At 41.6% G+C, this 144,179-nt stretch overlaps 1 pseudogene; it reads left to right on the forward strand.

Moving 5' to 3' along the window:
- Nucleotides 1-45,191: 45,191 nt before the first annotated feature.
- LOC150056529 (uncharacterized) lies at nt 45,192-110,728 on the forward strand (annotated as a pseudogene).
- Nucleotides 110,729-144,179: the final 33,451 nt, after the last annotated feature.

Below are 144,179 nucleotides of genomic sequence, written 5' to 3' on the forward strand. Positions count from 1 at the left end.
ATTCTTCCATTTGGACTCACACGGGCCATCCTTTCAAAATGGAAGTTACCTCTGGGTGGTCTTTCCTTGAAGAGATGTGCCATGGGGTGCTTGGGCTGAGAAACCTGAGAGAAGAAGGGGAGATCTGGGCCTACTGCCTTCCTACCATTCCAGCAGCCCTCATGGCTGTCCATATAGTTGCATGCAAGGACATTTGGTCTGTGTGCCCACCTGTGTATTCTGGCCTTGGCTGGTTCTTCAAAGAAGCAGAGGCATTATTTTCTGAACATCAAAGCATGGTTTGCCCATCCAGCTTTGCTCTCCAGCTCTGTGGAACCTACTCCACACACAGAGGCTCCACCTGGGTGGGCTTTGTTGCTGGGCCTGGGCATTGCAGAGTACAGCATTCCAAGAAGGGAAGGAGTCAATGCAGGGAGCATTCTGTGACTTCTGTTAGCCATTCCTAGAGTAAAGGCAGACAAGGCTGTGAAGAACTATGAAAGGAGGGTGAATTCACCTGCTCAGGCTCTCATAATGACATACCACAGACTGTCCTCACTCTGTAGTTAGTTAGACGTCTGTGATCAAGTTGTCAGAAGGGTTGGTTCCTGGGATGAGCCAGCATCCTGGCTTGGAGATGGCGGCATCTGGTTGTATCTCTATATGGCCTTTGGGGTGTGTATATGTGTGTGTGTGTGTGTGTGTGTGTGTGTGTGTGTGTGTGTGTGTGTGTGTGTGCTTGTTCTCAGCTAGATTTCTTTTTTTAAATTAAATTAAATTAATTTTTTATTGTAATTAATAGAAGGGTTACAGTTATATTCGCCAGATAAAAGGTGCATTACTTTTCACACATTGATACCCCTTCTCATGTTTTGTCCCTATTTCCCTCTCCGTACCTCCTCCTCTCATCTTGTTTTCCCCCTTCCCTTTCCTATTCCAAATAAACAAATAATCATATATACAATATACCAGATAACAAGGTAAGATACTGTAACAATATGAGAATAACCAAGGGACAACAAAAGAGATGAGAAATAACATAGCACATTAAGAATAACAACTCAGCTAGATTTCTGTCTCCTGATGCAAAGCCTGTGTTTAAAAAGTTGTTTTAAGCAGCTGGCATGAGTGGTTTATACTCATTCAGAAGGTTGAGATCTGAGGAATACAGCTCAAAGCCAACCTAGGAAGAAAAAGCTGTGAGATTCATCTCCAGTTAACCAGTAAAAAAAACCAGTAGTGAAGTTATGGTTCAAGTGGTAGACACAGCTTTCAGTGAAAAGAGATAGCACCCAGACCCCGAGTTCAAACCCCAGTATTGGCATACACACAAAGACCATGTGTGTTTTTTAGTCCTCATAGCCCTCTATCACATTGTCACAATAGGGCTTTCTGCAGTTAGGTGGTAAGGAAAGGTGAAAGAGCCACGCCCCTGGGTGCTGTCTCCTATGCCTGTGTGGGATGAGGGTACCTTGCCCATTCTTAGTTCCTTGGTGACTCTGAGATCCAGACTGTCTGCAGCTCCGGAGAGAATACTCCCTATACACTCACTCTCCCAGGAGAGGAAGGAGTTTTCAGAAAGGAAACAAACTCTAATTTCAGTCAACTCACATTCTGATTTCACTTCGTTAAATAACATTATTTATTTAGTAACCTTTGAAATTCAAATGCTTCATATTTAATGGACCCAATTCTACTTCACCACATCTGTGCAACATGCCATTTCCCCTGTTCTAATGTCTGTGTGACAGGATCACAAATGTTATATTACTCTATAAGGTAATGTGCTTGACTAGGCCCAGATTTCAGTCACAATGATTAGAACAACATTGAGATATTATTCATCAGCAAACTCTAAAGTTCTGCCCACAAGAAGTCCCGGATGCAGCAGAGGTTTTACTCAACAACTGGTGGTGGCTTGCTAACCCTTTCTTGCCCATAGCCTTGTGACAAGTAATCACTTAGTGACAACCTTAACTGAACTTTTTACTGAATGGTGAAAATGGCATATAAAAGCTCATCTTATTTGCAGAATTTATAACACAGTTTTGACCAAGTGAGATAAAAAAATAAATTTTGGGATTAGGAGTTTGGCCTAGTGGTAGAGTGCTTGCCTTAGCATACACGAAGATCCAGGTTCGATTCCTTGGTATTACAGACATAGATAAAAGCTGGAAGTGATGCTGTGGCTCAAGTGGTAGAGCTTTCGCCTAGAGAAAACTCAAGGACAGAGCTCAGGCTCTGAGTTCAAGCCAGAACTGGCAAAATAATACATTTTTTTACAAAGGAAATTTCAAAAAAATAAATTTCTTCCATGTCACATTCAGCTCAGCTGGAGCAGGAAAGCCTCCTGTCAATCCTGCCTTACTCTTGCCTGAGTTAAAACTGAGAATCCTGAGCATGTCTCAATGGTCTTCTTATGTTCTTGTATACCACAGACCTACTTTATGGTTATTAAAAACTTCAAACAGGGCAGAATAATGAAAAATAGACAAACTATTCATAATTATACTATGCAGAATTCTATGTATGTATGTATGTATGTATGTATGTATGTATGTATGTATCTATCTATCTATCTATCTATCTATCTATCTATCTATCTGTGACAGGTGTCCTAAAGTCTCCTAGGCTGTCTGGACTTATCTATATATAGTCCAGTCCAGCCTCAAAACTTGCAGTGATTTTCTTGCCTCAGCCTCCTGAGTGCTGCCATTACAGATGTGTACAATGATGCCTGGCCCAGGTACAAGTTTTAATGTGAAACTATTTTAATTTATTTTCCTCAAACTTCTCTCTGTGTATATGGTATGGGGGTGCTCTCCTAACTTTTTTCAATAATAAGATCCATCAGACATTTCTCTAACCTGTTTCCATTGTTTTACTTATATGTTCTTTTTTGTCTTGAAAATGTCAAATTTATATTAAAACAAATTGAATGCTATACTGAATCTTTGTCTGTGGTTGTTTTATGCTCATTAGTACACTGTTTATTCAAACCACATTATTTAAAAACAATTTAGCTATTACTAGACATTTATCAGTGCCTCATCATGTATCTATCAAAGATAAAGACTGAGTGTTGGTAGCTCACACCTGTAATCCCTGGATTACAGTGTCTCTGGATACTGAGATCTGAGGATCACAGTTCAAAGGAAGCCCAAGAAGGGAAGGCTGTGAGATTCTCCAATTAACCCCCAGAAAACTGTAAATAGAGGTGTGGTTCAAGTAGTAGTGTTCCAACCATGAACAAAAAGCTAAAGGACCCAGGCCCTGAGTTCAAGCCCCAGTGCCAACACTACACACACACACACACACACACACACACACACACACACACACACACACACACACACACACACCTTAATAACTAATACCGCAATCTTAACCAACTGAAATATACACTGTAAAAATCTCTATAATTAACCTGGTGCTGGTGGCTCACTCCTGGAATTGTAGCTCCTCGGTAGGCTGAGATCTGAGGATCTGGGCAGGAAAGCCCATGAAATTCATCTTCAATTAACCAAAAGAGGCCAGAAATGTTCATAGTCTAGATTTGTCTGAGTAAAAAAAATTCAGGAGGGCTGGGATTTGGCCTAGTGATAAGAGTGATTGCCTAGTGTGCACGAAGACCTGGATTTGATTCTTTGGTACCATGTATGTAGAAAAAGCCAGAAGTGGTGTAGCCTTGAGAAAGCCCATGGACAGTGCTCAGGCCCTGAGTCAAGCCCTGACACTGGCAAAATAAATAAAAATAAAGCCCTACTTCCTGTTTTCTAGAGGTTAATTGGAGATCAGAGTCTCAGGTTGTTTTCTGCCTGGGCTGGCTTTGAACCTTGATCCTCATTTCTCAGCCTCCTGAGTGGCTAGGATTACAGGCATGAGCCACAGTGCTTGGCTTCCTTATTTGTTTTTTATCAGTAAACCTTGAGAAGGAAGAAGAGAAAGTTGTACATCCTTACAGTATGCATATAATCAAAATGACTTCTCTCCTGTTTTAAGAAAGAAAAGGCCAAAAGTGGACCTGTGTCTCAAATGGCAGAGTGCTAGCATTGGGCAAAAAGCTCAGGAACAATTCTCAAGCCCTGAGTTTAAGTCCCAGGACTGGCACAAAACACCCACACCATATTTTAATTCATTCTCTCCCCTACCCCCACTTCCTGCCTATTTATCTTTTACTTGCCTCCAGAGGGGCAGTTCACTTCTTTAATCTTTTGGATTTATAGATTTTTTTCTTCTATTTTTTTTCCTTGCTTACAGTCTCTTTGTTGAAACCATGCAGTCCTCTATTCTGTAGAGTTTCTCAGCCTGATTTTGTTGATGGCTTCCCTGAGGTGTCATTGATCATGCTCCTCTTCCTGTGTAGTTCCTATAAATTACTACTTAGCTTTAGAAGCTTCATAAGGTTTTGCTTTTATTAGTCAAGTTTATTTTATCAATGGCATTGGATGCATCTTCCAGTGGGCACATGCTTCTTGGTTTCTTTAATGTTACATAGATCTGAAAGCAGAATTTATTAATTTGTTTAAAATTATAAAATGATAATACAATAATCCTGGTGTATCTGTTTTGTTTATCAGCTAGAATACATTCACAAAACAAATGTCCTCTCATCCGGTGCTGTTTGGTTATTCAGTTAGGAGGGGACGGATGAATGTTTGATTCTTTTCCATTATGTGGTAGTTTTCAAATTAATGAGATTATGTCTCATCACTCCTTGAAAGTGAACAATGAAGTGTGTCTTGTTTTTCATTTCAATGTCATGATGAGCTCATAAATCTAAACATGTGGATATTTTAATGTACCTGCTTTTCAACATAAGCATCTTCCTATTTCAATATAATTCTAAAAAATCAATTTTAATGGTTTCATAATTTCTCTCATATAAATGTATCAACGTGCATTTAACTATTTTTGGAGGCTTATGTTTTATCTTTATCATCTATCAATCACCTAATTTAGTGTTTTTACTATTATTATTATTATTAGTCCTGGGGCTTGAACTCTTGGCTTGGGCACTATCCTTGGGCTTTTCATAAGGCTAGTACTCTACCACTTGAGCCACAGCACCACTTCCAGCTTTTTCTGTGTATATGGTAACCAATGAATTGAACCCAGAGCTTTGTGCATGCAAGGCAAGCATACTACTGCTAGGCCAAACTCCAGGCCCCTAATTTAGTTTAAAACAACATGTATTATGTAAAATTTTCAAAGTGAAGGGATGAAGTGACAGCTGCCCTCTTGGGTGCAGGTATCATTCTTTCACTAAAGTCATCCCTAATTTTGTGATAAACAATATTTAGGTGTTCACTTTACAAGTCCCAGTAGCATTTGGTCTCTTAGGCTTGGCACTGTGTATGTGTGCATTTTGGTGGGACCAAAATTTGAGGTCAGGGATATGTGCCTGCTAGTCTACCATTTTAGCCATGCCCCCAGCCCTCTCTCTTGCACTTGGTAGGGTAGGCACACTTACCACAGGGCCACTTGTGAAAGAGGTGTGCCCACAGCCGGGGTAGCAGCATGGCACGTGCCACTTAGTACATCGCTTTCCAAAAGATGACGTTCTCTTTCTCTTCTCATTTCTGCCACCAAGACAGCCTGTCATAAATTATTTACAAATGCATTGAGTATTATTTTATTTAAAGTTAGCATCTACTGGTAATATGAAGGAGTTTTCTTGTGTCCTTCCTCTACAGGCATGTGGTGTACTTGGAACAAACTCACTTCCTCACTGTATTTCCATGACTCTCCTCCTTTTTCCTCACTTTTTTAAACTGTCTTTGGTGAGTTTCATTATGCTGTCATCCTACAAATATGTATGTTTTGTCCTTCAGTCTTCTTCATGGCTTATTTCATACATCATGATCTTTAGTTCTATCTGTTTTCCCACAAATGACATAGCTGAGTAGCATTCCACATTATATATTACATATTACTATATATGTAATGCACACATATAATCAATGTTCTTTATTCATTCACCTGCTGTTGGATACCTCAACTGAATTTGTTTGGCTACTAGAAACAGAGCTGTAATAAAAATGGGTATATAGATACCTTAATCACAAATTTTTTTTGTAGTGGTTTGGAGGCTTCAACTCCCTGCCTGGCTACTGTCCCTATGCTTTTCTGCTAGTACTCTACTTCTTGAGTCACAACTCCACTTCTGGCGTTTTAATATTTAATTTATTTAATTGGAGGTAAGAGTCTCACAGACTCTCCTGCTCAGTTGGGTTTCTAATGCAAAAATCAGAGCTCAGCCTAGTGAGTAGCTAGGATTAGAGGCATGAGCCACTGGCGCCTGGATGGGTATCTTTCTTCTACATTCATTTACTCTCCTTTGTGTCTATTCTCAAGAGTAAAGTGGTTCTATTTTCTACCCCTTGTAATTGAGGATTCCTAGTCTAACACAGACTTGTTTTTACAAGTATATCTGAAGAAAGGCAATACTGTCCCTAAAATTATTTGTGAGGTAACATTAGTAGATTAATTTTTAATGATGACCACAAGATAAAGGGAATCTGGTTAGCTGAGTTGCCTTTGTATGGAAGCTTGAAGGATATTTTCTACTCTGCCAATTTAAAATATTCATACCACAGATGAGGGAAAATATCCTCATCTTTCCTCAAGGGTTCAAAGAAGCTCTTCATCAAGGATAAAAGACGAAATAAGGCTACCAATTAGGCTTGAAATAGTAACTGAATGTTAAAAAATGATAGTAGCAAGAGACCTTTTTCTATTTCTATATGGGCTTGAATATTTTCATTGCTTTGAAATCAATGCCCTAGCTTTGCTAAAACCAAAAACCAAAACAAAACTTACTGTCCTTGCTGATTCTCCGTGATGGCATGAACCATCATCACACATGAGTCAAGATTGTATGCCAGTATGCAGATGAGAAGCAGTATTAGTCAGATAACCATCCATTTGTGGTGTCTGGGACAGCTCAGTTAATGCCTGTCCTGGTGGAATAATTAATAGGATCTCTTGTTATTCTCCAAAAAGTCCTGGTTGGTTTAACAAATTTTACAATCACTGTAGATATTAACATTTAAATTTTCCTTCTATTTATTCAGTCCCCCATTTCCACCTTCAACTTCCTGAAAGACAAAAGAGGGAGGCTCAGGAATAGGTGTCTTGCCTTAACCATTCCATACCTCTTCTCTCTTACCTTCCCACATTTACTTTCCCCATTATTTTTCATTTATGCATACTGCTAAAATAGAGCATGTCTCCCTTTTCATTTTATATTATTTACTTTCTAACCTCAGCTGATGGGTCCTTCTCCTAAGTATCAGAGTCTTAGGCAAATTTGATACTGCAAGGGAGGAGGACCACAGTACATGCCTGTGCTAGCAGGCTGTGAAGACTGAAAACACACCTCAGATCCAGATCTGTTACACACACTTTCACAACTAGTTCTGCAATGTCCTTTTCTATGCTCAGATGCACACTGATTCTTAGGTTACTTGACAAGCCTTTTGTGGGAATGAAAGATCCTCTTGGAGGTAGAGACAATGGTCTTCCCTCCCTCCCTCCTTCCCTCCCTCCCTCCCTCCCTTCTTTCCTCTCTTTCTCTCTCTTCTATGGTTCTTGTTTGTTTCTGTTTCTGTTTTTCTCTCTCTGTCTCTGTCTCTCTCCGTATTGAATTCAAGGCTTCAGGACTGGCTAGGCAATCACTGGACCACTGGAGTCCCACCAGCTATGGTATTGTGATAGAGTGAGAGAGAACCAGGTAACTTTCTTTCTTTTTTTTTTTTTGCCAGTCCTGGGCTTGGGCTCAGGGCCTGAGCACTGTCCTTGGACTTTCTCAAGGCTAGAGCTCTACCACTTGAGCCTCAGCACCACTTCCGGCTTTTTTCTATGTATGTGGTACCGAGGAATCGAACCCAGGTCTTCATGCATGCTAGGCAAGCACTTTAACCACTAGGCCAAACTCCTGGCCGAGAACCAGGTAACTTTCTAGCAGACAGACTTCATGCAAATTAAAGATGGTGGAAAAATACTCTAGACCTGGAGCATTCCAGTGCAGTCTGCTGCATGTGATTTACTTACCTCATTTTTTGGTAAAAGCAGTCATATCTGTCAGCTTTTTTTTCATATTGTTTTTTTTGGATTAAAATTTTATTTTATTTTTTGAAAGAATTTACTAGCACTGATTTTTATATCATATTTCAAATGTCATGTTTAACAAACAAGAACCCGAATATTGAGTCATCGCTCTTGTACTGTTTGGATCTAATATCCACAAATCAAGGAGACCATGCGCCTTTTATTTCTTTGGTCTTGACTTCACTCTAGTTTCATCTACTTTCCACCGAATGCCATTATTTTATCTTGTCTGTTGGCTATATAGAATTCCATTGTACATATGTACCACATTTTTTTAAGCCATTCATCTGTAGTGTAGCATCTGAGTTGTTTCCATTGTTTGGCTATTGTGAATAGTGCAGAGATGAACATAACTGAGCAGGTGTCCTTATCATATCCTGGGTTATGATGCTCAGGGTAGATGCCCAGGAGTGGTATGGTGGGATTGTAGGGAAGGTCTACTTTCAATTTTTTTTATTAAAGAATTTATTAACATTGATTTTTATAATATTTCAAATGATGTGTTTAACAAACAAGTATTCAAGAAGGGAATCTCTATGTGCAATCACTGACCCATAAATTTTAGAACATAATTAAAAGTAAGCTGAGAGTTTGTGTGTCATAGATACATATCAATCTATATAATATAACATTATGTCTATAGAGTCATAAGATTTATGTCTATGTAGTTATGTTTATATTTTCAGCGCCATGTCCATAGCATTGGGTATGCAACTTTTGAGTCCTCGCTCTTGTACTGTTTGGATCTGTCAGCTTTTTTTTTATCTTTAAGCTTATATTAGTTATACTGAAGGCTATTTATTATCTTTCTACATATGCTTACAATATATTTCAATCAGTCTCACCTATATCACCCTTTCTCAAAACAGTTTCAGTAGGTTTCAGTTTTATTTTATAGTTGCAAATAATCTATTTCTACCATATCCTGCCAGTCTTTTGAGCTGACCATGTTTCTTAAGGTCTTCTCTTTTAACCAATGAAGCTATATTTCCAACATTGTGGGAAAGATAGTTAACAGCAGGAGAGCAATTTATTCCTTTTCTTTGGGTAGGGCTTCTGGGGTGCCTCTGGGAAAGGAAGAAGGAAGGTAGTCTGGTTAAACTTAGAAATAGAGCCAGGTGCTCCTGGCTTTTGCCTATAATCTTAGCTACTTAGGAGCCCGAGTTTTGAGGATGACAGTTCAAAACCAGCCCAGGCAGAAAAGTCTGTGAGACTTTTATCTCTGATTGCCATCAAAAAGCTGGAGGTGGAGGTGTGACTCAAGTGGTAGAATGCCAACCTTCAGTGCAAAAGCCAAGTGAGATAGAGGCCTTGAGTTCAATACTGATACATATGTATAACAACAACAAAGCAACAGCAAAATTAAAAAAATATTATTTTTAAGTAGTTGTGCAAAGGAGTTGTTCAGCAAAGAAATTTATGAATACAGTGCATCTTGTTCAATGTCATCCCTTTCAACATTCTCGCCCACCACTCTCATCCTATTCCTTCCCTCACGTTTCTTAATTTTTAGGATTTATACTGGTGGTTTTTTTCCATTCAACACAGCAGTTTATGTATTGCAAAGCATCTTGATCTGTGTCACCCCTTCAACATTTTCACTCTGTGCTGACCTACTCATTCTCTTCTTTTTCCGCAATCCTGTGCCATATACAATGTTCTCTCTCTTCTCGCTTCATTCAGCTACCTCTTTCCCTTTGCACCACCCTTACTTGCAAGAACTCACTTCCTGATACTTATTTTGTTGGGCTTTCAATTAGTCTTTCTAAAACTTCATACTATTTGAATTCTCCATAGAGTCTATATACAGAATTGAATTCTCATCCATCAGTGAGAAATGATATTGTACCATTTGTGAGGAAATGGAAAGATTTGGAGAACTTCTTATAAACATGCTGATAAAAGAGTTTGTGGCAAGCCACTAGGGAGAACACTAATAGTTTTTCATGGTAGCTAACAGAACAGTGGAATACCTTAGATCAAAGAGCACAGGATTGTGGTAAATGTCCTGGTTTGTTCAGGCAACTATAGCGAATTAGCAGAGTTTGAGAGACCTAACACTTATGTTTCATAGTTCTGGGGTCTAGGAAGCCCAGGAGAAGGTATTGGCAGATCTCATGACTGATGGGAGCCTGCTTTTTGATTGTCAATAAGGAAATGTGGAATTTATAGAGTTATGGTGAATAATTGCTTGGAAAGTCTCATGTAGACTATGTAATGGTTTCAGTATAAGAACAAAGATAAATGTTTTATTGTAACCATTCTGTGAGTCCAAGTCAGAAAAAGGCATACTTAATCCATAACTTCCTGGCTAACACATCAAATATGTTACCAGAAAGTTTTTTTCATATATCTTTTATTGTAATTAATAGAAGGGTTAGATTATGTTCATCAGATAGAACGTGCATTACTTCACAAATATTAATACCCTTTCTCATGTCCTGTTTCCCGTTTCCCTCCCCTCCCCCTTCACAACTTGATTTCTCCCCTTCCTTCTCTTATTTCAAACAACCAATTAAGCATATATAAAATATATCAGATAAGAAGTATTGTAACAATATGAGATAATGAAGGCACAGTAAAAGAGATGCGAGATAACATAGTACATCAAGTACAACAATCACACATTATATGGCTTTTGTTTCCTTATCCTGGAGGTCCTTACATTTAACATCATACTATATGGCCTTATGTATCCAGATTTTGTTCTATTGTGAATCTCTGCTAGTAGAGCCCAAGGTTTCACTGATTATGACAAATGAGGGAAACCATTGAGCCTATGTTCCTTTGAGTCTGGCTTACTTCACTTAATATAATTTTTTCTAAATCTTTCCATTTCCTTACAAATGGGGCAATGTCATTCTTTCTGACAGCAGCATAGTATTCCACTGTGTATAAATACTACATCTTGTTGATCCAATCATCAACTGAGGGACATCTGGGTTGGTTCCATATCTTTGCTATGGTAAATAGTGCTGCAGTGAGCATCGTTGTGCTAGTAGATTTAGTCTGTCCTTGTTTCTGGATGATTTGGTAAATGCCAAGTAGTGGAATTGCTGGGTCATAGGGGAGCTCTATATTTAGTCTGTTGAGGAACTGCCATACTGCTTTCCATAGTGGTTGGACAAGTTTGCACTCCCACCAACAGTGTAGTAGTGATCCCTCCTGGCCACATCCCCTCCAACATCTGTTGTTATTAGTTTTCTTGATCCTGGCCATTCTAACTGGAGTGAGGTGGAATCTTAGAGTTGTTTTGATTTGCATTTCTTTTATGACCAGAGATGTTGAGCACTTCTTCATGTGTCTGTAGGCCATTTTTGTTTCTTCTTCAGAGAAGACTCTCTTTAAGTCTTTGGCCCATCTTTTAATGGGATGGTTGTTACTTTGGAGATTAGTTTTGGAGTTATTCAATTTTTTGAGTTGTTGATATATTTTAGATATGAGGCCTTTGTCCATTGTATGGTTGGTGAAGATCGCCCATTCTGTAGCTTCTTAATTAATTTACTAGCTATGTCCTTTGTCATACAGAAGCTCTGCAGTTTAATGCAGTCCCACTTATCCAGCCTTTCTCTGATTTGTTGTGTTTCTTGGTCCTTATTGAGAAAGTTTCGACCTGTGCCAAGGAGGCCTAGTGTATCTCCTATTCCTTCTTGTAAAGTTTTCAGTGTGTTGGGTTTTACCTCGAGGTCTTTGGTCCATTTGGAGTTAATTCTACTGCAGGGTGACAGAGAAGGATCCAATTTTTGTTTTCTGCAGGTGCTTAACCAATTCTGCCAGCACCACTTGTTGAAGAGGCTGTCTTTCCTCCATTCTATTTTTTTTTGCTCCCTTATCAAAGATTAGATGGCCATAGGTCTGTGGTTTAATATCTGGGTCTTCAGCTCTATTCCATTGGTCTTCAGGCCTTTTCTTGTTCCAGTACCAAGCTGTCACTATAGCTCTATAATAGAGTCTAAACTTTTGTTACCAGAAAGTTTAAAAGCAGCTAATCAACCTTGGTCTTTGTGTCTGGCAACAGAAGAATTCAGGCAAGATGCAAACCTAAGTAACAAGGATAGAAAAGATTATTAGAAGAGAAATATGTCAGAGTAAGAGCATGTGGTACAGACATGTCACAGGAAAGACAGCACTTAAGCCCTCTTGCACTATCTTTGCTTTCTAACTCTTTACAGAGCATGGTGGTGTTAAAGAATGAGAATTGGATGGCTTTCTGATTGGTATTTTTTCCTGTTTCTGTAATTTGTAATACTAAAGATTTTACAGTCCCATTCTTGTTTCTCTATTCTTTTGTCTTTCTTGATCCTCATTCTTTTGTAGCTCTCTGCTCCCATTTTATTGGCAGGCAGGTTTTGGTTTATCAGCTTATCCTGCCACCTGCAAGCCCACTTTTCTATGCAATCATAACATCATGATAGAAATAGCTGCATTTTATGCAGCCACACACCATACCAAACTCAGAGCCCTCAAAATGCATGTAAATATAGCAAGAAAAGACTTAGGAAACTTCACTTCATGTGCCAGTCTTCTCCTTGATTTACTTATGTCTTATAAATACTTGCATCTTTGAAATATAAGTCAGTATTGATACTGGATAAGACTTTAGTCCTTGTGAGTCTTATTTGAAGAGCTGGAGATTGTGCATTTTTTATCCCTTATGCTAATATATTTGTGTGTGAGGGTATATTTCTTTGAGATTTTCTCAATGAAAACTCCTTAAAGATCAAAACTTGCCTTGCAGTATGGACTTAGGATTAGATGATTAAAATATTATTCAGCCATCCCCAGGTGATGGTTATAATTTTACTTGTATAACTGTACATATATCATCCTGTTCATACTAAGATATTTCAATGTATCTTGCAGACAAAAGCCTGTTATACTTAAAGGTGTTGGATTTACTACAAACTAAACTGTTTTTACTTTTGACCCAATTATCTAGAATGAATGAGAACATAAATTGGGATTATAATGAAAATTATCTTTGCCATGAAAGGAAAACAGCCATTTGCCACCCAGGAAGTGGACACCTCCAGAAAATGGATCTGCTAGCGCCTTAATCTCTGGCACTTCAAACATTCAAGAAGTATGGGGCAATACATTTCTGCTATTGAAGACCCCCAATAGATTTTGTTGTAGCAGCCTGAGCTGACTAATATGCATCTGGAATATCCAATTGTTTCCACCCTACCCACTGAAGCCACGTGTGGGTTGCACTTTGTGCCTTGTCACTGCAAGTTCAGGCTGTAGATATCTTCAACACTCTCAGCTCTGCACTTCATTCTGGGATCACTCTGAGTGCTCAGGATGTGTGAATGCCTCATCTGAGGGATGTGTTTGTTGCTCATGGTGACAAATCTGTGGTCTGGTAGAGTTGAACTGTATGTTCAGGACCCTCAATCAGAACTGCTGGAAGACCTGTTCCGGATAGGGTGAGTAAATTGCAGCATTCTCTCTTTCTCCAGCCTCCCTCCCATTCTTCAATTTGTTGTTTGTAGGTTGAGTAGAAAGCCGAGAAGTGTTAAACTGGTGATGAATGAGCCTTACTTCTTTGAAGTGTTGGGGGTGGGGATGTAGTAGGGAAATCTTTATCTTCAGCCCAGGATCCATGAGGACCTATTAGAAGCAGTCTATCATTTAAGCAATGCCTGAGTAGGAGAGAACAAGGGAGTGAGAGAGTGTTTCACCCTTTTTCTTTTGTTGTCAGGACTAGGATTTGAACTCAGGGTTGTTTGCTTGTTAAGTAGGTGTTCTAACTTTGGATCATACCTAGGAAGTCATTTTTCAGGTAGGGGCTTAGACTTTTTCCTGGGGCCAGGCTTGAACCATCATTCTCTTACATCTGTATTAACTGCCTAATTAGTATATCACCATACTTGGCTACTGTGTGTACATTTTCTTTTTTTTCTTCAGTGCTTAATTGACTTTAGGGCTCTGTTCTTGCTAGACAGGTGCTCTACCAGTGAGGCAGGCAACCAGTCCTGTTTTCTTTGCACTATTTTTTTCTTTTTATTGTTGGGATAATGTATAGAGGGGTTACAGTTACATTCATTAAGTAATCAGTGCATTACTTCTCACACATTGATACCCCTTCTCATGTTTTTGTCCTCATTTCCCTCTATTTTCCCCTCCCAATCATCTTGTTATCCCCCTTCCCTTTCCTATTTCAAATAAAAAATAAATGTGTATACAATATACCAGGCAACAAAGTTAGATGCAGTAAAAATATGAGATTAACCATAAGTGCAAAAGGAGAAGAGAAATAACCTAGTACATTAAGAACAACAATCATACAAGATAGAGCTCTTGTTTCCATATCCTAGAATTCCTTTCATTTAGTCTCATCCTAGATGACCTTATATACCTCAGTTTTGAGCTATTGTGATCCTCTGCTAGGAGAGTCCTGAATGTGCACAATAACTATTTTTTAAAAATTATATTTTATTGTTATGATAATGTATAGAGGGGTTACAGTTACATTCATCAGGTAGTGGGTACATTACTTCTCAAGCATTGTAACACCTTCTCATGATTTTGTCCCCCTTTTCATCCACCACCCTCTCCCAATCATCTTGTTTTTCCCCTTCCCCTGCCTATTTCAAATACACAAACAAACATATATACAATATACTAGGTAACACGTCAGATACAGTAACCACATGAGATTAACTATAAACACATTAAGAACAACAATCACAAAGACAAACCTCTTGTTTCCATGTCCTAGAGATCCTTTCATTTAATCTCAGCCTATGTGATTTTATGTACCTAGGTTTTGAGCTATTGTAATCCTCTGCTAGGAGATGTGTACTAATTATTACAAATGAGGGAAACCATTGAGCCTATGTTCCTTTGGGTCTGGCTTACTTCACCCATATTAAGACTTTTTTTCCCAAGTCTTTCCATTTCCTTACAAATGGGACAATATTGTTCTTTCTGATGGCTGTATAGAATTCCACGTCTTCCTGATCCAATCTTCTTGATTGTACCACATCTTCTTGATCCAATCATCCACTGAGGGGCATCTTAGCTATGGCAAATAATGCTGCAAGAATGTCGCTGTGCTTGCACTATTTTTGAGATTGGTTTTACTTCTTGTTAGGCACCCACCTGGACTTGATCCTATTACGTCTTGCTTCCTGCTCTAGTTTGGATGACAGACACAGGCCACCAGGGGCAGCCAGCTTTGTGCTTACTTTTGAAGTGGCAAAGGGCAAAATTTTGGGGAGTATACAATGATTTCTGTCCCCCCAAACTTCTCTACCATTATTAATGGGTCTGGGAGAAGTCCTCTTCCTCCTCCTCCTCCTCCTCCTCCTCCTCCTCCTCCTCCTCTTCCTCCTCCTCCTTCTTTTAACTGGAAGGGACAATTTATGCCATAGAAGTTCCTATCTACCTGCTTCCCAGGCAAAGAGGAAGAAGAGGAGCGCAGAGACTTTCAGTGTAAAAGAGTGAGAAGTGGGGTCTGGAAATCGCTAGTCCCACTGTAGGCTCATGTAGTCCCTCATAAAGTCCTTTTGTGAGGCTCTGGTATCTGCTTAAGTCACTATCCACCTTAGCTCAAGGGACAGGGGGTCATCTGTCCCCTGCTCAAGTCTGTACCAGTGTCGTCAAGGTATTTGCATTGTCAGAGCTATTCACTAGACTTTCCCAGAGGAGGAGGTGCAGGCTCCCCTGGATGATTTCAGCTTTTCCCAGCATCTCCTGGAAGAGGAAGGGTGTCTCTCTCACTGGGCTGCTGTCTCTCCCTATCTGTCTCCCCCTCACTTAAGTCTTACTAACTTCCAAAGGCTCTACCTTCAAGGACCACCAATATATGAATTTGGAAATTAAGTCTCCAGCATATGTACCACCTCGGTGTCTTCCAGGAACTTACTACAGTCCCCACTTCTGTACGTGTGACCTTTTGCCTCTTGAATCAGAAAGTCCCAGTGTAAAAAGTAACTTAAAAGATGCTTTTGCTCAGCATTGTGATTGAACCAAAAGTCACCCAACATTGTTTCTGTGCCTTTTGATATGAGCTAGCCCCTGTTGCAGTCTCTTTACAATCATCTTGGGCTCCAAGAAAGAAGATTCCCTGGGAAGCTTCTTATGTAGAAGGCCAAATACCCTCAAACAGGCAATGTCTTTTTTATCACCTTAAAAACATAGGAATCTACCTTGTTTCTGCTCCCATTCCAAAGTTAACACCCTGAAGGCAATGGTCAGCTAATGGTCAGCCAGGACACACCAGTGACCTGTGACCATTTAACTATGTATGTCCTTCTCACCCCCCTGCATCCATCTCTCCCTATATAACCTGATGTCTGCACCCCTGAAGATGGTTGAAGATGCACTGAAGTGATATGTCCCCATGGCTGCCATGCAATACATCTCTTTTCTTTGCCCTTCACCACATCTCCTTAAAAGGCTTTTGGGGTTGAGTGGCTGGACCTACCCTGGCATTCCTGGACTTTGGTCTGGATACCCAGTTTCATCAGGGTGTCCTGCAGTCCATGCTTCAGTGCTGGTGATTCTGGTGATCTTTGAGTTTTGCAGTAGAAAAGAAGCAGGATGGAGGGCACTCATTTCCCTCATCCCTTTGTAATGTTGCAATGAGGATTGCATAAGAAAATGTGTGAATGAGCTCCTAGCCATCAGGGAAGAGGGACAGTGGCTCTTTCCTTCCTTCCAGGTTTACAGGTTCACACAGTATCTGGAACACTGTGAGTGGAAGTTTGAAGAGGGTGAGAGCCTTTGTCTAAGGGAAGGGGGAGGGGTAACATTCCAGATAACTGTGAACAACTGCAGTGATTTGTGGAGCATTGAGTTGTCCTTCTATTGTCTTTAAATCTCTCCCTTCCTCTTGTCTGTAGATGAGAATGATCATTGTTACTGGTTGAGACACCTGTTCAGCTTAATGAGCCCAGGGTTCACAGTAATGAGCAACGAGCAGTTCTTTGTAATTGGCTCATAAGAATGACAAGGTGTAGAAAGCCCAATTCAGGCCTTTTCAATTCACACGTGCCATTAGCCGGAGCTCATTAAAGACATGAGCGAAGAGAAAGTGTAAATAAAGAATCCTGTTCTCTGTAATTACAACTGTACATCTAACTGCCTGCTCCCCGGGTTCAGCTGAAACATCTCCCTGTGCCTGGGCCTCCCAGCCTTTCTGTTCTCTGCACTCTTATTTATGTGAGTTCTTGGGGGTGTCTTACTCCACTGGGCTGCAAATAGGTCAGGGGTACAACTTGCAGACAGCCCTCTGTAGGGGGCCTCTGTAGCCCCCAGTGGGGGCTTCAGCAAATCCCTTCCCCAGGCATCTTGGAAGCTCAGCAGGGTGTAAGTGTGGCTGATGGGATGGGAGACAGAAAGCATGAGGGGTCTTACCGAACTCATTCTCGCTATAAATTAAAGTTGAGTGCCTCAGGTACCCAAGGCTTTTTAAAACAAATGTGCCTCATAGACATTCAGCCAACATCTGTTCAGCAAGTGTTCTGTGCAGGTTCTGTGTACTAATATTCTTTTCTTTTTTGAATGAATTGTGTCGTTGAGTCCATCCCTGTATGCAAGCACCTTGCAGCCTACCTATATGGTGATTAGTGTATGAAGAAACCTATCTGTCTTGTCAGAGAATCCCCTCCCAACAAGAAAGTTATAAAAACAACTATTGAAGCCCCCTTAATGAAATCCAATGAGTATCTTATAGAAGGTACCTGAAATCTTGACAGTTTTGCTTTCTACCCACGGAAGCAGTCACTAACCTCTAGTCAGATTTGGGATGCAGAACCTTTACAACTGTTAGCATGCCCTCCATCTCAGGTCCTCACAGCCCCTCCCACTTCACTTCCTGGGACAGCTTGTCTAGCACCCAGCTGCACCCTTCACCCAAACCTGAACTCCACCCTGCACTTCACAAAGAGAACTCTCTCAGAGCTCCTGCCAGCACCTCTGGGATAAGTCTGTATTCACACTCTCTGCCCAGACCTACCTGCGCATTCAGAGTACCTCCTATCTCTAGCCCTGGTGTTGCCAGGATGCCCCTGATTAGGGATGGGTGCCATTTTGCTCCCTTTCTCTGAGGGAGATGGCCTTGTCAACCCCTCTAATATCCTCCTTCTCCTGTGTGTGACTGTGCCCATGTGATCTTCTGGGATGGGTGCTTTTGTTTGGTGCTATGACTTGGACAAGGCTCCCCTGGTGAGTTTGCTCTCTCCCCTCCCCTGGGAATCTGAGTTGCCCCTGGAAGCTTGTGCCAATTCCAAGAGGACCATCAAGATGTCTTTTTCCTGACCATGCCCTCTACAACACACACACACCACAATGACTGATTTGTACCACTTCCTGGGTGAGTGATCATTCACAGTGAGCTGATTGAGTTTTGTCATTGCAGAACTCTGGCAAGTATTTGTTGGTCAATTCTTAACAAGTTACAGGTAAGCTCTGCTTGTTATTTCTCTTGGTCTCCTTGTTGTTTAAATTGGAAATAGAAAAAGGGTTTTGTGGCAAAGACTCTTTTAATCTGAGGATTGTAGTTCAAAGCCAGCCCAGGAAGAAAAATCCCTCTGATAGCCCTTCTTCTAACTAACCAACAAAGTGCCAGTCTGTACACATAGACCAAGAGACTCTTATCTCTAGTTAACCAGCTAATTGCTGGAAGTGGCACTGTGATTCAAAATGGCAGAGCACTAGCCTTGGGCAGGAGTGCTCAGGGACAGTTCCCAGGCCTTGAGTTAAAACTCCATGAGAGATGCCCACTGGGATAAGCCATTGCAGAAATGAGCACCCAGATCCCCAGGATGAGGCCAGGCCTGACAACCAGGAGCCATGGAGAGGAGTAAGGAGAGATGATGTCACATCCTAAATGGAGTCACTCTACACTCACCCTTTCAACATTAATCAGAGCCAGGAGATGAAGAGAACTAATCAACAAGCTTGCCCATTTAATGTTCATACCTGTCTACCTTCTAACTGGACAGGATTCTTGCCTTTGTTACCTGATACTTGTATTTCTAGTTAGTCGTAGAGTCAATACAGCTAGCCTTGGCAGCTACCTGGGTCTCCCATATAGGCTATAATCTAGACATCTACCAAGGTCTCCTTGTTGGGCCCTTAATCACTCCAATTCAGTTTCTGACTAGTTATTCTGTTTGAGAATAGTGTACTAAGCTTCTCCCTATCCAGTTGCCTAAAACCATGCACACTCTCTTTTTTCCCCCAGCCCAATTGTAATGGGGCCATAGCTGGGCCTGTATTCCAAATGGAACTTTTCTGGCTTGTGGCCAGGGTGTATCCCCTTGTGTCATTTATGTTAACCGGTCCTCCACCCTGTCATCTTTTTTTTTTTTTTTTTGCCAGTCCTGGGCTTGAGCTCAGGGCCTGAGTACTGTCCTTGGACTTTCTCAAGGCTAGAGCTCTACCACTTGAGCCTCAGCACCACTTCCGGCTTTTTTCTATATATGTGGTACCAAGGAATTGAACCTGGGCCTTCATGCATGCTAGGCAAGCACTCTACCACTAGGCCAAACTCCCAGTCCCCCCTGTCAGCTTTTTGCACGATCTCACCTTCTCAAAAATTTCTTTCTTTCTTTCTTTCTTTCTTTCTTTCTTTCTTTCTTTCTTTCTTTCTTTCTTTCTTTCTTTCATCCTGGGGCTTGAACTCAGGGCCTGAGCACTGCTCTTGGACATTTTTTGCTCAAGACTAGTGCTCTGCCACTTGAGCCACAGTGTTACTTCTGGCTATTTTTGGGTATGTGGTACTGAGGAACCGAACCTAGGGCTTTGTGTATATTAGGTGAGCACTCTACCATTAGGCTATGCTCCTTGCCTTTCAAAAGTTTCTTTTTTAAGAACATAATAGCCCTCACTCAAGACACTGCCTGGGAACAAGTCAAGGCCATCCTATTTCTTTAGGCAACCAGAGGCTTTACTGTTGCTGCACTGCTGGGCGCAGACCTGGACCCTGAAGACCCCAGCCCCAGTGACTCCTCCACATCCCTGTGCCCACAGGAAGTAGCAAGAAAAGACCACAACACCCATTGGCACTGGTACCTTCAAACATTTCTGCTACCTCTGCCTCAGGCTCCTGTGATCTTAAGATAAAACTAGAAAAGCCTTGCTTCTCGCTCTGAAATACAGAGAGTCAGATACCATGCTGTGTCTCCAATCCAAAATGGAGAAGGCAATCTCAGGTCTTTGATAGCCCCTTCTGGAAATCAATTACTCCTTGGCTTATGCCTTCTCTTGGGTCTGCTAGCAGCATTTTTTTTTTGCCTTTTACTAACTGTTCCATGCATTTTGGATAATTACAAAACATTATCATGGGAAAGATGAGGACCTTACTAATCAAATGGTCAAGCAAATACTTCTTGGATGATACCCAGTCAAACAACTACTTCACCCCTTTACAGCAGGAAGCAGCTCCAGAAGAAACAACCTCTTGTCCATACTCCTGGCCTGGTATCCATACTTATTAAATAACAGAGGGGGACTGTTAGCAAGCCCTCCATCTCAGGATCTCAGCCTTCCTAGTTCTCTTCCCAGAGTAGCTTGTCTAGTCCCCAGCTGCAGCAGTGGAACACCCTCCACTCCAACCTGAACTCTACCTGGCCCTTCACAAAGACTCTCTTGGGGCTCCTGCCAGTTCCTCTGGGATAAGTCATCATTCTCACAGTCTTCCCAGACCTAAGCTGCACAGGCAGAGTACCTCCCACCTCTAGCCGTGATGTTACAAGGATGCCCCAGAATAAGGACAGGCATCATTTTGCTTCTCTCGCATGAGGAAGATGTCCTTGTCAGCCCCTCTAATAACCTCCTTCTCCTGTGTGTGACTGTGACCACATGGTATTCTGGGATGGGTGCTTTCAACAACCATAATAGCTTTCTGCATGTGTGTTTCAGTTTTTAATCTACCCTGGTAATAACCACTGATTTTAGGAGATTGCTAAGGCCTGGAGTGGACTGGAGTTTCCAGGAAACTACCACGGACTGAAGTGAAGGCAGCCATTATATAGACCTCCTTTATCTGGCTATACTTGTAAGAATTGGCGTGAATGGACCTCTTGCTTGTGTGGATCAAATGGTTGAGGTGAGGTAGGCGTTAGTGTCTGGGGTCATCTGTGGCAGTTGTGAGAAACATACTCACCTGTCCAAGCTCAAAGGCTGGACTTGGAGACAGGCACAGCAAAAGTGAGATGCTAATGGCAATCTTACAAGATTGGGTGCCTGACCAATGGCAGGCATGCTTTGCAAGGTTATGAGATATATCCCGCATGTGCAGATCCCGCCTCCAGTCTTTATTGGTTCATCTACTGTGGGACTCACATTTTCTCCGGAATGCTGCCCAAATTGCATTATTTCCTATTGGGTGATTTGAATGCATGCACCTCTTGAGGTTGGCTGAATTTTAGAAGGTGGGTTTTGCCTCTCTCCACCCCTTCTTTGTCCTTTTGTAGCAGGAAGGCTACAGTGTGCTTTCTGACATATACACAGTTTCTACCCATTTTATCATTCTCTTGTGGTCCATTCATCCTCTTACTAACTGGCCCTTTTCTAATTGTTCCTGTTACTGGTTTCTTTCTAATCCATCTTGCTTATCTCTGGGCTTTCCAATACATGAACTTTGTCATGTCCCCAAGTCACTGTATAAGCATGCTGCTGGTAATTTTCCACTCCGAATCACATGCCTTGTCTTGAAAATGGACCACCACTGACTTTATATCTACCACAGTCACACACTAGTTGCTGATAAATGACTTCTCAGAGAGAGTCATTCTTCACTCCCTCCTTCCTGAGATGGCAATGCCCACAAAGAAAGATCTCAGTAGTGGAGATTCCTGAGAAATCACACAGAACTTCCATGACTTCTTTATATGTGCTAGTTTTTCTGTGGGTTCTGTGCTTGAATCCGGGCATTCAGAGAATAAACAGGTCAAATCTCTGGTCCTTCCCAGTTTTTTCTTCATCATAGCCTCCCCATACCCCCGCCCCAATTTCTAAGAGCCTTGGTTTTTCCTAGTTTCCCTTTAAGCCCTGTGAAAATAACACAATATATTACTAAATTCATGCACTATCTATCTACTTTGATTTATACATGAAATTGAGTAAAACATTTTATCCCTACTCTAATCATTTTTGTTGCAATGCATGGATGATTTAGGAAGGCAAGGGAATTCTTTTTGTTTTTTTGTAAAGGACCATTTGGATATTTACATCATTTGTGGGCCCTACAAAGCTATCAACATGGGAAGATATCTGGGCAGATCATGAGAGGCATCTGAGAATCATCCATAGCTGTTCTGTCATGTACCAAATGATTTCATAGGACCCATAAGGCCCACGGACTGAATGTTCACTATTTATGATACATGTGGATGGAAAAATGGTAACAATGAGGGTTAAGCTTCACAGAAAGTGTGGGAAAATAATAAGAGGTTGCCCTGTGTAGAACTCAACCTGTAAAATCTCTTTTTTTATTGTTGGGGTAATGTATAGAGGGGTTACAGTTGCATTCATCAGGTGCATTACTTCTCGAACATTGATACCCCTTCTCATGTTTTGTCCTCCTTTCCTTCCCCTCACCCCTTGCAATCATCTTGTTTTCCCTCCTTCTCTTCCCTATTTCAAATTTATACAATATACCAGGTAACAAAGTCAGGTACAGTAACCACATGAGATTAACCATAAGGGGGAAAAAAAGAAAAGAAATAACTGCACCTAGTACATTGAGAAATCAGACGTCATAGCCACGTGCAAGGTGTTAGTTGTTGAACTTAACACCTGGACACTTTCCTTGAGCTTTCTCGTTCAAGGTTAGTGCTGTACAACTTGAACCATAGCTCCACTTCCAGCTTTTAGGATAGTTAATTGGAGAGAAGAGTCTCATGGATTTTCCTGCCTGGGCAGGCATTGAATCTTGACCCTCAGATCTCAGACTCTTGAGTAGCTAGGATTACAAGTGTGAGCCATTGGCACCTAGCCCAAAGTTATGTACTTATTTTTTTTTGCCAGTCCTGGGCTTGAGTCCAGGGCCTGAGCACTGTCCTTGGGTTTTCTCAAGGCTAGAGCTCTACCACTTGAACCACAGCACCACTTCTGGTTTTTTTTCTATGTATGTGGTACTGAGGAACTAAACCTGGGTCTTCGTGCATACTAGGCAAGCACTCTACCACTAGGCCAATCTCCTGGCCCAGTTATGTACTTTTTTTTTTTTTTGCCGGTCCTGGGCTTAAGCTCAGGGCCTGAGCACTGTCCTTGGATTTTTCTCAAGGCTAGAACTCTATCACTTGAGCCTCAGCACCACTTCTGGCTTTTTCTAAGTATGTGGTACCAAGGAATCGAACTTGGGTCTTCGTGCATACTAGGCAAGCACTCTACCACTAGGCCAAACTCCCGACCCTCAGTTATGTACTTTTGAAAGAGAAAATTAATCAGGACTCAGGTTCCAGATGCTAGAGAGTCACTGTTTCAGAACATCTTGTCTCTGCCTGACTCTATCTCCTTCTAGTTTCACTAGCCTTTCTGTGACCCTGGGGAAGAGTTTGGAGAAAGGACTTGGTTAAGAATTAACAACTAATCAGAACGTTCTGAGTTGCAACCAATAAAGTGTTACTCTCCAAAATACTTTATTATAATAGGGGCAACCAATCAGAGTATAGCCTAGACTCAGAGTCCCAAGGGGAAAAACTGACAACCATTGAAGAGAGGATGGAAGACTGAGAGCTAGTGATACACTATTCTGACAGTAGCAATAGAAGTGACCTTCCAGTTTGGTATTTGTCTTTTAAATAAGGTTCTTCACACTCTTCCTTGTCCTGGACTTCATTTATTGAACTCCTGAGCCAAGAACCTGGGGAGGCCACAGCAATGAAAAGAGTGGAGTTACAGTACCGACAGGCATTGTCTGCACTGATCTGCCATGTGTGTCTCTAAGCAATCATTGCTTGCTCCAAGACTGAAAGCCTAGTGCTCTTTGCAGGCTGCTGGGTAAAAAGAGTTGTGTGGGCTTTGCTTGCTGAGAATAACAGTGGTAAATTCATGTATTACTTTCAAAGAAAAGATGTTTATTTAGCTCACAGTTTTGGAGGCTGAAAACCCAAGGTTGGACATCTCCATCAATGTGTCACCTGGTAATAACCCCACAGTGGATGGAATGATGATAGGACAAGAAGAATGACATGTCAAGACAGGAAGCCAGATGGATGCTAAGGAGAGGCCTGGCTTCGTCTTTCATAACAACTCATCTGTGGGAACTGAGGTCCTGTAAAAACTACCTTATTCCTCCTAGGGTCAGGGTTGCCCGTGACTCACACACCTCCCACTGGGTTCACTCTTTAAAAGCTCTGTCAGCCTCTTCTGCTGGGGTCCAGGCTTCCAGTACATGAGCCTCTGGGTGGAGTTAAACCCCATCCAAATCACAGCAGGGACTTAGAAGATGTGAAAGAATGCTTCAGAGCCAAGACAGATGTAAAATGGAGACAAAGCATTTAGAGGCTCAAGTGAGAAGTTATACTTTAAGAAAGAACAGTTCCTAAGTACCTATCATACAATGGAGAATGGCAAGGAGTTAGAAAATTTCTAACAGTAAGTTAGAAAATGTCTACAACAAAGCCAAATGGAGAGTTTTAGAGGGGAGTCTGGAGTTAGAGTGAGCTATTATGAGATATGTACATGGGTTTTCATCCAAGGTTCTTGGCTTATATTCCCTAGGGACCAAAGAATTTACCATTTTATCTTTGGTTCCTGCAATGCTAGACTTCTGGAATAAGGAGAAAGGTTATCTATCTATCTATCTATCTATCTATCTATCTATCTATCTATCTATCTATCTATCTACAGTTAGCCCTTTTCAGCACACCTGAATTAGGTTAAAGAAGTGAGCTTGGGAAGGTCCCCAGATAACTCTAGGGTAGGAGAATCAATTGCCAGGGGAACCCAGTTATGTGCTCAGAGGAAAGAAATTATTCAACCCCTTCCCCACCCAAAACATCAGAAACCCAAGGGACCAGTTAGGGGAACTCCATTTTATAACCAAACTTGGACTTATGTCTGGCATTTGAAGGTAGAGTGAGTGGGAGGAACAGGTGGGAGAAGGATAGGTGGGTGGTTGGGGGACTGGGCTTGAGCCTTGGGGACACAGCCAGCTCCTTCAGGGTAAGTCATGTCAGAGTTGACTTAAATTAGAGGCAAAAATAATTGTGGAAAGATCATTGCTTGCTGGTAGGGAGGGATCCTCATATATTTTGTGGTCACAGAAACATTCCATGATTATTATTTTTTATTTTATTTTATCAGGGTAATGTACAGAGGGGTTACAGTTACATTCATCAGGTAGTGAATGTGTTACTTCTTGCACATTGATAACCTTTCTTATATTTTTGCCCCCTTTCCTTCCCTCCTCCCCCTCCCAATCAACTTTTCTTCCCCTTTCCCTATTTCAAATAAACAAATAAATGTGTATACAATATATTAGGTAACAAAGTCAGATATGGTAACAATATGAGATGAACCAAAAGGCAAAAGAAGAGAAGAGAGATAACATAGTACATTAAGAATAACAATCACACAAGATAAACCTCTTGTTTCCATATCCTAGAAATCCTCTCATTTAGTATCATCCTGTATGGCCATATATACATAGCTTTTGAGCTATTGTGATCCTCTGCTAGGAGAGTCCTAGATATGTACTAATTATTACAAATGAGGGAAACCACTGAGCCTATGTTTCTTTGGGTCTGGCTTATTTCACTTAATATGGTGTTTTCCAAGTCTTTCCATTTTTTTATGAAGGGGGTGATTTTGTTCTTTCTGATGGCAGCATAGAATTCCATTGTGTATAAGTACCACATATTCTTGATCCAGTCATCTACTGAGGGACATCTGGGTTGGTTCCATATCTTTGCTATGGTAAATAGTGCTGCAATGAACATCGTTGAGCTAGTGGATTTAGTATGTCCTTGTTTCTGGATGATTGGGTAAATGCCAAGGAGTGGAATTGCTGGGTTATAGGGGAGCTCTATGTTTAGTCTTTTGAGAAATCGCCATACTGCTTTCCATAGTGGTTGAATGAGTCTCCATTCCCACCAACAGTGTAGTAGTGATCCCTTCTGGCTGCATCCCTGCATCTGTTGTTATTAGATTTCTTGATAATGGCTTTCTAACTGGAGTGAGGTGGAATCTTAGAGTTGTTTTGATTTGCATTTCTTTTATGGCCAGAGATGTTGAGCATTTCTTCATGTGTCTATAGGCTATTTTTACTTTCTCCTCAGCGAAGTCTCTCTTTTTTTCTCATTTAAATATGATTTATTTTTTTTGTGCTTCAGAGGAATTCTACAAGTTTTGATTAATGACTCACTTGAAGTAGTATATGTATCATAGTAAGAAAACAATTAAGATATTATTTAGTTATAATGTTCAAGGGCTTTATCATTAGCAAAATAAGCATAGAGTTATAATTTATGGACGTTCTAGCAGTTTTTTCTTTTATAGAGAAATCTCTAAGTCTTTAGCCCACCTAAAGATGGTTGTTTCTTTGAAGATTTGTTTTTGAGAGATTCAATTCTTTGAGCTATAGATATATTTTAGATATGAGGCACTTATCTGTTGTTTGGCTAGTGAAGATCTTCAACTCTGTGGGTGTTCTATTTAGCTTGCTAGTTATTTCCTTTGCCACACAGAAGCTCTGCAGTTTAATGCAGTCCCGTTTGTCCTAACTTGCTTTAATTTGTTGTGTTTCTGGGTCTTTATTAATAAATTTTCAACCTGTGCCAAGGAGACCTAGAGTATGTCCCATTTCTTCTTGTAAAGTTTTCAGAGTATGTGCTTTTATCTCAAGGTCTTCAATCCATTTGGAATTCTGGTGCAGGATGACATAGAAGGATCCAACTTTAGTTTTCTGCAGGTGCTTAACCAATTCTGCCAATACCATTTGTTGAAGAGGCTGTCTTTCTTCCATGTTATCTTTTTGGCTCCCTTATCGAAGACTAGGTAGCCATAGGTCTGTGGGTTATTTTCTGGGTCTCCAGTTCTATTCCATTGGTCCTCAGGTCTATTCTTGTGCCAGTATCAGGCTGTTTTGATTAATATAGCTCTGTAATAAAGTCTGAAGTTTGGTATTGATATTCCTCCAGCGCTGATTTTCCTACTAAGAATTATTTTTGCTGTAGGGGTCTTTTATTATTCCAAATGAATTTTTGGATTGTTTCCTCTATTTCACTAACAAATGACATTGGGATATTGATAGGTATTGCACTGAACTTGTAGATAGCCCTTGGCAGGATTGCCATTTTCATGACGTTAATTCCTCCAATCCATGGGCATGGGACGTTTTTCCACTTCCTTAGTTCTACTTTTATTTTGATTATTGAGTGTAGAACTTATATTTTTCCTTTGCATAGGGGAGAGGTTGAGGCTAAGGATATAACTTGGAGTAAGCACAGAGACATTGCCTCAAACCATGGGTCTAGATGAGAAACCCTAGAATTGGAGCAGGGTGAGGCATGAGACCAGGGCCTCCAGCTTTGGGAGGTTCTAGAGAAGGAGGAGAACTGCACAGAAAGGGAAAGACTTAGACAAGTGGAGAAAACAAGATACAGTCAATGTCTTCGAAGTGGGACAGAAGAAGGAGGCTGAGCCAAAGCCATGGACAGAGTAGTTCAGGAGAAGGCAGAGAATTCACACTCCCATGAGAACGTGGATCTTCCTCGACCTTGAGAAGAGCCCTTTTGGGGAAGGGTATGGTAGAAGCCTGCTTGAAGTGATGTCATGTTGACGAAGCATTGGGGGTTGGAGACAGTGAGTTACTGCAGTTGCTTTGAGTTTTAGCATAAAGGGAAGCAGAGAGTGTAAGACTGAATTAAGATTAGCCCCAGGACTGGCACAAAAAAATAGATTAGGCTTATACCAAAATGTCAGCAGCTGTCCCACTGGGATTATGTATGTTCTTGTGAAATTCTATTGTAGCAAACAACAATGACAACAACAACAACAACAACAACAACAAACCAGTTTCCCATAATAAACATGGTAACATTGAACAAAAAGTTATAAAGCCATCAGTTGAGTTTGTACAATTTCTTGGCAGCTATAAAACGCTTCAACCAGCTTAGTTCTTCAACAGAGAAGGGACTCAACTACAGGCCTCCCCAGGGAGGTTTTCAAATTCCCTATCACTTCTCATTACCCGGGGTGAAATACAATATCGTATTTTTTCTTAAGTTACTAGAAGCCATTTTCTACCAGCCTGTCTCTAGAATAGACCTGAACAAATTGATCCACTACTCATCAATGCAGTGCTTTTAAGAGAATCTTCTTACCGCTAGTCTTTTAGCATGAAAGTCAAAGAGAAGTTGACTGCTCAGGATTATTCCCACATGACGGGTATTTAGGAAAGTATGTGGTGCAACAACTGTTTTTACTTAGTGATTATTAGTAATAGTGAGAGTAGTGATAGCAGTTCATATATACTGTGTGCCAGATTCCAGGCTCAGGGCTTTTGTGCATTTAGCACAATAATCTTATAAAATCTTAGATAAAATTTATGTATTTTTAAAAAATTTTTTTTGCCAGTCCTGGGCTTGAGCTCAGGGCCTGAGCACTGTCTTTGGGCTTTCTCAAGGCTAGAGCTCTACCACTTGAGCCTCAGCACCACTTCCGGTTTTTTTCTATGTATGTGGTACCGAGGAATCGAACCCGGGTCTTCGTGCATGCTAGGCAAGCACTCTACCACTAGGCCAAACTCCCGGCCCCAAATTTATGTATTTTTGACACAGTGTGTTGCTAGGTAGCTCAGATTTACCTGGAATTCACAATCCTCTGGCCATGTGGGCATGTGCCACTATATCTAGACTGAAACATCACCTCCATGTTAATGGCAAAGGCAACTAAATCTCAGCAGTCTTATGGTCTATGGAAAACCAGCCATGTTTGTCTATCTACTTTCAAGAGTGAATGCCACAGGTGAACCCCTGACTAGATCTGCAGATGGTTTGCTATAGGTAAACAGATTGTTTGCAAAAGAAGCACGAACAAGCTGGCTACTCCACTGAGACTACCCATTTGGAAGGCTTCATTAAGAGATTGGAATTTAACGAGGCCCCAGTGGCTCACATCTTTAATCTAGCTATTCATATGGCTGAGGTCTGAGGGTTGTGGTTCAAACCCAGTCTTGGCAGACAAATCTGAAAGACTCTTATATCTAATTAACCAAGAAAAAAAATCCAGAATTGGAGAAGTGACTCAAGTGGTAGAGGGCTAGCCCTGAGTGCAAAAAAGTCAAGGGAGAACACAGGGCTATAAGTTCAATCCCTTGTGCCCGCCCCCCACACAGATGGATTTCCTTACTAAGGGAGAACTGAAAAACTAGTCAAGGAAAGTGAGAAGTAATGCCTGGCCCACGATAGGCTTTGGTAAAGCAGACTGGTTCTAGCTAGTGTAGCCCTGAGATTTCCACACCAGAGGTAAAGACATTTCAATGATGGCAGAGATGGCCACTTACTTGAAGTCATTTTATTACCCAGATAACGGGCCCCATACTTTTCACAATCACATGGATTTGATTGTTTCACCAGTCTGTGTTATTCCTATAAAGAACCAAGATTTTGTACATGGAATTTAATAAATAGAGCAGATATTTCCTTTAGCCTTGATCCTTGGTTATGAGGTGGATAATTGCCTCTCTCAAAGGGTTGAGGCTAATGTCAGTGCTTAGCACATTGGCAAGCCATAATAAAGGCTTAGTAAATGTTAGCTGACATTAATAATAAATTCATATTAGATGACCAGCATAATTAGCATATCAAACACTAGCCAGCGCTTCCTATCCACTTCTTTAGCTGAAATTACTCTCTTTCTAGGCAAATTGTGCTTCTAAGATGTTCAGTTGTTTTATTCCCTTAAGTAAATACTCCTCTATAATATAATTTCCTCTTCAAGATGAAGATGGTAAGTTGTTTTGTCCCCAGATGAAGGCATTGATTTTGTGTACCTGAATTCCTATGGATTCAAAGTAAGTGAGGGAAAGCTGAATTGACAAAAGCTGCTGTGTGTTGGGGACTGTAAATCCACTCATTCTAGTGAAAGCACAGCTTTTCCATGTTGTCAGTAAATCATCTGACAGTTCAAAAACTCACTTCTAAGTTTTTGTATGATTTAAAAATTTGTCTAAAGTGAACTGGATATCCTGGGGCAAAGGGAGAAGAAAGGGATTCTTGGAAGACATTCAAGGCGGCCCATTGCAAGAGCCCCTCCTGGAGAGTGGGTAGGCCTTTGTCTAACACACATGCCCTCCTGTATCATTGCCTGGCAGTCTCCCTCTCTTCCCACAATCCCTTGGACTTTGGTCGCTCTCTCTTAGACAGTGATATCCAGATCTTGGTCTTTGCTTTTATCAAATAGATGCTAGCAAACCTGTTCTCTGTTTTGTCATATCAGACTTTTCAGTCTATTGGTTTGTTAAAAGAGGAAATGTTCTTGCTGTCTTCTGTCCTGGGACAATGCATGGTTGTACGTTGAAAATGAGGAGGTGGAGTTTGCTTTGATTTAATGTTGACAAAATGTTATCCCTGTGAATGAGCTTTGGAAATGAGTAAGAACCTGGCTGTCTAAATGGCCACATTAACTTGGGTAACTGCCATATGTAAATAACTGTAGAAGTGAACGGATGTACCAGATGGTTGATAACTGATGTGCCAGTGGAGTGTTGGAGGGATTAATGGCGAGTAATGACTGGAATGCTAATGGATGGTGCTAAAATCAGGAGCTGCGATCTTACAAACTTGGTACAGTCAGAAAAGGAAGAATAACAAAAGGGTAGATCCAAATGTGTGTGAACTGAAGTTCCCATATGGGCCCGAGATTGCTGGAGCTATGCTTCTGGCTACAGGAGTACCATCTGCTTCCTAGAAGTGGTAAGATTTCACTTCCAAAGGGCAGGGCCTCAGCCTGAGACTCCAGGAAAACTAGAAAGTACGTGTGTGTGTGTGTGTGTGTGTGTGTGCACATGCTAACATGCTAGTCTTAATGTATTAATCTCCTTTCTGTTTTTGAAAGTTTCCTTTCTCTCTGTTTTTCTCCATCTTCCTTAATTCAACTCTGGTAACTTCCTCCTGTCTTCCTGTTCCTGCCTTCCTGTTTTCCTCATTTCCTCCTCCTCCTCCTCCTCCTTCGGACTTGAACTCTGGGCCTGGGCACTGTCCCTGAGCATTTCAGCTCAAGGCTACTGCTCTACCACTCGAGCCATAGCGCCACTTCCGGTTTTCTAGTGGTTAATTGGAGATAAGAGTCTCACAGAGTTTAGTGCCCGGGCTGGCTTTGATCCACGATCCTCAGATCTCAGCTTCCTGAGTAGCTAGGATTACAGGTGTGAACAACCGCATCCAACTCTCATTTCCTTCTTTTTGTCTTCTTTCTTCTGCGATACAGTTATAAACACTGTGACAGCTCAGGCCCCATTGACATGCCTATTCTAGTAGTTGGGCTGATATAACATTTGGCTTCATAGTGCTATGCACTATTACACTTATGCAACTTAAACATGGAGTCATTTTCTCAGTGGGACCTTATGTGCTCCCATAGAACAGAATGTAGTGTTAGGGTTTCCTAGTATCTATTCTCTTTCATTAGTAGCTGTTAAATAGATATGTTAGTTGTGTGCGTGTGTGTGTGTGTGTGTGTGTGTGTGTGTGTGTGTGTGTGTGTGTGTATTTATTCTGTTTTGGGAGAGCCATGTGGTCACATTGCAACATGACAGATGGCCCCATGACAGGAGCATGTGTGAGAAGGGCAGTTGAGCAGCATGTGTGAAAGAAATTCAGAGACCAGGCTTGCTCTTTTTATAACAACCCAATCTTGCAAGAACTGATAAGGATGTTAATCCTTCTAAAATAGTGGCTCAGGTTCAGATTTTGGATTTTCAGGTTGGACATGCTGAAACAGTACTTCCAATTGGAACATGAATAGAAGTATGACAATGGACATTGGTACTAGTGGAAGTGATATTTTGTCTGACAATTCTACTGTCTTCACATATTCTGACTTTCTGTTGTTTTTGTTTTTGGTGCTAGTTCTCAGCATGAACTCAGGGGTTGAGTGCCTGAGCTTTTTTTCAAATGCTGATACCCTCTCACTTGAGCCACAGCACCACTTCAGCTTTTCTCCTGGTTGTCTTAAGAGTTTCATGGCTTATTTGCCCTGGCTGGTTTTGAACTGTGATCGTCAGATCTCAGTTTCCTGAGTAGCTAAGATTACAGGTATGAGCCAGCAGCACTCTGCCCTTTTGACTTTTTAATTAGTTTTTCCTCAATAGAAATTTGATAGTTCAGTTAGCTTATTTTCCCTTTTTTCATATATTTTTTATTGTAATTAATAGAAGGGTTACATGATATTTGCCAGATAGATCGTGCATTAATTCCCATACATTGATACCCTTTCACATGTCTTGGTCCCCATTTCCCTCCCCCCACCCCTCATCTTGTTTTCCCCCATTCCCTATCCAATTTCAAATAACCAAATACAAATATATCCAATATATCAGGAAACAAAGTGAGATACTGTAACAATATGAGATAACCAAGGGATAGCAAAAGAGATGAGAGATAACATAGTACCTTAAGAACAACAATCATTCATTATATGGCCTATGTTTCTATATCCTAGAGATCCTTACATTTAGCGTCCTACTATATGGCCCTTTTGTATCAAGGTTTTGCTCTATTGCAAATCTCTGCTAGGAGAGCCCAAGGTTTCTACTGATTATGACAAATGAGGGAAACCATTGAGCCTAAGTTCCTTTGAGTCTGGCTTACTTCACTTAATATGATCTTTTCTAAGTCTTTCCATTTCCTAACAAATGGGGCAATGTCATTTTCCCGTTATTTGGATGTTCTGTAACTCAAGTATTCCCTTTTTCGAAGAAGGCTTCGTCTGTAAAGTCTGAAGGGCCACAGTGATAAATCTTTGTGATCTTCTTTCTCAGTTTTACCTTTTATGCTCCATGCTTTAGAGGACAGTTTCCTTATAAAACAAAATCAGCCCGAGGCATTTGGAGTTTAGTATTATCTTCCCCACCTATTTCCATCACAAATACTGTGCAGGCCCTTGGGAACATTTTTTCACATCCTGTGTTTTCAGAGTAGAAGGCTCTATAGGGTTCTTCCTTTTGCATGTGTTACTGTCAGGTCTATATACTGAGTTGGGTGAGGCAGCCACATGGCCCTCAACAGCGGCACTATAAGTGGGTTCACTTTTCTTGGATTTTCAGCTTCCAAAACTGTGAGCTAAGTAAACTTTTTTCATTACGAGTACGTAAATTTCAGCATTTTGTTATAGTAAGACAAATCGGGCCAAGATATGTGAATGTGGCACTGGAGGCAAGTTTCCAAGCTCCCTCCTTTGTATGTTTATTTCCCTTCCAGATGATGATGGCTATGCAGTGATCCTGAGATTAGGAGCTGGAAAACTCCAGTCAATCCACTTGGTTCAGAGAACAGGTTTTCCAAAGTCTTGATAATGTGTTAGATAAAGATATTTGAAGATCATTGAAGGTAGGCATTTGTAAGTTTGGTACACTTCCCTGAGAACCAGCCTGGCTGCTAATCTCTTGGTAAGGCTGTTTCTTAGTCCCCTTTTTGTGATGATAGCAAAATATTGGGATTGGGAAATTCACATAAAGGAGTGTTATTTAGCTTTTACAGTTTTGGGGTCTGAAAGTCTAAGAGTGGTTCACCTCATCTGTTCAGCCTCTGGTGAAAGCCTCCTTGGCTGTCTTATTACATGATAGAGAAGTGGAAAAGGAAATAACCATGCATGGAAGGGGATGTGGCCCAAGTGACTTTTGCTCAGTAACAAATCACTTTCGTTTTTCTTATGTAGTGCTGAGATTTGAATCTGGGCACTCTCCCCATGGTACTCAAGTGCTCTGCCACTGTGCTACACCCCTAGTTCTTAGCAAACCTGCTCTTGTGAGAACTAATTCTGTAAGGCCAACATCAATTCCTTCCAAAGTCAGGGCTCCCTCAATGAACTAAGTACCCCTCATTAGGGCTCCCTTCATCATCTTGTAACATTATCCCATTGAGAATGCCTGTACAGATACTAGCTCAGTGGGGGTGGCAGAAGAGGCAGTAGGCTAGTGCTGAGGTCCAATGGGGAGCAGGAGCTTTTAGTTAAGCATGGGTGGGGCTCAAGGGTCAACAGTCAGGCCAGAAAGTAGGAGTGTAACTAGACATCAACACTTCACCAGCCCCTCCTCAGTCATGTGGAAGCTGGTAATCATAGCATATGGCAGATTAGGGGGCAAAACTGAGTGGGGTTGTTGGATTGAGTAAAATAAGATCTGGGTTAAGGACAAAGTTTGACATTTGGATAGAAAAGTTTATATTAGATATTGTCATGGATGAAATGTGTCATCTTCCCCTGGTTGTAAGTTGGTATGATTGTATTTGGGGTTTATGGGGAAGGCCACATCTCTCTAATGACCTAACTGCCTCCCCTTAGGCCCCATGTCCCCACAGGGCCATCAGTTGAGACCAAATCTTCAACATGTGGCTATTTTGGGGATATTTATCATCCAAACCATAATCATATTGAAATGACCATATCTGCAATATGAGCTTCCTCCACTCATTCAGAATCTAGGCAGGCTTAGCTGCTGGTAGAACAATGGCTAAAGCCGAGTGGACTTGGGCCTGGTACTGGACCCAGGTTTGATCACTTCTGGCTGTGGAGAAGAGTCCTTTGGCTTTGGCTGTGTCTTCAACACGTGCGTGTGTGTGTGTGTGTGTGTGTGTGTGTGTGTGTGTGTGTGTGTGTGTGTGTAGATTCATGGAGAAAGAAAGTTTGTGAGGGGGAGGGATGAGTGACATTGCTGGGCTGAATGAATGATTGACATGTCCCTGTCTTCTAGGGGTTCACTCTAGGGTAGTGCTTACCTTCTTGTTGCTGCTTCTGTTTTTCTGTAGAAATGATGCTAGCCAAATGGCATTACATCCAGGTCAAGGGTACCCAAGCTGATTGAGATGGTGATGGAAGACTGGGAAGAAAAATACCAAGGACAAACAGATCAAGAATGAGAAAGCTGCCTTTTGTCCACACTAATGACTCTAAAATTTACTCAATGATTCAGAAACGTCAAAAAGTAAAGCCATTAGTTGCGATGCTGTCAGGACAAAAAAGATAGCTTTGGGACCGATTTCACATGAGGTCTATGCTGAGTGCCTAAGTGCCCTGATGGTGTTGGGAAGTGCCAATATTATTTGCCTTGCTTGGTATTAAGCAAGCAGCATACTGTCTGGCTGAAGCAGGGAAGGAGATGGCTAGGGGGCAGGGTCAGAAGGGAGGGACCCGAGCCACTGAGTCTGGGCTGGCTCTCTTCTTTGTGGCAGCAGTTGGGGCTTCGTGATTACATGGCACATCAACTCTGAGAGTGATAGAGTCCGGCACACAGCAGTGATGCAGAAATAATCCCAGAAGCTCTTGTGGAGAATGCTTGGGTCAAGATGAGACAAGAAAAACATGTGAACAGATGACAGGCTCTACACCTTCCCCCAAGCCACATAGATTCAGCCTGCTGACACAGCTCCTTGATTTCTAGTTAATAAGTTGTCATGCTATATCTAATGGTTATGTCATTAGTTTCTTTGTTTATTTCCTTCAGTAAACTAAAAATCCACAGCGGACAAGACTCTTGTTTTGACTTTGCAAAAAATAATGGTTTCTATTGATTATAAAGTAGCATTAAAAATATGTTCAGTCCACTTGAATCTACAATGGGGCTGTGCCCTGATAAAGTTACCAAAATTTGAAAATATTAAAAGTACATTAAGTACATTTAACCTTCAAGCATAGTATACTGGACAAGGTAGTTTGTTCCCATGTCAGTGAGTGGTTACTGGTGCCTGCAACGTGGGAGATCTGACTGCCTATGGCCAGTCTGGGAAAGATGCAAATTCAGAATGTGAAGTATTGTTTCTAATAAATGTACATTGACTGTTTTTTCACCATGATAAGGTTTATAATTTATAAGCTAAAGTATTAGTGGGGGATTGTCTGTATTTAATATACATAGTAGACTACCACTTTTCTACAGGTAGAAAAATACTGGCTCCAAGAGGATTAATGCTGGATGGATGCATGCAAGAACTGACACTAAAACCAATGATTTTAAAAAAAATTTAATTTTTCTTATTACTTTTAATTTTTAAAATATTTTTAATTTTTAATTGTCAGGGTAATGTGTAGAGGGGTTACAGTTACATTCGCCAGGTAGTAGGTGCATTACTTCTCATCCAATGATTTTGCTGTTGTTGTTGTTGGTCCTGGGGTTTGAACTCAAGGCCTGGGCACTATCCCTGGGCTCCTTTTTTGCTTTAGGCTAGCAATTTACCACTTGAGCCAAAGTGCTACTTCCAGCTTTTCCTGTGATTAATTGGAGATAAGTATCTCACAAACTTTCCTGCTCTGGTAGACTTCGAACCACTATCCTCACAGAGTGCCCAGCTATGCACTTTTTTTTTGATGGGATTAGGGCTTGAACCCAGGATCTCTTACTCTTACTTGGCATTTTTGCTCAAAGTTGGCACTGTACTACTTGATCCACAGCCCCACTTTTAGAATTTTTTGCTAGTTAATTGGAGATAAGAATTTCATGGGCTTTTATGTTTGGACTGGCTTCAAACTATGACCCTCAGATCTCAGTCACCCAAACATCTAGGATCACAAGCATGAGTCACCAATACCTAGACATTTTTGTATTTTACAAAGCACCTCTTAGATTCCTGACCTGGACACCATAGATAGTGTTAAATAAGAATATGGGATGGAATGAAGAACTCATCTCCATGGTATCTCTGTGGCTCAGCAGAGAAATTTTTCTGTTTTATGTTGATCTGTAGGGTTGGCCATGGAAAGCATCTGACATCCTTCCTCTCTTTTCTCCATACTTGACTATTTCCTCAGCTGTCCGTCATTCTGGGCTTACACATTGCTCAGTGTATGGAAAGAAGAGTAGAGCTGAATTCTGGTCCCACTTAAAGATCTGTGGAATTATTTAATCTTAGGTTCTTCATCCACTTATATACCTAGGGCAGAACTGTGGCCAGGATCTTGGTAGCTTAATTCGTGTACTGGGCATCTAGTAAATGAAAGTGATGACAATAAGTAAAATTCTTTCTCTTTTCTTCTGATGGCCTCATTCCCAATCTTTGTCTACCTCTTGGGCTTTAGTGACTTTGGGCTGGGCTTTCCTGGAAGGATAAGATGTCAAAAATCTTTAGGTATTTTTTAAATTTCACACATAAGACTTGAAAAAGTTGAATTCCACTCAGTTCAATCCAGTTCCATCAATATTGACTGGTTCAGATTTCCTACATCTGACACTGAGCTGGGCTGGGAATGAAGAACCTCTGTATCAAGATGTCCACAGAGAAGGTATCAAGGAAACAGTCTGAAATGAAGGGCAGTATGGGACTAGAAATGCCTCAGAGTTTTAAATTTGGAATGTGTACACACACATAGCAGAATAGCTTGGAGATAGAATTTAAACCTAAGCACAAGATTTATTTTCATTTCAAACACATCTATACATAGACTGGGGGTAATTTAGTACAAATTTAACATCATGTTGCTTCCCAGAAGCATTCAGATTTTGGAGCATTATGGATTTTGGATTGGAGGTTAATGCTATTCAACCTGTAGCCTTAGATGCAGTTGTGTCCGAGGTACCAATGTTGCAGGGTGGGCCCGTGTTGCAGAGGGCAACCAGCTGGGCAAGGTTCCTCAGAGGACATGATGGACACATTGAATTTTGAGGGATGAATAAGATTGATTTTGTAGCATCACAGGCAGAAATCATTCAAATATTCTCTGAAACTTACTTGGGGATGATATGAGACTCTGTGGGCTATGTGTTGAGGAAAGACTTTCTGAAGCTCTCTGCTATTTAGGTATCATCTCCCTGCCTCTGGTACATGATGAGAGGATAAGGCTGATGTATTTTGAGTCTTTCTCCCTACCCCCTTTACACTCATCCTATTTATTACATTAATTCAATCTTTTAGTTCAAAACCTAGAACCTTGTCATTCTAGACAAGCAGTCTACCACTGAGCTATGACTCCATTCTCAGATTATTTTTTGTTATCTCCTGGGATATGTCAGACTCTAGTATGTGTCATCTCCACTAACTGAAACCCATCAAAATCCTCCCAGTCCTGCAGGAGGACTGAGATATCTGTAGATGATTATGGTGTTGGTGGAACTCATGAAGATGAAGAGGTCCAGGACTGAGCAGAACCTTTACCTTCAGGGGTTGGAAAGTCCTTTTTACTTTCTTTAATTAAAAATAACTAAGGTATTTTATGTAAGGCTAATTGCCTTCTGTACTCACAGAATCAGCTTTTGGTAAAAGGAGGCGCTACTAAGGCAGATGTTTAAAACTAGTAATTTATAAATAAAAAAGGTTTTGGGGCTCATGGGCCTGGATGATGCAAAATTTCAGATTGAGCAATTGCATTTGGTGGGATTGCCACACTGCTTCCAAGAAGAATGGTGAAAGTGGCAGTGGTGCATGTGGGAGAGAAGAAGGGGTTGGACTCCTCTGAGACAAAGGCATTAATTAAGTGTGAAGGCCCCATTCTCATGACCTGAGCTTTCCCCTTCCATGTTGCCATACTGAGGAAGTAAGACTCTAACCCATGAACTTGTGGGAACATACCCAGCTAATGACATGAGGTGAGAAGGATTCAGTGGACTTGTGGAAGGAATGCTTATGAAGTGCCGGCACCAGGGGCCTGTCACAGCTAGGATTTCAGTTACCAGGTTGCTGTATGAAGAGGGTTTTGTCAAGTAGATTATGTGACTTGCCTGGGATCATACAGCTAGCTAAATGTAGCAGGCAAGATTTCAAACTAGGTGGGACTGACTTGAAGTTCTAACATTTAAAAATAATTTATTGTTTTTATTAGGATGCATTAATTTTACAAGAGTAATGACATTTTCATGTATACAAACTATGAAGAGCCAACTTATTCACCCTCATCTTTTTTTCTCCCATCTGTTCTGTTGAGCTCTCCCCCAGAGTGGTCACTCTTCTATTTTTATCCTTTTCCTTTTTAAAATCTAGCTTCTGGATATGAGAAAATGTGATATTTTCCTCCGTAGTCTGGCTTATTTCACTCTCTATGGTGATCTCCAATTTCCATTTCAGCTTTTAATGTAATTTAGTTATTCTTTATGTGCATATTTAGTGTGTATATAGATGCTACGTTTTTCTTATTCCTCAGTTCATGGGTATATAGACTGACTCCACATCCTGGCTACTGTAAAGGTGAGCAGGTATCTTTACTGTACACTGGCCTATATTCCTTCTGATTAAGCCTAAGAGTGGAGAATGCTTGGTAGTTCTACTTGTAGTGTTTTGAGGACCCTCTCCACCCATTTGCATAGTGGCTGCATGAATTTACAGTGTCACCAACAGTGTTTGGAAACTATGAAGTGGCCCTCATCCTAATCTGTGCTGCTTGAGACTATAGTCTAATTCCATCTGGCCACGGGGCCTTCAAAGTGTGCTTAGTGGGACTGAATTGAATTCTAGCACTGGGGAATTGGGATTTTAATTAATGTGAATTTGTAACCCCTCACGATATTCTTTTCAGTTATTAGCGAACCTTTATATGTATTTGGAACAACTTGGTTATGTAAATCTACCCTTAAGCTGTAAATCTGATGAACCACAAATACAGATCAAATGTTTCTGAGGCAAAAATCCACCCTAAATTTAAAAGGCCTATGGATGTACTTATCCATATAGTGTGGATTACAGGTTGAATATAGGTTAAATTAAGTATATTTCAAAGGCTAGTATTACTTGTTTTTATTCACTTAAATAACTCAAAATTATTACATATATTTGATTGACAGAATTGTGCATATTTATGGGATATCTGTCTATGTATGTATGTATGTATATATGTATCCATCTATTCTCTCTTTCTCTATCAAAAAGATAGATAGACAGACAGACAGACAGATAGATAGATCCCAGTCCTGGGGCTGAAATTCAGGGCCTCATAGATATTAAGCAAATATGCTTATCACTGAGCTATATTCCCAATCCTAGAATGTGATGTTTTGGTTCAGGAATTTGTTGTATAATAATCAAATAGGGCTGATTAGCATATCTATCACCTTAAACTTTTATGATTTCTTTATTAAGAGTATGTACAACATCTTTTCTGGCTGTTTGGAATAGGCACGATTGGTAATTATATTTATCCTACTGTGAAATAGAATACACCTCTTATGGTCACTAGAAAATGAAAAATAAAAGCATTGTGTACATTTTATTCTATTGGGTAGTGCTGTTCCAAGCCAGTATCAAGTAGATGCAGGAATGTTGTTAATTTATCAGGGTTATTTTACAGGATAACAAAAGAATGCACTCCACAAATACATTTAGTTTTCCATCCCTCAGAGGATCCCTCAGCCCTCATTATTAGAACTAGAGATCCTTCAATGAGTCTGGGGGACAATGCCACCCCACATGCTCAGAGAGGACTGGTATGAAAAAGGGATGTGTGGCACCAAGGGGATCAGATGCTGACGACAGGAGGTGGCAGGAGGAAGGAAACTGACTCTGGTTGTGGTCCTGGGGCTGGTTTCTGCAGCAACTTTCAAAGCTGGACCACCCCCGTCCACTCATCTGACAGTCTAAATCGAAAGTCATACAGCCACACAGCTCAAAGAGCATAACAGATTCCATAAACAATTTAGGCCTCGTTATGCCAGATGATTTCAGGGCTTTATTTTTGTCCGAGTCTATTATCACAAAGGTTTTCTGTCTGACTTTTCCATTACTACTCTATTTGTGAAACTCAGATTCAATATTTGAAGTCTGATTTTTCCCCTTCATACCAAGCTTTATTGAAAGAGTAATATAGATGTATTCGAGGGCAGAGAGGGAAAGGAGATGAGGTAAACTTCAAAGTTGATGAAGGACACACAGATGATGCTGAATGAGAGTAGAGTTATTTTGATAATTTGAGAGAACAAAAGAATTGTTGGTATTTTGATTTCTTTGAATGGTGCATTATTAAGGCTATTGCTCAGGATTTTAATGTCTGCAGTTTAATAGTTTTTCTTCTGAGGCTAGGAGGGAGGAAGACATACAGACAGAATATAATTAATATTGAACTTAGCACTGGGTAACTTAGTACCTATGATTTCAACTATTTATTTGCAAAGCACCTTAAAGGCATTTACACATGCTCTCATGACAAATGATCAATCCATTAGTAAAACTACTGAATAACTAGCTAGAGACTAGGATAAGGAGTTTGGGGACAACCACAGTCCAGGCACATTGCAGTCACCAGTCCCTCTGGTCTAGGTGTTTGGGGCACATTTTGAGGTATGCACTCATCCTCAGTAAGAGGCCAATAAGTGTTTTGGGTATGTTCTAAGAACCCCAATAGGGCATGTGAAACTGTAGATAGCACCAAGCCTGACACCATTTTTTTTTCTAGACACACATACCCATGATAAAGCTTAACTCTTAAATTAGGGGAATACGAGATTGACAACAATTAATTAATAATGTAATAGAATCATTACAATGGTATAGGGTAAGAAAATTGCCAGCATCACTACTCTTGCACTTTGAAGACAATATTAAGTGAAATGAGCAGTACTTGAACACAGCCCTGCGAGCCTGTGCCAGTTGATCTGATAAGTGAGACAGCAACGTGGTGACCCATGTGTATACAGCATGGGTATCTTAAATGGCGGGATGGTGATTTTGTTCCTGGTGGGATGGGGTGGGATGGTGTTAGATTTCATCATGCTACTCAGAGCAGTAGATGATTTGAAACTTTATCTTTTTCTGAAAAAATTCCACAGGTATTTGTAGAGAATTCACCAAGGATGATAGCTATGAGGGCTCTGAGTTTTCAGACATTTACTGTACTGTACTGTGTTACACAGCTTTCATTACTATGTAAATACCTGAGATAATCAATTATGATGAGGCAAGTTTTCTTTGGGCTCATGGTTTTGGAGGTTCTGATCTGGGATCATTTGGCCTCATCGTTTTTAGTGTTCTGGTTGGGGGGTTTAGTGGAACAAAACAGCAAGCAAAGACTAAAAACAGAGGAAGAGGATGGGGCCCCATAGTTCCCTTGGGGCACAACCTCATGACCTAAAGACCTCCTGCTGAGGCCTACTTCTTAAAGATTTCATCCCCTCCCAACGGAACTACAGTAGGCTCCAAAGGCTTCAGGAAGACCCTGTGACCATCAGTATCCAGTGGAACTAGAACTTTTGGGCACACTGGGCTAAAGATGTGGCTGCAATTGCTTCCATATTGCCTCTCTAAGAATATTCCAGAGAAACAATTGGCCAAATCCTGGAAAGGCAAATCCACAGAGTGAGAACTGAACTGAGCAAATCAGGGGAAAGGACACATTGTTGAAGATGGCTGTGGGATTCAAGCCTCAGCCAAACCTTCGTGACCCGGTCCTGGACCATCCTGGCTGTGTCCTCAGAGGTTGGTGCTGTGTGGGTGCCATTCACAGGACTGGACAACGAGGCTCCTCCTTCCTACTCTTCACGGTGTGTAGTTCAACATCTTAAGCTCTTCACTAAGCATACTGATTTCCTGCCACATGCCCAATCAGTCTGTGCACACTGAATCGAAGACATTCCTTATAGTTAGTTCGAAGTTTCTTTCATCCATTAAATAAATACATTGAAAAATTCAATAAACATATATTGAAGCTGTGGTGCTAGGACCCATTGGGAGTCTACTGGATTTTCTTCTTTTCCTACCTCTCCACCTATTGTGCTCTTTTTATGTTTCTCAGGACAGGACTTAGTTAAAAAAGCCATTCTTTTCTTTATTTTTAAATTTACTATCAGAGGGATGTATAGAGGGAGGGGTTACAGTCACATTCATTAGGTAGTGAGCATTACTTCTGGAACAGTTACCCCTTCCCATGTTTTACTCCCACTTTTCCTCTCTCACCCCCTCCCAAGTTGTAAAGTTCATTTCTAACATTGTTGTCTTGTCTTGTGAATATTGCTGTTACTCTGGCTCATCCTTTGTCCTTTGAAAACATTCTTTTAATAGCATTGCTTCCATTTTGCTGTTTTTTAAAAAGATTAATTACAAAGATGTACCATAGTTCACCATAGAAGTAAAACAGTGAAACAGGGCACAATGGCTTACACCTGTAATCCTAGCTACTCAGGAGGGTGAGATCTGAAGATCATGGTTCAAAGTCAGCTCAATCACTAAAAACTGTGAGACATCCCCTGTGTGAGTGTCTCTGAAGGTCTCCTCACTTCCAGGACTAGAGCAGGGGCACAGAGACGGGCCTGCCATGCAGTTCTATTCATCTTGATTCTTTGACGTAAGTTGACAACACACCTAAGTTCAGTTCAATAAAGGTGAGGTGACATGGTACCAACAAGATGGATTGGAACTTGTTCTGATGGCTCCATCTTAGCATAATCTAGAGCAAGAACAAGAAGGGTCTACAGGATGTGACAGGTGGTGCTTTTGTGACAGTGGGAAGACTCACCCATAAGGAGCTGATGGCATAAGTGTTTTTTTTAAATTTAATTTAATTTTCTATTTTTTGGGGTAATATATAGAGGGGTTTCAGTTACATTAGTCAGATAGTAGGTGCATTACTTCTCATACTATGATATCCTTTCTCATGTTTTTGTCCCCATTTCCCTTCCCTATCCCCTCCCAAGTGACTCTTGGAAATACGGTAAAGATTGAAGAAAATATGCCTTAGGAACAACCTCATCCTTGAGCTGCCATTCATGAGTTCTGACCCACCGAAACAAGGGGCTGGATAGGATTCCATAAATATTGTTTTCTACAGCTGAGCATTTGATAAATATCAACCAGAAAGATTTCAAGATCTTGCTGCATTATAAGTCTTGAGAAATCAGACAGTGCAAACAGCTGTATGTTCCATATACATATGTATATATATGATCCGTGTATTCTTAAAAATGAATTTTAATTACTGAAGTCAGACATGTGCTTGGCATGGTGTCAGTTCTTGGACTCATACATTGGAATAAAACAGAATCTCTGCTTTCCTGGGCCTTCAGAAATACACGCAACAAATGTGTAAGATGGAATGTGACATGCCAGAGTGTATACCAGCATATTCAGAGGGGAGGGGAGCATAGGGAAAAACTATAGGGTCAAAAGCCCTGAAATCAGGGATCAGGTAAGGTTTTACCCACAAGAAAATGGGAAGGAAACTGAGGGATGCAGTAAGATAAACACCCTTCTCTATAATTTGTTTCTACTTGCCATCCTGGGGACCAAGAAGACAGGTGTGACTGAGAAAAGGCCACCACATAACAGTTGTCCTCTAGGTAAATTCTGGTAGTCCTGGACCAGCCTTCTAGGTGAGCAAGAGGCAGGAGAATAATCTATGGATCATCATCTGCAAGGGCTCATGAAGGGATTGTGGTTTTCCATCTCCATTCTCACTTTCCTCCTCCCCATGTAGTGCAAGCTCACATTTGCTGTCCCCTTCCTGATACTGAACAGGAGAGCTGGGACCCTGTAGGTCATCAGTCCAGTGACACTGCATGATGCTTCTCAGGAATACTTGGACAGATAAGGAGCTGTTAGAAACCTTAGGCTGTTTGCTCTCCACTTAGCCTGAAATTGTACAGCACTAGCAGAGAGAGGGCAGAGATATTGCCCCCACACAAGTCCCATGGAAAGGTGACACAAAGGACAGACAAAGCCCTCCCCCCTCCCCCCGCCCCAAGACTTTCCTGAGGTATATTTGTGAACACTGGCTATTGCTGGCTCTTGACCTCAGCCCGGAGGCTGCCCGCATATGAGGGAGTTCTGTTCATCAGTGAGGAATTCTCAGTCTGCTTCCTGATATGGTGGCTGGAAATGCCATCCTCCCCTTTCCCATTTCTGCCAGTGGTAGCCCAGGGCATGTCACGAGGCTGCCTAGGATCTTCCCAGGTGCTCACAGCTAGGATGGCAGCAACAGCTTCTGGGGTGTGGGGAGGCCGTGAGGTTGTGGGTGGCATGGCCACTTGTGGTCTGGAACAAGACCTTGGGCAGAAATAGCCCAATGTCAAGGCCATGGGGGAACTTGGGCTCGCTTTGACTGCACCACCTCAGGTGACCTCTGGCTCCTCCCAAGGGTCTGTCCAGAATCCCAGGCACTCACTTTCCAGAGGAGATAAAAACAGTCATGAAAAAAAGGTAACAGTGCTGTAATTGGGAAAGAGGCTTATAATATTTTAATAAAACAAACAAGAGATTATAAACCTCTAATAGGGACATATACAAATGGTATTACCTTTCAACTAGTTTCAACTTCCTTATTATGAAATGACAAAAAGTGTAATGAATGTATATAGACACAGTAAAGCTGCACAACGAAATCAGTAAATTTTTTCTTGTCATTGAGGAAAAAAGTCTTTGTGTTCAGCCTCAATGTGTTTTTCACAGCTGGGGGATAGCTCAATCCCTAGCTTCACAAGTAAACAATAGAGTTCGTTTTTGATCCAGACCCAATGTATGTATGTATGTATGTATGTATGTATGTATGTATGTATGTATGTATAGTTGGTGCCAATCCTAGGGCTTAAACACCTGGGAGCTGTCTCTCAGCTTTTTTGCTCAAGGCAAATACTATACCATTTGAGCCACAGCTCCACTTCTGCCTTTTTTTTGTCAGTCGTGAGACTTGAACTCTGGGCCTGGGCGTTGACTCTGAGTTCTTCAGCTCAAGGCTACTATCCTACCCCTTGGCCTGGGTGTTGTCCCTGAGCTCTTCAGCTCAAGGCTACTGCCCTACCATTTGAGCCATAGCGCCACTTCTGGTTTTCTGGTGATTAATTGGAGACAAGAGTCTCATGAACTTTTTAGTTCCCAGGTTAGCTTTGAACTTAGATCCTCAGATCTCAGCCTCCTGAGTAACTAGAATTATACGCCTGAGCTATGGCACCCCACTGGTTTTTTTGTTTTAATTTTATTTTTTATTGTCAGAGTAATATATAGAGGGGTTACATTTACATACGCCAGGTAGTAGATGCATTACTTTTTTTCATTTTTTCCAATATTTTTTTTTTTTTTTGGTCAGTCCTGGGCTTGGGCTCAGGGCCTGAGCACTGTCCTTGGATTTTCTCAAGGCTAGGGCTCTACCACTTGAGCCACAGCACCACTTCTGGCTTTTTGCTATGTATGTGGTACCGAGGAATCGAACCTGGGTCTTCGTGCATGCTAGGCAAGCACTCTACCACTAGGCCAAACTCCCGGCCTCCAATATTTTTTATTGTAATCAATAGAAGGGTTACATTATATTCACCAGATAGAAGGTGCATTACTTCACATACATTGATACCCTTTCTCATGTCTTGGTCCCCATTTCCCTCCCCTGGCCCCCACCCCTCATCTTGTTTCCCCCCTTCCCTATTCTATTTCAAATAACCAAATAAGCATATATAAAATATATCAGATAATAAGGTGAAATACTGTAACAATATGAGATAACCAAGGAACAGCAAAAGAGATGAGAGATAACATAGTACATTAAGGACAACAATCACATTATATGGCTTTTGTTTCTATATCCTGGAGGTCCTTTCATTTAGCATCATACTATATAGCCTTATGTATCCAGGTTTTGATCTATTGTAAATCTCTGTTAGGAGCCCAAGGTTTCTACTGATTATGACAAATGAGGGAAACCATTGAGCCTATGTTCCTTCAAGTCTGTTTTTTTTTTTTTTTTTTTTAGAAAGAGTCTGGTGGATTTGCTTTCCTGGGCTGGCTATGAACCATGATTCCTAGATCTCAACCTTTTGAGTAGCTAGGATTAAAGATGTGAAGATGTGAAGTACCATTGTCTAGTTCCAATATAATTTCAATTAAGTACACTCAATGCCTGGTTTATTTTGTGCGCTAAAAACAAACAAACAAAAAAGGAGCCATGACAGATAAGATCTTACATGGAGGTTCAAAGGACAGCAAATCAATTTCCTTATCATAAAATGGAAATGATAATAAAGCATGGTGGAGATTTTCACATATGTCAGGCTTACAACATGATGGTCACCTAGTAAATAAACCATGTTAATTCTAAGAAGTCACTATTTCCAGATCTCAAATTTAATGAATAGATATTTTACAAAGCATTTATTTGGTTATAGCCTGGGGCTGGTGGCTTATGCCTGCAAGTTTAGTTTCTTGGGATGCAGAGATTGAGAGGATCAAGGTTGCAGATTAACTGGGGCATAAAAGTTTGGGACAATTGAGTGCTGGGTACTCACTTGGGCTTGTTACCCTCGCTATGTCTGTAAGCCTAAAATAAGTGGATCTTGGTTCAGGCTCATTCCTGGGCAGGAGAAAAGGCCCTATTCCCAAAATACCAGCATAAGAACAGGCTGGAGGCATGGCTCAGCAATGAGTGTCTTCAAGCATGAGTTCAAACCTCATACCACTAAGGAAAAGAAAACAAAAAGCACGTAATTTCTCTGGTCTCACTTTTCTTTTCTGCAAGCTAGAAATTATTACTCAACCTTGTGATAAATAGGAGGGCCTAACAAATTTTGATAAGTTGTTACGATTGATAGCCCTCTATCCTTTGTCACTAGCTTGTCTTGATCCCAGCTTGGGGGCTAAGGATTACAATCATCTTATATGATGTGTCAGCTGTGTTGTGAGAAGAGAAAGGAAGATAGCACTTGGGGACAAATAATAGAAAAGTCTTAGATTTTATGATCTTTGAATTTTAATAGGGCTTTATTATAGCTTGAGATTTAGACTTGCCTTTGTTTTATGTGTCAAAAATATTTAGAACACTTGTATCCACCAAGGTCCCAAGGTTGTCTTGAACAAACTTGGGATTTGTTCACCGTCTGTGCCTGCATCTTCTCTCTTTTCTTGGTAGTCACGTGCTTAAACAGAGAAAGAACTCACCATGTTTTCCTGTTTCCTTCTCTGCAGGGTGTGTGCCCATGTGAGAACATTATGCTCAGAAGCTGGAGAGTATGCTGGAAAGGCAGAGGGAGTGCGTGCGTGTGTGCGTGCGTGCGTGCGTGCGTGCGTGCGCGCGCGTGTGTGTGTGTGTGTGTGTGTGTGTGTGTGTGTAAGGAGGAGGTGGTCAGGCAAGCATCTAGCAAATTCTAGAGGAAAAGAGCTCCAGGCAGGTATGGAGGTGAAGCCCGTGGCACTCTAGTAGAAGCTGTTAGCCACTACACTTGATGAGTTTCAGGAGGGGTAGAAGCTTGGCTCAGGTTGCACAAAGGGTTGTTTTGAGGGTGACAGGACCTCAGGGAAGTGCTGTGGTTGTTTGTGCCAACTTAGAAGTGTTACTAGCCAAAGTGGGGCATGGAGGAGGAAAGCAGCACAGGGGATAGTGAAGGTGAAAAGGGATCCATCTGCCATGTTGAGACTGTCATAAAATGGCATGCTTTGGTCTCTTCTCTGTGAACATGGACTACCTGCAAAAGCTGGGCCTGCTCGTAGAACCTGGCCTGTCTGGCATGGATCCAGTTCTCAGGGTCATTAGTTGTTGAGTAGTGTTCTTAACACATTTCCCCAAAACACACATATAGAGATGTAGGAGAGAGAAAGGGAGGGGGGGAGAGAGAGAGAGAGAGAGAGAGAGAGAGAGAGAGAGAGAGAGAGAGAGAGAGAGAGAGAGAGAGAGAGAGAGAGAGAGAGAGAGAGAAAGGCACCACAGGCAGAGGCAGAGAGAGGCAGAGAGACAGGGGGTGGGGGGAGACACAAAGAAAGAGCTAGTTTCCTGCTTACAGATAATTGGAAAATGCTGAAACCCACAAATGGACTGTTTCTTTATTGAAGGATTTTTGTGGCAAAGAAGGAAGTTTTGAAAGTAATATTGTGAGATTAGTCATGATAATTTGTTATTGCAAAACCCCTATTTAGCTGGGAGTTTGGCCTAGTGGTGAGAGGGCCTGCCTAGCAGGTACAAAGATCAGGGTTCAATTCCTCAGTACTACATACACAGAGAAAACCGGAAATGGTGCTCTGGCTCAAGTGGTAGAGCTTTAGCCTTGAGAAAGCTCAAATACAATGCTCAAGCCCCAGAACTGGCAAACAACAAACAAACACACAAACAACCCCCCCCCCCAAGTAATAACGCTATATTGTTTCCTCAACAGATCTTACCTGTCCCCACTTTTCTATCTCAGAATAACTGACAAAGGAGTTGTTAATCTCATTGCATTAATCATTACATAATGTATGCATATATTGTACACCTGAGAATACCCTTAAATTTTGTGTGTCCTAGAATTGCAACCCATGAGCCACACCCCAAGCCTGAACACACATCATTTTTTTTTTTTTTTTGCCAGTCCTGGGCTTGAGCTCAGGGCCTGAGCACTGTCTTTGGACTTTCTCAAGGCTAGAGCTCTACCACTTGAGCCTCAGCACCACTTCCGGCTTTTTTCTATATATGTGGTACCGAGGAATCGAACCCGGGTCTTCATGCATGCTAGGCAAGAACTTTAACCACTAGGCCAAACTCCTGGCCCCCACACATCATTTTTTAAATTAATTTTTTTCTCATAAACACTGGAGGGAAAAGGACTAAATTGTTTGTAAAAAATATTACTATAAAGTATTTTGAGGAATTCAGGAAGAATTTGCAATGAGATAATGAGTGATTAGGTGTCTATCTTCTTCCAGCTTTGATAAACTGCAATGTTATGAGCTATTGATTCTGCTCTTTTAAGAAATAGGACAGGCACAGTTAATGTACCAGTATGTCATCTCCCCCCATGACCCTGTCCCTTTCTCTCTTACTTTAGGTGAAAGCCACTTCCTGGACTTAGTGTTACACAGTGTTCATGTGTCTGCACACCAGACAACACCCACCGTTGTTCTGCTATTGAGAATGCTGTGTAAATGCCATCATTCCATTGTGTCCTCTTGTTTTGTCCCTCAGTGCTGTTGCTAGGATTTTTAATGTGTGAATTTACCTCTATCTCCTTGTCATTTATTTATTCTCCTACTGAAGGATCTTTAGGATATGTTTATTATAACCCAGTTTTTCTGAGTATCCTTATGCATGTCAGTGAGAGCTTCTCTAGGAAATGCCTTCAGAAAAGATAAGATTTTCAGAGTGCAACAGTATCAAAAATAAAGCCAATAATGCTCCATTTTCAAGGCAAGACATTTGACTCAGGTGGCTTGTTTGCATAGAGACTTGTGGAGGTCACAAAATTCATGTATTGGAAAGCCTGGAGATGAATGGGTGGATTAGAAAGGGAGGGCTGTTACTTCGGGGAAGAATGGACTTCAGTATAAAATGAGAAAATGGGTAGAAACTGAATGTGCCAGCATACAAGACTTGCTGCCTAAAAGAACAAAGGAGGGGAGTGGAGACAACTAGAAATCCACCTCTAAAATGCAACCATTGTCAAGAGGTGCTTATGTTTGAGTTACCCAATAGAAAGTAGTACAACCTAGGCGATGACTTGGAGAGACTGAACTCCACAGTATCTGACCAAGGAGGAACTGGAGAAGGGACTCTTATACACGAGCTATAAAATTACTTCGCAACCTCAGAGAGTGCCTGCCCTCAGACAGACTACTAATCTTGCAAGATGGCCATTGAAGTTTTGTTTGGCTGCACTTCTTGGCTCCAGTCCATCCTTCGATGGATGGGTGTGTTTATCACATCCAGCTATTTGTTAAATGACTCCCTGTTTCTCCATACTCTCACTTGCTTGATATTATTAGCTTTTTCCCACTCCCTTTATTGAGAAATGCTGTCTCATTATGTGAATTTTCATTTTCTTAACCTCTTTTTACATGCTCACAGGCCATTTAGTTTCATCTTCTGTGACGTATCTATATTTCTTTCTCATGTTTGTCTTTTTTTTTTCTTCTTCTTTTTTTTTGCCAGTGCAGGTCTTGAGCTCAGGGCCTGAGCACCGTCCTTGGACTTTTTCAAGGCTAGAGCTCTAGCACTTGAGCCTCAGCACCATTTTCGGCCTTTTTCTATGTACATGGTACTGAGGAATCAAACCCAGGTCTTCGTGCATGCTAGGCAAGCACTCTACCATTAGACCAAACTCCTGGTCCCTACTGAACTTTTTAAAAAATGATTTATTTTTACTGTATCATGTTTTTGACGTTGTTTATGATCTTTATAATGTGGAAGCTTAATGTGTGCAACATCAAGTTTGTTCATTTTCTCCTATATGATTTGGGGGTTGTTTGGTGTGTGATTTCTTTTTGAAACTTTAGCTACTTGAGAGTTGAAACATCCTAATTTTTTCCATTCACAGTTGAAAATTTTCGGGATTGTTTCTGTGAGCAGCTGAAGATGGGAATCTCATTTTACGGTCTCCATTTCAATTAGAGAAAGGTCCTACCACTGTTTATTGAAGGATCTTTCCTTTTCTTTATTGTTTTGTAAGGTTACAGCTGTCAAATGTCCCCAGAATGCCACTAGAAGAAACTGAATGCTGGAGAGGCCAGCAAGTTGTCAAATGTCCCAGACTGTGCCATATTCCCATGGAGAGGCGCAAATACTCTCAGCTGGCATTTTACTGCCTTTCCCTCTCTGCTCCTTCCTTCCCTCCCTCTCTCTTTTCTCTTTCCTTCTCTCCTTGTTTTGCTTCCTGCTACTTTCCTTCCCTTCCTTTTCATCTGTCTCAGGTGGGCTTATGTTTCAGCCTTGAGGCCTGTGATTATGCATGGTACAGCCATGAAAACACAATGATTCCCCAAGAGAACATTTTGTTAAACATATGACTGGACACATTACATTCCCTTTGTTTGAGCAGGGGTGGCTGGGCTAACCCTTTTCCATTTAGAAGAGACAAATAGTTGGAGCTATTAAAATCTACAGCATTTTGCTTTGGTTCCTGTGATTCATGGCTGCTAATCCCTGTGGATATATTTTTATTTTCTTGGATATATTGGATGTGCAGGTGGTATATATTGGAAAAGCCTGTTGTTTATTGACACGAGCCCAGTAAAGACTACGATTAATCTTAAAAATAAATAGAGAAAAGTGGAAGGTCATACTTTGGATCAAGAGCTCCGATTATATTCTCCACCGCTGAGTTATTTATTTCCACTTGAGAGAAATCCTCCCAGCAGAAGAGATGGATGAAGATGAACGTGTGTGGTGTGTTCAGGCCTCCCCTTGCTCTCTCCTGGAGGCTTTTACTACCCTTGCTGAACAAACATGCCTTCTCTAACTTATCACTTGGGGGAAAATAACCAGTGCTCTGTCTTATGAGTCCCCTATTTTATTTTATTTTTTTAAAATATATTTTTATTGTAATTAATAAAAGGGTTATATGATATTTGCCAGATAGAAGGTGCATTAATTCACATACATTGATACCCTTTCACATGTCTTGGTACCCATTACCCTCCCCCTGACACACCACCCACTCCCCGTATTGGTTTTCCCCCTTCCCTATCAACTTTTAGATAACCAAATACAAATAAATTCAATATATATCAGATAACAAAGTGAGATACTGTAACAATATGAGATACCCAAGGGTGAGTCCCCTGTTTTAAAGATTATTTTCACTTGCTTAGAGACATTTCCTTCCTCTTCTGCCTCTCTCCTTAGAAACTTAGAGGCTTGAAGTTTCAGGGTAACCTGTGACCCCCAAAGGGTGAATGGACTTAGTGATGAATCTATACCCATTTCAGGGTTGCAGCAGGATGGTGGAAAGGTAGGCAATGCCTTCATTTTCATGGTCTAAGAACATGTGATATTGGCCAGACCAAACAAACCCACTGCAGAACTTTCTTTTTTTATATATATTTTTAAATATATTTTTAGTGTAATTAATAGAAGGGTTACATTATATTTGCCAGATAGGTGGTGCATTATTTCACATACATTGATACCCTTTCTCGTGTCTTGCTCCCCATTTCCTTTGAGTCTGGCTTATTTCACTTAATATGATTTTTTTCTAAGTCTTTCCATTTCCATACAAATGGGGCAATGTCATTCTTTCTGACAGCAGCATAGAATTCCATTGTGTATCAATACCACATCTTGTTGATCCACTCATCAACTGAGGGGCATCTGGGTTGGTTCCATATCTTTGCTATGGTAAATAGTGCTGCAGTGAACATCATTGTGCTAGTGGATTTAGTATGTCCTTGTTTCTGGATGATTGGGTAAATGCCAAGGAGTGGAATTGCTGGGTCATAGGGGATTTCTATGTTTAGTCTTTTGAGGAACTGCCATACTGCTTTCCATAGTGGTTGAACGAGTTTGCACTCCTACCAACAGTGTAGTAGTGATCCCTCCTGGCCACATCCCCTCCAGCATCTGTTGCTATTAGATTTCTTGATCCTGGCCATTCTAACTGGAGTGAGGTGGAATCTTAGAGTTGTTTTGATTTGTATTTCTTTTCTGACCAGAGATGTCGAGCATTTCTTCATGTGTCTATAGGCCATTTTTGTTTCTTCATCAGAGAAGACTCTCTTTAAGTCTTTGGCCCATCTTTTAATGGGATGGTTGTTTCTTTGGAGATTAGTTTGGGAGTGATTCAATTTTTTGAGCTGTTGATATATTTTTGATATGAGGCCTTTGTCCATTGTATAGTTAGTGAAGATCTTCTCCCACTCTGTAGGCTTTCTAGTTAGTTTGCTAGCATGACCTTTGTCATCCAGAAGCTCTGCAGTTTAATGCAGTCCCACTTATCCAGCCTTTTTCTGATTTGTTGTGTTTCTTGGTCCTTATTAAGAAAGTTTTGACCTGTACCAAGGAGACCTAGTGTATCTCCTATTCCTTCTTGTAAAGTTTTCAGTGTATCTGCTTTTACCTCAAGTCTTTGATCCACTTGGTGTAATCCTGGTGCAGGGTGACAAAGAAGTATCCAATTTTAGTTTTCTCCCACTGCAGAATTTTCTATGGTTAACCATTTGTGATGCCTACAGCTCCTAGGAACAAATGTTTTTTTTGTCAGTCATTCGGCTTGAACTTTGAGTCTGGGCATTGTCCCTGAGCTCAAGGCTACTGCTCTACCTCCTGAGCTACAGTGTCACTTCCACTTTTCTGATGGTTAATTGATGATAAGAGTCTCACGATCTTTAAGGCCTGGGGTAGCTTTGAACTGTGATCTTCAGATCTCAGCTTACTGAGTAGCTGGGATTACAGATGGGAGCTACTATACCCAGCTTCTAGGAAAAATTTGAAAACCTCCCAGAAGGAATGTCTTGGTTGATTTCCTCTTCATGCCTCCAACCCTCGTGGAAGCTCAAAGGGAAGTTGTTGGACCCTGTACCCAAACTCCAGTCGCTCTGCATGTCAAGACCAACCTCTTGCCCCTGTTCTCCAAATGAAGAGACATTGCTGATGAAGGGTAGAGAATGGAATTTTATCACACGGCCTGTGTACGCTATGGGAAGATAGCACTTGAGTACATATTTAGCCATCTTTGGGATACAGACATGAACTTTAGGTATGACTAGACAAGGAACTGGGAATTGGCAGGGAGAGGCATGTATAATTATTAAATAATCCTATGTAATTCACAAGACAATATGTTAGAAATGAATTTTATAACTGGGGAGGAAGGAGAGAAAGTGGGAGAAAACCATGGGAAGGGGTAACAATGTTCAAGGAATGTACTCACTACCTTCTGAGTGTAACTATGAACACTCTATACATCATCCTGACAACAAAATTAAATTAAAAAATCCTAGTCAAAGTATGACTCAATTTATCATTATTTTAGTCTGATGGGGAGGGTTTCTGATCCAGGAGGGCTGGATACCTTTTGGAAACAGGTATTCAGGTGACAATAGAAATTTTGAAGTACAGTCAGTCTGGTGGCTACCGAACACACAGCTTGTTACTCAGTTTCCAAGAAGAGAGCTTACACACGGGAACCTTTGTTTTGTTTCTCCAGGAGGGGCAGGGTCAGAATTCTCGGCAGGCTCAACATGGCTCTCAAGAATCCTCTTAGCTGACTCCGGGCTGCTAAGGACTCTTCTTGATCATTTGGTGTCTGGTCTTTGGGGTCTAGGGAGATGACCAGACAGAGGGAGCAGGTGTGGGCCTAGGAGTTGGGTGGAATGCATTAGAAAAACAGGATCACAGGACAGTTGTTTGCTGTCTGTAGGAACTGGCCAACCAGAGAGCATGAGCCCCTCAGGGTCCAAAGATCTTGCGCATGAAAGCATCAGAATTTGGAAGCTAACAAGCATGGTGAATCCAATGACCTGGCTTGTTTTACCTTCTCTACTGGTTATGAGAGCACTGCATTAGCTTTTCTGTCTTAATGTATTTAAAATTCATTTTTGTGTCTGAACATTTTGCTGCAAAGGCTGAGCATTTCAAGAGACACGGCCCATGTGCAATTGTCCTTGGGCTCTTCAGGGCTGGCTCACAGGCTCAAGGAACTTTGACTTTGTTTCATGGAATAAACACAGGAGCTGCCTGTGCAGTCTTCCTGTGCATGGAGAACTGGCCACTGGGGCCTGCCCTTTGGAACAATGGCAGGTTGTCATCTGGTGTGGATATGTAGTGCACAACAGCGCAGCAGGTGTCATTCATCTGGAAGGTTCCTACATTTATTATAATAGATTTCCAGCAGATGGCAGTAGAATGTCTTGCTCTAACTGTCTATCAGGATGACAACCAGAAGTAAAGTGCCTGCCTGAAATGCACCTGTAGGTCCTTATAAGCTCTCCTACAGGTGGACCAACGGTCTGCTCTCATAGGCTATGGCACTGCTGTCTCATTAGCAGGTTTGCACTCCTGATAATCTCAGTAGGAATCATTTCCTCAGGAGCTCAGCTCAGCACTGAGGACGTTGCTAGCATTTTAACCAGTGTCCTGAGGTCTCAGATAAGAGTGGGACACCATGCAAGTCAAGTGAGTACTGGGAAAATAAAATACGTAGCACTTGAGGTCCAAGGTTCTGGCACCATGGAAGAGGATGATCATGCCTAGAGAGAAAGGTGAGAGGCTGCAAGATATATGCAAAGCAAGTGTTTGAGTTTATGGGTTTAATAAGTCCTGTACTGGGGTGAGACTAAGATACTGAATCAGTAAATCCAATCTATTGGATTTGTGATGAAAGGTGAGGCAGGGAATACATGAGCTTGGATTTGGCTTTGTTCTGCTGGGGGACGCTGCTGAAGTGAAAGAAGGAATAGAGGTGTGAGGAAGAAGATAGTAGCAGACAAGATGGAGAAATCTTGCCTTCCAATTTTGAGTTTACAGCACAATTCACTGCAAGGTCTGGATCTGTTCCCACCCTTGACAGATTTTGTGATTATTTTTTTACTGCAATTATAATGTTTGGTATAAAAGTTTGCATGGTGTGCTCTGTGGTGAGCTTTGCACTTGCACAAGGGACATCTATATTGCCTGACATGGCACACAATCAAGAAGGAATTAGTGGAGGCGAGCCAAGATGGTACGGGACCATTTCAGTGAGTCTGTCAAGTTTCTATACACTCTTGGTAATGGCTCTGACATCAATGCTGTGGAATTGGGGTTTCATATACTCTTCCTTAGCTTTCAAGAGTTTGGGAGGTTTTGTACTATTTAAGTTAGAGAGACAACCCTGTGCATCAAAGGACCTTCCTGGTCTTTACAAGGGATGCTATACATATATTGAGCTAACTACATGGTTAAAGGTCGCCCACACCCGCAACTTGTCTGAGCTGAAGTACCAAAGTTTCTCATTGTCTCCTCAGCTACATCTGAGCTGGGCAAGACCATTTAAACAATCCATTTAGTTGTGGATTTTTGAAGAAATGAATGGGGAAGTTAAAAATAACGCCAGGTTTATGGTTCATGCCTGTGATCCTAGCTACTTAGGAGGCTTGAGATGTGAGGATCACAACTAGAAGCAAGCATGGGCATGAACTCTCTGAGACTTTCCCCCCCCTCAAAAAAAAGCCAAAAATAGAACCGTGGCTCAAGAGGTATGGTGTAAGCTTTGGGCACAATAAGCTCAGGGACAGCATCCAGGCCCTAAGTTCAAGCCCCAGGGTCAGAATACACACACACACACACACAACACACACACACACACACACACACACACACACATTGTTTGGTTGGTACATATTTATTTATTTATTTTTATTGTCCAGGTAATGTATAGGGGAGTTACAGTTACATTTGTCAGGTAGTGGGCTCATAATTTTGGTTGGTAAATATTTATAGCAACTTAATATATGCCAGAAGCTGTCCTATGAACTGGGAGGCCTAGAAGATAGTGGTTTTCCCTAAGGAGATGGCAGAGGACAGGGCTGGGGTTGCTCAGAGTTCTCAGGGTCACATTGTTAGCAGCTTACTTTTAATTTGTTTGACAAACTAATTTGCTTGACAAACTGTGACAAGAAGATCCCTGAGCAGAAATTACTCTGTCGGAGAAATACAGGTCTGCTTTCTACTAAGGGTCTGATGTGCTTATGCAATTTTTGTTGCAATCAGGAAGGGAGGAACCAGGATGAAGGTGGGCCTGAATCAAAAGAATCCTTGGAGAGAAGTCTCAGGGCCATGTGCCTTAGCCACTCTGCTTTTCCATTACTGAGATTGTATGCATCCTTAGCCTCATGCTGGCTCTGTAAAGGGATTGTAGAGTTGTTCTTAAAACTGAAGAATAAAATTGCTCTGGAGAGTTCTCATTTAGGTCTCCTGGTGGGCAGTAAGCAAACACCTTGGAAGCTGAGCAATGAAATTCTCTTGTTTCAGGCCAGAAAAATGAGGCTGTGTCAAAACTTATTGGAAACCAGCTCTGTGCTCTATAAGGAGCTTGAGTGCTAATGACTGGGCTGGGGAATCAGAGAGCATTAGCACAGGCTTGGTAAAGGTCTAGGACAGGGTGACAGACACGCAATGCCACATTCTTACCACCCTCCTTTCTCTCCCCAGTAATATATATGCTTTTATCATTTTAACACTCAAGTGAAATTCATTGGTTTTTAGGCTATGATTCTGAGGACTGCAAAAAGTATACAGCTGTGTAATCACAATCAGGATATGGATTTCTTCTGATTCCCCTGAAGTACAGTCATGTTGTAGCTCTTTGCCAAAAACTGACCGATTTGATGTCTCCATGGCTTTGTCTTTGCAAAAAGATTTCATGATGGAATTGCACAATATGTAACCTTTTGAGTTGGGTTTTATTATTTTAACATAACCTACTTGATCCTCAGTTGTCCCTGCTTCCTGCTGTTCACATATTTATAAAATTCCTTCCTACTAAGAGTAGGACCTAGGATTTGTTTTAACTCATATTATGTAATATATTGTATATGTATCTGTTGTATTATGTAAGATGACTTCGTGCCAGCAGGTCTGCTCTTGAGACTCTGTTGCTGGCACGGAAAGGATAAGCAGTCTGTGTGTCTGTAGCTATGGGCAGCTCTCGGGAACTGGAGAAAATCCTCAGCTGATTAACAAAGCCAGGCTTCCCAGTCCTTCAGTTATAGGAAATGAATTCTGACAGTAGCCTGAGGTAGTTTAGTAGCAGCTGCTTCCCTAGGTGAGTTTCCAGATGAGACCTTGGCCCTGATCAACACTTAGACTGAAGCCTTGTCACACTCTTTGTAGAGGACCTAGCTGAGCCATGCCCAGAACTGACCCAGAGAGAGTGTGAGATGGTTACTGTGCATTTTTCTGAGCCTCTGCTTGCAAGAAGCTGTTATAGTAACAGGAAACCAGTGTAGACTTTATCCTTAATTGTATATTTGTCTATTTCTTGTGTTTTGAAGCTCTGTTGCTAATGACTTATTAATTTAGGATTCTTCTGTCTTAGTGAACTGATCTTTTTAGCTTTATGTATTGGGTCACTTTATGGCATTTTTCTGAAGTGTATATTGATATTGTGGCTAATTGGAGTTCATTTATTTATCTATCCAATCTTGATGGTATTGGAGTTTGGAGTCAGAGCCACCCTTCGTTGGCTTGCTTACTTCACTTACTTGGCTTGCTTGCTTGACTGGCCTTCTACCACTTGAGCCATACATCTAGCTAGTTATTTTGGGAGATGTAGTCTCACAGCCGTTTCTACTTGGGTTGGTTTCAAACTGTAATCTTCCAAATCCCAGCCTCCTGAGTTGCTAGGATAACAGGTGTGAATGCTTTACACATTGCTCTGGCTGCTTTCACATCACCTCAGCAGCTGGAAGTGGCTACCACAGAGACCACGTGATTCAATAATGCAAAAATCATTATTATCCCTGTACAGAAGAGGACTGCTAACTCCTGGATGAGACCATTTGCATTAATGTAATTATTGATACATTTTGTGTTAGCTCTCCCACATTCTTATTTGTTTCTTTATTTTCTCTTCTTTCTTTTGCTCTTTTTAAATATTTTTATTGTAATTAATAAAAGGGTTACATGATTTTTGCCAGATAGAAGGTGCATTAATTCACATACATTGATACCCTTTCACATGTCTTGGTCCCCATTTCCCTCCCCCCCCCACTCCCCCATCTTGGTTTTCCTCCCTTTCCTATCCAATTTCAAATAACCAAATACAAATATATCCAATATATCAGATAACAAAGTGAGATACTGTAACAATATGAGATAACCAAGGGACAGCAAAAGAGATGAGAGATAACATAGTACATTAAGGACAACAATCATTCATTATATGGCTTTTGTTTCAATATCCTAGAGGTCCTTTCAATTAGCTTCATACTATATGGCCTTATGTATCAAGGGAAAACTAATAGCAACAGATGCTAGAGGGGATGTGGCCAGGAAGGATCACTACTACACTATTGGTGGGAGTGCAAACTTGTTCATCCATTATGGAAAGCAGTATGGCAGTGCCTCAAAAGGCTAAACATAGAGCTCCCCTATAATCCAGCAATTCCACTACTTGGCATTTACCCAACCATCCAGAAACTAGGGCATACTAAATCCACTAGCACAACAATGTTCATTGCAGCATTATTCAGCATAGCAAAGATATGGAACCAACCTAGATGTCCCTCAGTTGATGAATGGGTCAACAAGATGTGGTATTTGTACCCAATGGAATTCCTTTTGCTCTTAAATACCTTTTCGTATTATTTAAATATCTCTTAATATTCCAGTTTATTACTTTTGGTAATCTATCAACATACATAGAAATATAAGCAAATTTGTCTTCATGGCTACACTAGAGGTTACAAGATAAGAACTTAATTTTACAAACTTTACTTAGTATTATGTTTTTATCACTTCAAATGGAATGTACCAGTCTTACCACTACACATTCTTTCTACCCGTTGTAATTATGTTATGCATGTCATATATATATACATACATTGAAACTCCATCAGATGATGCCATATTTTTTATTGTGATTAATAGAAGGGTTACATTATATTCACCACATAGAAGGTGCATAACTTCACAAACATTGATACCCTTTCTTATGACATGGTCCCCATTTCTCTCCCACCCTCCCCCTGCTTATCTTGATTTCCCCCCTTCCCTATCCAATTTCAAATAACCAATTAAGCACATATAAAATATATCAGATAACAATGTGAAATATTGTAACAATATGAGACAACCAAGGGATAGCAAAAGAGATGAGAGGTAGCATAGTACCTTAAGGACAACAATCACTCATTATATGGAGGTCCTTACATTTAGTGTCATATTATTTGGCCTAATGTCTCTAAATTTTGTTCTATTCTAAATGTCTGCTAGGAGAGCCCAAGGTTTCTATTGATTATGACAAATGAGGGAGACTATTGGGCCTATGTTCCTTTGAGTCTGGCTTACTTCACTTAATATGATTTTTTTCTAAGTCTTTCCATTTCCATACAAATGGGGCAATGTCATTCTTTCTGACAGCAGCATAGAATTCCATTGTGTATAAATACCACATCTTGTTGATCCATTCATCAACTGAGGGACATCTGGGTTGGCGCCATATCTTTGCTATGGTAAATAGTGCTGCAATGAACATCGTTGTGCTAGTGGATTTAGTATGCCCTTGTTTCTGGATGGTTGGGTAAATGCCTAGTAGTGGAATTACTGGGTCATAGGGGAGCTCTATGTTTAGTCTTTTAATGAACTGCCATACTGCTTTCCATAGTGGATGAACGAGTTTGCACTTCCACCAACAGTGTGGTAGTGATCCCTCCTGGCCACATCCCCTCCAGCATCTGTTGTTATTAGTTTTCTTGATCCTGGCCATTCTAACTGTTTTGAGGTGGAATCTTAGAGTTGTTTTGATTTGCATTTCTTTTATGGCCAGAGATGTTGAACATTTCTTCATATGTCTATAATGATGCCATATTTTTTTTCTTTCAACTCTCAAAGTATAAAGAACCATATCTACAATTTCTTTCTTCTTGCTGCTACATGTTTATTTCTAGCATCATTTATTTATCTTCGGTCTGAATAATTTCCTTCAGCACTTTTTTTGGAGAAGCTGTATTGGCAACTAGTTCTCCTTGTTTTGCTTTGTCTTAGTCTGTTTATATTTGTATAACAGGATGCCTGAGATTGAGTAATTTATAATTAGCAAGAATTTATGCTTATAAGTTTTGGAGATTGAAAGGTCAAGGTTAAAATACCAGCAGATCTAATATTGTTGAGGGTTGCTTCTAAGCTGGTGTCTTGTTGGCATGTCCTGTAAAAGAGACAAAGGCTATGCATGGAAAGGATGGTGGGGTAGGGTGGGGGGGTAGGGTGGGAAGCTTTCTGAAGGTTTTTTTGTTGTTGTTGTTGCTGTACTTGGGCTTGAACTCAGGGCCTGGGCACTTTCCCTGAGCTGTTCAGCTCAAGGCTAGTGCTCTACCACTTGAGTCATAGCTCTACTTCCTTCCTTCCTTCCTTCCTTCCTTCCTTCCTTCCTTCCTTCCTTCCTCCCTTCCTCCCTTCCTCCCTTCTTTCCCTCCCCTCCCTTCCCCTCCCCTCCCCTCCTCTCCCTTCCTCTCCTCTCCCTTCCCCTCCCCTCCTCTCCCTTCCCCTCCTCTCCCTTCCCCTCCTCTCCCTTCCCCTCCCCTTTCCTCCCCCCTCCCCTTTCCTCCCCCTCCTCCTTTCCTCCTCCTCCTCCTCCTCCTCCTCCTCCTCCTCCTCCTCCTCCTCCTCCTCCTTCTTCTTCTTCTTCTTCTTCTTCTTCTTCTTCTTCTTCTTCTTCTTCTTCTTCTTCTTCTTCTTCCTCTCTCTCTCTGTCTCTTTGTCTTCTCTGTCTCTCCCCTCCTCCTCCTCATTCTTCTTTTTCTCCTTCTTTTTCTCCTTCTTCTTCTTCTTCTTCTTCTTCTTCTTCTTCTTCTTCTTCTTCTTCTTCTCTCTCTGTCTCTCTCTCTGTCTCTCTCTCTGTCTCTGTCCTCTGTCTCTCTCTGTCCTCTGTCTCTCTGTCTCTGTCTCTGTCTCTCTCTGTCTCTGTCTCTCTCTGTCTCTGTCTCTCTCTCTCTCTCTCTCTCTCTCTCTCTCTCTCTCTCTCTCTCTCTCTCTCTCTCTCTCTCTCTGTTTCTGTGTGTCTGTGTGTCTGTGTGTCTGTCTGTCTGTCTGTCTGTCTGTCTGTCTGTCTATCTCTCTCTCCTGGTTAATTTGAAGTAAGAATCTCAGGAACTTTCCTGCCTGGGCTGGCTTGGGAAGATCAGTTCTCAGCCTCCTAAGTTTCCAGGCAAGAGCCACCTGAGCCTGGATCCCTAAGGGATATTTTTACTGTATTCAAATTCTTCCTTGATAGTTCTTTCATTCTAACACTTTTTTAACTGGTTAAACATGTTTTACTTCTTTGGCATTCCTCTACTCTAATTAGAATTTGTAGTCATTTGAATTATTCTCTTAGGAATTTCATCTTTCCCCTGCAGTTTCTTTCATTTCTTTTCTTTGTTTTTAGTTTTAAGTTTTGTGATGAGGGTGTTATGCATAGATTTTTCTGGCTTGCTAAGCTTCTTGAATAGGTAGGCTTATATCTTGCCAGCATTAGTTAGAGTGATAGCTCCCACACCTTAGGTATTGGAATCCATAGTTCTTCACCACAGCTCAGCATTATAGGACCTTCAGCCCTCACGTTATAGATCTTGGGCCTTGGGTGTTGGGCCTAAGGTTTTTGGTCTTAGGACATGGTTGCTCTATTGAAACTTCTATAATCCGTTTTCTTTACCTCTTTACAGTCTTCTCTATATTTCATTGTCAGTAATATTTATTGCCTCTGCCATCTTTGCCCTTCATTTCTCTTTGACCTCTTAACTACCTTTTTGCTGGCACTACCACTGCTATTGGAGGTATTGCTGTTCTATTATCTTCTCTTCATGTTGCCAGCTCAGCCTGATTTACTCATGATAGAAGTCAAAAGTAGGCAAAGTAAAGACCATTTTGGAGAAGTCTTTTATTGGGCCTAATGTTGTAGTATCAGGGGACATCACAGAAAAGTGTCTGATTTTCCAGAATGAACCAGCAGGAGGATGTGGCTTGGGTGCTTGCCCCAATGGCACAGCCCTTCAGGCTGTGTTTGCACCAATCACAGATCTTCTTCTGAAGGCAGAACAGCCCCCCATCTTGTCTGATTGGGGATAACCACATGGTCAGCAGAGTCATCATCTTGCCTTGCTTAGAGTAGTGCTTTCTCAAGACTGGCTCAGACTGGGGAGTGGTCGTGATTGATTGGAGGTTATCTCCAGCCACCACTGCAGTGGTGCTCTACAGTTGCTGGAGTGTTCTTAGAGTGATTGTACAGTGTTCAAACAGCTGGACTGTCCTGAGGCAGTCCAGTGGATTGTCAGTAAAGGAGCTGCTTGGCTGAGAATTTTCTACTCAATGCTGTGGAGTGCATGGGAAGGGCTTTCCAAATGGTCTGCCTTTAGCAGTTTTAATCATTCACAGAATGTTTACAGTAAAGACTTAATGAAGGCTGAACCCAGGACTAACAATTCTAACAGCATTTCACAGCACTTAAAAGGACTTAACCTGCTCAACAGTTTTAACTACTCCAATACTCCAGGGAGGGATGGGTCTCTCTATCTCTCTGCCTCTGTCTCTCTGTCTCTGTCTCTCCCAGTCTCTGTCTCTGTCTCTCTCTGTCTCTGTCTCTCTGTCTCTCTGTCTCTCTCTGTCTCTCTCTCATCTGCTTCAGTGCCTTTTCTGTACAAACTGAGACTTTCCTGGATCTATGTGATAAATGATTTTGTATGTCCTGAGTGTTTTGAGTACAGGCTTATAAACTTGAGTCTTATTTAAACCTTATGAAAAACATTGGCATTTTAATTTTAGTAGCATGACCCCCTGAATGGTTTTAGGCCTATGTGACATGCAAGATCAATTTAAGGCCTTTTCAAGACCCCAAGGCTTTTCAGTGCCATCCCACATTGTTGTCACTCAGTTGCCAGTCTGGGATGTGGGCAGATATCTACTCTTAGTGCCTTTCTCAAGATCCACTATGTTCAGTCCTGTCATCATCTTTCCTGAGCCCTTTCCTCTCTATAATCTCTCTGGTGCATTCTGGTTCTCTGGGCTTCTCATGTATGGTCCTATGACTAGATAGTCCCACTCTGCAAAATGGTACACTCTGTATACAATTTATAAAGTAGTTACCATACTTGTGTTACTTCTTTCCCTGATTTGGAGATAAGCAGTGGAAAGATAGAGACACTGAAGCAGAGGGATCTGGCCCATTTTCTGGATCCACAGGCCTACTGGTCATGAGCAGGGTTTCTCCATTTGAGAACTTTAGGGATTTTGTTGCCATGAGACTTTCCTGCAGCGGGACATGAAAGAATGGGGAGAAAATAAAAGGGAAGGAAAGGAAAATTTTAAATGAGGGATTGTTTCTCACTTTCTCTGAGCAGCAAGGATCCCTTTTTTTTTTCATCTGCTAAGTGGGCTTGGCTTGCTATCCTGATACACTTCGGATTTTGGACTGTCTTGAATATTGTTCAGGAGAAACTGGAGAAAAATAGGAATGTGCTACCAATTCAATAGTACTTTAATTTCTGCTTTTCCTTAATTCATCTGTTGTTACTTTTACAGTTGTCAAAAAAAAACCATTCCATGTATTTTGCCTGTTGTTGTTTTTTTTTTTTTTTTTTTTTTTTTTTTTTTTTTGCCAGTCCTGGGCTTGAACTTAAGGCCTGGGCACTGTCCTTGAACTTTCTCAAGGTTAGTGCTCTTCCACTTTTGGTCTTTTCTGTGTATGTGGTACTGAGGAAGCAAACTCAGGGTTTTGTGCATGTTAGGCAATCACTCTACCACTAGGCCACATTCCAAGCCTTGCTTAAGTTTTATTACTTCATTTAAGGAGAGATATGCAGCATAGTGTATTTGTTCCATCTTGTTCTGAGCTGAAATGAGTTATTGGTTTTTTATTAGTTTTATTGCAATCCTTCAGATATATGCGACTTACATGGATGAAGAAGGCTGTTATTGCATAAAGAAATCTCCCTATCATTGGTTGGTTACAATGTTAGTTACTTTGCCAGTTTAAGAACTTCAGGATTCTTGTCCAGAAAAAGGACATATTAAGCCAACTAGCACAACGATGTTCATTGCAGCACTATAGCAAAGATATGGAACCAACCCAGATGCCCTTCAGTTGATGAGTGGATCAATAAGATGTGGCATTTATACACAATGGAATTCTATGCTGCCATCAGAAAGAATGACATCACCCCATTTGTAAGGAAATGGAAAGACTTGGAAAAAATCATATTAAGTGAAGTAAGCCAGACTCAAAGGAACATAGGCTCAATGATTTCCCTCATTTGTAATAATTAGTACAAATCTTGGACTCTCCTAGCACAGGATTACAATAGGACAAAACCTACATTCATAAGATCATTTATGATGAGGCTAAATAAAAGGACTTCCAGGATATGGAAACAAGAGCTTTATAATGTATGAGTGTTGTTCTTAATGTACTATGTCAGTTCTCATCTCTTTTGTTGCTCTTTGGTTAATCTCACATTGTTACAGATCTGACTTTGTTATCTGGTATATTGTATATACATTTATTTGTTTATTTGACATAGGAAAGCAAGAACAAGATGAGGGGAGGGGATGAGGGAGGGAAATGGGAACAAAAACACGAGAAGGAATATCAATGTGTGTGAAGTAATGCACCTTCTATCTTGTGAATATACCTGTACCCCCTGTATTAATTACAATAAAAAAAGAAATTTTTTTCTAAATTTCACTAAGAAGTCAAGGATTTTACAAATTTTTTCAGCCAACTAATTAGTAACTCCATTAAGTTTAGTTGGAATTAGCAATCAGTCTGTATAGATTTGTGTTAACTGGAAGCCTTAGGTTTAAAAAGTTATTAATAAATATGACTGTCTCTGAGTGTCCCTGGGAAAAAAATAACTATGGGCATATGATCATATAAAGTGATATTTATAGAAATTAGCTCCAAGAAATGGAAATGAGTGGTATTATGTTAATTTGCTTCTTCTTTTTCTCCTCTTTCACTGTTTTTGATTTCTGTACCTTTTGTTTTATATGTAAATATATCTGTTTGGGGAAGGATAAGGGAGAATATAGAAATAGTGGGACAAGGGCGAACAAATGCAGCAGTAACACTCACTAGACACGACGTTGAAAATGAACTATGCAACTTGTGTGGGGGAAGAGGGGTCAGGAAGGAAAGAAAACTGAGAGAAAATGAGGGAAGCGGTGACACTGTTTAAATAGAAATATACTCATTACCTGAGTTATGCAACCCTGTAACCCTTCTGTATATCATCTTTACAATAACAATAAAATAAAAAGTCAATGTTTGCAGTTCAGTATATTACCTTATGTACTGTGTTTTTTTTTCACCACAGAGTCTTCAGAGACATTATAAAAAGTCCAGGCAAATAGATCTTTGACATTATGACCCCAATCCCTTTAGACAGGTAGAAAAACTGAGGCCCAAGGATGGTAAGTGCTTTTCTAAGATATACAGTTACCTATCAGTATTCCTGGACCAGAATGCAGGAGGAATTGACTCTTAATTTTACTCCTTTTCCAGGCTGCTTTGGAAATCTCATTTCCTGGCAGGGTCTTTATTATTTTGACTATTTAGTATAGTTGTCAAGGCAAACCAATTAATTAAGCAAGATGTGTAAAGTTTGGATCAACATTTATATTTCACTGAGTAAAACAAAGATGCTTTGTAGAAAAGATGTTAGACAAAGGGTTTCAGGTGATGTGCTCTTGAGTTTAAGATACCCGAGGGCATGTCAAGAGGGTTAAGCTAAGAAGGGTGAATGCAAATTTAAATGGAAAATGTCACTATTGCCACAGTTGGTCTACATAATCTAGGTGGGGCAGGGGACCTTAGACTCTGTATTATCCATAAAGGATTGGCTGGCTTCCATCTTTCATGCTGTGCAGGGCAAATGCCTTCACCAAGGTGTTTCACGGCCTCATGAAGAGTCCGCGCTGGCATCTACAGGACCAGACCACACTGTTGCACATAGTGTTGCTGTTAAGGGCCCATGCAAGTGACCATAGATGGAAACTTTTGCAACTACAAGTTAAAATAAATTGATGTTCTTTTTAAGTTATCTCTGGTGTTTTTATTTCAATGATGAAAAGCTAACCCAACCAGTATGTAGAATCTATTGGATTTGTGACCAAATCCAGCTTTATTTTTGTACTCTAATCCCTTTTAAAGGTTACTCAGTGGTGATGATTTCTTTTTTTCCTGTGAATATCAGCCCCCAGCTTTGATGCTCACTCTTGGATAATAATCTGTCATTTGGATCTTTAAGCCTCAGTTTAGTAATTAACATGTCTAGTCTAAGATATTAACTGAATTGCTGACATATATTTTCCTGTCTTCCAGCTTAGTCCATTAGGGATACTTAGGGACACGAGTGGCTTACTTGTAGGTTCTCCACCTTATGTTTGGTTTCCTTTTCAAATTCAAGCAGAGTTTAGAAACCTTTTGTGTGGTAATGACTATGGTGGGAGGAGAGAGGGCCCACTATACTCCTTTCAGACATGTTGCTCCTGGGCCTGCTGTTCTCTGGGTCTGCAAAGTGTGTGGAAGTGGGATTTAAAACATTGTGCAGAACTACTTGGTGTGGTCCTTGACTGAAGCTTCTTTGAGCAGATGTGGGCTTCTTCATTTTGAGTGTGGCCTTGAGACACTTCCTAGCCATTAGTTACGTAGTCTTAACTCTGATGTATTGCTATGGACATCTCCGGCTCTCTAGATAGCCCAGTGGTCCTATGATAGCCCTGTCGCTGTCGCCCAAAGGGCCTATATTGTTTTGGGGCCATTTTGATGTATTCTTTTCCAGTGTTCTCCTTGTCTGTATTTTTTCCTCTCAGTTTCCCAAGGAGTCAGAGACCAGCACTCTACATGCTCTTGCTTTTGGAGCACATTCTGAGCCCTCTGTGAATTCCTGTGCCCGGAAATCACAGCATAGTGACTCCAGTGATGTGAGTGATTTGTGTCTTCATGAAGAGGGTGAGGGAGCTCTCAGGTTGTAGAGGGGGGCTCTCCAACCAGCCTTTGACAATCTTGCTGAAGGAAACACATTGTAGGCCTCATAGGTGGGTGCTCAGCTGAAATAGAAGCAGGAAATGTTCTGCCTTACCATCCTGTGACAGAAACAAATCATAGCAAAGGGTGAAAGTAGCTGCTCTTCGTGTGGATTTCCAGTAGTACTAAAAAAAACAAAACAAAAAACAAAACTCTTTTCTCTAAAGTTGGATCCCTGAGGTGTGTACAGCCTTGTTTATGGAAAGGTGAGTGCAATCAGGAACCCTGCAAGATATTCTGACTATCTGCTTCTATCTCTCACTCTAGTCAGACCTGGAAAGCCTGAGTCACTGGATGGGATCTTGAACCCCGGAGTTTTCCCCAGGATTCTATGGTACGGCTCACCAGGAGAAATAACCTTTTCATTCAACCTGTTTTCTCTCATGTTTTTTTTTAAAGCTCAAAAAACAAATCCTTCAGATTCTGAGTACTTTTGCTGTCACATCAATTCTAATTATTAGGTCGATGGAGTGGTAGCAATAAAGGAAGTCCGAGGTTGTGTTTATTAGACCCAATTAGTGTACACCTTGCACTAATCTGCTTCCACCTTCATGAGTCCAAGCCATTTGCAAGGCTATGAATTCAATAGAAGGATTTATGGAGGAGTGGGTAGGGTCTGGACCACAATCCAGTCACATGTGGGCAGTGGTTTGTCTTTGTGCCAATGTGTCTTTGAGCCTTAGAACCTAACGCTAAAGGGATCTATTTATTTTAATTGTCTTCTGTGTGCTTGTCAGGGGGCTATGTGTTCAGTGAGAAAGAAGACAAGATAGCTCTGACCCCAAGAACTTTGGACACACAAGGTAAAAAGGAAGAGAGAGTAAACACACTCTTCACTTGCTGTAGGGGCAGCTATGTCTGTTCACTCCCTCTTCTTTCTTTTCTTTGTTCCAGCCAGGTCTTCAGAATTTTGTGGATGGCCTTTTAATACCTCCCTGATGTCCTTCTATCTTAGAGTCATGGCTCTGTATTTTTTCCAATTCTTGGCTCTCAATATTTGTGAAAGTCCTCAAATTCATAGTACAAAAGGGTGTGGACACATTAGCTTTGGAGTCCCACCCTATCGAGGACAAAACCTCCTGGATTTAACCCTACCATGACTGTGGTGACCTATTATCCCAATGCAGATGCTGCCCTAACCCTGAGAATTCCCCCAGGAGAGGAGGATGCTTTCTTATGTTATGCCAAATGCAATGGCTTCATTCCAAAGGAAACTTTTGCTTATTACCTGAAGAGTCAATGTGTCATCAGGCCTTGTGTTTGAGATGCTTCAGCAGAGATTTTTAATCTCCGTCATAGCCCAGAACCATATGCCAAAGTAGAGCATCACTGACTGCCAACTCTTCTGGGTCTTACATTTCCTATGGAAATTGTTTCCTAGCTGTATTTACACCCATTTGTGCTTCCCTGAACATGTAAAGTTCTTCCTACCTTCAAGCCTTTCTTCCACCCATAATCATATACTCAACATATATGGCTGTTGACCCAAGTTGTTTCCTGACAAATAGTTCTTACTCATTTTCTGGATGACCTGGCAGAATTCAATTATTTTTCCCTTTATGCCACATTCTGTACCTTTTATTTGCAACTGGATAAGGAACAGGGACTTAAAAAAAAAAGGCAAAACGGAAGAATCAACATCGTGAAAACGGCAATCTTGCCAAGGGCTATCTACAAATTCAACACAATACCCATAAATATCCCAATGGCATTCTTTAAAGAAATAGAAGAGGCAATCCAAAATTTCATATGGAATAATAAAAGACCCCGTATAGCAAAAACACTTCTTAGCAGAAAGAACAGTGCAGGAGGAATCTCAATACCAAACTTTAGACTCTATTACAGAGCTATAATTATCAAAACAGCTTGGTACTGGCACAAGAACAGGCCTAAAGACCAATGGAATAGAACTGAAGACCCAGATATTAAACCACAGACCTATGGCCACCTAATCTTTGACAAGGGAGCAAAAAAAAAAACAGAATGGAAGAAAGACAGACTCTTCAACAAGTTGTGCTGGCAGAACTGGTTAAGCACCTGCAGAAAACTAAAGTTGGATCCTTCTTTGGCACCCTGCACTAGAATTAACTCCAAATGGATCAAAGACCTCGAGGTAAAAGCCAAAACACTGAAAACTTTACAGGAAGGAATAGGAGATACACTAGGCCTCCTAGGCACAGGTTGAAACTTTCTCAGTAAGGACCAAGAAACACAAACGAATCAGAGAAAGGCTGGATAAGTGGAGCTTCATTAAACTGCAGAGCTTTTGTATGGCAAAGGACATAGCTAGTAAATTAATTAGGAAGCCTACAGAGTGGGCTCATATCTAAAATATATCAACAACTCAAAAAATTGAATCATTCTAAAACTAATCTCCAAAGTAACAACCATCCCATTAAAAAATGGGCCAAATACTTAAAGAGAGTCTTCTCTGAAGAAGAAACAAAAATGGCCTATAGACTCATATTGGTATAGTATCTCACTTTGTTATCTGATATAATGAATTTATTTGTATTTGGATATTTGAAATTTGATAGGGAAGGGGGGAAAACCAAGACGGGTGAGGTGTGTGTGTGGGGGGGGAAATGGGTACCAAGACATGCAAAAGGGTATCAATGTATGTGAATTAATGCACTTTCTATCTGACAAATATCATGTAACCCTTTTACTAATTACAATAAAAAAAGATTTAAAAAAATTAAAAAAAATGGCCTATAGACACATGAAGAAATGCTCGACATCTCTGATCATAAAAGAAATGCAAATCAAAACACCTCTAAGATTCCACCTCACTCCAGATAGAATGGCCAGGATCAAGAAATCTAATAGCAACAGATGCTGGAGGGGATGTGGCCAGGAGGGATCACTATTACACTGTTGGTGGGAGTGCAAACTTGTTCAACCACTATGGAAAGCAGTATGGCAGTTTCTCAAAAGACTAAACATAGTATGTAAATTATTGGTTTATTGAGATAGGTTCTCACATTCTTCCCAGAGCATATGCCTGGACATATACTCCATCAATAGGCTTTCTTTGTGACTAAGCTGTCAACCACAAACCACCTCCCTAGCCATATCTTGAATGCAAAGGGTTATTGTTAAATGTTCATTTATATAAAAGAATATAACACAAATGAAAAAATTGTTAATGTTAATGTATATAAATATGTAGTATATATGTAAATAAATGAACTAATATAAAAACAAAAAAAAAACAAAAAAAGGACTATACATAGAGCTCCCCTATGACCCAGCAATTCCACTACTAGGCATTTACCCAATTGTCCAGAAACCAGGACATACTAAATCCACTAGCACAATGATGTTCATTGCAGCACTATTTACCATAGCAAAGATATGGAACCAACCTAGATGTCCCTCAGTTGATGAGTGGATCAACAAGATGTGGTATTTATACTCAATGGAATTCTACGTTGCTGTCAGAAAGAATGACATCACCCCATTTGTTAGGAAATGGAAAGACTTAGAAAAAAATCATATTAAGTGAAGTAAGCCAGACTCAAAGGAACATAGGCTCAAGATTTCTCTCATTTGGTATAATCAGTAGAAACATTGGGCTCTCATAGCAGAGATTTGCAATAGAGCAAAACCTAGATACATAAGGCCATACAGTATGACACTAAATGAAAGGACCTCTAGGATATAGAAACAAAAGCCACATAATGAGTGATTGTTGTCCTTAATGCACTATGTTATCTCTCATCTCTTTTGCTGTCCCTTGCTTATCTCATATTGTTACAGTATCTCACTTTGTTATCTGATATATTGGTTATATTTGTATTTGGTTATTTGAAATTGGATAGGGAAGGGGGGAAAACAAGATGAGGGGTGGGGATGGGGGGGAAGGAAATGGGGACCAAGACATGAGAAAGCATATCAATGTGTTTGAACTAATGCACTTTCTTTCTTGTGAATATAATGTAACCCTTCTATTAATTACAATAAAAATATATGTGAAAAGGCAAAACAAAATAAACCATCATCTGATTTATATGTAACAATTGTACATATCTATGGTTTTTTTAATGTGTTTTGACACAGCTAAACATTGTGTGATTGAGTTTAATCAGTGTATCTATCACCTTAAGCCTGTGTTATCTCTTTGTACTGAGAGCAATCAAAATCTTCTATTGGAAATATGTTACACATTATTTTGATTGTGATTCCCCTCCAGCATGACAGAACACACCTCTGCTCCGCTTTTCCACCTTCTCATGGAAAGGAGACAGTGCCCTGGATGCTGGGTCACTGCAAAGGAGGCCCTGCTCCCCCGGCTGTCCACAGCAAGTCAGAAATGAAACCTGCCGCTACTGACCGACAAGTTCATGCTCAACCCAATTTATCCTGTTGCTTGCCTGTTATGGATGTTTTCTACCATAAAATTTACCATCTTAATCATTTTCAAATGTGTGTTATATGTATGCTATAGCACAATAATCAATTTCCAGGACTTTTTCTATAACCAGCTGGCATCTTCTCTTCCTTTCTCCAGTCCTTGACACCTTCATTCCACTTTTTGGTTTTAAGATCTTGGCTACTTTATATACCTCGTGTAAGTACAATCATGAGGTATTTATTGTGATTGGCTTCAGGGTTCATCTGAGTCATAAAATATCTCCTTTTATTGATGTGAATATAGTGCATTGTCGTTATCCATCATTTGCCAATGGACACCTGGATTGTTTCTACCTATCAGCTATTTTAAACAATGCTGCAATGAATATGAGTCTGAGAATAGCTCTCTAAGATCCTGTTTTCAATTCTTTCAGACATTTTCCCCAGGTAAGACCTCCATGTTTTTTCACAGTGGCTGCTGCACCAATTTACATTTTCACTAGTAGTACAGAGTTCCAGTTCTTCCAGGTCCTCACCACTAACTATGGTTGTTTCCTCCCTCCTCCCCTCCCTCCTCCCCCCGCCCTCCCTCTCTCCCTCCGTGGGTACCACTTACATAGAAAAAAGCTGGAAGTGATGCTGTGGCTCTAGTGGTAGAGCTCTAGCCTTGAGAAGGCCCAAGGACAGTGCTCAGGCCCTGAGTTCAAGCCCCAGGGCTTTCATAAGTTGCCTTTTCACTGATTATTTTAAAGTTTAACATAATCTTCTTTGGCTCTTTTTAACTTTGGTTTTTGGTGTTGTTTCTGGGACTTGAAATTAAGGCCTGAGTACTGTCCCTGAATTTTTTGCTCTCTTCTACCTGAGCCATAGCTCCCTTTTCAGCCTTTTTTTGGTGCCAGTCCTGGGCTTGAGCTCAGGACCTGAGCACTGTCCTTGTATTTTCTCAAGGCTAGAGTTCTACCACTTGAGCCTCAGCACTACTTGTGGCTTTTTTCTATGTATGTGATACGGAGGAATTGAACCCGGGTCTTCTTGCATGTTAGGCAAGCACTCTGCCACTAGGCCAAACTCCCAGCCCCCCTTTTCAACCTTTTGGTGGTTAAATGAAGATAAGGGTCTCACAGACTTTCCTGTCTGGGCTAGGATTCTCAGACCACAGCCTGCTGAGTAGTTAGGATTACAGGCATGGGGAGCCTCTTTCCTCATACTTCTGTTGCTGGTGCATTTAGTGTTCTTAGTGATTTGGCATTCTTAGGATGCAAGCAAAGAAGTTTATTCAGCATGATATATAAGACAGGCATGGAAATTCTACAGAAAATAAGCTACAAAATGATTTTTTTCTTGTGTGTGGGGAGAAGGGCTGGACATTCGGGTAGTATCTCCTGTCAATCATTAGTTGAGGTCTAATCCTGGGGCACGTATTAATTCCTAGGAACGTGTGATCTGCCACTCACGTAAGCAAGCACTTCCATGGTTTTAGTGAAGTTTTCAGACATAGAGGAATTGATGCTGGCAGTGAGGATCTGTTTGGAGGACCCAAATAGTGAGATCTAAATGATTGATGCAAGTGGCATTGACAATCCCTGACACAGGTCCTGGACATGACACTTGGTTCTGTCCCTAATAGTGATTTGATTTCCCATGGATTATGCCACCCTGTGCCTCAGTTACTTCACAAACAAAATCAAGGACTAAAGACTCCATCTTTCTGAGTGGTGTATGTAGTTACTTAGAACAGGAATTATACTTGGACACTTTTCTGGGCATGGGTCACATGCATACATCATTTTGCTCTCTCTTCTAGAAATCACTTTAATCAAGATAGTCAGGAGACTTGAACCATGCAAAGCTTCTTCTCTTACATGGATAAATCTTTTTTCTTGCGGTGGCTGGGGGGGAGGAATAAGGCAGGGAAATGGTTCAACATAGATTTGACCACAGGAGCTGAGTCATCTGAGGAGTGGGTGGCAGGGACCCAGAGGTCTGCATACACCAGGCAGGTTTGACAAATTGACTACATGGTCCCTACATTTTGGACTATATGGCAGATGCCTGATCTTGGGTTCTGTATGTATATATAACTTTCAGTAGACATTCTAAAATGTCACCCCCTAGACATTAGATGTGCAGAGATTCTCCTTAGAACGGACCATTAACTGCCATTTATGAACTGGCCTAAATCCCACAAACAATGCAGCCAAGGATGACCTTGGTTCAGGTATCATTAAGTTATTCTGCACAGCATTTTGTTCCATGCTACAGTCCCTGGTGTGAAGGTGGGGTAATTATTACACAGTCAGTAGGCATGTCTTTTCCATATTCATAGGTTTCCACTCCTTAGTTGTCGGCTCGCTTCCAACAACTTTCTGAATTAGTCCCTAATTTTTTTTGTGACTTTTCTACAATATATAGTTTAATATTCAGTTTTGGCAGGAATCAGCCATATTTCTAAATAATTTCCCAAAGTAACTCTTTGATTATTCAACCTGTACAAAGTTATTTTTAAGAGGAGGAAGGGATTTTGGCAAAATTATCCAAGTCTGAGGACTATTTTCAAGATAATTCCGACTTTTAACTGATTGTCTTAAAAATACATGCTTTACATTTTTTTCTCACTACACACACACACACACACACACACACACACACACACACAGATAAAAGGAGAGATGAAGAAATTGGGGTCATGGTATTACAAATAAGATAAATTCCAGCCAAGTGGAGCGAGTGCACACATGCTAATAGGAGGGTCTTGGAAAGAATTAGAGGTCATCACAAATTTCACTCTGTACTTTCTAGCCTCCAAAGCAAAAAAAAAAAGTATCTACAAAGAGCGTCCTTAGAGAAACCAAATCCAGTTACTTAGCAGATACTCATTGGTTAATAGGTTTTCAGAATATCAGATACAGTGATAACAACAGCAAAGCTGATTGATTTTACTGCTGTGCTCTGGTATTCTACCATCCTGTGAAGGTGTGTGGGGGTGGCTCTAGGAGACAGGGAGTAAGTTTCCATGCTGTGCCTGTTGGGTCTAGTGTGGTCCAACTCCAGAGAGGACTTTGGTGATTTCCCCCCTGCCCACATCATTCTGGATGTCCAAGCTGGCTCCTTGTCCTCAAGACACCTTGCTGAGCATAGTTAGCAGGGTTGGGGTAAGATTGGCTTGACATCCTGTTTTATCCCCACTGTGTGTCTTGAAGTAGGTGAAGATCTCCCCTGAACTTGGGTGTCTGGGGGCAGTGGTGATGGTCAGAGTCCACCCCTTGCTCCCATTCTGCTTCTGATTGGGACAATAAGTCCAGCAGAAGCAGGCCTCAGGGAGGGGAAATATATGGAGTTGCCATCTTCTCAAAGGCAATATCAACATGTCGGAACTGTTTGTATGAAGATGTGTTCAGAGCATATGAAATGAGAATAGTGCTGCCATCTTTTAGCTAGAGAGACAGATCTTTCTTGGACCATGTGCACACACCCAGCTTGTGTGTGTGTGTGTTTTGCTGCCCACCGCAACGACACGTCACTTCGGAGGCGGACTGGGAATGATCACAGACTCAAATCACTGCAAGCAGAGGTCTTTTATTTCTCTCACCTTTCTTCTCTGTCTTTCTTTTCTCCTTTCTCCTCCCTTCCCCAGAAATCCTACACTATTTATATCCTTAAGCAGCCAATCACAGTAAAGGTGATCTGCAAAGCAGCAAACAAACCTGGAAGAAATCTAGTGATCCACTCTATCCACAAGCATGGAAGAAACAAATCAACAAACGCAAAGAAACTTCCTGGTCAGCAAGTACTGACTCATTAGTGAGCTGCCAGGTGCCATCTTATAATCTTACTTCCTCAGGAGGCTGAAAGCAATGGTCTCCAACGTGTGTGTGTGTGTGTGTGTGTGTGTGTGTGTGTGTGTAATCTTATTCTAGAAATGTTGCTTCATGCTTCATCTTATTTTCTTTCAGTTGACATCCACTGTTTGCCCATTTACTCTTCATCGTTTCCCATTTCTAGAGCTAAGGGGTAGCAGTTTCAGCTCAGTTCCTAGCAATGAGACTAGACATACACTTCCTTTTGGCCCAGGATTGGGAGCCTTTGCCCCATGTGGAGTGAACAGTGGCGGTGGCTGCTATGTTTCTTCTGGTGGCTCTGATCTCCATTGCCTTTCAATACCTGAATCTGGGCTGCTGAGAAACTTCGGAACCAAAGAGGCAGCTTAGATGTTGAGATCATTTCTCTGTAGGAATGATCAGATCTGAAGATAGGAAAAATGTTTCCTGAGCGACTGCTGAGAATATAACTGTATAACACTGGTTGAATATGAGGAGCTCTTTGTAGACTTCAGGGTGCTTTTCATTCTTTATACCTCACTCTGTCTCCACGAGGGAGGATATCAGTTAGAGCACGTTCATTTCAAAGTGACATAAAATATGGCAGCCGGCTTGATACACAGAGTAGATTTACTGGCTTGCTTATGCATCTGATATGCTCAGATGCTCAGGTATGCTCTATTCAGGCGAAGCTAGAGCCAGAGTTCAGAAGAGATTCCTCTAGGCCAGGAGTTCTTCTTGTCCTTGCTCTGCCTCCCGGAGCAGGGTTCATTCTTAAGTTTTCTATTGGCCCTTCATGTCCGTCACTTTTATATCTGTGGAGTCAACCAACTACAAGTGGAAAATCTGTGAAAAACTTATTTCTGCTGGGCTCAGTGGCTCGTACGAGCCTGTAATCCTAGCTACTGAGGAGGCTGAGATCTGAGTATTGTGGTTCAAAGCCAGCTTGGGCACTAAAGATGTGAGACTCTTATCTCCAATTAACCACTAGAAAATGAGAAGTGGGGCTGTGGCTCAAGGGGTAGGGTGGTAGCCTTGAGCTGAAGAGCACAGAGACAGTACCCAGTCCCAGAGCCTCATGTCCAACAAAACAAAACAAAACAAAACCCCAAACCCCTATTTCTGTGCTGAATATGTCCAGACTTCTTTCTCATTATTATTCTCCAAGCAATGTGATGCTTACAGAGGGTGTTAGTCACCTTCATTTCTTAGTAATGAAATCCCTGATGTAAATTAACTTAGGGGAGAAATGCTTAGTTGGCTTGTGGTTCCAAATGTTTCAATTTATAGTCATGTGTCCATTTTGCTTTTGGGGTCTGGGGTGGTCCAGTACCTCCTGGTGGCTTTTAGGGAAGAAGTTGCTTACCTCAGAGAGAAAGGGAGGGGAGAGAGTGAGGGAACTGGGATTCCTATATCCCCATTCAAGGCCACACCCCTAATGACCCAACTTTCCCCCTATAGACTCTACTACCTCCCAATATCACCAAAGTGCGGGGGGGAGGGGTCAGGCCTTTAACGATGGGCCTTTAGCGATACTTGAGATCCAACTATAGCACACAGAAGGAACATTGTCTCAGGCACTGTAAGTCATCCAGAGGTGGCTGATGACATAGGGGCATAGGAGGATAGCCATAGTTTGGCTATCTGTTTTGTATAAGGATCTTGAATGCCCACAGAGGGTCCTGGAAGTGATCCCCTGGGGACATTTGAAGTAAAGGTTATTGCTTCAGAAGACCTTACCAGTTTCACAGTCATTGCTGACACTCTCATATCAGCAACCTCTTGTCTGGTCACCTGGGAGAGGACAGGTGTCTTCTGGCAGCTTTTCTAGAACAGAGCAAGGCTCTCCCTTTGCAGCCCCAGAAAAATCTTCCCACATCTCTTTGGCTCTGATGAGTTTGTGAATCCATTCTTGATCAATCCTTGTTGGCCAAAATCTGGCCATGCTGGCCAAGCAGTCCCAAGGGTAAGCATGTGGTAGTGGGGGGGGGGATAGAAGATTTAACCCCAAGCAGTCCCACAGGTAAGCATGTCAGGATGTGTGTGTGTGTGTGGGGTGGTACGTGAGATGGAGCAAAGAGCCCTCTATCCAGGGAACGAGGGAATCTGCATTCTGGCTTGCAAGGCTATCTTCCAACTAATCAGCTGACCACACAGACTGTAACTCAGCAGATACAACCTGGGCTTCTCTCTGGTTATGGACAAGGGATGACACTCTGGGCAAGTTTTCCTTTCAACCTTTATACAGTCAGGTCATTAAGGGTCTTGGCCACAGTTATTTTTCCACAAAGACCTAGCACAATGCCATGTTGGGTACATGAAACTGGGAAGATCAAGACATATGAAGGAAGTTAGTGGAACTTCTTAGATGCAAGTTGAAAATTCAGTAGATTCTAAAATCAAATTGGAGCAAATTTTTTAAAACTTGAGCTTGAACAGCAGAGAGTAAAGCAGAAGGTGGGGGGACAATGAAAAGAAGTGGGCATGACAGGATCCAAGAAGGATGCTGGGAAGGCCATTGAGAATGTGGCAGCAAAGTTCCACCTGAGTTAAGACCCTCCCTCCATGGTGCCACACCCAACTGCCATTCCAATGCCACATCCCTAGTCCCAGGGAGTAGGAAGAAAGAAGCCTTGTAATTTAGGGTGCACACAGAAGTTGGCTGCAGAGTTGCATTCTAGGGCCTTGCCAAGTGTAGTTAAATAATGAAACTTGAGAGGAATTTTGGATCCCATGCCTTGAACTGAGTGGGGCAGAGACAGGGACATGGATGCATTTGCCCAACAGAAAGGGGAACTGAGCAGGCCCTCAATGGCAGGGTGAAGTGTTCCCATAGGGCTTCACATAGAAATCAAGATGGTGGTGGAGGAGGCCCCCAAGGTCTGTCTCCAGTGGTGTTTTGGGCCCGGGAACCTCTTAAACATACTTTGCATACTGGCTGTGCTCTGCTCACTGCTGCCTGCCTTCTCGTGCAAGGTGTATTTCCTTCCTTGTTTTAGCAATGAAATGGGTCCCCACACAATCAGAAAAGGACACAGCAGCTTGTCTGAGCCCCATGCTGGCATTTGTTCCTCCTTAGCTTGGGTCTCCTGGACAGAAGACAAAACCTTGGTGGCATTCATTCTCTGTTTATTAGGCCTGTCTGTTCCTCAGTTAAAGTGAGACATCTCACATCCAGTCCCCTGGTGGGTTGTTTCTCAGGACCCATCCAGGATGCTGGCAGGAGACATCTCCAGGCTCCTGCTTCTGATGCACTTCACTGACCCTGGGTGGCCTCTGTTGCATTCAGTTCCACCGGATCTCAGGGAGATAATGAGCCAAGTGTGAAGTCCCCTGCCATGTGTCTGATGATCACTCCTTGGGGAGTACAGGACTTTTGGGATAACTGTAGCTACCTCCATGACACATAAGTGCCACAGCCCTAGGTTTTTTTTTTTCTAGCTCTGAAAGGATTCTAAATAGCGTTTACCTTCTGCAGATTAGGATAGTGAAGGATGATTTAAACTTGGAATTCTGGAAGTGTGGCTCAGTAATACAGTGCATTCTTCTTTAAAAAAATTCTTTTTTATTGTAATTAATAGAAGGGTTATATTATATTTGCCAGATAGAGGGTACATTACTTCACAAACATTGATACCCCTTCTCATGTTTTTGTCCCCATTTCCCTTCCCCACCCCTCCCCTCATTTTGTTTTCCTCCCTTCCCTATCCTATTTCAAATAAACAAATAAATGTATATACAATATACCAGATAACAAGGTAAGATACTGTAATAATTTGAGATAACCAAGGGAAAACAAAAGAGATGAGAAATAACATAGTACATTGAGAACAACAGTCACACATTATATGGCTCTTGTTTCCATATACAGTGCTTTCTTAGGATATGGGAAGTTCTGTACTAAATTCAAATATTGCCCCCCCAATTAAACCTAGAGATTTTTTTCAGAGCTAAAAGATGATCAGTCATCTTTGAGTTCAAGGTGGTTGTTTTTCAACTGACCCCAAACAGGTGATTAGCAGCCTAGCGGAATCACAGTTTAAGTATTGCTTCCTAGTCCCAAGACTCAGAGCAATTGAAAGCAGGGACACATGCAAGTAAACAGTATAAATATAACAGCAAAGATTTGAACCCAAGGAAAACAAGAATAAGCAGCATATTTTAGCTTGCCTTGTTGTTTCCAATTGAGCCTGACATTTGGTTCTGAGCTCGCAGGCAGCCATCTTGAAGAAGGAAGAAGTAGAATCTGTTTTGTCTGTCTTTAGAAAGGATTGAACAGGCAAGTGTTGCACTCTGTACCGTATCCATATGATCTGGCTTAATTGTTCAGACAGTCCGACAAAGTAGAGTTTTGTATTACTTTATGCTTTTACTACTATAATCTAACACCAGAGGCAGGCTAACTTATAAAAGAAGAGGCTTATTTCGTCCAGTTTTGGAGGCTTAAGATGTGGAGCAGGCATCACCTTTGTTCTCATGAGGATGTTGTGGTAACTAACAGTGGTATGCGCATATGAGAGGAAGAGATCAATTTAGAGACTGGGCTTGCTGGGGGCATGGCTCAGGTGGTAGAGTAGACTGCCTAACAAGCAAAAGCCATAGTTCAAATCCTAGAACTGTCAGAAGTTGGACTTGTTCTATTAGCAGGATGAAGCCAGACCATGTGTGTGTGGCCCAGAGTGCCCAACTCTTCTGCCTATTCCTTCCTAAAGAGACACAACAGATCCTGCAGAGCATCCTGCTCTTGTGAAAGCTCAAGGGTCCCAGAAGTTTCCAGAATTTTGGGCCACATAGCTGTTAAGTATAGAGAGAAGACTTGAATTCATTTAGTTTTGCTATTTCTGAACTCTGTGCTTTTGACCACTGGGCTCCACATTTTGGAAGCAAAGGAATGAGCAGATAGGGTTGTTGGCATTATTTTATGTGCAGAGGGCCCTTCTGAAGAGAATGCCCTGACTTTCCACAGTCCCAACTTTTCAGAAGGTGGGTGGAGTGTGCCAATATAGGCTGCCTTGAAGGCCAGCAAGGGATGAGACAATGAACTGCTGAAAATAGATCCATAGCAAACCCTCCATCATTCTTCTCCATCCCTCTTGCTGTGCAGCACAGACAGGTCCCCTTTCTTTCAGCACAAAGGCTTTGGGATGTAAACATGAGCTTGTGGGATGGGACATCCAAAAAGACTGTTCATGGCTTTTTTTTTCCATATTTTTTTATTGTAATTAGTAAAAGGGTTACATGATATTTGCCAGATAGAAGGTGCATTAATTCACATACATTGATACCCTTTCACAAGTCTTGGTACCCATTTCCCTCCCCCCCCCACACCCCCCACCCGTCTTGGTTTTCCCCCCTTCCTGTTCATGGCTTTTGATGTAAGGAGAAACAGTGAGGACTCAACAATGAGTCACTGGGTAGTGGAGACTCATGCCTGTAATCCTAGCTACTTATTACGCAGTGATCTGAGGAACACAGTTCAAAACCAGCCGAGGCAGGAAAGGCCATGAGACTCTTATCACCAATTATCTACCAGAAAACCGGAAGTAGAGCTGTGGCTCAAAGAACAAAAAGAACACAGGCATAGCGCTTAGGGCCTGAGTTCAAGCCCCAGAATCAACAGAAAGAAAGGCACATGAGGTGGGAAGAGTCCTGATCCTCTCCAGACTCTTCTATATTACCTGCTTGAGGCAGAGTGGAAGCACAGGCTCCTGGAAGGGCTGCTGCTAGTTCACCTGTGCTTGGCTCTCTTACTTCAGGTGGCTGCTTCTCACCTGGCCCAGGGCTCTATGTGCAACCTCTCCTTGGCCAACTCCATGTCCTCCTGTTTGCAATCAAGGTGTGGCCATGAAGCCACACCCCATTCGACCCAGGGAAATGAAGACACTGGCCACTGTTTTCTGCAGGGATGCATGGAAATGCTGGCCAAGGCAATTAGGCTAAAGAGAGGCAGTGGCTGCCTGTGCAGTGTGCACAGTTAGAAGATCGCACAGGAAAGGGTTCTCATTGCAGCAGATGGAGAACGGCCTCTGAGCTGGAGGGGAGGAGGATCCTGCACAGCACACTTCAGGCTGTGTCTAGGGCGGCTTTATTATTTATGGAGTCATGGAGACAAGCTGTACTGCACCACAGTGTGCAGTTACATAATTCCTCTCTCTCCTGAACGTAGAGTTGGTATCCTCAGGATGGTTATTGCAGGTAGATTTGTTTTACTTCGGGTCTGTATTTATTTCTGGAGTAACTAGCTGTTGGCAGCTCAACTTGAAAATGAATTGGAAATGCTGAAGAGAGGTCTGGGGAAGAAACAGCACCATTCAGCCCTGGAATGTAGGCCTGCTTACCCCCCCCTCCCTTCCCCCCCCCCCCCCCCGGTGTATTGAAACAGAACTCCAGGACAGTTGAAGCAGAGCACATGGTGACAGTTAACCTGGAAGGTCAGTGTGGCTGGATGGAACAGTTCCTAGGAGACCAGTAAAGCACACATCTCAGGACATTTTTTCAGGGCATGAAATGGAGACGTGCCCTGAGCATTGAAGTACCATCACACAGGCCAGCAGCCCAGATGGAATCAACGGGGGAAAGAGAGAAAGCTGGACAGCATAGGCCTCCCTTCTCGCTGCTTCCTGGACACTGTGGGTGAGCCACGCAGCTCCAACACACCCTCCCTGCTGTGATGGACTGAAACCTCAGAAGCTCTGAGCCAAAATAAGTCTTTCCTCCCTTCTTTTTTTTTTAATATGGATATATTTTATTTATTTATCCTCCCTTCTTATCTGACCTGTTTTTCTCAGTTACTCAGTCTCAGCAAACCAAAAGTCTGGCAAGTACACATACATTCTAGAGGGTTTTGGCCTCTTGGAATCATTGTTTTAAACCGAAGCATTGAAAACTTAGTGCTGATGTTGAGAATGAGCAGAGACAGTACAGAAAAAATGAGTATTCTGAATTTCAGACTCCAAATAGCCACTAACCTTTAAGATCACTGAGAGAGGAAGGTAATTGGAAATAATAGGCCTTTGTACTATGCCACTAATGAACTTATTTTGGGATCCCTTATTAAACAATTTGTTTTCAAAGATAATTATCTTCTAATATTAAAAATGTAACAAGTAGTCATAGAAAAATTCAGATTTTCCTGAAGAAGACCCACTCCTGCCCCCTTTCCAGGAAGTAACATGATGACTCACTGACCATCTGTTTAGTATTTTTCTATGCTAGTAGAGGGATGTATAACATGTCACAGATAAGGGGCTGGCAGTCTTGGGCTCTATCCTGAGCACAAAAACTAAAAAGAAAGAAAGAAAGAAAGAAAGAAAGAAAGAAAGAAAGAAAGAAAGAAAGAAAGAAAGAAAGAACGAACCACCACCACCACCACCATGACAACAACAATAAAACTCCACTGATGGGGTCACATTGTGTGAATCATTCTATAACTTGGTTTTTCATTTCATATTCTACCTGGAGAGCAATCCATATCTGCATAAAGATCAGGCAGGCTCATGGAAATGTCCATTTCACTGCATGTATGGATCTTCATTGTTCTAGTGTTTCTTGGATGGGGAAGATATGTGCCATTTCTTGGCTTTGTGCTAGCCAATAATGGTACAAATAACTTTTCAGTCATATATTTGTGCACATTTACAGCCATCACTGACAAATGAACTCATCCATATGGTATACTTTACGTTGACCTTTTACAGTAGAAGAGCAGGAAGGTGAAGGTTGAGGAGGTTCTCAGAGTCTGAGCATAGAGCATATTGCCCTTACCCAGAATGTAGATTCTTTTCTACAATGAGGAACAAACCTGCAGAACTTGAAACAAGAAGGGACATGATCAGATTTGTGATTTGAATTGATTGTTGTGTTGATTTGGAAGGACAGATGAGAGTAGAAGATCCCCTCCCCCACCACCAGGGGACATTCCTTGATGGGAATTTTTCTCTCATTGCTTTGAGGGTTGCTCTAGCCATAGGTTAAGCCAGACAGAACACATGTGAACCCCTGGGGAGTGGGTTTTCCTTAAAGACAGGAAAAGTCAATTATGTGACAATGATGGAGTTTTAGTGGTGGAACAAATGGGAAGAAAATGCTACTTGTCCCCTTGGGTCACAGCCCTCATCTGGCCTCTTGGACAGATGCTGGTTCAGTTCTGCCAGTGTGAAGTCCAGGCTTGTGGCTTTCTTAGCTGTGACAGCCCAACGGTCAGGGACAGCACTAGCTTGTGCTCCTGCTATGGTTTTTTTCCTCCAGGCAGGGTGGATGAGGGCTACTTCCAAAAGTTGTTCTGATGAGAGTAATATGATCACACAGCCTTTGCCAGCTAACCATAACCCTCGTTACGACATAAGTCATACATTTCTTCAATTAAAACGATTATTGCTTTTCTTGTATTCAGGTGCTTCTGTCACCTCTGAATAGTAAATGTAGGCATCAGATCACTCCCTGGGCATTTGTTGATAGTACCGAATAAAACTATGGGGACAGTACCCAAACAGGAAAGTGAGCAGTGGACATCGCAGTCTACCCAGCAGGGTTTTGTCTGCTGGGTTTCCCCATGCAGAGCCTGTTGCCTGCCATGCAGGGTTGCACACGAAGCCACTGCCAGGAGTGGCCATAGCAGCCTGCCAGTCCAAGACGGTCAATTAGCATGCGACATCACATCGCATGCTAACTGATGTCGCATGCGACATCACTTTCCCAACGAACTTTTATCCACTTCCTCATTTCGCAAGTTTAATTAGCTAAAACAGAGCCAGTGGGCTGGAGTAGATGAAAATGCTTTTAGAATAAAAATATCAATTACCTTGAAAACTTTTAGGAACCATCAAGAAATAATGAACTAACATTAAAACCTGCAACCTAAAGCCCACTTTCCTATTCCTACTCCTCAAAGGGGAAAAAAAAAGGAAACTCACTTAGATTTAGATCCAAAGAAAATTCTCCTCTCAGTGCTGGCTTGTCTAGGCATGTATGAGGTAAGAAGCCACCAATCCTTGTAAATATCAGGCTTAAAGGAGATTTTAATTGCTGTGATATTTCATTAACAGAAAGGGTCAACATGTCTTTTGGTCAAGAGTAGATCATGTAATTTTGATAAATTTGGAAATGCAGAGCCAATCTCAGTCAGACAGATGGTGGCACTTAGATCTGAAAGGCTGTGGCCCATCATTAGCTAGTAAATACCAAGTGGCACAGACCTGTGAAGGAGCAAAGCGAGGAAGACATAGTTCTGGGAAAGTAGAGCAGGCCATGGTTGGCCTGGCTCTGAGACTCTCGGGGAGGGACAGGGCCTCCTCCAATGAGGGCACCACCTCGTTGATGGTGCAGAGGATTCCAAGACTCAGGACTATGGGAAGGAGTGGGTAAAAGAGGGGTATAACCGCGTGTAACCCAGTGTTGGGGCTTTCACTGTGATATTTCCATACTCCATACATGCATATAATGTACCCCATCAACTGCAGCCCTTTCACCACTCTTTCTACTTCCTCCTCCACCTTAAAACCATTACAGCAGGGTTTTTTTTTGTTCTAAGACATGCATATTGACTTCTTTACCCATATTCACCCTTTCCACTCTCCCTCCTGCAGATATCTGTCCCCTTACCAGAGACCATTGGAATCTCTTGTTATCCATGAGCATTTTGGACAGATACAGAGGCAGGATGAAACTTGGCTAAGTGAGGACATTAAAAAAAGAAAGAAGGAAAGCAGTGAATGGAAGCAAAAGAAGATGAGATCAGAGGAGAAGACAGGGCATAGATCTTTGAAATCAAAACAAAAAATGGAGCTTGACTTTATCGCAAGGACAATGGAAAAATTTCAAGTAAAGGAATGTGATTTCATTGGATTTGTATTTTGGCTAGATTTCTCTTTCTAATGTTAGAGTGTGGGCCTCAGAGAGTAAGATTGGAAGGCAGGAAGTTAGTAGGGATAAAGTTGTACCAAGCAGGAACAGGCCATGGTGTGTACAGGGTGGGCAGCTTGAAGATAACTCGAGAATGTAAGGAAGGAAGTAGGGCTCTCTCTCTCTCTCTCTCTCTCTCTCTCTCTCTCTCTCTCTCTCTCTCTCTCTCTCTCTCTCTCTCTCTGTGTGTGTGTGTGTGTGTGTGTGTGTGTGTGTGTGTGTGTAAGGCTGATGTGTTTATACCATTTAGCCAGGTTGCTGGGTTTCAGCCCAGCTAACCCTCAAATGCATGCTTTTGGTCAGATATGGAAACCCAAAGAGCCTACAATTCCTCTATGGAAATATGGTGGCTAATAATTGCATTTTTTTACAGAACTGTTGCAGGAATTAAATAAGATGGTGTTTGCCAAGGGAATCACGCATACCTTGGAAACACACTGCAAATGCTTTCTTTTCATCATTACCACCATTGAGAAGTGCAGGTACAGGAATGAAGGCAGAAGACAGTTATTTAAGCCTTACTGAGGTGGTATAATGGTTTGTGTTCAAGTAGTTACCCAGCATACCTGTTGGATGGGGGTGCAGGACAAATGGCTGGTATTGCCAGGAATGCCTAAGGATCATAGTTGCATGGCAGAATGCTAGCCTCCAGCAGTGGCATCGATGTCTCCTATCAGGGTATGTACGTAGTGGTGACCTGCCTGGATTTTGTACAGTCAGGTCAGCCACTGCTACTGGTAGTGAAGGACTGTAAGAAGCCATGGATAGGTCTTGACATTAGGGGGGAGAAATTTAGGCTCAAGACACATTTGGAAAAGTGTGATCATTCTTTCAAATTCAAAGGAAATGTGATCATACTAAAAAAATCACTTTGGTGGAGGGGAGGGTAATGGGGACCAAGACATGTGAAAGGGTATCAATATATGTGAATTAATGCACCTACTATCTGGCAAATATCATGTAACCCTTTTATTAATTACAATAAAAATATAAATTAAAAAAATCACTTTGAAAAAAATTTTTTTTTCTGGTTCTGTGGTTTGTACACAGAGCCTTGTATTCTCCTTAGCTTTTTTTCTTCTCAAAACATATCTGGCTTAGTTGGAGATAAGAGTTTTATAGACTTTCCTACTCTGGTTGGCTCTGAATTCCCATCTTCAGGTCTCAGTTTTATGTTTAGTTAGGGTTACAGGCATAAGCCACCAGTACCTGGCTTCAAGGATATCTTAATAAAAGTGCCAGGGCAAGCCAGGAACTGATGGCTCATGCCTGTAATTCTAGCTTCTTAGGAGACAGAGACCTGAGGATAAGGGTGCAGAGCCAGCCTGGGTAGGGAAACGTGAAACTCTTATCTTCAATTAATCACTCCTTCTCTCCCCTAGGAAAAAAAGCCAGAAGTAGAGCTGTGGTTCAAGCAGTAGAGTGGTAGCCATGAGCTCAAAAGCTCAGGGATAGTTCTGAGGCCCTGAGTTCAAGTCTCAGCACTAGCACATATGCACACACACACACACACACACACACACACACACACACACACACACACACACACACAATGTGCATGTGCCTACCCAGCACAGAAGCTCAAGATGTGTTGTGTGTATCCTGAGAAGGATGTGCTGCAGAGCTTGACGAGCTGCCAGGGTCTGCCACATGCTGCTAGGTCATGGTGTGCTGGCAGGTGCACACAGGTATGGTTTGGCTCAGCCCTTGGCTCTCTCACAGCTGACCACAGGGAGGAGCTGCAGCATATGAGGCTTTGGCTAAAGAGTAACTGGCAAGCATGAGGAGGACTCAGCCCATAAACTTTTATTTAAGGGAGATTAAGACTGCTCAGATGGCTGTGTGGTCGCCAGAAATCTGCATGTGTCTGTCATAAGGGGGCTGGAGATTTAGTTCCTGCCAATACCACCATTTGTGGAGGATTCACGGGTTCCTGCATTGTGTTAGGAGCTTTGCAGGCACTGTCAATGTATAGTCCTTTCCCTGGTTGGCAATGGAGGTTTCACAAAGGGGTCACTGAGGCTCCAAGAGGTGACAGCACTTAGCCCAGATTCCAGGATGTGGAGTGTTACCTGAAGAATCTGCAGGATGCAGGCCCCAGTGGTTTCTGGGAGTGTTACCTGAAGAATCTGCAGGATGCAGGCCCCAGTGGTTTCTGAACATGTCTCAGCACTGGTGTCTCTCTTTAGATCAAACTTAGTTCAGGCAAGACTGATGTGACCCTTTGAAGTCCATTTCTTATTCTAGATGATCCTTAAGTAGTTATACAAAGATGTTTTGATCCAACATGTCTGCTTGTGAGTAATATGTATCTTGATCAGTGACAACCCTTTCATTATTCACCCTGTCTCTCCCAACCGCACCCTTCCCTCAATTTATATAGTTTCATTTTCTTTTTTGTGCCAGTACTGGGACTTGAACTCAGGACCTGGGCACTATCTCTGAGCTTCTTTTGCTCAAGGCCAGCACTCTACTACTTGAACCGCAGCACCACTTCCAGCTTGTTCTGTATATGTGGTACTGAGGAACAGAATCCAGGGCTTCATGCTAGGCAAGAACTCTAACACTAGGCCACACTCCCAGCCCAACTCCCATTTTTTAAAAATTTTATTTTAACAGAAATGTTTGACACTATCCTTAAGTGTCCTTTGTACCTTTGGGGATGGAACATTCCAGAGATGCCTGGCATTCTTGTGACCTCAGTGATCCCACAGGAAAATGGAGGGAAGTTATCTCTGTCCTCTATGTCTTGTCAACGTTACCAGATATGACCAAGTAGCAACTCTACTTAGAATTCTATGTGATGTCATGGAAGGGATAGCTTTATCCTGAGGGACACAGATCTGGTTTGGGGCCCACTGCTGTGTCTGGAAACATGGGGAACTGGGGTGCCAGCCTCCATCTCCATGCCCCACTGCCTTACGTGGGGCCCAAATCTTAAGGATATTGCCAGACAGTCCTATGTTCATGGAAACAACAATTTACCATGTTGAAGAGATTTTGTTTAGAGGAGTCATTGATTGGTCCTGGAAAGGGACATGCAGTGCATGTGTTTCATGTGTGTCAATCCTTACACCACAGGAGCCTGGGTGGAAGGAAGGGAGGAAAACAATAGTAATTATGCTATCTCTGCAGCAAGCCTCTCTAAATAGTCTGGATACTGTGGTTCGCACCTGTGACTCTAGCTACAGAGGAGTCTGAGAATCACAGTTCAAAGCCAGCGAAGCCAGGCAAGGAAGGCCATGAGACTTGTATCTCCAATTAACCACCAGAAAATCAGAAGTGGCACTGTAGCTCAAAGTGGGAGAGTTCTAACCTTGACCTGAAGCGCTCAGAAATAGCATTCAGGTCCAGGGTTCAAGCCCCACAACAGACCAAAAAACCCCCATAAAAACCAATTATATTCTGTCTTGCCAGGAGCGGGGGTTCATGTCTGTAATCCTAGCTACTTAAGAGGCTGGGATCTGAGGATCAAGGTTCAAAGCTAGTCTGGGCACAAAAGGACTTGAGACTTATCTCCAATTAACCTCTAGAAAATGGCCTTGGCTCAAGGCTAGGGTGGTAGCCTTGAGCTGAAGATCTCAGGGATAGCGCCACAGGAGGCTGAGAAGCCTGAACTTTCTTTCTCTGGACCATGAGCTCAGGGTATCAGATAATATATGGAGCTTCAATTTCAGATCAATGGTACTTTTAGTGCATTCTGTGCATTCAAGTAATAGTTTGCACACTTGTCCTTAAAATAAATCCATTGTTTAGGTGAAATTTCAGCTTAGCTAGATGTCCACCATTTTTGTTTGATAAGCCTGAGAAGCCCACTGTGGGTTATTTTCCTCTGAACCTTGCAGAATTTAAGTTGTTTGAATCCCTCTGCCATGGATGGTCCTGTGTGCCTTCCTCACTAAGCCATCAGTTTTGCATAAGACACCTGTAGCACCCTCTGTCCACAAGTGCTTTTACACACTTCAGGAGCATTAGAACCGAGGTCTACTTACTCAGCAGCTTTTGGAGTGTACTTCTCTGTCCAGGAGCCCAGGAGCTCTCTGCTTGCTGCCTTGTCTGGAACACTCTGATATCTACTGTGTTTCTGAGCCTTGTGATTCCTCTGGGTGTCCCCACCCACAAGACAAAATGAAGCAAACCAAAGCAAAGTGGAACTAAAACTGAACAGAACTAAACCAAAGTAAAGCAAGCTGACAAAGGGAGGAGCTGTCGTTGGTGGGAAGACTATGCTGATTGGTAGTGTAGGACATCACAGTCCAGAGAGCCTGGGTTACCTTGTGCTCTTGAAGGAGCTTGTAAGGTAGAAAAGGTCAGCCATTCTATAGTATTTTGTAGCGTTAGAGACAATTTCCTTATGCTTTGCTGGTTTATTATGGGATAAGGATCATGGTGAGATGTGGTTAATAGTAAGTGGCAGTGGGTAGACAGCCTGCACTGGGTAGATTCCATTTGCATAGTGCAGTGGGCAAGTGCAGAGAGAGGAGCTGGCATGAGGAGCACTTCACTGAATGATACAGAAGGGAGGACTTAGAAGTCAGGGGAGGAATCAGAGGTATTGGCTTTCCCACAAGGCTGACCCAAGAGGGACTTTGAGTAAAGAAAACATCTGTCTTCAAGTTAGTGAGTGGTTCATGGTCAGAAGCATCCACTGGTGGGTACCCTGTGTGTACTTAGCTGCCGTCCTTCCCTAACTCAAGATGGAAAGACCAGCCACTAGTCAATGCAATGGGAAAGGCTGTGTGCTATGCCTGCCTCATACTCAGGGCACCTCTGTCAAGGTGACAGCCATGTCAGCTTTCTGGTTCCTTTCTCCCTTGTCCCCTCACTCCAGGCATCATTGCCTGACATGGCATTCCCCACCCTTCTTTGGTTATTTTCAAGTCAAATGTGAACCCTGTGTAACTAGAGTCTTCTGTGTAGAAGCCTGTCATATGCTTTATATTCATAGAAACTACAGAGCAAATGTTTTAAAGCCAAGCCATCTTGGAGTAATTTGCATGTTAATTAATACTTCAAATGAATTACTTCTTTGCCTTGTAAAAACAAATCCTAGTTTGGAGTCTTTGAGAACAAAGACTGGCTATGAAAGCTCCTGAGTTGGTAGCCTGTGGTGGCCTTTGGCCTCTGTTTTGGCCCTGCTGGATCAGCCATTTGAATGTTGGGATATTTGATTGTCTGCCCATTGTTTTTCTATGAGGTAGAAGCAGTCTTTCTTTCTTTCTTAAAAGAATAATGGGTTAGAGTTATTATGTAACTGATGGTGGAAGGAGGCTAGAGGCCATCCATACAAAGCAAAAATGCTTCATGCTATCACAGTATTTAAAGGAGGCCCTAATGATTTTTTATCTTTATAATTCTTTTAGACCTTTAACATGTATAAGTATAAATAAACCTATAAGACATATGTTGCTTCTAAAATGCAAATAGGGTCATTCTGTTCTTCAGCTTGTACATATTGATCTGAAGTTTTCTTTTTCTTCACATATTTTTTATTGTAATTAATAGAAGGGTTACATTATATTCACCGGATAGAAGGTGCATTACTTCACATACATTGATACCCTTTCTCATGTCTTGGTCCCCATTTCCCTCCCCCCCCACCCCACCTCTCATCTTATTTTCCCCCTTTCCTATCCAATTTCAAATAACCAAATACGCATTTATCCAATATATCAGATAACAAAGCGAAATACTGTAACAATATGAGATAACCAAGGGACAGCAAAAGAGATGAGAGATAACATAGTACATTAAGGACAACAATCACTCATTATATGGCTTTTTTTTTTATTCTAGAGGTCCTTTCATTTAGAGTCCCACTGTATGGCCTTATGTATCTAGGTTTTGCTCTATTATAAATCTCTGCTAGTAGAGCCCAAGGTTTCTACTGATTATGACAAATGAGGGAGCCTATGTTCCTTTGAGTTTGGCTTACTTCACTTAATATGATTTTTTCTAAGTCTTTCCATTTCCTTACAAATGGGGTGATGTAGTTCTTTCTGACAGCAGCATAGAATTCCTTTGTGTATAAATACCACATCTTCTGTTCTTCAGCTTGTACATATTGATCTGAAGTTTTCTTTTTTATGGAAAAGAAAAACCACTTAGATATTGGCAAATTATGGCATGTGGGCCAAATCCAACTCAAAGCTTGCTTTTCCAAATAAATTTTTACTGAAATGTAGCCGGGTTTTTGGCCTATAGCCATAAAGTTGAATGGCTGTTAGCAGAGACTCATTTGCTTGGAATGAGTAAGATATTTACTATTTATTTTTGTTTTTGTTTTTAAAGAAATGGGTCTCACTCTGTTACTCAAATGTGTCTCAGCCTCTTTGGTTCAAGTGATCCTTCTGCCTTAGCCTCTTGAGAATCTGAGACTACAGGCATGAAATTTTTGTTGACTCTTGTTTGAACTTAATTTCTTATAAGATCTTTCTGTCAATTCATACTGAACTTTAGCATAGCATGGAAGAATAATTTGCTCATGTTACTATAGATGGATTTTGGGACCTTTTTACCTTTTTGCTATTATATAGAACACCACAACAAATGGTTTGTAAACACAGGCAAGGAATCCTTGAGGTATATAACTGGTAGGAGAATTACCAGTTAGGAAAAGTATCTATTTTAGGTTTGGATAGAGAGGAATTGCCCTCCCAAAATACTGTTGCTATACATTTGCCAACCATGGATGAAAGTATCAATTTGCTTGAATTAAAATAACATGATCCTCAAAGCTGTATATTTTGGAAATATTTATCAAGTCCAGTCCGCCTTCTCCTAGCCCCAAACAGTCAAAGAAAGGAAGTTAAAGAAATTGAAGACATTTGGGTGCCAAAGTGCAGAACTCAGAGAGGGGTGTGACTGCACCTTACTTGCAATGCACAATCCCCTCTTCCTTGTTATTCGAGGCTGGTGTGGAGAGAGAGGCTCCATGGAGAAGACTGTCACAGGTCTGGAAGAACTGGTGACCTTAGCAGAAGAGATGAGCTAGCAGTGTGTGTGCTCTGAGCTCCTCTGAGCTCTCTGCTGCACACTGCCTATTTAAGGCAACTTTATTTTTATAATTTACTCCGCCAACCAAGGCTTGTCCTCTGTGAAGAGCAGGCTGATGGACCAAAGATATGCATGTGGGTGTAAAGTCTTGATGGAAGGTTTAGTGGCTGTAGAGAGAAAGGGTCCTAGTAAGTTACATTTCCATTTGGTGGAGGAAGATGCTTTCTTGGTTATGGCAAGAAAGTGCTCATTCCACTTGGGTGCTGGTGCCTCACGCCTGTGAGGGTAGAAAACTTAGAAGGCGTTCGAACTCATAATAAACGACCCTTGCCTCTTTGCTTTGAAAAAAAAAAAAGAAAACTTAGAAGGCTTTGTTCTGAGGATCATAGTTTGAAGCCAGTTGGGGCAGGAGAGTCTTCAATTAACCAATAAAAAGTCAAGGTGGAGTGGTGGCTCATGTGGTAGAGCACCAGCCTTGAGGGAAAAAGCCAAGCCAGAGCATCAAGCCCTAGTTCAAGCCCTAGTACTGAGGAAATACTCATCACACCAGACAACCAGGATGTGTCGTCTGTTCATTGTACCTGGATGGGCAAAATGGGGCTTAATGGAGAGGTGAAGATCATGTCAGAGGACAAAATTATTAATTAACATGCATTTCCCCTCCTCCTTTCCCCCTTCCCTTTACTCCCTGCCCCCCATCTTGATGTTTTTAACTCTGGCTCTTATGTTTCCTAAGTGGTCACTCTTACTTGCTAATCCATACTTCCAGCCCTACCTTTTTGCTGCTTATTTTTCAGGTAGGGTCTTGCTTCTTGGCTGGGGGCTGGCCTGTGGGGGATCCACTTAGGTTAGTCTTCTCAGTAGATAGAAGAGCAGGCATGGATCGTCATGTCCAGTTTGTATTGAGGAAGGTCTTGTGCATTTTTTTTTTGCCCAAGTTGGCCTCAAATTCGGATCCAACAATTTCAGTTTTGCAAATAGCGAGGATTACAGGAGCAAGTTACCGGCACTTGGCCTTAGTGACATGCATTGATATTGCACTAGAGAGGTGGCCACAGCAGTGGAAGGGGGTGGCAAGGATGGACTTACTTCCAAGCACAGAGTGCATGGAGGAGGAATTATATGAAAGTTGAAGGTCCCCATGAATAAATGGACAGTGCTTATGAAAAAACATCTTGTGGAAAGGGGATGTCATGACCTAACAAGATTCTTCTTGCACAGAGGCCAGGTGAGCAGCCAATCTCCAGGGATTGTTGAGGATGGGGACAGAGAGAGAGAAGATGGCAGGAATGTAGGGTAGTTCTTGCTAACCTGACTTAGCAGGAATGTTCCTAAAACTGTCTTTTATAGGGAGGCTCACTGACAAACCTGAGAGAAGGTTCAGGAAATGAACTACAGTTTGATCAAGCAGAGAATCACTATTACTGGTCAAGGAGCAGGGATCTCAGAGTTTACAGGCTGGGTGAGGTTCTGGGATGCTGTACACATGGGAAAGACTCTGCTTCTCAGGAGTATGTCATTTGCATGATGTTACAGAGAGCACCAGAGGGAAAGGATATCTCCAACACCAACCACTGAGATAGAAGCTAAGGGTTTTAAAAGAAGGAGCTGAGAAGTTTTTGTATTTGATAATAGGGCAGGTGGGTGCTAGTGATTCATATTTGTATTTCTAGCTACTCGGGAGATCCTAGAAGTTCAGTTCAAAGCCTGCCTGGGCAGGAATGTCCAGGGGATTCTTATCTCCCATTAATTACCAAAAAGCTGGAAGTGGAGCTGTGGCTGAAAAGGTAGAGCACTAGTATTGCATAAAGGGTCACCAAAAACTTCCACTTCAGGCTTCAGCCCAGCCTGAAGGTTTCCAATGTTCTCTGAAGAGGAAGGACTATTCAAGGACCCCAGAGACAGTCACTGACAGATGTCACATCATGATGGTGAAATGAACATTCAAGGATACCACTTACCATTCAATGCACTATACTATATTTTCACAACCCCGCCCCCCCCCCCAGCCCAGCTTTCCAGTATTAGATCTTGAATTCAGGGCCTTTGCTCTCACTCTACTTTCTTGATCACAGCTGGCATTCTGCCACTTGAGTAACACATCTAGTTTGACATTTTGTTGGTTAGTTGCAGATAGAGTCTTGAGGACTTTCCTGCTTAGATTGGCTGTAAACCACCACCCTGTAGGTCTCAGTCTCCTGAGACCTGGAGGAGCCAAATTACAATGTGAACCATTGATGGCTTGGATCCAACAAATCTTACTTATTGTCCTTAATCATTGGTGATAAAACATTCCTTCCTAGTATGATTGTGGAGAGTTACTAGGTTGGATACAAGATGCAGCTATCTGTCATGGCAACCCTGGCAGCCTTGCCTCCTATCAGAACCACCTGAGAAGTGGCTGAGGCGAAGTCCTGGTACCATCTGGAGCATCTTTCTGCTTCATGGAAGAGAGTTAGGAGGCAGTGAGCACATGCTACTAGGTGGTCTGCTAGTGTGATCTTCACACTGGTCTTTGAGAAACAACACGAGACAGAATAGGCTATAGCTTCAATAAGGTGAATTACCTTCCATGTGTGTACTCCAGGATCTACACCTATAGTGTATCTGCAAATACGGCTCTATTTTGCTCTATAAACATACAGGCACCTTTAGGTGTGACCAATTATGTATCACTTCAGAAACAAATGTGTCACCAGGTACCATTTCCTGTTGGTTTGATTCCTAGTCACGAAAAGAAGCTCAATTGGAATGTTATGGTACAAATAGTTGCCAGATACTGTTCTCTGTCGACTGACTTCTCCCTGCAAATGGTTCTCCCTCTTTCAAGTCTTACAGAAGTTGTTCAAACAAAGTCATCAGATTTGGCTTGTTCATTCTTTGAAATTCTCCTGGGTGAGCATGTGGGCTGAATTTAGTTAGACATGTTATGGGGGAGTCATTAGAAGAATGTGGGACACAAGTTTTGACATTTTAAGTTGCAGATAACATTTGAAATCAAGGCAGGATAACAACTTTTATTAATTACCCATGTCTCCTCCTGCCCTTCTGTCCTCCACCCCCTACCAGCTGTTAAGCATTTGAGAAAATGGTAAATGAACATGATTATGAGCAATTATGAGTTTTTCTTTTCTTTTTTTTTTAGAGACAGATGGAAGCAAGGTTTCTATTTTAAGAGGCTTTCAAATTTAGGTTATGTCTACACAATGCCACATTATTACAGGCAAACCATATGTTTTCTTTAGTGTCATTGGAATTTCATTTCAGAATGGCTGGAATCAGTGGTCAGTGATATATACCAGGGCATACTCAAACAGACTTCATGGATACACACAGCTTCAAATCCGTAATTCCATTCTTTCAAGCCTTAACCTTTTTTCCCTCTAGCCACACATTCTTCTCTCCAACAAGCCTTAGTAATGGGCCAGATTTTGTGTGTTGGTGATACAGAGATGAAAAGAGCAAGTTTTTATGCCCTTGATGTACTCATTGTTGATGTGATGTGGTAATTTGAGTTGGTTTAGCTTAATAGGATGGTAGTTTTAAGTCTCTTCTATTTCTCTGTCTTTAGTAAACTCTTGGAAGTGACATTAATTAGCCCCCGATGTTAAATCTCAGGCACATAGCAGATCATTGAACAGCCAATAGCTTTGAGAGATTATTACACAAACCAGTTTGCAAGTGAAAGACAGAGGTCTTGTGATCTCAGGGCATTTAGTTTGAGTTCCTGATGAATTTTTGTTCCTAAGATCACAAAGGGAATTTTGAATTAAATGTCTTCGAATTCCTCAGAGCATTGGTTGTTTGACTTTGGGCTCATCAACATAACCATGAATCTCTTCACATCTCTCCAGATTCCTCCATTCGGCTGGATCTGCATTTCTAACCAAATACTCAGGGATTGCTTCTGTTCCAAGGAATCACACTTTAAGAACTACTGCCTTGGAAGTTTTAGTATCTGTGTGACTTCTTTGTTGGTGATTGTGCTGTAGAGCAGATGAACACTTTCAGTTACTGAGCAGTGGGCATTTTTTTTTTTAATAATAAAAAGAGAGACAAGGAGATGGGGCAGAAAAGGACCAAACAAGCTCCTATGTAGCCTGTTCCGTAGGCTGGGCCAGGCAGCTGCTCAGCCATGAATGATTTAGCAAAAGAAGCTCTTGGGAAATTGTGCTGCTTTTCATACAATGACTCTTCATTTAGTGTAATTTTTCATCTCTCAAGCACACTGCATAAATGGGAAGTAGAAGCTGGGCACTGATGATTCATGCCTATAGTTTTAGCTACTCAGGAAGCTGAGATCTAAGGATCATAGTTTTTTTTTTAATTTTTTTATTGTAATTAGTAAAAGGGTTACATGATATTTGCCAGATAGAAGGTGCATTAATTCACATACATTGATACCCTTTCACATGTCTTGGTACCCATTTCCCTCCCCCCCCACCCCCCACCCATCTTGGTTTTCCCCCCTTCCCTATCAAATTTCAAATATCCAAATACAAATAAATTCAATATATCAGATAACAAAGTGAGATACTATACCAATATGAGATAACCAAGGGACAGCAAAGGAGATGAGAGACAACATAGTACATTAAGGACAACAATCATTCATTATATGGCTTTTGTTTCAATATCTAAGGATCATAGTTTGAAGCCAGCCTAGAAACCAGGCTGGGCCGGAAAGTACCTGATATTTCTATCTCCAAGACTGATCGAGTGCTAACCTTGAGCAAAAAAGCTAAAGGATAGCTCATTGGTTCTGGGTTCAAGTCCCAAACAAACACCAAATCATGCAAAATAATAGTTTGGCAATATAGCTGGGGAGAAAATGGCATACAGCAGTAATATAGACATTGAGAATACCATGCAGTACCATTTTAATTCCTGTTATTTTGGTTTTGTGTTCATGCTCATTCCCTATGGGAGGGATAAAGAGACAAGATTTTCTGCATCTTTGCAGAAAACATTTCCTATTTTCTCAACTTTGAGGCTTCTTCCCTTTTTTGGCAGTACTAGAATTTGTACTCAGGGTCTCATATTTGTTAGGCAAGTGCTCTACCACGGAGCCACGTGTGCCCCCAGCCACAAAGCTCTCTTTTAGTCTACTTATGGATTTTGCAGACACATCTTCCACATCAGGAGCATCTTCTAGTATCTGAACTTTAAAGAAAGAAAGTTAACCCCAGCTTGTCTGGAAAATGGGAAAGTATTTGCCTGCAAGTCAGAGTTGCTAAGCCTTCCTCCTCCTCCACTAACAAGCTCTACTTCTTGCCACCTCTGGGCACTGCATGGGCAAATTGCATTTATTTATTTTCAAGGAGTTACTTTGATCACTTAAACTTCCCAAGGCACAGTGAATATGATTTTCTGTGTTCATCCTGAAAAACATGCTCATTAAAATCAGTGAAAATATTTTCATTCTAAAGTTTGCATCTAGAATGTTCCCCAGAGGCTTAGGTGTTGGTTAGTGGTTGATTGTCAGTTGGTGTGGCTACAGGGAGAAGGTGGAAATTAGGAGGTGGAGTCTATTTCAAAGAAATAGGTCACTAGGAGTGTGCTGTTGAGCAAGCAGATAACTTGTCCCTGGCCTTTTTCCTCTCTCTACGTTTCTCTCATTCCTGTTGTCAGTAATTGCCATGATATGACCGATTTTGCTCTTCTACTCTCTTCCGCCATGCTGGGCTGCCTTATTATAGCTATTGAGCCAAGCCAACCAGGGACTGGAAATTTCTGAAACCATGAGCCCAAACACATTTCCTTCTTTAAGCTGATTTTCTTAGTTATTTTATCACAGTAACAAAACCACAATAGTGGTTTGTGTGTGTGTGTGTGTGTGTGTGTGTGTGTGTGTGTGTGCGCACGCTGCTGCTAGGACTTAAATTCAGGACCTGGGTGCTTTCCCTTAGATTTTTTTGCTTAAGGTTGATTTTCTACCATTTGAGTCACAGCTCCTCTTCTAGCTTTTTGCTGGTTATCTAGAGATAAATGTTTATGAAGTTTTCTGCTTAGCCTGGTTTGGAACCATGATCCTGAGATCTCAGCTTCCTATGTAGCTAGCTAATATCACAGCATGATCTACCAGTGCCTGATATTACAGTGGCCTTTGAAGTAACGTCAGGGGTTGCAGGAATAAATGAAGCAGTTTCATCAGGTAGAGGTATCCTTGTCACAAAGGAAGTAGGAGAGTTTCTGAAAAAGAACGTGGCAAATTCACAAGTTCCCATAAGTTGTTCCAGTTTAGTATATTGCTCTCCATCCAGAGTCAAGGACAAAGTAGGAAGATGGTTGTATGTTAGTTAACTTCCCATTACTGTAGCAAAATAGCTGAGATAATCAACTTGAAAAGAGAAAAGACTATTTTTTGTCTCATGGCTTTAGACTTTTAAGTGTGGGGTGACTTGGCCTTGGTGCTTTTGGGCCTGGGATGGCACAGCTCACCACGCAAAGAGCATGTGATAGAAGTCCATTCACCTTGTGGTGTCCTGAAGGCCAAGAGAGAGAGAAAGAGGGCTGGAGTGCCAACGTCCCTTTCAAGGGAAGCTTTCTTAAAGACCTAACTTCCTCCCACTAGAGCCTACTCTTAAAGGTTCCACCACCTCCACCAAGAGGTGGAGGCTCCTAACTATGGTATAGGCTACTGACCAAGCCTTCATCACAGAGCCCCTGGTAGTACACATATCCAAACCACAACAGTAAGTAAGTTTGCCATTTTTATGCTCTGTGAGGAGGAATGAAGTAGTTCCTTTGTAGGCAAGGGGGGGGGGTGACTTGTGAGATGGGCTTGCATGTAGCACATGTATCCACAGTAGCCGTACTATGGCATATGCAAACTGGAGACCATTCATAAATCAGCCCAGGAATTGAGTGCTCTCATCCATCTCCGTTCAATTAAGGATCACTGAGAATAGGTCCACAGAGGGATCTGGTTCATGCTAGAACAATACAGACGAGTTCATTTGACTTTAAACTGGAACAGTAGAATTGATGGCTCATTCTGTCAGTCACCTGGGGTGAGCTGACCTGTCAGAGCTGCCACATGGCTGTTGTCCTTTTTCATAGGAGCAGCTCTGTCTTCAAACCTGCCAGATGTCTAATGTCTTTAAATGAACATTAACGAAGAGCCCGGAAGGTGCCATTATGGTTTTGGATCCCAAGAAAGAGAAATCCCAGTCCGTGGCAGGGATTTAAGAACAATATTCATAAAGCAAATGTTTCTAGCCATTTCTTTATAGGCCAGACTGACTGTGGACCAAAGTTCTCATTGGCTGGTGAGCCTTCTGGCAGGGGACAGGGATGGCAAGAAGAACAGATTGTTGTGGCTGTGCAGGGGCTCTGCTCCCCCACTGCTGCCCCATCCCCATCTGCTTGGAGTCTACAAAGGTAATGAGCGGCATTATCATACAAAGCTTGTGCACATGTGGCCCTAACATTTTGGTTGTGTTTAATGTGCATGTAGGAAGCTTCTTGGGTGTTGTTTTAATTTCCTTAAGGCACTTGAATTTTCGAAAAAAAAATCTTTTTTTCCCCCCCGGAAGCAAAGGTAGCATGGCATTTTAGCTAATGAGCTTGCTCCCTTTATCTTATCCTGCTCCTAGTTAAATTGGATCTGCTTATAAAATCTGGACTCTTAATTGCAATTCTTAAAAGGCCGTCTTGCTAGGAAGGGTCTGCGTAAGTAATAGCTTTCTTTTTAATTAAGAGTAAGCAAGGCAGCGACTTGACTCTCTCCACTGAGGCAGAGAGAAACTTGAAGTCTTCAGGAACTCAGGGCAGACACTCAAGGGTGGGAGAGCAGAGGAACAAGCTTGAGTCAGGTCGACCTGGTCATGATGCAGAACTCACTCACCTCAAATCATCTCATCTCTACAACAGAACCCACAATACCTATGTTATTGGGATGTTGTATGGATTGTAGATAATATTCAGATATTGTTTTTCTACTACAGGGCCTGGTTGTGTCCCTTTAAAGGTGTCATGTATATGTTTGTCATGAGAGGACAGGTAGGACTTCTTGCAAGCTGCTTAGAAGCTGTTCAAGATCCTTTTTTTCTGACACTATGCTGCTCACTCCTCTCCACATCATTGAGACTGCTCAGTCTGTGCTTTCAATGTAGGATATAATTCCTGGTTTCCTGTCCAGCTTCCTTACTGCTAAGTGTTAAAGCTCTTTTTATTTTGTGTCTGAGTCCTGGGATTTGAACTGGCCTGGGATCTGTCCTTTAGCTTTTGTTGCTCAAGGCTAGTGCTCTACCACTTGAACCAATTTTCCCTTTTTGTTGGTTAATTGGAGATAAAAGTGTTAAAGACTTTCTTTTCCAGGCTGGCTTTGAACCACCATCCTGGGGCAGGTTCACTATTTTCACTGCAATTCATTCAGGTAAGAACTCACTCTGAGAGAGCAGCAGTAACTTCTCCTCAGAGTAATGTCCTCAGTGACCTGATTATCTCTCAATAAGCTCCCCTCTTCATGGTCCCACTACCCCAACTCTACCATACTGGGAACCAAGTTTCTAACATGTGAAGACTTAAGGGACACAGCTATATCCAAGCCATGGAGATTGCTTGTAGAAATGACTTCACTCCCCCTTTTATTACAAATATCTGTACAGAAGCCCAACTCTTTGGGCAAATCGTAAACTCCTTAAGGCCAGGGATTCTGTTTTTATATAATTACAGTCCAAGAAAAGGGATGAGATGTGAGAGTGAGTGCCGAGTGACCTGGTGAAGCCCATTTCTCTCCAGGAACTCAGCTTACTCTCTTCATTCTGCAGAACCGGCCACATGTCAAAACATTTCACTCACATACTGGTTGCAGCCAAGTGCAACGTTCTGGTGATAAAATGGGATTGCCTGTGGCTGTTTTCTTGATGCAACATTCAAGATCACTTTATACTTTTCATGTTGTGTGAGGCTTTCTCTCTTGAAATCTCTTTCCATACCTTGATGCTTAAGTGGAGAGCGGTGTGAGGATGAAGCAGTGCCTTAAAATGAAAATGTTAGTGCACTAAAAATTGCCTCTAAGTCAACTCCAGGATTGGATGTGGGGGATGATGTGGTAGAATTAATTTCACTCACTTTGCTGTGGGTGACAAAATGCAATACAAGTTTCTTGCTATCAATTGAAATATTCTCACTGGTCCTTGACATGAAATAAAACCATTTTTTTTGCCAGTCCTGAGGCTTGAACTCAGGACCTGAGCACTGTCATTGAGCTTTCTCAAGGCTAGAGCTCTACCACTTGAGCCACATCTCCATTTCAAGTTTTTTTTTTGTTGTTTAATTGGAGATAAGAGTCTCATGGACTTTCCTATCCAAGCTGGCTCAAAGCCTACTCATCAGAGCTCAGCTTCCTGAGTAGCTAGGATGACAAATGTAAGCCACCAGCTTTTCGAAGCCCCTAGGTTAAACAAGCAATTTACAAGTTATTAATTTATTCAATGAATTGATTGCTCTATCCAACAAATGTAATGATCCGTTTTCCTGAATAGTCTCCAAGCAAGTTAGGGGTGGGTTCGATGTCCTATCCCTTCCCCGGACTTCTTAATATCCATGTGTTAAATGCTCAATAAAAGTATAGAGCTGCAGTTGAATGATGGGTTCTTTCCACTTGGGATGTTTTGTATCTTTAGTGTGGGGACTGCATTGCCTTAGTAATGACTGAGTAATAGAGATAGATAATACAATAATTGCAAATCTCTCTGAGAAAGAATGTAGCTAGGTGGAAGCAGAGCAGTAAAAACTACAGATAAAAGAGTTATTACAGGAGGCAGAATTAATAAGGTACCTCAGGTCCATGTTTAATCCCCAAACAGCACACTGCCACTAACTATGTAAATCAAGAATGTGGCTTGTCGTGCTCTGCCTCTCCCAATGGGTCCCATCCAGCAGGTAGATTCAGTGCAGCTCCTAAAAATATTAGGAGATATTTTTAGAGTCATTCAGGCCTTTTGTTACTGTTTTCTATGGGCATTTCATAAAGCCACAGTTTGGTTTACTAACTATGGTTCATTCCCTCTGGTGTGAAGTCAGGATTTAAACAGGAGGAGGGCACACAAAACAGATGGTAGCCTCGAGATCGAGATCTTTTGACAATTTCCTTTCTCCCTGGAGTACCTTGATTTGAGGGGTAGTACAGAGATGAGAAATCTCTTATTGATCTTGAAATGGAAAGAGTTAGTTCCCAGTCACTGCAATTGACAAAGGGTTTTACAGCTCATTAACCACCAGATTATGTGGCACAATTCATTAAAATTCGGTTTCATTGACTGCATTTGTAAATAGGCTTGGGGAAGTTTGTCACTTTTTGCCTCTTGGAGAGCTTTCTTCCTATGAGTACATTTTTCTTCCCCCTTTCTTCCTGCCAGAAAAAACCTGAAATAATTTGCCATAAGGTGTGTTACCATTTAAATGCAAACTAAAACGAAATACTGAGTAGGAATCACAGGTTTGTAGATTTTCCTCCCTTCTTCCTATTTGCCATGATCTGATGATGTGGGATGCTTTAATAAATGCATTTACTTCCAGCATTAATTTTATATAAATTGTCATACTGCTTAGCAGGCCTCTGCCCTGTAATTGCTTTCATTTGAAAATAACTGGAAAGGAAAAGATTAGAGCCCATTTAAAAAATAATATATTTTCCCTTTATTAATACTGAGAAGTAATTCTTCACAGAACAACCATTGTCAGATAGTCCCTGAGCTCAGGACAAAGGGTGGGAAGCCCAGCTCTGGATTTCCTGTTTCTTTCATGATGTCCCATGCTTAGCCTGGAGAAAGCTTTTCCTGTGAAAACATTTGTGAGCTGGTTCATCTCTTCACTGTGTCAGTTCTGCTTTTGTAACACAAATGAGTGTACAGTTTGAGTGTAATGTTTGAGTGAACCTTTGTTATCGACACTGGAATTTGAATTTTATCTATTTTCAGGTGTCATGCTACACTTCCATAGCTCTTTGCCCCTGCTCCTCAAATACCTAAAAATATGAAAAACCATTTTTTTTATGTCCTGGGTTGTTTAGACACAGATGCCTCATAGTTGCCTAATCACCACAAACTTGCCAGTTGCTTTGCCTCTGATGGAAATAGTGGAGGACCTGTTGAAAGCTGATGGTGTCGTGAGGAGGACGTGTGACAAATATGGTGGCTAGGAGTTACAGTAAGAACTTCTCTGCATATCTTCACATAACTGTAATACTTCTGAGAAAGTCATGTTCTCTGCCCCAAGTCATTTTGGCCACACCCAGGCAGGTGATGGGTGGGGATACAGGACTCTAGCCATCTGCATTGTTGTAAGTGTGGAGTGACATTTAGGTATCAAATGATTGTGCCTTCTGGATAGAGTGTCAGGACAGCCACTGCACAAAAACACCTCATCCTGGCTCAGTGCCCAGAGACTTGGGGTTAGGAAGAAGGGCTTGGATTGTTTCATGAGGCCTCTTACTGAGGCCTCCCGCCATGCAGATTCAGTGATGACACAGTCCTGAATGCTCATGACAGCACACGTTCCATGGAGTATCTGCAGGTGTCCCTAAAACTTCATGAAAATATTACAGAAATAAAGACTCTGAAACTCCATGTGTAAGTCTTTTTTTTTTTTTTGCTAGGAAGTGTTCACAGTCTGGAAGTGGCTGAGTCAATTTGCACATTGAGATTCAATAGAATCAAACTTCTGGGTTATTTTTTTCTTCTAGCCAATATAGGTTCAAAAACTACTAGCTTGCTCTTTGATTTTTTTTGAAATAATAATCTGGACAAATGAAATACTAAAAGTAGGAGTCTGCACTATGAAACCTCCATCTCTAGAATTGTTCCAGTTACTGTCCCATTAACTCCAACTCTGTTGTTCTGATGTGTAGTGAGCCACTTCTGTGGCTTTTAAAGTTATACAGAGCCTAGATAGGGGTCACTGACCATTTATGGTGGGCTTTATCTGCTGTACTTCAGCACAGCACTACAGGAAAATTGTTCATGTAGATTGTAGGTTCCATTTGTCTGATTTTTCTAGGTAATGATGGGTTATGATTGCACAGGATTGAATGTCATTTTCCTTCTTTTTTTTTGTAAAAAAAACCTCACTAAACTTATTTATCCTCTCAACTAGAATCATATTTGCAGAAATTTTTGGAGACCAAATACATATGCTCCCAAACTCCCAATGGAACCATTTCCCCCCTAAATTCATCCTGTGCTAAAAATATCATTAAGTAGGAAAACACACTTAATATAGATTCCTTTAAACATCGCAGCTTAGCCTACAGTTGGGCACAATCATATAATATGAAGTCCACTTTATAATTATTATTAAAGATAGTGATTTAAATACCAGAATGGTTGTATAGATTATACTTTCAAATTACAGATAGTCAAAGCATCACACTGAGCAATGGTAGACTGGAAACTGTCATGGATTTGTGAAAGATTGCTTTGCAATATTCCTTCTTTTTCTCTTATACAACAGAAGGGACAGTATGAGTCAAACACTCCCAGACAATAGCAAAAAGTTCATATGAGGAGATGACTGTCCTTAAATGATTGCAGTATACATCTTCTCTTCTCCCTTAATTTCTTACTGGTCAGATGGCTGGGGTCTTTCTTCTCTAGCTGGCTGTGTGGAAGCAAGAAGCAGATTTTCCAGTTATCTTCAGTTAGAGGCAGTTACAGGCAATGCCCTGTTGCGCCACTTTTGGATGTAGGGCCATTATTTCTACAGAAATAAGTGTTAGAGTCTTGGATGCCAGGCTTCATGTTAGATGGAATAGGCAAAACACAAGAGCAGAGCTAGCAGTGGAGGTCCTGCTGTTGACCTGGCCACAACATGGGCCATAACAGTGACAACAGCCAGGGGGAAAAATGATGGAGAACAAAAGCTTCAGGGACAAAGGTGAAGACATTGAAAAGCAAAATAAAATAAAACAACACAGTTTCAGTTATTTGTTATGAATTAGAACATGATGCATTAACTTTTGTATCAATGGGAAAAAATCTATTGTTGTTACTTTTTTGTTTTGAATTTTAATTTAATTTAATTTATTTTTTATTTTATTGTTGGGGGATATACAGAAGGGTTGCAGTTACATTCATCAGGTAGTGGGTACATTATTTGTTGAACACTGTTACCCCTTCTCATGTTTTTCTTCCACCTTACCTCCCCCCTCTGCCTTCCACTCATCTTGTTTTTCCCTTCCCTTCCCTTTTTCAAATATACAAGTAAATGTATTTACAATACACCAAGCACCAAAATCAGATACAGTAACAACATGAGATAAACCTTAAAGGGTAAAGAAGAAAAAAGGGGCCGGGAGTTTGGCCTAGTGGTAGAGTACTTGCCTAGCATGCACGAAGACCTGGGTTGGGTTCCTCAGTACCATATACATAGAAAAAATCTGGAAGTGGTGCTGTGGCTCAAGTGGTAGATCTCTAGCCCTGAGAAAGCCCAAGGACAGTGCTCAGGCCCTGAGTTCAAGGCCCAAGACTGGCAAAAAAATTAAAAAATTAAAAAAAATTAAAAAAGAAAAAATAGCTTCACATAATATATTGAGAACAACAATAGCAAAGATAAACCTCTTGTTTCTATATATCAATGGGAAAAATCTTATTTGGGCCTTTTATCAACTATAGTCAAGCGTAATCACAACCAGTTTTGAACACCTTATTTAAAAGAATTCATGAACTGGATTCCCATGACTTTTTCTGGTAACCTTAGTTACTGAGGAGAGGGAGGTCTAGAGGATGTGGCTCAAATTAAGCCTGGGTAGAAAAATTCATGAGACTCCATGAAAACAACCAGGAAAAATCAGTGTTGGAGATGTTTCTACTTTGATAGAGTGCAAGCCAAGCAAGCAAAGTGGCTTTGAGTTTAAATCCTAATACCATTCAAAACAAAACAAAAGTTCCCCCCAAACCAAAAGAAAAAAAATCTATAGATGTGAAGCTAACTGTAACTGCCATGGAGAAAGAGTGAAGAAAATCCATCCAAAGGCCCAATAGACCAGAGAGTGGGAGACAAAAGTGTAGGCTTAAGTATTCTTGGTTTGTTGCATCCTTTAGGGAGGACACAGATGAAGAGAAGCTTCCAGAAAGCTGTGAGTGAGTCCCCCAGCAGAAAACTAGCCTGGGAAGATTCTCTATTGCTTAAGACAAGCTCCTCCCCCTCCCCCTTGCACCCAATAAACCAGTGAAGCAGGGCTGCCACTTCTCATGTGTCACCTAAAAACCAAGCCAAACAAAACCAAAAGAAATAAAAAGGCTTGTGATGGGATGATATGTGGCCTCAGGAGTCCCAGTTATGGGGCAATTGTTCAGTGGTCGAATCCCTTGAGGATCTGATGGGAGTAATGGCTGCTTGATGCTTCTAAAATAATAGTCCCAGGAAGAAGGCTGAGGGACTGGGATGCCATGCCGCCAGCACACCCACCTCCTTTGCAGAGAACAGCTGGCCTCCCTTCTAGATTGTAACTTCCCCGACATCCATTTGCCATTAAAAGAAGTAGGAAAGAATGGGGGTGACTCTTTAAGAGAGGAGACATTCATGAAGATTAATAACCCAAATGTTTTCCATTGGCAACACTGAGCATTAACAGGTATTAGGCAATCAATATGACTTCAGGAGCAAGAGAAGTTGAGATGCAGAAAAGAATGGGATCGAGTTTTCCCCAGATTGGTCTCATTTGTATTATTTTCTAGCTTGTTACACATACGCATTTATCCTTTAACATTCTTGGGTTGTTTTTCTCTTCTACTATTCCCATGCCTTCTTTACAAGGACTTTTTTCTTTTTTTGTGATTTTTTAAAAATTTTATTATTGGGATAATGTATAGAGGGGTTATAATTACATTCTCCAGGTAGTAAGAGCATTACTTCTCACACATTGATACCCCTTCTTATGTTTTTGTCCCTCCTCCCACCCCCTCCCAATCATTTTGTTTCCCCCCCTTTCCCTTCCCTGTTTCAAATAAACAAATAAAAGCATATACAATATACCAGGTAACAAAGTCAGATACAGTAACAACATGAGATTAACCATAAGGGCAAAAAAGAGAAGAGAAATAGTACGTGAAGAACAACAATCACACAGGATAAAGCTCTTGTTTCCATACCCTAGAGTTTATTTCATTTAGTCTCATCCTATATGACCTTATGTATTTAGGTTTTGAGCTACTGTAGTTCTCTGCTAGGAGAGTTCGAGATGTGCACTAATTATTACCAGTGAGGGAAACCATGGAGCCCATGTAAGGACCTTTTTCTTATCAGAAACATAATATAATACTTAATTCTGTGATCAACTTTATAACAAATGCTTTTCCTACCATTCATTGCCACTTCTCTATTTCCTAATTAAAAAATCCTACTCTGTGATTCTTTGAGATGCACACTTCACTAATAAATAAATTGCTTCTCGGGGGTTCACTGGAACCAGTAACATTTTCTTTCTTTCTCTAAATAAACTATACAGAGAACTATTAAAAAATTGTGAACCACTTGAGTCATAGAAAATGATGTAATGCATACCTTCAGTTTATGGAATAAACTGAATAAATAATTCTAATAATATGCATACTGTCTTCTTATCCAAGAGGGACAAATCACACTGGCACAGGCATAGGCACAGTTTCTTTCTTTTTTTTTATTGTAATTAGTAAAAGGGTTACATGATATTTGCCAGATAGAAGGTGCATTAATTCACATACATTGATACCCTTTCACATGTCTTGGTACCCGTTTCCCTCCCCCCCCACACCCCCCACCCGTCTTGGTTTTCCCCCCTTCCCTATCAAATTTCAAATATCCAGATACAAATAAATTCAATATATCAGATAACAAAGCATAGGCACAGTTTCTTTCCAAAAGCCTGGTGGTCTCTTGGGCTCTGGGCCAGGACTAGCTCGAAACCCTAGAACAGGGGCTTTTCCAGGTCCAGGGTTTATGTCTAACCCTGGTCTCCCAGGTCCAGGTCCTGTGTCTAATCCAAGGGCAGGTGGTCTCCTGGGTGTCATCTCTGATCCCAGAGGTGGCCCTATGGGCCCTGGATCTGAACCGGGACCCAACCTCAGAGCAAGAATCTTGTCTTCTGGGGATGGTCCTCCCAATCCGAGGCCAGTTGGCCTGGGCCCTGGACCAAATACCCATCTGAGATCAGGCATTTTAGACTCAAGCCCTGCCCCTAGGTCTGGTATGTTTCCAGGCCCAGACCTTGGGCCAAACCCACGAGCAAGTAAGTGGCTTGGGTCCAGGTCTTGGGCCCAACCCTGGGGCCAGTGGCCTGGGCCTTGGCCCAAATTTAGAAGCAGAGATAGTGACCTCTTGGATATAGGCTCTAATTTTAAATACAAATGGTTGGACCTCAAGGCCTAGATCTTGCCCACATTCTAAGAGCTATAGGTGTTTTGGAAATAAATTCAGCTATTTCCTCGCAGGCTTCTGGAAGCATGGGTACAAATCCATCCTCCATGGCAAGAATACCTGGCCCCATAGGCCCAAACACTGGTCCTAGTTCTTGAGGGACTGGACTACCAGGGCCAAATCCATCTCCCATGTGGAGGGCTTCTGGCCCCATGGGCCCTAATTCCACTCATTTCTCAAGGCCAGATGGTCCCATGGGGGGTAAATGCCAATCCCTTTCCATGGGGGATGGGGATCAGGAGGATTGAACCCTGCTGCCTTCTCTCAGTCTTCTGGCACAATGGCTTCAAACCCAGGTAACTTCCCAGGATCTTCTGGCCTCCAAGGTTCAAGCCCAGCAATTTTCCCAAGAGCTTCTGGGCCAATGGGCCACAACACAGCCAACTTTCCAAGGGCCACTGGCCTACAGGGTAGAAGTCTGACTGCCTTCCCAAAGTCTACTGGCCCATTAGGTCTTGACCAGGTTGTTTTCCCCAGGTCAGCTGGGCATCTAGGCTCTTCTCCAGCAGGCCCTGTAGATATCAACACGGCTCCTTCTGCAAGGCCAACTGGAACCCTGGGTCTAAACCCAGCTTCTTTTCCAAGGATGAATGGCCCTGCAGGCAAGAGTTTGGTTCCATTTCCTAGAATGGGGGGCCTACCTGGCACAAACCCAGCTGCTTTCCCCAGATTAGGGGACCCAATGGCTGCAATGTACCCAAATGGAATGCTACCCCCTTAAATACCACCTTCCTTTGAGGGCCACCTTTTTTTTTTTCAAGCACTGTGGTTCTTGGCCATAAAAGTAGATGTGGAGTGTACTGTCTGAAGAACATAGCCATCTTTTTTTCTCTGCTGTTTTTTTTTGGCTGATAGTGAAATGTTATCTGTGGACATGGACTATGGCAGGAGGGGATGATCCTGGCCTCAAGAGAAAGGATTTGCAGCCTACCAGAAGCCTGCAGTGCTTTTGTGCCACAGCTTTCTGCTCCTTGTTTCTTACTAGCTTCTTGAATTGTTCTTGTGGACTTTTCCTCAGGGATACATTGGCCTGTAGACGCCAATTCATGTGTAATCCTCTACTTCCCACTGAAGAGTCCTTTACTGCTCTAGAGATGGTGCGTTGGGAATAGACTGGACTTTGGTAGCTCTGATCTGGGCAGCGTGGACCTGATCATCTTCTACTGCCAGATGTTTCCCTGGGGATTTGAATACAGAATGGCAAGGTGAACAACCACTTCACAGACCCACCAGACCCACCAAATAAACTTCTGTTTCACTGACTCTGCCAGCGGCCCCTTCCTCCTGACATGTAGAGAGGCCAGACTTAAGGCTCCTCTGCTCAGCCAGCTCCCTTTCCACTGGTACTCCCAATCAAAGAATCTCAAAATTGAAACTAGTGGGGATGGGGAAGGAGGAGGGGGTAAAGGGGCAAAATCACTGTGCTTTGTTCAACCTGGTGTGAAGGATGGGTTGGTATTTTTCCCGCATTTTATCTTTTTGTACTGTTTCTTTAATAAATAGGATGTGAGGGCTAAAAAATGGAGGCAAGACAAAGAATAGCATCATTCTATCTTAGCTCTATTTAGCTGTCTCTCCAGCTTGCCTCTGCCCTGGTTCTTAGAAGGAACTACTGTACTGGCTTTTGTGTTAGTCTTCTATTGTTTTCTTCAAAGCTTCATTACATTGGGATGTAGTTGGTTCTTTGTATTTGTTGGTTCCACTTCTGTGGATTCAACCAATTATTGATTTAAAAATATTCCAACTGGGCATGGTGGCTCACATCTATAATAATAGATATTGGAAGGTGGACATTTTGGCGGATTGAATTCCAGCCAACCCAGGCATAACAGTTCATATGGCTGGGCATAGTGGCCCAGGACAGCTGGAGGACAGAATGAGACCAAACCTCAAAAATAATGCGAACAGGGGTTAAAATTGTCATTCTTCTGGTGCCCAGTTAACTTTATTTTTGTATGCCAACATTTGTTTTTGTTTTATTTTATTTTTTCCTTTTGGAGAGGCTACTTTGGTGGTTCCTCGTGATTTAACAAGATGTTACTGTGAGTACTTGTAGTTTCCTGTGCACACAATTGAACTTTCCTTCAGAATGAAGGGAAGATAGGAAACGGAAGATCAAGGGTCATGTGTGTATCCATCTTTACCAAGGTTGCGCCAAAAGTTTTTCTAATTTGACCCTGGGTTGTACAGGTTTCTTCATTTAGAAGACTCGAACACCAGGTGGAGAGGTAGCATCAGCTCTCAGTGTTCATCCTGGGGTATCAGGAGTGACAGTGAGTAGAGGAGTTGTTAGCCACTAAGAGAGCCATGCCAGGCGCTAGGGGCTCATGCCTATAATCCTACCTACTAGGGGCCTGAGACTCAAGGATCCTGATTCCAAGCCAGCCAAGGCAGGAATGTCTGTGAGACTCTTGTCTCTAATTAATTACCAGAGAACTGGAAGTGGTGCTGTGGATCAAAGAGGTAGAATGTTGGCCTTGAGCAAAAGAGCTCAGGGAAAGTACCCAGGCCCAGATTTTAAAAAAGAAAGAATGGAAGAAAGGAAGAAAGGAAGGAAGGAAGGAAGGAAGGAGGGAGCAAGGGAGGGAAAAGGAAGGAAGGAAGGAAGAAAAAGTAAGCCATGTGAAGATACTGTGGTATTTCCTACCTATGGATTGGCTAGATAGGGACTGCCTCCACTGGGGACTTGGAAATAAGAAGAAACCTGGAAATAATCTGGAAATAACACAGGGAAACTGTGGAAAAATAATGACAACTAAAAACAATTTATAAGAGCTGCTCCTTCAGCCCCCATTGAGGGTATAGCAAGGACTGAGAGCTGTGTATGTTGGCCCTATACAGTTCCTTGCTATATGTGGGTGCATCTAAGCAATTAGGCCTTTTATAGAGCTGCAGTTCCCTCACTTTGGGGAATCCAAGTCTGTTATCCTCTCCCAGTTCTTCCTGGTTACATGTTTTCCTGGCTTTTCTGTTCAGTGCCTTGCTTTCCAGTGGGCATCTGGTGTAGATCCAATCACTGTCTGTTCTTTGATTTCCCCAAGTTTCTAACCCTTTCTTTAAATCAAATCAGAGATAAGCCCTTTCTCCCTTTCTGTCTTGACCACTCACTTGTCTTTGGTCTCACTTAGTGAACGAGGAGGGCAGCCAGCAAGACTCACAGTGTCTTAAGCCCCATTTCAAGGAAGAGAGGCCACAGGAAGTTAAAGAGTAGGTTCTTGGTGATTCTATTCCTGGCAGGGTGGAAATGCCTGTCTGTGAAGCTCTAAATCCTATGCACTTTTTCTTTACACTGGGGAGGAAAATCCTTCCTCAAGTGGTTGTGTAAAGCCATTAGTGAAGAGTTTAAAAAGGAAGGAATTGTAGACCTTACCTGGAGAGTATTATCTCTGCTAAAGGAATTGACTTATAAAATGAAAAGGAGAGTATCCGGGTGCTATGGCCCATGCCTGTAATCCTAGCTACTCAGGCGGCTGAGTTCCGAGGATCAAGGTTCAAAGCCAGCCCGGGCACAAAAGGACCTGAGACTCTTACCCCAATTAACCTCTAGAAAACAGGAAGTGGGGCTTGGCTTAAGAGTGGGACGGTAGCCTTGAGCTAAAAGCTCAGGGACAGCACCCAGGCTGAGTTTAAGTCATGACCCCCAAAATATGTGCAAAGGAGAAATGACTAAGGGACTCAGCAATGCACTCCTATGGGAGCTGAGCCATCGTAGCCCTTGTGGGATCCCTGGGCTCCCACCTCTGAGGACTGCAATCTATCTGCTATCAAGTCATGGGTCCACTGCCTGCTTGCTGAGGTTGAGTTATGCATCTCAAGAACCTTGAGAACCCTGTGCCAGAGTCAGGGAACCGGGGCCTGGTGTCCTGAAATTGCTTGATTACATGTGTAAGGGGCCAGCACAAGTTCTAGAACAAGAATCAGAAGTATAAGGGAGACTTGGTGAAAACCATTAGCATTCACCCAGCGTTTTATGCTATTCAAAACCAGCCCAGGAAACCTTGCTCTCCCATCTGATTGGTTCCCACTTGGTCCTTGCTGCTCTACCTTCATCTTTCATCCTCAGAGCCACCATCTATGACTCTCCACATCTGTTTACACCTGGAAACCTGGAATACTTGGTCTCACTTGTTGGAATTTTTTTTTTAATCTCACTTCAAAAAAATTTTTTTTTGTGTCAGTGGAGCTTGAATTCTGGGCCTGGGCATTGTCCCTGAGTTCTTCAGCTCAAGGCTACTGCCCTACTTACTCCTTGAGGAATAGCACCACTTCTGGTTTTCTAGTGGTTAATTGGAGATAAGAGTCTCATGGTCTTTAGTGCCTGCGCTGGCTTTGAACCACGATCCTCGGATCTCAGCCTCTTGAATAGCTAGGATTACAGGCGTGAGCCACCAGGCCTAGTTTTTTACTTCAGATCTTTAGTAGAGTAAATACAGACAAGTACAAAGAACTAACAAAGTCATCATCACATAAAGATCAGACATATAAAGATAATGTCTGTCCATGTCGTGTCAATGTCTGACAGTGCTTTCTAATAATCTTCTCAGGCATACACAGACATATGAATGAGGAGAGGACTGGTGGGAAAATGTATTCATATTGCACAATGCATATATGTGAAAACAGAACCAGGGAAATTGTGCATATGAGAGGTGTTGGGAAAGATGGGGGAGAATGATGAAAGGGTAACATGGATCAAGATGTATTATATTTATAAATGGACATGTTGAATCGAAGCCCTTATGTATTTGTGTATAACTACTTAAAGATAATAACTAATAAAAACATGCATGTTCTAGAATCTGTCTTTGTTTTTTGCTTAATGTATTGTGATCATCTTTCTATATTATTGAAAGCATTCCACAAGATCATGTTTTTAGTGTATACATAAATGCTTGTATACATAATTTATTAAGTAACACTCCTCTTTTTCAAGATTTAGATGATTTCTAACTCTTTTTTTATCATAAAAAATAGTACTGCAACTACCATCCTTAGGGCTAAATCTTTGTATTTATCCTGAATTATCTCCTTCGAAGAAATTTCCAGAACAATTCTAGCAGATCCTCTGTATCTGGATTTTCTGTATTCACGTGTTTAGTCAACTGTAGATGGAAAATACTCAGAAAAAAAATTTCCCTGTACTGAACATGTGCAGACTTTTTCTTGTCATCATGACCTAAATAACACCAGATAACAACTATGTATGTTGCATTGGGTGTAAGTCACTTACAGGTGATTTAAAGGACTTGGAAGGATGTGTGTAGTTCAGATGCAAATCTTATGAGGTTATCAGGATAAAGAAAGGACAGAAAGCAAATTCAGCAGACTCACAGGCTTTATTGTGGAGTGAAGCCTGGGAAGGGTGACCAAATCCCCTTCAGTGTGGCTGAATGGGAAATGGTGTACCCCCTTTACAAATAGGATGTCTTTAAATGTTAGACAGAAAGAGAGAATTTGGGGGACCGGGGGAGCAGGTGAAGGGTGAGATGAGGGCAGGGTGTATGAATAATGTTTTTTTGTTTATTTATTTTCTAGTCCTGGGGCTTGAACTCAGGGCCTGTGCACTGTCCTAGGCCTCTTTGTGTTCAAGACTAGCACTCTACCACTTGAGTCACAGCACCACTATTTCCAGCTTTCTCAGAGTAGTTTTTATTGGAGCTAAGAGGCTCATGGATTTTCTTGCTTGGGCTAGCTTTGAACCTGGATCCTCAGATCTCTGCCTCCTGAGTAGCTAGGATTACAGATGTGAGCCATCGTCTCCTGGCCAAGCAATGTTATTTTGACTGAGAAGTTTTAAGGTTTCATCAGTGTCTGTGTTCATCAGTGGTGGTCTTTGTCTCAGACTCTCCCCCAAGACTAAGCTTGCATTTGCTTAAGGGGAAGGAGAGGGGAGAAGGTTCAGGAGAGTCTGTAGCAAGGATAGTTCTGTTGGGGGAAGGTAAGTGCTTTCAGTTTAAGTCATTTTCCATCACTATGTTTTCTTTTTTTTTCTTTTTCCTTTTTTGTTTTTTATTGTAATTAGTAAAAGGGTTACATGATATTTGCCAGATAGAAGGTGCATTAATTCACATACATTGATACCCTTTCACATGTCTTGGTACCCATTTCCCTCCCCCCCACCCCCCTCCTGTCTTGGTTTTCCCCCCTTCCCTATCAAATTTCAAATATCCAAATACAAATAAATTCAATATATCAGATAACAAAGCATCACTATGTTTTCTAAATCTTATTTTGTATCTGGCCTGGGGCTTGAACTCAGGGCCTGGGTGGGAGAATAGGAGTTGTTTAAGGCTGCTTTGTGATTGGTGGATCTTTGTTCTGTCTACTGTATGGTCATACAACCAAAGATTAAGTGTTCCATTCTTATTTCTTCATTATTTTATAGCTCCTGCCACCATTTTGTTTATCAGGCAAATTTTACATTTGCAGGTTGTGTGGGCTTATCTTCCTTGACTGTCATAACTCATATCAGTGGCAGTGTTTCAAATTCAGCCCAGGACAGTTTTACTGTTCTTATATGTTCACATGGTCATATGTTCATTTGCTGTGCCTCGCTGTAGTTAATGCACTCCATCCAGTGGCTTTCTTTTCTCTTTTCTTTTCTTTTTGTGCCAGTCCTGGGGCTTGAACTCAGGGGTCCAGGTGCTGTTCTTGAGCTTTTTTTTTCAAACAGTGATCCTCAGTTTCCCGAGTAGCTAGGATTACAAGTGTGGTCTGTGCTTCTTTCTTACAAGACATCCTCCTGTGGAACTGGAGAGGACCAGGAAACTCTTCTTGGGCTCTTGGCTGTGACAGGAGATCTTGGCTGAACAGATGAGGATCAATCTGTCCTAACTTTCACCACTCTCCTCTAGCTGCCATCAAAAGCACACATAGTCTAGGGCTGCATCCTGCAGGATAGAATTGCCAGGATACTCATTTTATGGTTGAGATAAAACCTGATCTTCACACTCATTCTAAAAGGCTAGGTTTGCTCCTCTTGGAAATTAATGCATCTTCTAGGAGTTTTGGAGTATGTATGCCCTAAAGGACAGTGATTATCTGCTAATTAACCTGGTTGATTTATGGCTAGCCATGGCTTGGCTAAGATATTGAACTCCTAAGCAATCCATGATTGCCTTTGGGTGGTCAAGTCTGCTTTCAGGAAACTTCCCTGCAGAGTGGAACCTTTCCTCCAGTGGTTTGGCTCGCATATCTCATCTATCAGGGAGTGACAGCCATGAAGCCACCCCTGCCAGCCTGTCTCCCTTCCTTCTTCCTCCCTGCTTCTCAATTTGAGTTGGATAATCTCCATCTATTTGAGTGAAAGTCAAGAATATTAGGAAAAATTAGCGAAAGCTTGCAAACAAGGCAGAAAGAAGACTATATATTTTCAGTGTTAAATTAGGGCAGAACCTCTGGAAGAAAGATTGGGGATTCTTGGGAGTCCCCATTAGAGAACTGTGAAGTTAAGATGGCTTTCATATCAGGAAGCTATTACTTGCAGTTTTATGGTGTTGACACTCGTACTTAGATGTGAAATCAACAGGGGGTAAAGTGGCTTGTGTCTCAGCACAAGTCAAGACAGTGCGCCAAATTAGTTATCATATATTTCCCAGCCACAGATTCACAGTTAAAGAAGCTCCACCAAACCAACCTACTTCATTGACAAAATCATTTTCAATCTAATGATTTAAAAATATAGTATAATAAAATGCATCTATATTCAAAAGGCTTGCACATTTTAGTGTGTCAGTCTTCCTTCCGTCTCTCCTTTTCACTCCTGTCCCTCCCTGTCTTCCTCCCTCCTTTTTTTCTTTCTTCCTCGTCTTCTTCCTGCCTTTTCCCCTTCTGCCTATACTCATGTCCTCTCCCTCCTCCTTCCTCCTCTCCCTCCTTCTTTCTTTTCCTTTCTTTCTTAGTGAGGCAGAGTTTCACTACATAGCTCACTTCGGTCTTGAACTCATGATCCTCCTGCTTCAGCTTTCCAAGTACTGGGATGACAGCATGCACGATTGTATCTACTGAACTAGTGAATGCCATTTGTGAAAAAATTTGTATGCATTTTTCATGTATTTATTTTTTTAAATGTTAAGTTTTGTTATCTTTCAATAGATGTGTTTGACATTTAAAGTGGAGAATAGAATGACATGTTTAAGTGGCACAGAATATAGAAAGTTCACTAATATGATTTCAAGTTTCCCATTGCAACTCATCTACCATTTAGTTCTAGAGAAATACAAGTAACCTACAGTTACTGGCAAAAGCTATACAAATAAAACAAATTGTCTTTTTTTCTTTTGGTGATGGTGATTGTTTTTTGCTGGTCCCAGACTAGAACTCAGATATGTCTTACTGTCTAAGCTCACTTGCTTACAGTTAGTGTTCTGCTACTGGAGCCAGGCCTCTAGACTGGACCTCAGCTTCCTGAGTATCTATGATTACAGGCATAAGCCATCTGTGCCTAGTTCCTTGCCTCTCTGCATTTAATAGGACTGAGTACAAGACTGGATTTCCTTCAATTACCTCAACCAATACTACGTACTGTAACTGAGTGCAGAAGCAACTATGACTGCATTGAATATAACGCCTCCTTCCATTTGTCCCTCCCATTGTAGAATTTTCTTTTTGTTTCCTAGTATTCATTTTGATCTCCATTCTAATTTGTTTGAAAATATACTTTTCTCCAAGTATGTTGCTTACAAGACTATATATAATGGATTTATTATGTCAAAATAAATGAAAACTTAAGTGGTCCTTAAGTTTTCATTTTTACTGCAGTAAATACTGATGGGCTTCACATCAGCCAAGCTCTTGGGACTGTTAATATACTTTAGGTTATTTAAAAAGGGTAAGTGGATCTTGGACAAACCTGTTTGAGACTTGGGATGCCGGAGTATCCTAATGAGTTAGCAGTGAGGGCATCATATTCTCTGGGGGTAGAGCAGAGCTTACACATCTGGGCAGCATCCAGGCACAATCATTTTCTGTAAACCTGGTCAAATGTGATGGTTTTCCTCTCATTTACTGTTAGTGCTTTATTATCTTGCAAGGAATTAGACAGAGTTTTGGTTACCTTTAGCAATTTTACTCAGTATTTCTATATTTTAGTTGAGTATTAAAACTTACTTTCCTCCAGGTATTGGTGGCTCACATTTTAAGTCCTAACTATTTAGAAAGCTGTGAGATTTCAGAATTATGGTTCAAAACCAACCTGGGAAGGATAATCTCTGGAAGCCTTATATCCTATTAACTACTAGAAAGATTGAAGTGGAGATGTGGCTCAAGTGGTAGTGTTAGCCTTCAATCAAAAAGGTCTGAGACATGCCTAGTCCCAATTCTTCCTTTTTTTCCCTTTTTCAATTTTTTTATTAAAGAATTTATTAACATTGATTTTTACATCAGATTTCATAGTTCATGCTTAACAAACACTGGCACTTAGATTTTAGAACATAATTAAAATTAAACTGACGGTTTATATGTCATAGGATACATATTGATCTATGTAATAAAACATTATGCCTATATTTTTCTATTTTTTAAAGCGCCAGATTAGATGCCTTTTTCACACAGTTAAATAAAACTTGCTCATGTTGTGCTTATTACTGGCATAAAAACTTAAAAAAATAATTATGAGCATTTCCTTTTCACAAAGGACAAGCAGATCTGTCTGTCCATATCATTTGGTTAACCATATTGCAAAGAATGCCAGCTTGGGGACCTGCCTGAGAAGAGGCCAGCCGCTACTGGGGTTCGGCCTCTGATTTTCTGCCACCTTACACAAAAACTGGAAAGGAAGCCAATAATGTGAAGGAGCCTTGGAGAGTTACCTACACAACATTCTTAACAGAAGATGGCACCTTGTCTGAGTTTCCAGAACCCCAGACATTACCAGATTGCTAGGCTCCTACAATGAATACCAGATGTTGGATGGTTCCCTTCCCAAATATTTTCATTCTCAGAGTACCGGTATCTGAAGCCCAAGGTCAAGGGGCTGATGGGATTAGTTCTCAGGCTGGTCCAGGCCTGTCTCTTTGGGAGACTGATACCACATTCTTACTCTGTGATGTTTTCTCTGGTGTCTCTTCATGTGTCCAAATTTCCTGTTCCTATAAGAACACCAGTTGGATGCACTTAATGGCCCCATTTTTCACTTAATGGCTTTGCCTTCAAATACTAGTCACCCTGAATTTTGAGAGGACACAATGCGATCTGTAACATTAGGTCAGTCACCTAGTGCTCCAAAGCGTTGTGTGTCACAAACAGCTGGAACCTCTTAGAAGCACTACGATGAACGTGTTTGGGTGTCAGAGATCAGCTGAAGCTCCCCCAGTGGTAACTTGAGGGAGCTCGTCATGCTATGGTTTTGGTCTAGCCTGGTTGGGGTAGCTGGGAAGAATGAACCTGTCTTCCTATCATTCTTTCCAGCAGGTTAGCCTGACCATCTTTCCCAAGGTTATGGCAGAGGCCAAAGAAGACCAAGCCCAGAGTGAGGATGTACTCAAAGCTCCTACTTACAGCAAACTTGGTCTTGACTAAAGCCAGTCTTAGGTCCAAGTGGAGTGTTAGAGTAGGAGAGTACTGTAGTCATATAGCCATCAGTGGGCCTACGAAGGACCTAGATTGTGAGTGCATCACTATGTGGCTGACTTAGTGCCATTATAATTATTAATAGTGAATGATGCTGTCACTATTTTTCTGCATGAGCCTTTCTTGCATTCTGTTTGAATTTCCACTTGCTTCTATCTTATGCTAATGGGAAAGAAGCAAATGTTTATCAAGTAGTAATTCTATATTTCCCGTTTTGTTATGCTGTCCCAATTAATTCTCCCAACAACTCTAGAAAATAGACACGACTGTCTGCCTCCAACAGAAAAGTTAAAAAGAAGCATCCGCAATTGCCTCTGCAAGGGGGGGAGAGTTTGAATCTGGGTCTGTCTGATTGCAAAGAGCTTTTCTCCCCACGAGTGTATTTTAAACCTTTCTATCAAAATTACCCTTGGGGTAGAAAAGAGGGAAGGAAATCATACCTCTAGGGGGCCCAAAGGCTGCAGCCTGAATCGCCTATCACAGTATACAAAGTCTTCAAAGATATAACTTTTATTTTAAAAATTAACATCCATTTGGCATTCTACTTTATAATAAATCTTTTCATATATAAAAGCCCTTGATTTTGTGGACTGGAATGCTTGCTCCTGGAATCTATGCATATTTAGGGAGTGTTTTTCAGCACGGCTGGCCGCCAGCTACATGTCTCAGGAGCTTGCCTGTCTTCATCTGAGAAGCAAGGCATCGCACTAAGCAACAGACCCAGAATGGTAGAACAGAGCAGCAAGCTCTGCTTGCTTGTTAGTAGGCTCTATTGTAAAAGGCTATGACACATTTTGTACATCACCTGTCACTTTTTTGACATTTCCAGACACTTCACTGGTCCTATAGTTAATTTGTCAACTTGGTCTCCTTTAAGAATGTCAGGAACAGCCTGGCAAGAAGGGGACAGCATTGATTCTGGACTCTTGAGTTCTTAAATGTTCCTTTACAGTTGACTCATTTTCTTTGGGGCCTTTATTACATGTTGACATCTAAGCTGGCTGAAGGGTACTTCAGATATGAGCAATTTCTATTTCAAGATGCCACTAAGATCTGATCTTGTACTATCAAGGGGTTCAAGCTGCTCCCTGCTAACATTAGCCTTAAGAGCCTTTGCCCGGGACCTTCAAGGTAGAGTTGGAAGTTTGTATTTTGGTTTTTTCTGCATTAAGCAAATGAGATGCTAGCTAGAGTCTTAAGTCTGTGGTTAGACCATGGGGATTGGACCAGGGACTCCCTCAGTGTTTCAGAAACAGAGCCATTTATCATACCCTGTGCTAGGGGATCCCACTCAAAACCTATGATTTGTGGTGTACACCTCCAGGGATCCTAGTTTGCATCCCTTGGACATCACTTCTGAATTAGGCTATGGCCAGGCAGGCAGGTTCTTCTAGCCATGGGTTTTTTTTTACCCACTGACAGTGTCTAGCCATTAGTGTCTACCCCAGCTTGCCTTCTGTCTCAGCTCTATTTCAATAGGGGAGTCTTAGGAATTTGCTCACCTAGTGTGTGTGTGTGTGTGTGTGTGTGTGTGTGTGTGTGTGTGTGTGTGTGTGCCTATGTGTATAGAAATGGAGAAGGGCTGATATCTTCTGAGATAGCCCTTTATCACCACGCAGATAAGTGGTCCTGCCACTTGTCCTTCTGGCAGACAAACCCATGGGGCGTTCTGCATACTGCTCAGGGACCTCTTGGCATACCAAGTCCCATGGCCTATCACATGACCTTCATGATGTCCACTCATGTTGGTTTTCCTTCTTTCCTAACCCCTGCATCTTGGAATCACTTCCTACACACACATTTGTTGCAGGCTCTGTCTTGGTGGAACACAAGCTAATTCATGGTTTCCCCGGGAAAGTTCCTTCACTTCTCTGGTCTTGTTAATCATTGAACTACTGGCAGATTATTGGCTACTGATGTCCTGTCTAGCTTGGAAAGTCTACCATTCTATCTGAATATTTCTTCCCTCCTGGGTACATCTTTCTTTACCTCATTCATTTATAAGCCAAACTTTTGACATTTCAAGTGGTTGGAACTTGCATTTTGGATGAACTAATTTATCCTCCTGGGTCCTCTGAAAAGCTGAGGAGCTTTGTCCTTCCCCTCCGTGACCTTTTCTTCTCAGGATGGGACATTCATTGCTCTAATTTCAGAAGCAAAAGGCAAGCATCCTTTATAATCTGGGCTTCAGTATCGAGACACCATGCTTATTGTGGGGCTCATAGCTATCAGTTTCCTGCTGGTAATTTTTCTTTTTAAATTCAGACTGCTCTTCCCTTTTTTCTTTTTCTTTTTTTTCCCTTACAAGTTCAAGGCTGCCCATCTAGAAAAGCCTAAAGGATGAATGACAAGGAGACTTTGCTCTCTCACTGGTAGCCCCTGATGGCTTAGGATGGGAAATGGTTTAGTAAAATAGATGGCCTTTGGCTTCTGTTGGCTGCAGACACAGGGATAATCACAAAGTCACTTGAGGATGCTTTGCTATAGCGAGGTGGCCTATGTGAATGATGGCAGAGAGAGGGCACGGGCCTGTCTCAACTTATTTTTATCTGCTGCTCAGTAGTTTCTGAGTCACAGGAATCCACTCTAAGTCCTATAAATCCCTGTTATTTCTGTATTGGGGATTGAATCAGAGCCTTATGTTTGCTCTACTACTCCAGCCATAGCTCAAGTTTGTTTTTTCAGATGGGGGTCTCATACTTACTTTGCTGGGACTGGCCTTGAACTGTGATTCTCCTAATAGCTGAGAATATTGGTGTGTATCACCACATTCAGATGTGGAATACGAATTCTATTTTGTTTTAGCTCTTACCAAGGTTTGAACCCAGGGCTTTTCCTTTACTCTGCTTGCTTGCTCTTGGCTGGTATTCTACCACTTGAGCAATGTACCCAGCTCTAAATTTTTGTTGATAGTTTTGGAGATGAAGGGTCATAGACTTTTCTGCGTGGGCTGGCTTTAAACCAGGCTCCTCTAGATCTCAGCCTCCTGAGCAGCCCTGATTGTGAATTCTTTTTGTTGTTGTTGTTATTGGTTGTGGGGCTTGAACTCTGGCTCTGGGCATTATCCCTGAGGTCTTCAGCTGAAGGCTACCACCCTACCCCTTGAGCCACAGCGTCACTCCCAATTTTCTGGTGATTAATTGGAGATAAGAATCTCATGGTCTTTAGTGCCTGGGCTGGCTTTGAACCGAGATCGTCAGGTCTCTGACTCCTGAGTAGCTAGGATTACAGGCGTGAGCCACTGGCTTGTGAATTCTTGCCTCAAGTTTCACTTGTAGGACGTGGTGCTGTTTGTTAAGCATGCATGACAGGCCACAGGCAGAACATGGTATCTAACTTTTCATGATAGTCTGCAAGGGAGGGATTGCTGTTCTTATTTTGCTCAGTGGGAAAACTGAACCACATCCTATATGTTCTAGTGCTCTCAAGCTTTTTTTTTTTCATTAATTTTTGAAAGTCTTTTTTTATTGTAATTAGTAAAAGGGTTACATGATATTTGCCAGATAGAAGGTACGTTAATTCACATACATTGATACCCTTTCATATGTCTTGGTACCCATTTCCCTCCCCCCCCCCACACCCTCCACCCGTCTTGGTTTTCCCCCCTTCCCTATCAAATTTCAAATATCCAAATACAAATAAATTCAATATATCAGATAACAAAGTGAGATACTATACCAATATGAGATATGTTTTCCTCATGCATATTTACTGAAGAAATGAAGGAATGGAGCTCAAGGGCCAAAGCTTGCCTGGTGGCACATCTGCCCTGGAGTTGATGTCACATGCTGTGAAGTCCTAACCTTGCCCTTCCTTTCCATGTATCTGTTTTCTCCAAAGGTCTCTGTACCATCCAGTCATCCATTACCCTGTACTTCTGTACCATGACTAGACACTTCTTCACGAATTTCCTTCTGCCTTGTCAACAACAACTCCTCCTGCTCTTGCTCTTGCTCCTGCTCCTCCTCCTCTTCTTTCTTCTTTTTCTTTTTTTCCTTCTCCTCCACCTCCTTCTCTTCTCCTCCACCATCATTCCCTCTTTGTCTTCCTTCTCTTCTTCCTCTTCCTTCTTCTCCTTTTTTTTTTTGTGGTGTCAGTCCTGGAGTTGGAATTCAGAGACTGAGCACTGTACCTGAGCAGTTTTGCTCAGGGCTAGTGCTGTTCCACTTGAACCACAGTTCTGGCAGTTTTTGATTGTTAATTGGAAACATGAGTCTCAAGAACATTCCTGCCTTGACTGGCTTAGAATGGCAGTCCTCAGATCTCAGCCTCTCAAGTAGCCCACAGGCATGAGCCAACTGTTAGAAGTCAACTGGCTTCTAACTTCTCTAAAATATTGTATTAATTTAATACCTCTGAAACATGTACATGTACACGCACGGACCATTCATACCATTCATATAATTGTCATGTATCCATTGTCCTATTAGCATGTTAGTAAATAGCTCAAGAACCCATTGTCCTGCTATTAACATAAGTAACAGTTTTCTCCCCCTAGCTCCCTACTGCCTATCGCCTGCATGTACCCTGCACATTTCCCTTGCAGACTGGGGTGTAAGCCCTCAGCTTTCAGTTCTCTGAAGCTCTGAGCCGTTTCGTTCTGGGAAGTCAAGGGAGCCATGATAACAGTGTCCACTGGAGCCAGCATTGCCCTTGAGACCTTGGTGTCATGGTCTTCACAACTCTGTTTGAGGAAGGCAGGAGCAGCACGGCCTTTAGACCCCACCTTATATTCATGTCTTCCCAGGCAAAGCCACTGTCCTTCCTCTGTGCTGCTGGGACCTCTGTGATGCAGAAAAGCAAGCTGAAGTAACAGTTTCTTCTGCTTTCTCCATTGTTGTGGGCTCCTCTGCGGCAGAGGCCAGAGAAGGAAGATGCTGTGTCCACTGAACGCTTGGGCAGCTGTGGTGTGCTCAGCGCCAGGTGGGCCCCACTTCAGAGTTCCCTGCGTGGTGCTTTTCTTTCTCGTTCTTGGGTTCATCCCACTGTAGTAATATGTTGTCAACGTCCTTTAAATCAGTGAATCGCATTTTAAAAGTCTCCCGGGCTTTAGCTAATGGTGCAGCGAGGCCTAGCACGTGTTTTAATGTCCAAGAATTACAGCCTCCGACAGCGACAACCTTCTAGCATCCATCACTGGTCACCTGCTCTGTCTCTCTTGGGGTGTTCTAATGAGCAGTGCTTAGCTCTCCCAAATGAAACATTCCTACACTACAATTGCCTTTTAATTAAGTCATCATTGTCTCTAGAGTTTAATGATCCTAATCTCCCTGTAAAGGAGAGAAAAGACAACAGTTTTCGCCAGGTGGTGTTTCTGGCTTTACACAGACCTGTTCATTTCACTGAGTTCAATTGCTTTGGGGAAGAAATGGGGGTCAATTAACATGCATCATTTGGTTGCAATTTCATAGATATGGTAAGTTCCTTTTCTCATTCCTGGCAGCCTAGAGCAGTGGTTACACCTGTAGGCATTGGAACTGCACTGCCTCTGCCCAACTCCTGCTTTGCCACTTGCTGGCTGTGTGACATAGGCAAGATAGTCAACCTCACTGATCCTCTGTTTCTTCATCTTCTCCATGTCTCTATTTCTCCCATGGGTATCAATAATATTCTCATGGTTCTCTATTGTTTCAAGATGAATTTCAGTCTTTTTAATATGATACATTGTGTGTGTGCATGTATATGCACACACGCGCGCATGCTGCTACTGGGGCTCGAATTCAGGACCTCATGCTCTTCCTAGCCTTTTTCACTCAAGGCTGGTGGTCTACCACTTAAACCATCCTTCCATTTCTGACTTTCTCTTGGTTAACTGGACATAAGAGTCTATGGTGACTGTTCTGCACCAGCTGGCTTCTAATTGTGATCCTCAGATCTCAGCCTCCTGAGTAGCTAGGATTAGAGGTATGAGTCTCCAGTTCCCTTCGTCTAAGGCATTTCTGATTTTGTTTCTTTCATGGTTGGCCACTCATTCCATGAATAGTTTGATAGTCTTAGTCAGATGCAAGTGTGTGTTCCTATTGGTGACTGTTCACTGGTGTCTGTACTTTATTTGGGGGAAAACAAATAGTATAAGGCGCTTATGGACAACCATTAAAATATATGAACTATGCTCCATGGAGGCAGGGAAAAGTCTTCAAACCCCTAAATTCAGACATCTGTGTGCCTTCTGAAATTCTAGATTAGCGCATCCTACATTAACATTAACAATTTCTAGGATGCATTACCAACAGCTAAAATCAAATAGCTTTATATTTCTAAGAATACTTCAGTGAAATTCCCATTTGACATGGATGGTTCTGATATTCTTGTGGTTTTTAACCACAAGAAAATGTAATAAATATTAATTAATTGATTAAACTTTACAAAGGAGGCATCACGGCAAAAATGACAATAGGGTGTACTACAGGATGGGAAGGCAGACAAGTCATGTTAGGAAGAGTTAATTTGTAATGAGAATGATAAATATAATTTTAACAATAACATTGTATGAAAAGGAAACTGCAAAAGATCAGGAATTATGAATATCATAGCCATTAGCTACATGTTGTTACTGAGCACATAAAACACACCAGTGTGTCGACAGAATTTAATTAGTTCTAATTAACTAAATTAAATTTAAATAGAGTATGTATAGGGAATATCATATTGCCCACTTCAGTGCTATATAATTTCAATCTTTAGAAATTTTTAAGAATTATAGAGCTGGGAATATGACTCCAGTTGTAGAGTGCTTACGTAGCAAACATGAGACATTGAATTCAAACCCCAATAAAGTACCCTTTCCTCAAAAAGAGAAAAGGAAAAATGATACCTGCACAAACAATAAGAGTAAACATTGCATCTAAATTTATATAGTTAAAGTACAACTGATGGAAAAAATACTACTAGAAATGAAGATATTTATAATAATGTTCAACAAGTAATGTACTCACTACCTTCTGAATGTAGCTGTAACCCCTTTATACATCACTCTGACAATAAAATAAAATTTATTAACAAATAAAAGAATGAAGACATTCAAAGACATTCATACTTTAAAAAATATTTTTTTTATCAGTCCTGGGACTCGAACTTGGACCTGAACACTGTCCTTGGACACTTTTTTGCTCAAGAGTATCACTCTGCTGCTTGAGCCACAGTGCCACTTTTGGCTTTTTCTGTGTATGTGGTACCAAGAAATTGAACCCAGGGCTTTGTGCATGTTAGGCAAGGACTCTATCACTAGGCTATGCTCCCAACCGCAAGATATTCACATCTTAAAGAAAGAAAGAAACAAACAAAAAAAAAAGGGATCTATTATCATGGAGACATATCAATTCTAAATTCCAATGTTCCTAAATATCATGACTTCAAAACATAAAGGCGATTTTCTACAGACCTAAAAGAAGAAATAGAAATATTTAAAATTACAATGGAAATATTAATATACTGTCTTCACAATCAATGAGCCTTTTTAAAAGTAAAGCTACAGAAAAAGAAGAAAGCAAAGGACTTGGTTTTATAGAAACAAACATGTGAAACCTATCATCAAACAGCGAGTAATACTTAACATGTTTTAAAATTGACCCTGCAAGTCTTTTTGTGTATATGTGTGAACTCAGCTCAGCATAGTTTTTGGATGGGGTTTTGTGCTTTTGCCTAGCCATTCTGGGCCTGTATCTTTCTATTTATGCTTCCTTCATAGGTGGTGTTATAGGGATGTGTTGTCATGTCCAGCTTATTTGTTGAAATGGGGTCTTGCTAACTTGTTTGCCCAGGTTGGCTTTGCACCATTATCCTCCCAACCTCTACCTTCTGAGTAGCTGGATTCCAGGCATACGAGCATACCTTACAAATGTCTTCATACATTCTTTTACGTTCAACAGTTTCCTTATGTTTCAGATACAGCTTTTTTGAATAGCAAAGACTTCTTTATTGAAGATACTACATATTTTAGATCTAGAACTTTGACTTGATTCTTCTGAAAATTGATGATGCTCCTTGTTTTTGATGTTAAGAGAGAATTTAATATGAAAACTAGTAAGGCGGTATAATGTTAAGTTTTCTGTAATTTTCCATGATCATTATTTATTATTATTATTATCATTATTATTTTTTCATATATTTTAAATTGTAATTAATACAAGGGTTACATTATATTCACCAGATAGAAGGTGCATTAATTCATGTACATTGATACCCTTTTTCATGTCTTGGTCCCCATTTCCCTCCCCCTCCATCCCACCCCTCATCTTGTTTTCCCCCCTTCCCTATCCAATTTCAAATAATCAAATACAAGTATATCCAATATATCAGATAACAATGTGAGATACTATAACAACATGAGATAACCAAGGAACAGCAAAAGAGATGAGAGATAACATAGTACATTAAGGACAACAATCACTCATTATATGGCTTTTGTTTCTATATCCTAGAGGTCATTTCATTTAGCGTCATACTATATGGCCTTATGTATCTAGGTTATCATTATTATTTTAAAAAAGTGAATATTTAGCATGTCAGTTGTCACTGGTAGAGCTCGTTGGCACTTTTTTTCTTAGATTACTGTTGTAACCTGTTCCCAGAAATAAATCAGCATTCTGTGAGTGGCACCTTTGGCATTAGCAAGAAGCATATTGTAAGGCTTGCACTAATGTGATGCTCTACTGAACATTTTAAAGAATATTCCTGTTTTTATGGAATCAAATAATGGGAAGGAATATGGCTTCATTTTTCTTCTCTTCCATTATGCTGTCAAAGGCGTGCATGTGGCATTTTGTACAATGAGTGTGTGTGGGAGATGACAGGCATTGCTTAGCCACGGAGGTAATTACATTTGGCTGTTCCACACAGATGAGGCCAGAACAACACTAGGGGTAGATATCTGTTTGCACAGTACCTTTTAGAATTGATTCATGAACACATTCACACAAGTTAAACCTTTAAATTGGCCATCCAGGTTCGAGATATAATAAATCAGATCAGACTTGTTTAAGTAATTTTCCTCAACTTGGATAAGGGAAAAAATATTGAGAATATTTTTACATTGTATGCATGGAAGCACAGGAACAGAATGGCCATATATAATATATATTAAACTCGATGTGAAAGAAATATTTGACATAGCTTTATGAATTTAGATTTAAATGACACATATATAAACAAATACAGGATCATATGCATATGTACACAAAAATATTGACTAAGGAATGGTACATGCCAGGGAATATTCCCATGGTATATCTCCCTTGAACAACTAAGTTACAATTTTACCAAAAAATACCAAGTAGCTGGAAAAACTGTTGTCATGGAAGGGAGGGCAAATGCAATAATAATATTCAATATACATATATGGAAACTGGGAGATAGAGGTGGGTAGGGTTGGAAGAGATGGAGGAGAAGATACTATGCTCACAAACTGACAGGTTGAATGAAAATTCCTTTGCACAATTACTTAAAGATCACTTTTACTGTATTTTTATTGTTGGGATAATGTAGAGAGGGGTTGCAGTTACATTTGTCAGGTAATAGGTACATTACTTCTTAAACCTTGATATCCCTTCTCACTTCTCATGTTTTTGTCCCCCTCTCCTTCCCCCTTCCCTATTTCAAATAAACAAATATGTGTATATACAGTATACCAAGTAACAAAGTCAGATACAGTAACCACATGAGATTAACTGTAAGTGGAAAGAAAGAGAAAAGAAATGGCTTCACATAGTACATTAAGAATAACAATCACAAAGATAAACCTCTTGTTTCCATAACCTAGAGTTCATTTCATTTAGTTTCATCTTGTATGACCATATGCACATAGTTTTTGAGCTGTTGTGATCCTCTGCTAGGAGAGTCATAGATATGAACTAATTATTACATATGAGGGAAATCATTGAGGCTATGCTCCTTTGGGTCTGGCTTACTTCTCCTTCTCTTAATATGATTTTTCCTAAGTCTTTCCATTTCCTTACAAATGAGGCAATGTCATTCTTTCTGATGGCAGCAAAGAATTCCATTGTGTGTAAATACCACATTGTTTTGATCCATTCATCTACTGAGGGGCATCTGGGTTGGTTCCATATTATCTATGGTAAATAATGCCGCATTGAACATAGTTGTGAAAAATAGCTTCATGAATGTCAACTCACATTGTATCTTATGAAATCAAATCTCTGGATGAGCAAAGTGAGTTAGTGTATATATCAGTCGAATCAAAGGTCTGCAACGCAGCCCTTCCCCACTCCCCACGAGTGATAAATTCTTTTTAACTCTCCCTGTAATTGCTCAGTCAAGCATTACCTCTCACTGGTAACACAAATATGCGTTAGTTTCCTGTTCAACTTGGCCTGATGGGCAGCTTTGTCTGGGCTGTATGAGAACACCATTTTTCCCAGGTCATAGAAGAACACAAGTAAATACAATAAGTTCTTCCTGTCTAGCCCCTAGCCCTTGACTCTACGTCACCTGGCTGTGTCTGCTTCTAGATCACAGTTCCTCCCAGATGCTCAGCTCTTGTGTGCTCTGAGGCCCAGCCACATTTATTCACATTCTGCTACTTCATTTCTCGTTTCCTTTTCCCCTTATCTATAAGGGCCTTACGGCAAGGCCCTGGCGTTCATAGAAACACAGGGAAAGGTGATGGTTAGAGCTTTAATGCAAAAAGGATAGGTGGTCATGGTCAGGGGTACACAGGACAGTCAGGAAGGGATTTTCAGATGGTTATCTTCACTGGTGCAGGTAATGCTGACTTTCAGGGCTGGGGCCTGGTTTCCAGTGTTATGGAGATGAGTAGCTATGGCAAGGATCTGCAATGTGCAAAACCATGTGGGTTTTGGAACAAGGCCATTGGCTCAAACTGCTGACTGGACTGGAAGGTTTTGCAAGGTAAGTTGTGAGCAATGTTACAGGGTGGGGAAAGGAGCCCTCAGAGCATCAAGGAGCTCAGGCAGGGCCTGGGCTATGGAGCTGGCCTAACCACTGGCAAAATATCTGAAGCCTGGCTTTGGAGCTACGAGGTTGGATCCTGAATTTCCACTCCCAAGCTGTGGGTCCCTGTGGATGCCATTATCTTTTCTTAACCTGGGGGTTAGCACACATCAGCTGGAGATAAAGTCTACTTAACCTAGTTGTTTGAAGACTGAATGGTAGGCAAAACTCTGAGGCTGTTCTTGGCTCATCTAGGAGTTCAGAGAATGCCAACTCTAATGGAAACAGGCCTGGATTTGTCTGCTCTGGGCACCTGCCCTTCTGTAGCTTTGTTCTGTCACATGTGAGGTAGAGACCAGGGCACCATATGCTACTCCAGGTGTAAGTGATCTGTGGCTTTGTAGGAGAGAAGGACGAGTGCTTCCTCACTGGTTCTCAGTCCGCCCTTTCTGACACGGCCAGCAGTTTGTTGGTATATTTGGCAGCTACAGCCCATTGTTCTAACATTTTCTGGGAAGAGCACATGAAAATTCACCTGTTTCCAATCAGAGCATTGATGGATGGATCAGAGCGCACTTCTGAAGCCTACTGTGTAGGTTTCCAAATCCAGCTTGCCCAGCCCGTGAAAGACCCCCTGGCAATCTCTCACTTACTCTCCTCATGGAGTCATCCCCGCCAGATGCCACTTCCTGGAAGAGCTGGGTGGCAGATGTTGACTTGGTTTTGCTCAGTGAAGATGGGAGACTTTTGGTTGTGGTGAATACATTTGTTCACAGAAGAGATGCCAACTTATTTTCTCTTTTAATTGGCTCAGGCCTCCAATTTGGTTATCGAGCACAACTAAAACATTCTCCAATCCCAGCATGCATTTCCTTTCATGGGGAGAGCTCATGGTCTTCAGAGTATGGATGGATCTGAAGCCCATTGTGGGACCTGGCAGGACATGCAGGCAAGGATTTACAAAAAGAAGACAGAGGTCTCCATCTCTGACCCAGAGGATTGTACCAGAGGATCCCTGCCACATGCTGGGCAGAGAGGACTCTGAAGAAGGGCACTTGTTTTATACTGTGTGTCTCTGAGTAAGTTACGTACCCTCTCTGTGCTTAGCTTTTCTTTTCTCATCTATTACCCTTATTTCAGGTTAATAGTAGTAGCCAGCTCATAGTATTATTGTGAGGACTGAATAAATGAACATATTCAAACTCCTGTAGCGTTTCTCAGTAGCAGCTGGTGGACTGGACTTACTCCTCAGCCCTCGTGACATACCTCCAGAATAACAGGCAAAGGGGCTTACGCAAAACATCCAGTCAGATCAGCGAATACTGGCTCCTTCCTCCCTCTCTAGATTCCTCTGGTTCCTTGTGCCCAAAGAGCAGTGCAGGCATCTCCTGTCCCTCTGGAGAGCGTCTCCTGAAACACTTCAGCTCAGCTGCATTCACCTACTCAGAGCTGTACCCATCCTACTTAGAATAGGCCTGGTTTAGTCATCTCTCATGTGTGCAAGCTTTGCCTCTTCATTTAATGTTTTAAATTAAATTTAACTTACTATCCTTAAGTAGTTGTGCAAAAAGTTTTCGAGTCAACATATCAGTTTGTGAGTGTCATGAATCTCGATCAATGTCACCCTTCCACCACTTTCCTCCCTTCCTCCCAACCCCACAGCCCTCTCAATTTTCCTAGTTTCATTTTCGCATATGTACATTGAATATTCTAACTGCAGGTACACATGCTCTGTCTCTTCATTCACCCACCTCACTCCTCTTGGACTCACCTCACCTGACACTTAAAGTTAGTCTGAAAACTTAGGTGTTCAAAGCTATTCTACCACTGAAATTCTCCCCTGCATATACCCATGCATTTATTTATTTTTTAATTGTATTTTATTGTCGGGGTAATGTACAGAGGGATTACAGTAGCATTCATCATGTAGTTATCCATGTGTTTTTAAATGGCAGAAAGCAGTACTGGGCATGCTCAGGCTTATTTATTTGCTTATAATCTGTTTCCTATCATTCCTATGTAATTTCAGGAAGACAAGGAAAATGGCATCCTTTGCTATATTTGCAATACAGAGAATAGTACTTGTCATACAATATAACTCCCAAAGGCATTCATGATTATGAATACATGTACAAATAATCTATAACTCAGTTAATTACTGTCTGCTGGTCATTATTGACAATGTGCTAGGTATAGAATAGGCCCACATTCTGTACTTCAGCTTATATTGAGTAATGCATATGTATAATAATAATAATAATTACACATAGGCAAACCAGGCCTCTTAAAGCATGTCTGGGAATGCTGGGGTGCTGAGCCACGCTCTGCAGATGCATGCTGAGTGGGACTTGCAGGATCAGTGTAATAGAGACAGGATGAGAAGAATGTCTCCGAACTCCGGTTGTTTCATCTGATGCACTGATGAACGATATCCACCCTGCAGACTACTGGATGATTGAGGAGGGGCTGGGGGCTGTAGAGATCTGCATCTCCCAGTAGAGAGCTGTTGTCAGGAAATAAGGGTTATAGTTGTTTTGAAATTCTGGTTTTCGACTTCAGTTTAGGAACTAGGTTCACTTAAGTTAAGAGCATTTACATTGCCCCTGGGAAGAGCTACCTCCTTATAGAGTTCCTTTTCTTTTCTTTTTTCTTAAATTTCCTTACATGCTGGGCACTTGCTCATGCCTGTCATTCTAGCTTCTTAAGAGACTGAGATCGGAGGATCACAGTTAGAAGCCAGCCTGGGAAGACAAATCTGAGAGACTCTTAGCTTCCATTAATTAGCAGAAAGCTGGAAGTGGAGGTGTGACTTAAAGAAGTAGAGTGAAAGATTGAGCAAAAAATAGCTAAGGAAGCATGCAAGGCTCTGAGTTCAAGCCTCGGTACACACACACACACACACACACACACACACACACACACACACACACACTTCATCCTAATGTTCATTCATGCATTCTCCAAATATTTGGGGAGGAAGGGCTGAATGCTGTTGGCTACTGAGATGGTTATTGTGTTTACTTATCACAGATTCTCAATTACGATGGTAATGCCAGGAGGTTGGTGTTTGAATCCTACTTATGTAAAGGCAGGCACAGAGAGGAAATATGCCCAGCCTGTGACGAGTGGGTGGCACAATGCAAACCACATATCACACTGCACCCTGACGGAGCCAAGCTCTGGAGTCTGTTTCTCCTAATGGCCGAGTCTGCACTTGGCAATGTCACAACTGCCCCTTCCCCCCAAACCTGCCCCATGTTCTTGATGCTCTGAGTATCCTCTGACTCTTCATCATTGAAGACAATGGGGACATTCTACAGAGGACTTACCTGGCTCAACTAGGTTACACCTTCACTTAAAAACTTTCTGTTCCTCTCCAAAGAGGCTTAGGAGCAGAGAACTGAACTTCACAGAGTTAGGGACGCTTGGATGCATTGCTGTCACAAGGCTCTGGGCTCACCTGGACCCTAACCATCAGCATCACTTTGCATCTCTACTAGGAACACTGCCTCCTACACTGTCCTATGCTGTAGGGGTAGGACGTTTGGTTCTGAGCCTTCCCTATACTATGTGCTGGGCAGGTACTGTTCATAAAAATAGATTGGCTCTACCGGAGCATGGGCTCCGGATCTCCAAGAGCCTGAAAAGACTCCTGGCTGTGTGTTATCTGGAGACCTGCAGGGTGTGATTTTTCTTCCACATCTGGAAGACGGATGTGGCTTTATGGTTCCTAGGAGAGATGATGGAACATGTTCCTCAAAGGGCCAATGTTTGAAATGAATGACCCAGGGATGCATGAAACATGGTACCCCCCCTCTCAGGTTGAAGGCTGTGACATTTTCAGGTCTGGGATTTTTCAGTTCACTGTTTATCCTGCCAGCCAGAACTGCAGATTTCTTTTCTGGGTGATAATAAATTTTCAGAAGGATTAAATCCTGGAGAAGGGAGACACACATAAGCAAATAATAAAGCTAATTTTCTTGTGCGGTATCTGTGATACAGTTATAGCAAATACTTTAGAAACACTAATCATTTCTACCTTTCATCTTTTTTTTTTCCTTTTGAACATTTTTTTTCAATTGTAAACCTACAAAGCATTTGGAGACAAGTGATTTTGTAGTGCTTTAGATCAGTTGATACTACCCACATTAGTGCTCAGATCAACATTCACATTTATGTTCAAGAGAAATCCTAATAGACAGAAATAGAGACCTGTGTTCGGAATGGAGCATTCTCATATGTGGAGAACACACTGGGCCTGCTCTCTTCTGTCTAGACTAAAGAGACAAATATGTATGGGGAAAGATCAATAGATTAATAATGGGCAGGGCAGAGGTAGGTCAGAAGTAGGTAGAAGAACCTACTTTATAGATAAGTGTGTTTTAGGCAAGTATTTTGCAGCTATTAACTAAGTATATATTTTTCCATGTCTACTTTGTACAAACCTGGCTCTAAGAAAAATCAGCCCTGACCCTCTCCATTTATGTTTTTGTTTTTGTCTTTCCTTTCCAGTACTATAGTTTGTAGTCAGGCCTCATGTGCTTTTTGCTTGCTTGGCTGGTGCTCCACCAGTTGAGTTATACCTCCCACCTCACTTTTTGCTGGTTATGGATGAAGTTGAAATCTCTTAGACTTTTCTATTCAAGCAGCTTTCAGATCTCAATCTTCTGGATCTCAATTTCCTGAAAGGCTAAGATTACAGACATGACCCAGCTTCTCCTCTCTGTTTTGCTTACAAACATTTGAATATGAATTATGCATAACCAGCAGTATTCATTGATATATATATATATATATGTATATATAAAATCATGGGACTTGAACTCTGGGCCTGGGTGCTATCCCTAAGCTCTTCAGCTCAATGCCAGCGCTCTACCACTTGAACCAAAGTGCTACTTCTGGTTTTTTAGTGGTTAATTAGCGATAAGAGTTTCACAGACTTTCGTGCTCAGGCTGGTTTTGAACCAAGATTCTCTGATTTCAGCCTCCTGAGAAGTTGGAATTACAGGTGTGAGCCACTCGTGCCTGACCTTAAAAAAGATTGTTTTCAGAGTAAACTGTTACTCCATTTAATTTCTTGCTCAGTTTTCTATGAAGTGTCATTACTTGGCCTCTAACATTTTCCATTTTTACTTTCCTGGAATATTTTTTTATTGTTGTTGTTTAAATCAATTGTTTTCACATACATTTTGCTCTGGAGGCTTAATTTGTCTATCAGTTTTAGTATTGTTAAGAAATGTTTACACTGTGAATTTTCTTCTGTGGTCAGTCATTCTACAAAGTCTAACTTTTGGCATCCAGTTTTACAGGCATAAGTTTTACCTTGCCTATGTTGGCCATTGCCTCCAGTCTGAGTTGATTATTCCCATCAGAATGACTTGCTATAGGTGGGAGAGAAAATTTGTTTACAATCATTTAGCACTAATCTGTGAGAAGGCAAGAACCGTTCTCTGCATACAATTCAATTGTGCCCTGCCGTCTTCAAGGTCTATTTGGTTAATCCACATTTTCCACCTATTCCTCTCATTTCACACCTTAGGAATGAGCATATCCACACTGGTTTTAGATGAACAAACCCAAGCAGTTGCTTGGGGGAACAACAGCAGATTTGAAAGCAAGGTTGACTAGTACACACTCAGTTTTTTTCACTTGATTCTGCGAGAACCTTGTGTATCTGGTACTCATGCTTGTCCACTGTTGTGATTTCCTCAGATGTGTGGCCCAGCTAAAGGGTCCACTGAGAGCTGCTGGCCTGCTCAGTTGAGAAGCTTGTCCAACAGGAAGTAACTATGGTTGTCTGATGAGCTGTCATTAAGATACACTCAGAAGTTTGCACATATGAAATTGAATTTTCTAATAAGTTTTGGAATACCTATGTGCATCTGATCACATAAAACAATATTTATAAAATGAACTCCAGGAAAGGGAAAGAGATTTGTTCCACCTTTATTTCTGTTTTTATTTTCTTCTCCTTTTGTCGGTCTTTGGGAGGGTAATGGGGACACAGAAATGAAGGGGCAAAGGTTCAACAAATGTAGAATTGGAACTAGGCACTGTGTTAAAAGTGAACTATATAACTTATGGGTGGGGATGGGAGGGTAAAAGTGGGAGAGAGTGAAGGAAGGGGTGACACTGTCCAAAAAGAAATGCATTTGTTACCTGACTTAACTGCAGCCCCTCTGTATATCACTTTTATAATAATAATAATTAAAAGTGCATAGAAGAAAGAAAAGAAGTTTGCTTAGGGACAACTGGATTCATTCATTCATGCCTGCATTTTTAATAAGACAATTTAAAGCCATATTTTTACGTTTTACTCACAAAGTTTTGTTTTGATTACACTGGTTTCAGTTATTGCTCTAAAGTGTTATATTCAATATATGCATGCATTTTTGAGGTATTACTTCAAAAAGTTTTTTGAATGTTGGGTGCTGGTGGCTCAGGCCTATAATTCTAGCTACTCAGGGGCTGAGATTTAAGGAACATGGTTTGAAGTCAGCCCAAGGGAAGAAGAGTCCATGATCTCTTTAATCTCTAATTAATTGGTAAAGAGTGGGAAATGGAGTCAAAGCTCAACTGGTAGAGCACCAGCCTTGAGCAAAGAAGTCAAGCAAGAGTGTGAAACCCTTAGTTCAAGTCCCAGTACTTGCATGTGCACACACACACACACACACACACACACACACACACACACACACACACACACACCTCACCCCTCTCCTCCATATACACAAACCATATTTTGGAATAGACAGTAAGAAGTTATGCTTGATTCCTAAAAGATAATGTTGAATCTCTATTTGTCCATCTGTCTGTCCTCACCCACCCACCTTATCTATCTATCTATGTATCTATGTATCTATCTATCTCTATCCAAAGGCATGTGAAGGAGATCCAGGGGCCAACAAGATGAAGGAATGATGGAGCCCATGAATGAAGGGTCATCCTCCCCTTTGTAAGAGATTTCACTGGTACCCCAACTAGTTAACTCAACAACACCGGAGTAAGGAGAGTTTCCTGTAGAAATGTGTAATGGAGCTCAGAGAAGGTTTTCTCAGGAATTATTTAAATTTGGGGGAGGATTTTAGACTTTATTAAACCATAAAATCAGAGAATTGGTCATGTTTAATTAGTTTTCAGATGATTATAACATCTGTATCAACATCATGATATATAGGCATACAGGTATAAGCTATATCTACTATTTGTGTTTCTTTTTAAAAATTTTATTGTCAGGATAAGTATAGAGGGGTTACAGTTCATTCATCAGGTAGTAGGTACATTACTTCTCGCACATTGATACCCCTTCTCATGTTTTTGTCCCCATTTCCCTCCTCCCACCCTCTCCCAATCACCTTGTTTTTTCCCCCTTCCCCTTCCTATTTCAAATAAACAAATAAACGTATATACAATATACCAGGTAACAAAGTCAGATACAGTAACCACATGAGATTATACTATTTTTTGTTTATAGCTGTCTTCATTAAAAACTTGAAGTTGCTAGAAAAGAAATGAAAACATGAGAGAAGGAAATCAAATAAGTGAGAAAACTCAGGGAAGAAAGTAAATATTCATAAAGCCACACTCGAAAATGCAGAGGGAAATAGAAAATTTCAAACATTGTAGCCTGCATGTGGGTGCTAAGCATCCTGTAGCCAGGAGATGAATGTCTGATAAGCAGCCAGAACATCTGTGTCTCTAAGATACAGGCCACACCCAAAGGATCAGTGAGCTTAACTCTTCTCTGTATCTTCCTTAGTATTTGGTGGGTTTAGCCAACATTGGCAGCAGATGGGGATGATTTAAGCCTGAGATATATGCATTAAATTTTAATAGCATTTCCATATTTGAAGATGCAGTCTTCAATCACAGAGGAAACTTAAGAAGTAAACACTTCAGAGAGGAGCCCTGGATAAGGTGGATTTACCCAGGCCTGCTATCTACTTGACCATGTGTCCTCAATACTATGGCCTATACACTGTCCTTACTGATGTTAATGCAGACAGCCAGAATGGTCTAGAGACCCTGGTTTGTTCTCTTGCACTAGTCATGGATCTTACAAATACTTGCCTGCTATGTGCCAGCTCTTGCTCTGGCTGCTGAGGGGACCAGGACCAGTTCCCTTGTCTTCAAGGGTTAAATGCCTGAGATGTCATCACTGAAGAATGGTTCACAAAGGTAGACTCAGGCTGTCTAGGAGCTGAGAGCTCAGTTGAGTTAGGTCAGCTGTGGATCATATGGAAGACTTGCCATTTGGGAAACAAATTGGAAAACTCTGGCTACTTCTCTCGGAGCTCACCCTTGGGCCCTTCCAGGCCTAGAGGCAGAGTTAGGCCTGGCCCTGTGTTGTGGTGAAGCTATATTAGGGATCCATCCAGCCCACAGCATCCTGGACATCCTTTTATGCTTGTTTCCTGAATGTGATTGTGTAAAGAATAAGACCTACCTCTGTGTGTGGCTCCTGTGACAAAGAAATGACTAAAGAATCCTTTAACTGTAAAACAATCTGTTTGAAAAAGATGAACTTGAAAGCCTCAGTAAGGCAACCATTCTCTTCTGCTATAATGTATTTGTTGTTCCTCCTCTTCTTAGGCCCAGTTAATGATGGACGCCCCTCTCCTTCCCCAGGAACACACATGACAGATCGGTTCTCTAACAGCACACCACACTAACAAGCACTTAGGTGAACTCACATAGTCCCTACATGACAGATGCTATGATTACAGGGGAAACTCAGGTGCCAGCTCCAGATGCAATGCTGCTCTCCATTATATACTTTTGCTTCTAAAATAGCCGGAACTTGAGTGGGTCTCAGCTATCATGATGGGCTAGAAGAATAGAGGCCTTTGGCTACATGGTCTTGGGGGAATCCTGAATGATGCTGCAGTCTATATCCTGTCTGGCAGGTGTTGGCAGTGTTGAAGTAATCTGCTCACAAAAGCTAACTGAGACAGTCAGTCCCAGGGACTCTTGTAAGTAGTCAGCTTCTCGACTGTCTACTGGCTATTTTGGAAGTAAGCCTGCTAGAATCATATTTCTAAGTGTGTATGGGTATCTCTCAAGACTTACTCAAAGGAAATTGGCACTTGAAGATGTGTGTGGGGAGGGAGTTAAATAACTGAAGAGAGCAAAGGGGAGAGAATGCAGAGGAATGAGGTGGATGCACATCCTGTGAAATTACGAACACTGAGGGGAGGGACTGGACATGCTGAAAGAGGTGCATTGTACTCATACATTGATTTGGTGAATGGTACCTCCTCTGTACAACTACTTGTTAGGAAAGATCAAGCAGACAAAAGGAAGGGAAAAGACAGAGGCTTCAACAGATGAGATAAGGGTTTAATCTTTGCTGTAGAATGTATTCCATGCAACATACAGCAGAGTTGGAGAAACAAGGAGCGAGGGGCATGGGGGCTTTAGGGTCTAAGACAGTTGAGCAGGAGAGTTTTGGGTCTGTAATGTCCTTGTTGTCTTAGAAAGTCCTGTTTGGGGTTTTTGACGTCTTCCTAGTTCTGGCAGATAAGGCCAGGGTGATGTCTTGTTGAGAACAGCTCAAGGACAGGGACAAAAGCCCCAGGAGGAGACAGCTGAGAAGGATCCCAGGGGGAACCAGTGGGCCAGAGAAGCAATATTGAGTTAGGAAAGCAAAGCAGATTCCCATCATTACCTAAAAATAATATTTAAAAACAATCTTACTCAATGGTGTGCTTTAAACAGGAACATTTTAGTGTATATGATCAGTCAAGTTGATTTTAAAAGAAAAACAAGAAAATGTACACCCAAGTCCCTGAAAACCCAGAATCCCATGCTCTTTGATGCTCAGGTGCCTTCTCTGCAGCTCCCCTATCCCCACAACACCCAGGGCCTCCTTCCTTATTCTTCCTGAACACTTGGGAGTTGGCCTGTCCTGGCAGGGAATAGTTATGTCTGTTTAGGGATAAGATGGACACTGAAAGCTCTGGACAAGCTCTTCCCTGATTGACTTTATGGATGTTGTTGTCTAATGCTGCCTCTGCTGCTGCTGCTGCTGCCACAGAATTGGGTCTGGAACCACAGAGGCTGCCAGCCCAATCCAGTACAGCAGAAAGCAGGGCTATTGCTCTGAAAGAACAGAGGTCTTCTGACTTGTTATTTGCATCTGAAATACAGACAGGAAAGGCTTGAGATAGTCTTCTCAAACATTTGGGGATGCTGAGTGTTCATCTGGGGCTCAGTAATATCAGTTTTCCATGAAGCGAAGTTGAGCAAAGACTTGGTGCTTCTGGAAATGAGCAACAAAATCATGAGCATGTGAGCCTCAGTGTTTTTTTATTATGAGATAGGTATAGTGCAGCCTGGCTCATGAGAGGGGCTGTGCGTTGGTAATTCTTGAGTAACTCATATTTCCAGTCTGGTTTCTGGTGCCCCTCTTCTCTGTGTGTCAACAATGATGCCATCGTTTCTGTCTTGAAGCTCTCAATGTCTCTAGGGATAACACTGCTTTGGACTTCACTGTTGTGGAATGAGGTTCAATCCTCATTTAGAAAGTACAACCAGTGGGCACAGGTGGACAGGTGGATGCTTTTGTGTGTGTATGCTAGTCCTGGAGCTTGAACAGGGTCTAGGCACTGTCCCAGAGTTTACTACTTTTGCTCAAGCTTAGTGCTCTACCACTTGAGCCACAACTCCACTTTCAGCCTTCTGTTGGTTAATTGGAGATATGAGTCTCATGGACTTTGCTGCCTGAGTTGGCTTCAAACTGAAGCCTACTCAGTTGCTAGGATTACAGGCAACTGATCCAACTGGTACCTGGCACCCAGGTGTGTGTGTGTGTGTGTGTGTGTGTGTGTGTGTGTGTGTGTGTGTGTTGGTACGGAGGTTTGAACTCAAGGTACTGTCTCTTAGTTTTTACGCTCCAGGCTAGAGCTCTACTACTTGAGCCATAGCTCCACTTCTAGCTTTTTGCTTGTTAACTGGTGATTAAAAAAAACTTATGGACTTTCCTTCCCAGGCTGGCTTTGTTCTCAGATTCCTGTAGTCCTTGTTCTCAGATTCCCAAGTAGCTAGGATTATGAGTGTGAGCCATTGGCTCTCAGCTTACAGCTTTTATTTTGAAATATTTAATAATTAGTAATTAGAATATGTACAGGTAAATTTTTGTACCATTTCCCCAACATCCACCTCTCCCTTTTGTCATTACCTTCATGTATCATCTCCCTAGCACTTTCCTACTATGCTGGAAAGATATTGTTAATTGTTTACTCACTTATCTCCCACTAGATTGTAACCTTTTGTCTATGTTTACTGCCTTCCCCTCCAGAATGGTTGGTGTCAGAGTACTGTGATCCCCTCAAATGATTGGGGATGGAAGAGCAGCCCCTTTAGCAGACCTTCCCTTTCAAAACAGTTCTGAGCCCATCACCAGCTCAGCACAGATGTTCTGGACTTTTTAACTGCTTGATGGAATTGTGCAAAGGGCTTGCCTCTGTCAACAGATGGGCAGGGATGGGATCAGGAAGGTTCCCAGGTGTCTGACATGAATGGGACACCAGGGACATGGTTGTTTTTCTGCCCCCATTTGTGGCTGCTGATAGTTGCAGTATGAACTGAGATGGCTTCACACCAGGGGACGCCACCATCCATCTCTAGCATTCTCTTGTGGATGTGCCTTCAAAATGGATTTTTATGAAAAAGTTGTAATGGAAATGCCAGGTTTGTGAAATGGAAGGCAAAGATAATATTGGAGGATGCTTTTAAAGCCTATTAGTATTTTTTTGTTTTAATTTAGGAAGCAAATTCTAAAGGGGGAATTGATAGGTTTTATCTTTCTTCAATTTTCAAACAAGATGGATCTTGTTTTCACAGTAGGATTCTAGGATAGGCCAACCAATTTCCTTTGAGTCAGAAACCATTTGGTTAGAAAGACCTTTGCCCTACTCCCTCTGGGAAGGAGCGAGTACTGCTGTAAGTCTTTGAGAACAACCCAACGTCTGTCTATTTTCTTCTATTCCAGTTCTGTTCCATCTACCAAGGGTGACTATTCTAGAATCAGTGAACCTGACTTGGGGTGTCCTATTCTTATGGTATATAGTACTTTCAATACATGATTCCCAATTTTGGTCACTTCATAGGTTGTTGTGTGATTGTTGGCTCTCTGTTATCTTAGTGAAGGCCTAGAACATTGAATTATAAAGGGAAACAGTTGATTTGGGTTCCCAGGGTTAGGGGTCTTTGTCTATAAGCAGTCTGGCCAGCTGTTTTTATTCAATACATTACAGCAGAAACATGTGGTAAAGCACATCATCTCATGGCCAGGAGTCAAAAGGTAGAAAGAGTCCCACAATCCTCTTCAAAAGTACTCCTCCCCCCAAATGACCTAAGAACCTCCTACTAGGTCCTACCTACAAAAGTCATCACCCCCTTCTCTAAGCTGATGACCAAGAGTTTAATACATGGCCTTCTGGGAGATCATCAAGATCCAGATTATAGCACTTGGTAACTCACAATCTGCTGGTGGTAGGGTGGGGTTGGCTGCTAGGATAAGCAAGTAAGATTCGAGCCTAGTATAAAGCCCAATGTATGGGGTTGGGGGGAGGGGCTTTCTTCTCTTAGGCCCAGGCTAGATCCTCTGAAACTGCACCTTTCCATCATAGTTGGCATTAAAAAGAAAATCAGTACATTGCCTCTGACAAAAGCTGTAGGAAGCCTAATAGGCC

This window comes from Megascapheus bottae, chromosome 12 (genome assembly GCF_031878675.1).
Source record: "Megascapheus bottae isolate mThoBot1 chromosome 12, mThoBot2.hap1, whole genome shotgun sequence".
Lineage (NCBI taxonomy): Eukaryota > Metazoa > Chordata > Mammalia > Rodentia > Geomyidae > Megascapheus > Megascapheus bottae.